The sequence below is a fragment of the Brassica napus genome, chromosome C4 (assembly GCF_020379485.1).
Source record: "Brassica napus cultivar Da-Ae chromosome C4, Da-Ae, whole genome shotgun sequence".
Classification (NCBI taxonomy): domain Eukaryota; kingdom Viridiplantae; phylum Streptophyta; class Magnoliopsida; order Brassicales; family Brassicaceae; genus Brassica; species Brassica napus.
The window spans coordinates 14,350,194-14,494,372 of NC_063447.1; the positions used below are offsets into that span (position 1 = coordinate 14,350,194).

The window sequence follows — 144,179 nt, forward strand, 5'->3', positions numbered from 1 at the left end:
CTTTCTAGAATCTAACATATAAACACACACATAAATTCATATCCAAAATTTAGAGATCTACCTTTGAAAGAGTGAAAGATGCGAATCATGTAATGAAAAACATGCAAAAAGAAGATAAATTAGTGAGAAGACATAAGAAAAAGTGGGAAATAAATATAAAGTTTGGTGTTTTGATGTTCAAAGAGATTAGAGAGTGGTTGGAGAGTTTTAGAGTGAAAAACATTACATTTTTGTTGCAGTCATTTGAGAGGAAGAAAGAGAATGTGTAAATTTTCTTTATATATGGAGACAAAAATTCCAATTATGTCAAATATTTTCGACCCAGAAGACTTCTGCAAGACTTATGGAAGACTCATGGAAGACTTATGTATGACTCATGGAAGACTTATGTAAGACTCATGGAAGACTAATGGAAGACTTTGATTTAGGCGGGAAACCTAAATTATTCCAAAATTTAGGCGGAAACCCTAAATTTTACTTAAATTTAGGCGGGATGTGTTGGAAAACTTTTTTTTTAAGTTTTATGTGAGTCTTCTAGACCCTAAAATCAAATAACTATGCAAAAAAAAAACATTTTTAAACTTTAAAAAACTTAGAAAGTGTTTAAATCAAATTATTAGATAGTTATTAAACATATATATGTCAATTTGAAAAAGGAAAAAAATGAAGATAAGATTTCAAATCTAACCCTAAAGATACCAACAATACTATAACATATGTTACCAAACCCTAAATCAATGACTCATGAACCAATCTACATTCACTCATCTATGTTGAAAATAATTCAATTTCAGATAAACTAAATTTACATCATTGAAAAATGTTTATTATTACATGATTTCAAATTTTAACCCATAAAAATATTTTTTATAAAAAAAATTAAATTATTTTTAGGAAATATTTTTTTACATGACTTTATGTGGAAGACTTATGGAAGACTCCTATAAGACTTATGGAAGAGTTTGATATAGGCGGGAAGCCTAAATTATTCTAAAATTTAGGCAGAAACCATAAATTCTACTAAAATTTAGGCGGTATGTGTCTAAAGACTTCTTTTTAAGTCTTCTGTGAGTCGTCCAGACCCTAAAATCAATTAACTATGCAAAAACACTTTTTTAAACTTAAAAAAAAAACTTAGAAAGTGTTTAAATCAAGTTATTAGATAGTTACTAAACATATATGGGTCAATTTGAAAAAGAAAAAAAAATGAAGGTAAAATTTCAGAATTTAACCCTGAAGACACATACAATACTATAACATATGTTACCAAACCATAAACCAATGACTCATGAGCCAATATACATTCACTCATCTATGTGAAAAATAATTCAATTTCAGATGAACTAAATTTACATCATTGATAAATGTTTATTATTACATGATTTCAATTTTTTACCCATCAAAATATTTTTTATAAAATTATAAAATTATTTTTAAGATCTACTGAAAGAAAAAACTTACAAAGAAGTCATCATAGAGAAGACTTACAAAGAAGTCTTCTCTGACTGAGGGTTATAATGGTAAAATTGAATACATGTTTTTTGTTTATTCATAAGGAGACTGTTGTAATTTTACTAGGCTTTTGGGTTATTTTTGCATTTGATTGAATTTGGGATACACTTTTTTATTTAAAATCAAATTTTGAGTCATTTTTGGTAAATCCCATTATTTTATCATGCATTTTTACGGTTAAAATAAAAATTGTACTACAGATGTGTGCGTTATTTAAGAAAACGCACCTATTTGCATGCATGTGCGGTTTTCAATTGCGTATTGTTTGTTGTGAAGTATGGGAAACTGTGTGCGGTTTTTGATGAATTTTTATGAAAAACGCAAAATAAAGAAGTAAATACATGATTGGTGATTTGGTGTTACCAGTGCGTTTGGGTGCACTGTTACAAATCCGTCCCGTCCCGCTAACACCATTTATTTACCTTAGTTGATTAAATTTTGATTAGTACAGTAATTAAGAAGTAATCAATATTTAAGAACTAATGGCAGATCAAGTTGCTAAATGTAAGCCCTTTTTTCAAAAAAAAAAAGTTGCTAAATGTTAGAAAAAAATATGTTATGATCGATATAACGCGGTCCCATTTTAATAATTACTCCCCTTCTGTTTTATAGGCAAGAATATTATTTTAAAATTCTAATGCAATTTTATTTACTTTAATTTTTAATATTAATTATAAAATGCATTAATCTTATATATAATTTTATTTATCTAAAATATTATTGGTTGGACAGATGTAATTAGTAAAAATATAAATACTTTTTAGGGATTTTTGCCAAAACTAACCCACAACTTGATTTTAACCCCAAACTTATACCCAAACTTGAATCAAATGCAAAACTAACCTAAAAGCCTAGTGAGATTACAGCTCAGCCCCTTGTAACCAAACAAAAAAATAGAAGCCATTTTTACGAATATAGCCCTAGTAAATCGTCTGAGTCGTCTGAGATGTTGGAAGTCGTCTGGACGACTGAAATGTAAGTCGTCTGGTACCGGTTTATTTTAAAAATAATTTATAAATCTTGTAAAAAAATATTTTGATGCGTGAAAAATAAAAATCAAGTAATTATAAACAGTTTTAAGTGATATAAATTAAGATATGATAAAATTGATTTGTTTTGAAGATAGATGAGTGGAAGTAGTGAATCATGAAATACTTTGGTTTAGGAGTTTGGCAAATATATGTTGTAGTATTGTATGTATTGTTAGGGTTAGATTTTGGAAAACTAAAATGTTTTTTTCAAAAATTAGTTTTCACCTATATGTCTTTATTTATGTGTATAGTAAACACTTTTCAAGTTTGATTTGATTTTACGAAGTATTTAATTAGATAATTAAGTTTAGGGGTTATGTTTAGGGTGAGGACGACTTATATTTCAGTCGTCTGTTGAATAATTTACTCGGACGACGTATATTTCAGTCGTCCACATCGTACCGAACCTTTAATTTTACCAATGTATGTTTTAACCTAACCGGATCATTTTACTCGGACGACTTACATTTCAGTCGTCTGGTGAAGAAATTAAAACAGACGACTTACATGTAAGTCGTCCAAATATTCCCGCCTAAAAATTTTTAAAAAAATTATTTTCCCGCTTAAATAATTTAAACGTCTGGAAAGTCTTCTATTTTAGTTTTCCGCTAAAAATATTTAATTTTCCGCTAAAAATATTAAACTCTTCTGGACGACTTACATGTAAGTCGTCTGTTTTAATTTCTTCACCAGACGACTGAAATGTAAGTCGTCCAGGAAGTCGTCTGAGTCAAAAATATTTAACCTAATTGGATTTTTTGTCTCCTTATATAAAGAAAAATTTACACATTCTCTATCCTCCTCTCAAATGGCTGCAACAAAAATGTAATGTTCATCATTCTAAAACTTTCCAACCTCTCTCTAATCTCTTTGACTTGAAAACACCAAACTTTATATGAATTTTTCAGTTTTGTCTCATGTATTTCTTACTAATCTATCTCTTTTGCAGGTTTTTAATCAAATGGTACTCATCTTCCACTAATTTAAAGGTAAATCTATTAATTTTAGATATGTATTTTTGTGTGTTCTATAAATGTAGATTTACCTAATCTTTCACTCATTTTCTCTATTTTTAAGTCATTTGAACGTTTTTGGATATGCAGGTTTTTCAGATCTGGATTTGATATGCAGGTTTTTCAAATCTGGAAGACTTCTTGGACGACTTACATGTTAGTCGTCTGGAAGTCGTCTGGACTTCTTGGAAGTCTTCTGACAAAGTCGTCTGGACTTCCAGGAAGTCGTCTGGACTTCCAGGAAGTCGTCTGGACTTCCAGGAAGTCGTCTGGACTTCCAGCAAGTCGTCTGGACTTCATGGAAGTCTTCTGACGAAGTCTCCCTTTCATAATAGATCTGAGCGTTTTGGTAAGTTCTTATGTCTGATTTTTCTTCATTTGGTAACATCTTGTTGTCTAAAGTTCTTATTTTTTTCCCAAACTAAAACTCTCCAAACCCACTCTAATCTCTTTGACTTGAAAACACCAAACTTTATATGAATTTTTCAGTTTTGTCTCATGTCTTTCTTACTAATCTATCTTTTTTGCAGGTTTTTAATTAGATGGTACTCATCTTCCACTAATTTAAAGGTATATCTAGGGGTGTCAATTCGGGCTGGGCCAGCCCGGCCCGGCCCAAACCCGCTAAGCCCGTAAATATTTGAGCCCGGCCCGGCCCGAAAATAATTTGGGCCTAGAATTCAAAGCCCGGCCCGGCCCTTATAGGGCTATAGGGTTTTTCGGGCTTTTGCGGGCTTTTCGAAAAATAATTTGTCATTGTCACTTCCATCGTTTTAATACATGTGAATTTTCATTAAAAAAAGAGTTTCATTTTTAAAAAATAAAAAATATATAAAGTGAGTTTAAAATTTTTTTGTCTATCACAAATTTTTTATTTTTTCGTATGCTTTAAAAACATTTTATACACAAACCAAATTTAATAAGATTTAAATAATCAAATATCAATTAAAACAAAAAATATAAGAGAACAAAATTTATGATAAACATGGTCAAACGTTTCATACTTTATATTTTGAAAATAAAAACATGTTGTACATGAAAGAAGAAGGTACTTTTGTAAAATTTAAAATGTAACACTTGTAATGATGAAACAATAAAGTGCATTAACAACTTTTATATTTGCTTTATTAGAGTTTGGATAAAAATATTAAAATAATATATCAATACTAATAATAGTTTCGATTACAAGAAAGAAGGATAATATTTACGCTAAAATATAAATTTCGGGTTTTCGGGCCGGCCCTAGCCCAAACGGACTTAAGCCCAAAATACCCAAAGCCCAAATGGGCTTAGCCCGAAAGGCCCAATTTTTTTTGGGTTTATAAAGCTAAGCCCAAGCCCGGTAATTTCTAGGGCTGGGCGGGCTCGGGCTACGGGCTCGGGCTACGGGCTTCGGCCCTAATTGACATGTCTAGGTAGATCTATTATTTTTAGATATGTATTTTTGTGTGTTCTGGAAAGGTAGATTTATCTAATCTTCCACTCATTTTTCTGTTTTTAAGCCATTTGAACGTTTTTTAATATGCAGGTTTTTCAGATCTGGATTTAATATGTAGGTTTTTCAGATCTGGAAGACTTCTGGGACGACTTACTTGTTAGTCGTCTGGAAGTCGTCTGAAAGTCGTCTGGAAGTCGTCTGGAAGTCGTCTGGAAGTCGTCTGGAAGTCGTCTGGAAGTCGTCTGGAAGTCGTCCGGAAGTCATCTGAAAGTCGTCTGGACTTCCTAAAAGTCGTCTGGACTTCCTGTAAAGTTGTCTGGAAGTTGTCTGAACTTCCTAAAAGTCTTCTGATAAAGTCGTCTGAACTTGCTGGAAGTCGTCTGGACTTCTTAGAAGTCGTCTGGACTTCTTAAAAGTCGTCTGGTCTTGTCTACTCAAGTGGAATCCAAGCTTGTCTTTGTAGAGAAATGATCTATAATAGTTTTGTTTGTGGTCTATTTTGTGAATTGCATGTCTACTCTTTTAGTTGTGAATTTTTTGTAAAATCAGTAATAATGTTTTCCAAGATGTATTAAATGTGCTAACAATGTGTTTACACATTTACAAATCAATGAAATAATAGACTTTAGTAGCCTTTTTCTTATCTTTGAATCTCTCATATGCAATAATAAACTCCAATGGCCTTTTCTCATCTTAATAAACAAGAATGTTGGTAGCTTCATATTGATAAAACATTTTGAGAAGCATTTAACCCTTCTTCCAACTCATAACAATAGTCATCATTATTGTCTATAACAATAATACTTAAGAGATAGAAACAAACAATAGTAACTAGTCAAAGCATATCATATTTTTTTATAAGTTTGCGTTGAAAAACTTAGTCAAATTTAGTAAAACTAAGGGAGAGAACATATTTTGTAAATATGAGTTTTACATATCTTGAAGTTACTTATCACTCTTAAAAATACAAGTTATTCAAAAACTAACGTAGAAGACTTAAAAACTAGCGGAGAAGACGCGGACGACTTCAATCTAAGTTGTCCAGACGACTAAACTATACGTCGTCTGGTCAACGCAGAGGTTATTTTTGAAATTGACTTTGAAATCTGTTATTTCGGACTACTGAAAAATAAGTCGTCTACTATTGTTTGGTTAAAAAAAACTCCAAAAAGCTAGACGACTTACATTTCAGTCGTCATAGGTTAGTTTTGCATTTGACTGGATAATTACAGAAGTTTGACTTCCCCAGACGACTTACATTTCAGTCGTCTGTCGAAAATTAAAATAATAATATTTTTTTAAAAGTAAACGACTTACAATTAAGTAGTCATAGGTTAGTTTTGCAATTGAAAAAAAAACTTCAAGATTTAATTATACACAGACGACTTATAATTCAGTCATCCACCAGACGACTTACTTGTAAGTCATCGAGGATTTTTTTCCGAGATTCTGGTCAAACCTCGTAAATCCTGGACGACTTACATTTCAGTCGTCTGTATATAATTAAATCTTGAAGTTTTTTTTTTCAATTGCAAAACTAACCTATGACGACTTAACTGTAAGTCGTCTACTTTAAAAAAAATATTATTATTTTAATTTTCACTAGACGACTGAAATGTAAGTCGTCCAGAAAAGTCAAACTTCTGAAATAATCCTGTCAAATGCAAAACTAACCTATGACGACTGAAATGTAAGTCGTCTAGGTTCTATGGAAATTTTTTTGAAACCAAACAATAGTAGACGACTTAACTTTCAGTCGTCTCAGGTTACAGATTTCAAAGTCAATTGCAAAAATAACCTTTGCGTTGACCAGACGACTTCCAGGTAAGTCGTCTGCAGCCAGACGACTTCCAGTTAAGTCGTCTACAGCCAGACGACTTCCCAAGTAAGTCATCTGACGAACAGATCTGGAAAAAAACTCGATGTCATACCTTAAATTGGTGAGATAAGTTCCTTAGCATACATAAGGCTTCTCCAAGCACACAGAATCACAAACGAAAGTCACCCACCCAGAATCGTTAGCTTCTATGACTCTATGAACCATAAAAATTTTAGAATCAAAATCTTGGGTTTTTTAGCTCATTGTGGAGAGAAAGTGAGAGATATGTTGTGTTTAGTTCACAAGAATGGAAAAAGAAGAAGGGTAAATCGATTTTGGGAGCTTTAAGAGCTTCAAATTGGTTGTTCATGGTGGTTGTGGTATTGATGACAATGACAATCTTATAATTACTTGAAGATGATGAGGGTGAGAGAGTAAAGATGTCATTTTCGAAAAAAAAAAGAAAAAAAAATTGATGGCATTTTCGTAAATTATATGAACTTGTGGGGTGAATAGGGCAAAACCAATTTTCAAACAAAAAAGAGGTTAGTTTTGTGTTTGACTTTAAGTTGTAGGTCAATTTTGCAAAAAACCCTACTTTTTAACTAGTGTGAAAATATAAAAGTAACACTTTCCACGAAAGAGAGAAAATAAATATCAAATTAATATTTATAATGTGTCCTAATTAAAAACAAAGTTAACCATATGAATATTTGATATATATATATATATAACGATGTATTAAGCCATATTTTTTCTTTGGATGAAAAATAATCATTAAAATAAAAAATAAATTCACTCAAATATTAAAATAAAATATTTTAGTTTCTCAATTTTTCTAAAACATAAATCAAACAGAAATTTGTTATACTCTTTCCAACTATACTTATCTATACTTATTAAGATCATTGTACTAAAGTTAATTTAAACAATTATGTTTAAAAATAGGGAGTTTTAAAAATAATATAAAATTTGAAATCAACTACAAACATAACCTCTTTTTGTCAACTATATTTTGTCATTTTCCTTTTATACAATTCTTAGTTTTTCCTAATATTTAAAAAATGTCATTATTGCTTTTTTGTAGAAAATTGTCAAAACCCACAAACATCATAAACATTTTTTATTTATTTATACAGTGTCACTATTATGAATTTCTCCGACCACTATAAACAATCAATTTGAAGTTTTAAAGCTCAAACAGTAAACTTTCATCTATTTTCTTCTTACTCTATACCAGCCGAACTTCATTTCCTCTTATTCCCTCTTTACTTTCATTTTGAAAACTCTCATAACTATTCTTTATTATGAAACGTCAAACCATCTTTTAGTTTGTCGATATTCAAAGTTTAGACGGTAAAAAAATTTAGAAACGAGCATACACCGAAAAATTTAACTATGTACATGATTTCGTCCTTATTCAGATTTGGGTAGTGACATCAGACTTCTACGTATGTCTACCCTTATCTGTAGATTTATACTGCAGTCTATTTATCAATGCACATGCTGGTTTTCCAACTGACCAAATATGTTTTTTTTTGCACCGCAAATTTCACTAGAATTCTACTAATTTAGCTTTGAAAACAAAACAAAAATTGATATATTTACAAAAAAAAAATCTACGTATAGGAAAGTAGTTTTTCATTTGACCAAACTTTTGAGTTTTTACAACTGGATCAAACTTTGATATTTTTTTCTTGTGATATCACATGAAGTCCACTCTACAAAAATATGTTAATTTTGTGTTAATTTTGTGTTTGACTAAAGTATAAAAGATTGATAAAAAAATAAATTAAAGTGTAGATTTCATGTGATGTTACTGAATCTTATAAAAATGTAGATTCAATAGAAATCTACTATTTGATTAATTGAGATTTTGGTCAAACACAAAACTAAAATATCGGGTTGAAAGTAAACTTCAATTAAAATTTATACCGTTGAAGACTTCCAATAAAGTCTACTCGTGAAAAATCAAACTTGGTCAATGACAAAATTAATCTCTTAAAAAGTTTGAAAATGTAAATTACAGATGAAGTCTGCTCTAGAAAAGTTAAAAACTGAGTGAATTATGTTAATTGAAATCATAGTGGATTTAACTTTTTGGTTAACTAAATTATGTTTAAATAAATTTGATAGCTAACAAAAATTATAATATCATATAAGTGAAACACAACTAAAAATGAATACTGTGTTGAAAGTTTGTACGTCAAAATAGTAATTTACAAACAAATATCTTATGATGATAATTATTACAAATAAAATTTAATAATATGTTTCTAGAGTATTTCATTATTCATAATTTTGATTGCCCGAATCAAGTCTTCTAATGATGCATGCTAATAAGATCTCCAAAAAAAGATAAAATAACCTTAAGATGATTAAAATTATAAATATACATGATATTAAAAAGAACTATAAAGTCACATTTTAGTCAATTTAATTTGAAATCTATTTTAAAATTATCGTTTAATAGAAGTCTATTAACCTTAAATTTTAAAATATATATTTAAAATCTACAGATCTAATTTTACTTTTTTGGTAGGGAGATGAAAGCCTAGGAAAATAAGATAAAATTGTGAGAAAAACATGAGACAAATGTTTAAATTATATTTTAGTAGACTTTTTTGGACAACACATGAAGTCTGTTTAAAATTTATGGTTTAATAAACTTCATTTAAAATCTGCCAGCTTTAATCTATAAACTTCATGAAAAGTCTACAGTATCAGATAATTTTCATATCTGTAAAATATTTATCTTTATAAACGTAAAATAATGTTAAATCTAAAAAAATCCAAAATAAATTTTTAAGCTAAAATAATACCAAAACAAAAACATAGAGTTTTTTATGTACACATTTCATATCTGCAGATTTATATATTACATTTGTAGGAGGAGAAAATGAAAATCATGTAAGAATACACTTACAAAAAAGAAAAAATTATAAGAAAAAACATAATACAAAATCACAAAAAAATCTAAAATCATATTTTAGTAGATTATGAAGCCTATTTGAAATTTATGGTTTAGTATACTTCATACTAGTTTTAGCTTTTAAACAGATTTCATTTGAAGTCTATTTCATCTTAAATATATATGAAACTTTTTTACATTTATAAAACTTGTAAGTAACTTTAAATCTGAAAAAACTTCAAAATATAGTTTATAAGACAAAATAGTAGCAAAATAAACACGTAAATTTAAAATCTATAATTTTATTTGATTATTAACAAAAAATACAAAAGCTAAAATTAATTTGATTTTTTAGTCTCAAATTTTAGTCGACTAAAGAATAAGTATATTACATGCTAAAATCAAATAGATTTCATTTGAAGTCTGTTAAACCAAAAACCACAAACTCCGAATTCCAAATGTATACTTGATATCCAAAAATTCTTAATTGACCATTTTATCAAATATGAAAATCTTCTAAAATATACACAACTCAACATTTACAACATGAACTCCCTAAATTAATAGTCGGCAAATTAGTAAATATGATAAGTTAATAAATTTCACCAGTTCCGTGATAGGCCATTGTAAAATATGTTACAACTCGATAAGCTTATAAAATAATAATTTTTGAATTTTTTATGCAAATATATGGTCCCAACAGAAACATTAATTAATGATTGATGTTATAAATTTTATATAAATATAAATAGTATTTTTTATAATTTATTTTTTATTCACAGTGAAACCTATCTTTATTTTTTTAAACTATTTCTAAATATAGTGATGTTATCTTGTCATTTTACACTTAAAACACATTTAGGTTTATGGTACATATTATATATATATATATATATATATATATATATATAAATAATCTAATAAGAATAACATAAAACTTAATCAATATCTATACCATAAAATCAAGTATTTTTTATTTCTAGAAAAAACATACTTTAAATATATATAAATATAAAAGGAATATTTAAATATATATATATATATATATAAGGAATTAAAAAAAATTAATAACTCTTTAAATTGAAAATATTAATGGCCCAACATTAATAATTTATAGAGTGTTTATAATCGTGTGTACAAATAAAACAGGAAAATCTAAATCTAATATTCAACCCTAGGATTACATACGTCTTTGAATTTATTGTTACCAAACCATAGGTATTGTATAAACGTAGTCAACTTGTCATCTTTATAATCGTGTGTAATATTTTTCATAATTTCTAATAACATAATTATCTGGCATTTAAGAAATAATTAATAGCTTAAAAATATGTTTACTAATACTATCTGTTTTTCTAGTATTTTCTTGTTTTTTTAGTTTACTAATACTATCTGTTTTTCTAGTATTTTCTTGTTTTTTAGTATTTTTGGAAAAATCAACTTGAGAGAAAGCAATCCCCACGTCTAATTCGAACTGCTCTATATAACTTTCACTTGACCTTAACAAATAGATTAATTACAACTAATTATAATTACCTAAAAATAGTTATAATTATATATATAGGGATAATTTGTAAACTACCCTATTTAAGATTGTAAATTTGAAAAATACATTGTTATAATAATATTTTGCAAACTACACTTATTTATGCACTACAAGACTCTTTTGCCCTTATTTAATTTTAAATTCAAAACGTTTTAATAATAAAACTCAAAATAATTTGTATTATAAATATTTTGAGATAATTGTATTAAATACTAATATTTAAAATTATATATGGATAACAATTGAATATTTATTAACGTATCTCCGAAACATATCTGATATAAAGATTGTTCGTAAAACCATTCTATCATATTTTCTTATTAAATGCTTTGTGAATATAAAATATGTTGTTTACTCATGAAGTTTAAAAGAGTTGAGTATATAAAACCTAGCCTAGAATATAATAAATGATATGTTAATTGAGTTTTGAGAGAGTAAAAAAAGTCAAAGAGTTCGCGATATATAGCACATCCATTACATATATAGGTCAAAAGATTGCGAATGTTTTCAAGAAAACTGTGGTGATTATAAGTGTATTTAAGAGTCTAAATTATAGCAAAAAAATCATCAAACCCCAAAGTTACATGTTGACAATGATACGATTGTGTATTCCTCCTAAGATACAAAAAAAAGAACTACAACTATTAAAAAAAGTACGAAAACCAAGTTTAAAAAAATTACTAAAACCCGTAAGTTTCTTAAAAAATATTAAATTCCAGAACTTTTTGTTGTATAACTTAGAACAAAACACAGAAATCAGTATGTTTATTTGTTCTATTTCTATCTTATTTAAGTATTGAAATTATTATACTCTTAGTTAGGTTAATTAAGTAATTTCACTTATAAATAAGTGTAGTTTTCAAAAATTTAAAAATATGGTGTACTTTTCAAAATATATTCTCATTTGATGGCATTTTTCCAAATTTTCCCTATATATTACCCATCTAGATAATAAATTCGTCGACCAACTGCTGACACCAGTAATTTGTTAGGTCGGTTTTATTCAAATAGGCGGTTTGAATATATGACCTACTTAATTTCTTATTTTTCTCATTAAAAACTAGATTCTGATCCATATTTTAATATATTAAGTTATTTTAATAAAATTTAATATTTTTATATTTAGTTATTTAAGATAATATATAGTTGTCAAATATATAAGTCTAAAATATATTAACAATTTTACTTTTTATAAATTTACTATATAGTTTACTTATTTAAAAAATATTTAATAATTATGAAGAAAATATATAATTATTTTAAAATTATAGAAAATTTACTATAATAAAACGAATATAATTTAAAATAAAAGACATTTAAAGATTTTATGGAAATGCAATATTTTAAAAAATAAATTTTTAATTTTTAAAATATTAAATATTTTGTATTCAAATTTAATATGAAAAAGTTACTTATAGAAGGTGTATCTAACTAGAAGTTTGAGTTGATTTGTATTAAAATGAAAAAAATCGTTGCTATTCAAATGTTAATTAAAAAAAAAACTTTAAAATTCTGTATTATTGAATTTTCCATTTCGTAAAAGTATTTTTAAATCTATTATTTTTGAACAAAATTTAAATTGTAGATTTTATAGTGCTTTAAGTGTTTCTAAAATGTTTGAGAGAAGTTTCTTAATTATAAAAATAAAAATTCAATTATTATAGTTGTAATAAGATTTTAGAGTGGTTTAATAAAAAGCAAATAAATTAGTTCAAATTTTAGATTGAATAAACCTCCTTAATAAATATCTAAACATTCAGATATTTATAATGGCACAAATCGTAAATAATGTGACAGTTAAAAAGTTCACTATGATAAATACTCGAGAAAATTACATTGATAGACACTTCTTGTGTTTGTAACATCAAAAGACACTTCTTGCTTATAGTGCGTTGTTTGTCAAATATACCTTCCAACTACGTCTGTTTCTCCTTAGTCCATCGAACCTAATACTGTCTTTTTTAAATGTTAATGTAAAATAAAGATACGACTTTCTCAATTGTCTTCACCAAACTCCATTATCTCTCCTTCTCAGTATCTGAAATTCTATTTTCTCTTGTTCTCAATCTCATAAACATCAATTGACCCTGAGAACTCCCGCAACGAAACCAAATTGTTTCAACCTAATATGTGGTATATATATGTTTTTCACCCATCGTCTCTTAACCACCGCCGAACAACACCTCACACACATCCTTGTTCCGAGACCAATTATGGGTACTTATTTTAATTGCATCTTCTTCCTTCATGTTTAGCTTTGTTTCACACAATTTTAAATCTTGGTTTATGTAGAGTTTAATTGCCTACTGCTTTGGTTTACTGAAAGCTATGAACTTGTTATAAATCTATCTAACAGATCTAGACAGACAAAGTTAGTTTCTTGGCTTATTTTTTTTATCTTAATTTGAAGATTCGATTTCAAAAAGACGTAAGGGTGGATACAGGGTAATGGATGTGGAGGAGAGGGAGAGGTGATGATGGAGAAGATGGAAATAAAAGCTGAGGAGAGTTTGATTTGTTACTTAACCTGAGACTGGAATATTAAAGGGGTTTGGGTTTGTCACTTTCAAGGATGATAAATCCACGAAGAATTCTATGGAAGGGATGAACGGACATAAGCTTGATGGTCTCTATGAGCAAGGCACAGTCTCGTTGAAGCGGTGGCGGTGGAGGGCGTGGTGGAGGCGGTGGTGTTTTGTGTTTATGTAGAAGGCGGTGGTGGAAAACATGAGCGTGTATACAGTGGTGGAAGTGGCTACTTAAGTGGCGGTAGATACCGCAGTGGAGGCTGTGGTGGTGGAAGACGTGAGGTTGGGGCATACAGAGGTGGAGGCCGTGTTAAGTGGCGGTAGATACCGCAGTGGAGGCTGTGGTGGTTGTGGAAGAGGCGGTGGTGGATACAGAGGTGGAAGACGTGAGGGTGGATACGGTGCTATTGGAGAGAGGAAGAGGTGGTGGTTGGGGATACGAAGGTGGTGAAGGTGGAGGGTACGAAGGAAGTCTTGGTGTTGGTGTTTGGAAATTAGATTCAGGTGTTGAGATTGTTACGATTGTTTTGTTTGGATTGTAACATTTCGAAATTAAATATTTGATTTTTGAAAAAACATTAATAGTTTAACTATCTCCCTAATTTAACTAACAAAAATAAAGAAAGTAATTGCTGTAAAGTAGACTAGAATCTCTAGAACTGATTTACTATATTTATTATAGACTAGGGGTAGCGCCGGGTTCGGATCTTTTGCTCTTCGTATATTTTGTTTTCTAATAAGTTAAAATTGGTCCGTTTAATCCATTTGATAGTGGTTATTATCAGTATTGTGTTACTTTATTTTTTATCTGATTAGGTGAAAGAGGAGTACCGTAAGTGATTTCATAAATTAGTATAATAAGAAGATTTTATATAGTTGATAGCTGGACAAAAGTAAATGTAGTACAATGTAAAAGATTAATTAAAGTCAATGTTCCGCACAAAAGTAAATATAGTATAACGTAAAAGGTTAAGTAAAGTTAATGTTCCAAAAGAAACATGTAAATTCATGTGTTTGTTTACTTTTTTTGTGCTAATGTAGTCAACAAATTTGTTTATCCTCTTAAAGTAATAACAATCTTCGCATGCGCTGTCCATGTCATGATTGTGGCAATCAGTTAGGGGTTCCATTGTGACTGTATTTGTTAAATATTTTGTCTTCAAAATAACTCTGATTTCTTTTAGTGAATTCTTAATCATGGTCAAACATTGCGCAGTTCTGACTTGATTAGTTTTCCAGGATAACTTATCGAGGTACTTTTTTCCCTCACCGAAATCGCCTCTGCACAACATTAATATACCATAAATATATGTACCGTTGTCAAAGTTTCCATCTGCAGATTGATGAAGATGGTTGAGTCCTTCAATAGATTTGCGGTGCTGGAAGTATTGTAGTAACCCCTAGATGTAGTGATCCCTTGGATGGCCAGTAGCCAAAAAATCATTCTTTAAAATTTTGTAACTATTTAGCATAGTGAGTGGGTGGCTCTTCTACAAAATATTGGAGGTCGAGGTTCCTGAAATAGATGGTTGGGTCTGTGTATGAGGAGTTTCCTTCACAGCTACCAATACTTTCGTCTCAGTTATAATTGTTTTCTGAATTCACTGATCCCATTTTGTTTTTTTTTTCCTTTACTGGTTTTCGAATATGGTGGATGAATTGTATTATTATGTTTGTTACGGGTTGGAGGCTAATATAATGTGTGCATAGTTGATTTATTAATTTTGTGGAAGCAGTTTTGTCTAATTCATGTTACATTGGACTTTTTATTTAATTTTTATGATACAATTTTAATGAGCTATTAGATTACTAAAAATGATCGTTTTCAATAAGTTATGGTGAATTGTTCAGTAACGACTAAATAATTTTGTTGGGTTGTTTTTGTTTGTTTGGATGTGAAATTTTCGTTCTCATATAATTGTAGTATTAGATTTTAACAATAAATAGAAGAAGGCTTACTTGTTTTGCATTTTTGTATTCTTAAATGAATTTACAATTCATTTTATGGTATTAGTAAATTAAAGATGCTTATAAATTTGAAAATGAAAATTTCTTGAAAGAAAGTGATATTATTTTTGTGATCATTATACCTGTTATATTTTATGTGTGATTTTGCCTTCATTTGGTTGTAATATATTTATTGATAAGGAAAAACTTAAACAAATGTATTATCTAAAAAATAAAAGGCTGAGGAACAGCTCGAAAACAAAGGTATAGAATAATCATAACTTTTCGTTTTAATAAAAGGCGAGTGCTTCTACAATGTCTGGGCCAACTTTATCTATTGTAATAAAAGCCCATATCACATTCTTTAAATTAGGCTAGCATCGGATACTAAAGGGAACGTTTGGGCCATCTCTATAATTTTAAAAAAGTCCAAATCATGTTAGAGAAATAAGAGAAGCGTCAGCCGAAAATCGCAACGATGCTTGGTGTGGCGACACGTGTCGTAAAATGCTCACCCCTCTTTGATGATGTGGCTTCATAAAGAGAGACTAAAGTCTCCTTTATTGTATAAGATATATATATATATATATATATATATATATATTGATTTGGATTTGGAACGTGTAAAAAGAGAAATAGAGTTATTATAACTTCACTTATCATTATTATTGTCTCTTAAAACAAATGACAATGGTCATATATATAGGGGGAGTAAGTCGGTTGTGACTTACCGACTAAGAGAAATAAAATAATTTAATACTAGTCTAATGGATAATCATCTTGGTGTTTATCTCATTTATAGCACTCTTCCTTGATTATGCATTTTGTATTACGTAATGCCTCGTTAAAAACCTAGTCATGGAAAAATCCAATGGGACAAAAACCATGACAAGGGAAAAAGAGTACACTGCCGTAATCTCCCCCTGAGAATAGTGGACCTAGCTTTCTCGTCACAGGTCATATAAATGCCGCATTCTGATACCATAAACGTATTTTCGGAACGTTGTAGTGGGAAGGGTCTTTGTGAACAAGTCAGCCGGGATTGTCGCATGACCATACATACTCGATGTCCACCTCTTTATTTTTCTCGAGCTCCCTTATGTATAAGAAAAATCTCGGAGGGATATGATTTGTTCTGTCGCTTTTGATGTAACCTTCTTTGAGTTGAGCGACACAAGCCGAATTGTCTTCAAATATTTTCGTCGGCTCTTTCTCGTTGACTATTCCGCTTAATTCTTATATGCTGTGACTCATTGACCGAAGCCAAACATATTCTCGACATGCTTTGAAGAAGTTGAAACTTAGGATCGTTTCTCGGAACGCTATGTAATCGTGGTTTCACCAATTGTAAAACTATATCCAGTTTGTGTTCGACTTCATAAATAGCATGTATCTGCAAAACCATACCAAACTCGGGTTTTCTAGAATAAATCAACCCTAATTTAAAACATACCTTGGAGAGAACAGATATATTCTCGACGCCGTTTTAATTTCCATGAATAGAAAATGAGTTGTATCTTGCAAAGACATTAGTGTCTAAAAGTATATTTAATCAAATACAACTCGCAAGACATATACGCTCACATATGCTTTACCATTAACATCTCCAAAGTACTTATTGATATGAGATCTTACGAGGATCTTTTAAACATCTCTTTCAACATCTAGAGATCTATTTACCATTGGAGTACTCAAATGAGTCGCTTTATTCATACAAAAGCGTTTCAATAACCTTTTTGTATGATTTGATTGATGCCCAATTATTCTTTCTCGGAGATCCTCTATCTGGAGCCCAAGATAAAACTTTGTCTTTCCGAGATCTTTCATTTCAAACTCCTCTTTCATATGAGTTCGAGCATCATCAACCTCCTTTTGAGTTCAAATTATGTTCATGTCATCTACATATATACAGCAATGATCACAAAGCCAGATGATGATTTCTTTATAAAAACGCATGGATATATCGTATTATTCACATATCTTTTACTCAAAAGATATTCACCTAAGCGATTGTACCACATGCGTCCGGATTGCTTTAATCCGTATAGTGATCGCTGTAACTTGACCGAACAAATCTCCCTGGACTTTTCTTTCAATGCCCTTGGCATTTTCAATCCCTCAGGGAGTTTCATATATATATCGTTATCCAACGATTCATACAAATATGCAGTCACAACGTCTATGAGATGCATTTCAAGATTTTTAGACGCCGTTAGACTCATCAAAAATCTAAACTTAATTGCATCCATTACCGGGGAATACGTTTCTTCAAAATCAATTCCCAGTCTCTGAGAAAATCTTTGGGCAATTAATCAGGTTTTATATCGTGTTATATTTCTCACGAATACCCACTTATACCCAACAAGATTTATATTCTCAGGCGTTATGACTATAGGTCCAAAGATATTCCTTTTATTTAGGGAGAATAATTCAATTTGAATGGTCTTCTGCCACTCCTCCCAATCATGTCTTTTAACATTCTAAAATGGTCCTTGCATCTGGATTTCATCATTTTTATGATCGATCTCTTTGGACACAAAAATAGAGAACATTCCATTAACATCTTGTATCTAACTTTTCATTTAGAGGATAGTTGATGGAAATCTCATACTTTTATGTTCCCTTCTCGTTATCTGGATCATCTTTATTAGGTTCGTCTTGAACCTTTTCATTTATGCTTTCTTTCAGACATTTTCAGTATCAGGTTCTACTGGAACCTTTCCACTTATACCTTCTTTCAGACATCTTTCAATATCAGGTTCTTTTGGAACCTTACTATTTTGCTCATCAAATCTCTAGAACCCGCTAGTTTCCCCCTCTTTAACTGAACCCTAGGCTCATTCATTTTGTTACCATCACTTTGTTCTTTAGGAACATCAACTCTTGATGGAACATTTTCAGCGGGTATATCATGTCGTATATGTTAACCCATTTGGTAACTGATTTGTCAAATTATGCAAATGCACAATTTCCTGAATTTCCTGTTCTCTTTAATTCTTAGATGGTCAAGGTGTAACAATGATTGTGTACACTATGTAATACCTTTAGGAATTTCTCTAATTTCTCCCCCTAACACTGGAAATTCATTCTCATTAAAATGGCAATCGGCAAATCGTGCCGTAAACATATCACCAGCTACCGGTTCAAGATACCTTATATATGGCTTGTTCTAACTCTTGCAAAGTTTTATACATTCCCGAGAGCATCTTAACTCTCCAGGGACTACTAAATAACTAGTAGCAACTCAAATAATTTGTGTCCTGCCAAACATATCAATATATTGCATCTAGTTTAAATTTTCTCCAGTGACCTTGGAACAAGCCGTTTTTCATACCTCAAGGTCATCTTTCATTTCATTCTCTCGAGAAATATATACCTTGGACTTTTGGTCCAAAAATCTCTCGTTTTTCTAACGAGCTTTATATCGAATTGATGGCCAATCAATTCACTCTACCCTCATACATAGAGGTAGATTCATAATCCTTATTTATATAGCGCTTTTTCATTTTATTGTTGACAATCTAATTTCTGTGGTTCCATCTTTTTACCCGTACTGATATGGTTAATCGAGATCTCTTTATCATCATCCATGATTTACCCAGGTACCTGACTATAATATTAACCATATCAACGGTCTCATCATGAGATTCATCCTCTATTCATATTTTTGCTCCTTTTCGAGGACTCTTTGGAACCAAAGTGGTCTATCACGTCTCTAGCGTGCCATAGACTCATATATCGTCCGTTTAGGACCCATTTTATCGTTGGAGCATTTTCAGCTGGAATATGAGATTTCATTATTTCATCAATGTCTGGCAGACATTTTGTAAATGAATTATCCTACTTTTCATTGTAATCCATTTCACATATCTCATTCCATCAGCTTATCATATGCTTCAGCAAACTTGCGAGCATATTTCTAATTATCCATATACTTTATCTTTTTGGATTGTATATGTCTTTATTACATGCTCAACGCATTACATCTGATCATGGAGATCATCTTACTTGAATTTACTTTATCAAGTTCTTTTTCAAGTGCGAACATAATTTTTCAATGTTCCACTCACTAGGATTCTTTAATTCTCCCCCTCGAGATGATGACACTCCATGTCTAAAATCTCGTACTGAATCTCACTCTAGAACCAATAACATATTCAGTTTTCCCATTTAGGATGAATTATGTTTCAAATCCTTTAAAATGATATCTTAATTTGGGGTCTGCTTAAAGAAATCACATATTGTAAACTTGTTTGATGATTCATCATCTATGATGGTTTCTTTTATTTTCATGACATGCTATATGTGAAAAACTTCTGGTTTTTCAATATTTCACAATAATGTCGATAAAATTATTGGAGATGGCTATATATCAGTAAACTTCAGGTTTACTACTCATTTATAATTTTGCCATCTTTTTCTTATGCATGTCTTTTCATCATAAGCTCTTCTAGAGCCAATAATATGTTTATATTAGTAGTTACTATACTTATTTAATTTGAGAGAGGAAAGATATTTGTTACCTTTAGTAGTCATGACGATGACCTAATACATGTCAGGTATATTTATCTCCATCCTGAATCTCAACATCTTATTCAGGAAGATAATTCTCATATCACATCGATATTTTATTTTCATTTTCTGGACCAACAAAAAAATCTGAATCATCAAGATGAGTATTCAAGCTATGAAATATGGTTCGGGCTCATAAGAGACGAAGTTTAATATACTTCCTTTCTCTTTTTTCTTTTTGATTCTCGATATAGATCGGCTAAGTATTGGCATACAACAACGACGTACCCAATTTTCTTTATGGCCGTATCTATAGCAAGCATTTTTTGTTTGCCTTTTATCATCCGACCACTTTCATTTTTCGTGGAAGTTTCTATTATTCTCATAGGGACGGATTCTTCTTCCTCATCCTTTTTCACGACTACGATAGCGGTTTCAACCGCATCCACACCCTCGTCCTTTTCTAATAGGACCGATTTGATGGTTTAGTATCATTATTTCATTTTTTTCAGTTTATTCGGAAGATTTACATCAACTCTGATCCTTTCTTTCAAGGATTTAATCATCAAAGATCTTCTAGATCTTTTCTCATGATACACTTCATCTTTTAAACCATCATTGAATTGGTGTAAATATCATGGCTTTTCTTTTTCTCATCTGATATAGTTTTCAACTTATTGATGATTTCTCAAAGCTCATTTTCTCTCAGGTGTATCTCTACACCTACTGCCCAAGTCATATAATTATTTTTCTTAATATCAAGGGCATTTACTTTGAGCTTTGTCAAAATTCACGTGATAATATTATTCATAGAATAATATTATAATAAAGATAAAAATTTAAATGCATAAATTAAAAGCATAAATTTAAATTGCATAAATTTAAAGAGCATAAATAAAATCGGGAGGCTTAGCCTACCACATGATCTGAGGAGTCATAGACTATCATATTGATCAATTTTTATCAAGGTTTGAAGAGACAGGGTCTACCGTATTAACCTTTTATTTTTATTCAGGGTCCACGTAACCTTTTTTCAATTCACGGAGGCAAAGCCTACCACGTAACCTTTTTTTCAATTCACGGAGGCAAAGCCTACCACGTAACCTTATTATTATTTTTTCAATTCACGAAGGCAAAGCCTACCACGTGATCATCTGATCGTGAAGGCATAGCTTACCATAACGATCAGTCGGAGAAGGAAACGCCTATCATCCCGAAAAAATAAACGGAGAAGGCTCAGCCTCTCACTCCGAAACAATAATAAAATTTAAATAAATTAAGTATATCGAAATACATAAATTTAAACATTACCTTGGCTGGTTTAAGAACTTTCGGATTGATAAACCTCAGTTGGTCAGAGCTTCGTGCTGATAACGTGTTGTAAATTAGACTAGAATCTCTAGAACTGATTTACAATATTTATTATAGATATATATTGATTTGGATTTGGAACGTAAAGAGAGAAATAGAGTTATCATAACTTCACTTATCATTATTATTGTCTCTTAAAACAAATGACAATGGTCATATATATAGGGGGAGTAAGTCGGTTGTGACTTACAGACTAAGAGAAATAAAATAATTTAATACTAGTCTAATGGATAATCATCTTTGTGTTTATCTTATTTATCACAGTAATTCATTTTTTGCCAACTACACGTGAAATACTAGCTCAACTAAAGGGCATAATAGTAAAAAAACAGAATTGGTTTGATGAATTGTGCTTTGAAAGTAGAATGTGTCCTCGTAAAAAAAGACAATTGTATCTTATTGTGTAAATCACTCTTAAATACTCTTTCTGTTTCTAAATAAGTGTCCCTTAACATTTTTTGTTACATAAAAAGTGTTAATATACAATTCCAATGCAATTTATAATCAATTTCACCTAAATATTGATTGCAAAATGTATTTATCTTATAAATATATATGTTTATCTCAAATACTATTGGTTAACTAGTTGTAATTAATAAAAACATAAATACATTTTAATTGTTCTTTTAATATGTCTGAAAGTGTTTAAATGGCATTTTTTATGAAGTGGAAGCAGTATAAATTTGTTTAGTACTGTTGCTGCCGGTGTCTTATATCATTATATGCATTTATATGTTTTTAATTGAGTTTTAGTTTTGGGAAAATTTTAAGTTTACCACTTTCATGGTACCATTTTTCATCTTTACCACCAGTAAAAAGACATTTTAAATAATATATTTTTCATTAAGTGGTAAAAGACTCTTATAACCTTGTTATCTATATATATAATAAATTATTATTTAAATAAATAAAAAATATATTTTATGTTTTCGAATTATACTTTTTCAAATTCGAAATTTTTATAATTTTTTTTTGAAATTGTTTTTTTTTTTCAAAATTTCTTTTTTGAAAATCGAAAATTATGTTTGAAACTATTTTTAAAATTTTTTATATATTTTTTAAGTATTTATATACATATATTTATTAGAATCCTAAATTTCACATTCCAAAAACCCTACTCTACTCCTCAATTCTAAACCCTAAGTCTAGATTAGTTAACCCTATGGGTATAAGTGTTTTTTACTCTTCATTAAAAGTGAGAGTAAAAGTGGTTAGTGTAAACATGAAAAGTGGTACTATGAATGTGGTATTTGTGGCAATTTCCCTTTAGTTTTCGAGATACTTTATCTTTTGGGAAATCACCACTTTTACCACATTTCTTGTACCCCATTTCGTTTATACCTTAACCAATTTTACCGTTAAATTTTTAATATGCAAAATACTATTGTACCCCTAGCTAATAAACCTAAAGCATCTTTCTCTTTCCCACAATTTCTTCAAAGCCCAAATTCCCCAAATCTCAGATTCTTCACGTTGACCAATTCCGGCGAGATCTGACGACGCTGACGAGTTTCCGGCGAGATCTAACGATGTTGACGAGTTTCCGACGAGATCTGACAAAATCTACAAGCTCAAATGAACGAGACGATCTCTCTCACGATGCTAAGAAACGCTAATTGTAGCTTTTGTTTCTCAAAATTGATATGTTTCTTGGAAGGAAGATAAAATTTTTCTCATAAAGTTTTCAAATCTCAAGTTTATAAAACCTTATAAATATTTATCAGTGAAAAACATAGTGCTTATGTTTTTTTTCTTTTGAACACAAACTTACTTTCATTAATATTTAATCTTCTTCAATACAATAGACAGAGAGAATTAACCATCCTCTTTGACACCAAGCATAACATACATAACATAAATAAGCTAAGCAAGATAGGTCTTCAATCGAAGATGATAACGGATTCGAGACGATGCTCAAATGCATCGGGGGAGCCTTCACGACAAAGTCGTATAGCTGGTGAATAGTCACATAATGTGACGTTGAGGTCCAGTCCTCATCTACGAGAAACACCAAGGTGGTCTCGATTGCCTCTTCAGGTCATGTGGAGACCACTCCACAAGATAACAAACCGATAAGGAAACTGAAACAAAAACTCGGACGCAAGACCGAGGAAACACCTCTTTCCATAGAAAGAGGGTAAGGTGGTAACAATTTATCTTCAAAAGAAGAGGATGGCGGAACAAGAATCGAGTCCGATGAACGCACCAGTAAATTCATCCCAAAGGATAGATATGATCGTGTGATACAAAGAGGAGAGATCCCTACGAACCCACCTGAAATCTCTGATGAAAAATCCCACTCGCTCCAAACCAGACAAATCTGACTCGTATCTTCAATCCTGGAGTTGGGCTTTAGGAAGCTTCTGCTTGGACTGGCAGGTTTGGTAGATCTAATAGGCCAAGCCCATTAATAATTGAAGAGCAGCCCACTACACCAAAGATGCACGAAGCTTGGCTGTTCGACGGTGCCGTAGGAGAGGTCACCGGAGATATGTTGAAGAAAAACAGTGCAGCCGTTGAGGAAGATCCATGCAAAAGGAAAGGACACCACTTTAGGAGACGCGTATAGTGAAGAATTGCCGCATAAATTAAGTTATAGGCTCGTGGAGCTTTGAGATCCGGTGCCTGAGAGTTAGTGAGGAGCAAAACGTAGTGTTTATGTATTATCGTTTTTCATATGTCTTTGTTGATCCTTCTTGTTTTGAGATTTTTTTTGTTGTTGAATATTTTATATTCCTCTCTTGATCCCTATATTTCTTATAATCAGGTTATGATGATTGCACCAACGATGCTATGGTGACCATATCTAATTGCTCCGACCAAATTCGATGAGACCAATGACGCTCCGGTGAATACCGACGAGCTCCGGTGAACACGATCGACAAACTTAGAGATAGTTTGTGTCAGTGGATTTGAATTTCGAGTTCAATTGAGTAAACTAGTTCAATTGAATCTATGTAAAACCCCAAATCTAATTGACATGTTTGAACTTTGAAGTGCAATTTTTTGAGTTAAATTACAGTGAATCTTGTTTTTAGAAGTGAGTGCTTATGCGTAGGAATAATATGTGACTGGGTTGGTGTTCAGATTTTGAAGATCGACGAGGTTGGTGAGCTGTTTGAAGAAGCAAGAGAGACTCTAATATCTTGTGTATTTACATAGTTTTAACAATCATTTTAGTTCTCAATTTGTCCATTCAAATGCATTTAGAGTAGATTTAGGTGCATTGCATATACATTTGTCTCTATTAGGTGATGGCGAGGCTATTTGGTGAGTTTGGAACCTTTGGAGATGGTTTAGAGACAAGAAATGTGATTTTGGTTCATAAGACGAGTTCCCAACTGTCCCAGCAGCTAAATGCAGCGGCCAAGACAAGCCGCTGGAGAAATCCACTACTCCCTGCCCGATATCTGGAAGATGCAGCGGTCAAACGACAAGAAACATGCCGCTGGAGTGTGCAGCGGCCTTCTGCAGCGGCCAAATGACATGTCAAAAACCAGCTGCGATACTTAGAAAAATCTGCACTTCTGTTTTTAACAACTTTTTACCCAAATTATCTTGGGTCAACCCATGCTTGTTGGGTCGATCCAGCTCGTTTTTAGGCCACTCTAAGTACTTTTTAGACGTTATCTTAGGACTTATCTTTTTTTCTATCTAATCAAAAGCCACTTTTGGGTGAAATATCTAATCTTGATCATAATTTCTCATCTTTGTTTGATTACTTTGACCATTAATCATGTTTAGATTTGGATCAACTAATGATCTAGTGTCTACCATGATTATGAGTGAGTACTCATCTTAGGATTCATGGGTTAGGATGATTTATGATGATTAAGTGATGATCTAGAATGTTTAGAGTAGATTAATGTATTTCCTTGCTTGATTGAGTGATCTTAATGCTAAGCTTGAGTTGGCCATTCTGGTTTAGAACTCTAGACATTTCATTGTCCGGAAAGTGTTCGATGAAATGTCTGAGCCAGCTCATCAAGCTCTTAGCTAACCCTACCAAAGGGATTTGATGTTAGGGGAGTTAGGAAAGTTGAATGATCTATTATTAATGATTGCTTGATTGACACAAAACAAAGGAATTTGATGTTTGATCATGAGAGTAAATGAGCTTTTATCTTGGAAGAGAACTTGCTTAGAATTGATATCTAGACTTAGGGGAATGTGTTGATTGAAACCTTGCCATTTTAAATTTAATCTTAGTCATCTGAAATCAAAATCCTATGCCCATGATTCCTCTGTATTCCAATTGATTGAAAGTTGTTGTTTAGTTGCTTTAGAAACATGTTAGATTGATTGAAACCACTTATCTTATTGATTGCATTTAGCTTAATTGAAAACGTAAATTCTCTTTGATTTAAAACTCTTAGAAATGGATTGACATCTTAATTACTATGATGATTTGATTATTGGACCCTTGAAAAGTCCATTTCAGACTCTGAACAAGAATGTGGTTTGTGAGATCGAAGAATTACATATTTATAAAGCTTTATAAAAGTTGCAGAGTTGGCTTCTTAACACCATCTTCTCTCTCATCTTCTCCAGACATCTCTTATACTAAAACAATCGTACATCTCTCCTAAGACTTGCAGAGTTGAAGAGGGTAGTTGGACATTTAAGTGAGTTTGACTGCAATCTTTTTTTTTACAAAAGAGAAGAGTGCGATGTGGAGAAACCTTGATGTTCTCAGATTATGTTTGAAATGACAACTTTTTGTTGAGAACAAGTAATTATCTCTAATGTTCAGATGAGAGCCTTATATAGTCCTTTCAACTCATAGTCTTGTTCTTTCCATGAAATAGCCTGTTATTCTGCGGCTAAGTAATTGAGACTATTCATTTTTACTACATTTTGTTTCTTGTAATAGAAACAAAGCTTGGTTAGGTTGACGTTGAATGGTCTAGATTGTGTGCCAATATTCATGTGACCAAATGGGTTACATGAAGGGAAACTTATTGATTGCATTTAGCTCAATTGAAAACCTGAATTCTCTTTGATTCAAAACTCTTAGAAATGGATTGACACCTTAATTACTATGATGATTTGATTATTGGACCCTTAAAAAGTCAATTTCAAATTTGGCACCGTTGCCAATTCTAAGTTGATTTTGACATTGAGATTTGGTTCTTGCTTGAGAGTAAATCTTATTTTCTTATATCTAGTTACTGATTCTCTTTCCTAGCCTTTTGTATCTCAGGTGCATGAACTTGCGGAGCAAAGGCCCAACAGACCTAGTTCCAAGAGTTGAAGACATTAGAGCACTTGAAAGGGAGATTGCAAGGAGGAGAAGAGAAGAAGAGCAACATGCTCACTTAGACAGATTGGGGTTTGTGATGGATCAACATCAGAATAAGCCTCAAGATGGAGAAGGTAATGGCCAAGGAGCTGACAACCTTAGGCCACAACAGCAACATCGCCAAGCTAGAGCTATTGGCACCCATGAAGAGCCCAATATCCATGGGCATAGAGCTGGCATTAGAGCACCAGCTGTGGAAAACAAAAACTTTGAGATCAAATCAAGCTTGATAAACATGATCCAGAGCAACAAGTATCATGGTCTTGCCTTGGAGGATCCACTAGACCACTTGGATAACTTTGATAAGCTGTGTGGAACTACAAAGATCAATGGTTTCTCTGAAGATGCATTCAAGCTAAGGTTGTTTCCATTCTCTTTGGGCAACAAAGCTCACACATGGGAGAAGAGCCTTTCAAGAGATTCAATCACCACATCGGATGAGTGCAAGAAAGCTTTCCTCACCAAGTTCTTCTCTACTTCAAGAACTGCTAAGATAAGGAATGAAATCTCTGGATTTCATCAAAGGAATCTTGAAGGCTTTGGGGAAGCATGGGAAATGTTCAACAGCTACATCTCTCAATGTCCTCATCATGCCTTCAATATGAAGAGTTTACTTAGTACTTTCTACAGAGGTGCTTTGCCCAAGTTTAGAAGCCAACTTGATACTGCTAGCAATGGATTCTTCTTGGAGAGAAGTGAGGCATATGCTAAGGAGCTTGTAGAGAATATGGCTAAGAGTGATTCAGTCTACAGTGATGACCACGACAGGAGCAATAGAGGCATTGGAGGAGATGATCAGAACATAAAGAGAGAGTTGAAAGCTCTACAAGAGAATATGTATTTGCTTCTCTCCAACAAAGCCAAACAAGAGAAGGTCAACTTTGTTGGTGATCATAGACAAGAAGAGCTGGTTATGGTTAGTGAAGTTGATGGTTTAGAAGGTCAGAAAGAGTTTTGCTTTGTGAATGCTAATGGGACATGGTACAAAAAGGAACCTAATTTTCAGTACAACAACTACCAACAAAAGCCCTTCTACAATAACCAACAAGGTGGTTACCAAGCTAGGGAAAACTACTCTCAAGGCTTCTCCTCCAAAGGAAATCAGTCTATATAATGCCAAGCCGGATCTTCTACCTCTGCTCAACAAGAGAGTAGCACTGATGCAATGTTGAAACAGATCTTGGAGTCCCAAACTAGAAGAGAGAAACACATTAGATATGAGCCGAAGAACCTTCACACCAAAGTTGATGGAAGCTACAATGACCTCAACAAAAAGTTCCTACAACTCTCCTCTCACTTCAAGACTTTGGAGAATCAGTTTGCTTCTATGCCTTCAACCTCCAAGAGCTCAATGGGATCTCTACCAGGAAAATCAGAGCAGAATCCCAAAGAGTATTGGAATGTTATCCTCTCTACTACTTCTGAGATTGAGTTGAGTAATCATGAGAAAGAGGAAGATCAGATTGAAAGACTCATATATGGAACATAAGTTGTTGCCAAGGCTGAAGCACATATTGTGGAGAAGGTTGAACACAAGATTGTGGAAAGGGTTGAGATACAAACTGTAAAGAAGGTTGAAGGAAAGGTTTTGCAACCAGTTAGACACAAAGCTGAGAAACCAGTTATTGGGAAAGCTGTCACGCAATTGAAAGAGGTTCAGCAAGAAGAAGCTCATGTGTTTGAGCAATCACCTTACGACAAGCTCCCATTTCCACAAAGGTTCCTCACTAAAGCTCAAAAGAAGGTGATCTCCAAGTTCAGAAAAGACATGGGAGATGTAGGAGTCAAGCTTCCACAGATATCGAATATGCATGATGCTCATGTCAAAATGATACTCATGTCCAAATGATGCTCATCAAGGACATTCTAGCTCACAAAAAAGAAGTAGGAGAGCTCTTAAACATCTCTACTATGCAGCTTGATCCACCAGTCACACCAAAGTCTATTCCAAAACTAGAAACCCAAGGGAAGTTCACCTTGTCTTGCTCCCTTGGTAAGTTCACACTTGATGATGCTCTTGTTGATTCTGGTGCAAGTGTGAATGTGATCTCAATGGAGATGGTGAAGAGTCTTGGGATTGAGAACATGGAGCCAAACACATCTTCACTCATGTTTAGAGACTCTTCTTCAACAACTCCATTAGACTTAATCAAAGACTACCCTATGAAGATTGGAGACTGCACCATCCCTATTGATCTCACTGTTTTGAAGATGGCAACTGAGAAGAGAGTCTCATTGATCCTTGGCACACCATTTCTCACACAGTAGGAGCATGCATTGACTTTGCCAAGAAGAAGGTCACACTCCTCAATGTGAACAAAGTTGTCTCCTACCCAATCAAATCTCCAATGATGAATGCTGAGTACTATGGAACCATCACTTGTGGAGAACCTTCAATTGAAAAAATTAAGGATGAAATGGTTGTTAGTGGAAAAGAAGGTCTTGATGGAGAGTCTTCTAAAAAGATGTGTGATGAGCACTTGGAAAGTGCTACAAAGGAGGAGGTGAGTAGAGCCACAAAGGCTGCTCATGACAAGAAGAAGATGAAGAAAGAACCTCACCCTCCACCTTTTGATATGATGCCACACACTCTCACTCTTCACCCAATGAAGTTCAAGGATGGAGCTATTGAGTACAAGATCAAATGCAAGGGAAAGTCTACACCATTCTCAAGTGCAAAGGCCATCATCACTCCGCAGCTCCAAGATGATCCAATCAAGCTTCAAGAGCTTCTCTCTCAAGTCCTCACCATCACTCTTGAAAGTGGGAAGGATCCTTCTTCTCCACTCTCCGCTTGAGGTACCACTCCAACTTTTCCATTGTATATACCAGTTTTTCTTTGCATTTATTCTTTCTTTTAGGTATCTCTTTCAATTTACTAACACAGAGACTGTGTGAACTAAGTTTGGGGGAGGTACCAAGTATTTGATCATGTTTGCTTTGATGATATTGCATTGAGTCTTGCATTGTACATACATATTTGCATAGAAAAACCAAAAAAAATTGAAAAATTTAAAAAACACAAAAAGAAGCATGTAGTTGCATCACTTGCATTCTTAGGATTGAGTCTAGAGCATATAAGTTGCATTCATGAATAGGGAGAAACCTTGTAAAGAACACATATCTAGAACTCAATTTGACATCCTAACTAAACATATCAAGTAGCTTAAACATCTCTTGAAAAAGCTTGTAAGCTTCGAGCCTTGAAAACTCTTCTTGAAACATGTTGCTTGCTTGATGATTGACATTGTTCTTGAAACCAACTAGAAATGAACTAGACTTAATGAACTTAATTTCTCTTGCATATGGACATTTGCATACTTGATCATGGATATTATACACATTTGGGTTATCTTTCTCTTTTTGTACCAATCTTTGTTAACCCAAATGGCACTCCATACCCATTAACCCTCACCATTCTTTGAATGCAACATTAATTTGCTTGAGTGAGGTCTTTTATTGATAGCATGTCATGTGCAAAATCTTGAGAGTATTAGGAGCGACAATGGGGTTGTTCTCATCTTTGGCTAGCATTGGGACTTCATTTAAGCTAGCCTCTAGGATGGTTTTTGGGTTTGTGACCTTAAATTCTTTTGATCTTGGGAATGAGAGAGATTGAGTGAAAGAGATGAACCAAAGAGAGTATTTAAAGTAAGAAACCCCTAGGGACAAATAAAATTAGAAAGGAAAAGCTCTAAAGTATCAATAGAACCCCCTCCCAAAAAAAAAAAAGAATCAAAGAAACAATAGTTGAGTTGGGGAAAAGAAAAGAAGAGAGCTAAGTCTAAAAGTTTAAATTCAAAAGAACAAGTCCAAAGTTGGTTAAATCAAAGGAAATAAAGGAGAGTTCAATGGGTGAGAGATGAAAGTGAGAGTATTTTGGGTTTGAGAAAGAAAGAAAAGAAGGGTAGAACTTAAAGCTACTTAGGAAAGGAGTAGAATGATGAGAATAAGCATTGTATGCATGAATTGCTCATTTTCTTAGATAAATTTTGCATAATGATCTTTCTCCTATTCTTGAGTGTGAGTCACTATAAATAATGTAATTGAAATCCATTTTTCTTCACATTAGACCATCTTCTCTCACCAAGCCAAATGATTGAGATTAAATATCCATTTGCAAGAATTCACCTTGTGTGTGTGTGTGTGTGTGAATGAATGTGAGAGTTGGCTAAGGAACTTGTTGGTTGAATGACAATGTAACTTGTGTAGAGACAAAAGATTCTTGATAGGCCTTGAGAAGCTAGAGTGCACTAAGAAAATTGATCATGCTATTTGCTATGTTTTCTTTGGGATGTTACATCGAAGGTTAGATACTGTGTCTTTTGGTTATGAGCTCCCATTTTCAAACTTTTATTCTAATTCACCTTGAAAGTTTACTTGTGCACAAGTAAAGTTCTAGTTTGGGGGAGTTGATATCTTGTGTATTTACATAGTTTTAGCAATCATTTTAGTTCTCAATTTGTCCATTTAGATGCATTTAGAGTAGATTTAGGTCCATTGCATATACATTTGTCTCTATTAGGTGATGGAGATGATATTTGGTGAGTTTGGAACCTTTGGAGATGGTATAGAGACAAGAAAGGTGATTTTTGTTCATAAGACGAGTTTCCAACTGTCCCAGTGGCCAAATGCAGCGGCCAAGACAAGCCGCTGAAGAAATCCACTACTCCCTGCCCGATATCTGGAAGATGCAGCGACCAAACAACAAGAAACATTCCGCTGGAGTGTGCAGCGGCCTTCTGCAGCGGCCAAATGACATGTCAAAAACCAGCTGCGACACTTGGAAAAATCTGCACTTCTGTTTTTACCAACTTTTTACCCAAATTATCTTGGGTCAATCCATGCTTGTTGGATCGACCCAGCTCGTTTTTAGGCCACTATAAATACTTTTTAGACCTTATCTTAGAACTTATCTTGTTTTCTATCTAATCAAAAGCCACTTTTTGGTGAAAGATCTAATCTTGATCATAATTTCTTATCTTTGCTTGATTACTTTGACCATTAATCATGTTTAGATTTGGATCAACTAATGATCTAGTGTCTACCATGATTATGAGTGAGTAGTCATCTTTGGATTCATGGGTTAGGATGATTTAGGATGATTAAGTGATGATCTAGAATTTTTTAGAGTAGATTAATGTGTTTCCTTGCTTGATTGAGTGATCTTAATGCTAAGTTTGAGTTGGCCATGCTGGTTTAGAACTCTAGACATTTCATTGCCCGGAAGGTGTTCGATGAAATGTCTGAGCCAACTCATCAAGCTCTTAGATTACCCTACCAAAGGGATTTGATGTTAGGGGAGTTAGGAAAGTTGAATGATCTATCCTTAATGATTGCTTGATTGACACAAACTAAAAGAATTTGATGTTTGATCATGAGAGTAAATGAGCTTTTATCTTGGAAGAGAACTTGTTTAGAATTGATATCTAGACTTAGGGGAATGTGTTGATTGAAACCTTATCATTTTAGATTTAATCTTAGTCATCTGAAATCAAAATCTTATGCCCATGATTCCTCCTTATTCCAACTGATTGAAAGCTGCTGTTTACTTGCTTTAGAAACCTGTTAGATTGATTGAAACCACTCATCTTATTGATTGCATTTAGCTTAATTGAAAACCTGAATTCTCTTTGATTCAAAACTCTTAGAAATGGATTGACATCTTAATTACTATGATGATTTGATTATTGGACCCTTGAAAAGTCCATTTCAGACTCTGAACAGGTTTGTGAGATCGAAGAATTACAGATTTATAAAGCTTTATAAAAGTTGCAGAGCTGGCTTCTTAACACCATCTTCTCTCTCATCTTTTCAGACATCTCTTATACTAAAACAATCGTATATCTCTCCTAAGACTTGCAGAGTTGAAGAGGTTAGTTGGAAATCTAAGTGAGTTTGGCTGCAATATTTTTTTTTTACAAAAGAGAAGAGTGCGATGTGGAGAAACCTTGATGTTCTCAGATTATTTTTGAAAATGACAACTTTTTGTTGAGAACAAGAAATTATCTCTAATGTTCAGATGAGAGAGCCTTATATAGTCCTTTCAACTCATAGTCTTGCTCTTTCTATGAAATGACCTGTTATTCTGCGGCTAAGTAATTGAGACTACTCATTTTTACTACATTTTGTTTCTTGTAATAGAAATCAAGCTTGGTTAGGTTGACGTTGAATGGTCTAGATTGTGTGCCAATATTCATGTGACCAAATGGATTACATGAAGGGAAACTTATACGGAAGAGAGAACAAGAAGGGAAATAACACATTGTATCCAGAATTCAAGTAAAGAAACATGTCTTTTAGATGTTTTCAGTGTCTAAATTATGAAGGTAAGTAAGGAGTCCATATAAAATGATTAAAATACAGACAAAAGATATACTTTATAAAGCCATGAACAAACAAATTGTTTACATACTCTTTATGAAAAGTTTACAGATTCTTTATAAATAATTTATATACCCTTATATATGGTTTATAAAATTTATGTATTGTTTTTATAAACATTTATATATGATTTATAAACCCTTATTAATTATTTACATACTCTTATAAATCCTTATAAACTATTTTACATACTCTTATAATGTGTTTTATAAACCTTTATAAATGGTTTATAGACTCTTACAAATAATTTGTAAACCTTTTTAAAAGGTTTACAAATTATAAAGTTCATAAATTGTTTTTAGTAAATTTTATAAATGATTTATAAACTCTTATTAATTATTTATATATCCTTATAAACCCTTATAAACTATTTTACAAACTCTTATAAATTGGTTTTATAAGTCTTTATAAATTATTGTAGACTCTTATAAATGATTTAAGAGACTTTTTAATTGGTTCTGAAACCTATGAACCTTATAAATTGAATACATAACCCATATAAATTGTTTATAAACTTTCATTATAAATGGTTTATAGACTTTATTAATTGATTTATAAACCTTTATAAATGGTTTAGAGACCCTTACAAATAATTTATAAACCTTTATAAATAGCTTATAAACTTTAGAGATTGTTTTATAAACTTTTATAAATGATTTATAAACTCTTATTTGCTTTTAAGCTTTATTTTCTCTTCATTTTTATCTTCTTTCATGTGTTATTGCTCTATATCATATGCTGCAAAAAGTAAATCCACAAATCCTTGTTCCCATATAACTTTTCTTCATTTTATATCCTTGTTGAACTAATTGTACAACACTGTCAAAATCCATGTCATCAAGATCATGATGTGTTGGGGTCACCAAATGTTTGTATTCCTCAGAGAATCCAAACACAGTATTAACCACAAGATGTAACAAAGAATAAACAACATATTATAAGTCTCTACAAATCTCTAATTTATAAATTTATAAACCCCAGTAAAACTACATTTATAATCTTTTATAAAAGGCTTCACATTATTGACCAAGACACCGATTGAAAAATCACTTTTGGATTGTCTAGTGGTTGTGTTCCAGCTTCATAAATCCTCGGAGGTAATCACGAAGATGTGCAAAATTCATTGATATCTAACTGCAAGACAAAATAAAAAGATGATGTTAACTTTTAATCATGGTCTAAATATACCTTATCCAAGCATAATGTTCATGTATTTCGGTAACAGTCTTACAAATAACACAACACAAGACTTCTTGAGTTCACACGTTTATATGTTGTTCTATAGACATATACGATGAACTCTTGTTTAAGAACTTCTTTTATAAAACCTTGTAAATCGTTGAGTTGTATTATCAACAATTTCTTAAAATCCAGATTTATAAGGGATTATAATTCCTTAATATGCAGTGTACTATCGGAAAATCTCTCTTTTAGCCGGAACTATTCAAATGATAAATCCGAATCAACCGTATCCTATTTTTGGATAAACAGAAGGAAGAAAATCCTAAAATTACTTGAAACCCAGATTTATAAAGGATTTTAAGTTGTCAAAATCTCAATGTTCACTATCGAAACTATTTCTCTTAAATGGACATGTTCAAAAGAGAAGCTAAAGCAACAATGATATGAACTTAAAAAAATGATGATATGAATTTCTAATCATGGCTTAAAGATACCTTATCCAAGCATAGTGTTAGTGTATTTTGACAACAGACTTACAAATAATATAGGATAACACAACACAAGACTTCTTGAGTTCACATATTTATATGTTTTTCTATAGACATATACCATGGTATAAAATCTTGTTAAATTGTTGAGTTGTATTATCAACAATATCCTAAAACTCAGATTTATAAGGGGTTATAATTTCTTAATATGCAGTGTTCACTATCGAGAAATCTCTCTCTTAGCCGGAACCATTCAGATGACAAGTCCAAATTAACCGTATTCTATTTTTGGATAACAGAATTTACTTGAAACCTAGATTTATAAATGGTTTTAAGTTTTCAAAACTCAATATTGTTCACTATCAAAATTGTTTCTCTTATATTGACATGTTCAAATGAGAAGTCTAAAGCAATCTTGTTTGATTTTTTGATAAGAGAACAAAATCAAAAAAATACTCGAGACAAACAAAAGAATGCATTAATTAGAGACATACGAGTTGTGTATCTTGAACAGGACTCAACATTTTGAAGGTTTTGAATCGTGATTCTCTGTAATCCGTTTTCGTCGCCGGCTGCGTGAGAGAGAGACGGCGGATCTGAACGGAGACAACGGATCTGGACGGAGACGGTGGATCTTGACGGTAACTCTGAGAGAAGATGGATCTCGAAAACAGAGAGGAATAATCCATGATTGAGGAGAAGATAAGGTAAGGCACTACAAGAAAACGTGCCCATAACAACGAACATTTACGACGAAAATATTTCGTCGTAAATTTACATGGTCTTTACAACGAAATTACGAGGAATCTAACTTTCGTCGTAAACGCCATGTAAATTTACGACGAACTGATTTCGTCGTAAACTCCATGTAAGTTTACGACGAATGTACGTGGAATGAGAAATACGTCGTAATCATTACATCGACATTACAGCGAAGCATGTTACCGTTATATTTAGGTGAAAACGTGTATTCAATGGGCTTTAACTTACCTAATTTCGTCGTAAAGTCGTTGTAAATAATATGTTAAAACCATGTAAAATCCATGTAAAATATTCCTTGTAAAATCGTTGTTATATTTCAACTACCCAACTCGAAAATTTCTCTATATATATGTCATTTCCCACAACCCTCTTCCTCACAACACACAAACGGGAGAAAAAAAAATCCGAAAAAAAAAATCAGAAAAAAAAAAGATTTCAAAAAAAATCTAAGAAAAAATGGCCGGTGGCGGTAGTATTTACGAGTTACGGAGTTGGATGTATTTGCACAAAGATTCCGACGGGAGGGTGACGAACGCATTTCTGAGCGGGCTAGAGACATTCATGCACCAGGCGGGCTGTACACCGATCACACAGGAAAGCGGTAAGATGTTCTGCCCCTGTCGGAAATGCAAGAATTCAAAATTTGCACGTAGTGAAACTGTATGGAAGCATTTAGTAAACAGAGAATTTACACCACAGTACTACATTTGGTATCAACATGGAGAGGGTTATGGGGGAAATGAAGCTAGTAGTAGTAATAATAATTTTGAGGATGATCATCATAGTGAAGAACCGAATCATTTGCATAATGAATATAATTATCATCAAGATCATGAGCAGATGGTAGATCATGATAGGGTTCAAGATATGATTAGTGATGCATTTTTAGAAAGAACTACAACAATAGCTGATGGAACTGGAAATGTAGAAGAACCTAATTTGGATGCAAAAAGGTTTTATGAAATGCTAGATGCTGCAAATCAACCAATCTACACTGGTTGTAGAGAAGGTCTCTCTAAATTGTCTCTAGCAGCTAGGATGATGAATATTAAAATGGATCATAATTTACCTGAGAATTGCATGGATGCATGGGCGGAGTTGTTTAAAGAGTATTTGCCAGAAGACAACGTGTCTGCTGAATCTTATTATGAGATTCAGAAATTGGTTTATAGTCTTGAGTTGCCTTCGGAGATGATTGATGTTTGCATCGACAACTGCATGATCTACTGGAAAGAAGATGACAAGTTAGAAGAGTGTCGATTCTGCAAAAAACCACGATTCAAACCGCAAGGCCGTGGGAGGAATATGGTACCGTACCAAAGGATGTGGTACCTACCAATTACAGACAGATTGAAAAGATTATATCAATCTGAGAGGACTGCTGCATCGATGAGGTGGCATGCGGAACATGTCCAGAGAGATGGTGAGGTTGCACATCCATCAGACGCAAGAGCGTGGAAACATTTCAACAAGGTACACGCAGATTTTGCTACAAATATTCGGAATGTCTATCTTGGGTTATGCACCGATGGATTTAGTCCATTTGGAATGTCTGGTAGACAATATTCTTTGTGGCCAGTCATTCTTACGCCGTACAATTTACCGCCGGATATGTGCATGGAACAAGAATTTCTATTTTTGACCATATTAATCCCTGGGCCGAAGCATCCAAAACGGTCTCTTGATGTTTTTCTTCAACCGTTGATAGAAGAGCTAAAGGAATTGTGGTCAGAAGGGGTGAGGACGTACGATTGTTCCTTGAAAAACAATTTTACGATGCGAGCAGTTCTGCTATGGACGATAAGTGATTTCCCTGCTTATGGGATGTTGTCTGGCTGGACAACACATGGAAGATTATCTTGTCCATATTGTCTTGGATAGACAGATGCTTTTCAACTGGAGAATGGTAGGAAGAGTTGTTGGTTTGACTGTCATCGTCGCTTTCTTCCACTTGCCCATCCGTACAGAAGAAATAAGACATTGTTTTGGCACAAAAAAATTGTCAGAGACGGTCCTCCTCCATATCTCACCGGCCAGCAGATCGAAGCAGACATTGATTATTACGGAGCTCAGGAAACAGTTAAAGTTGGAGGAAATTGGCATGTTCCTGGAAATATGCCTGATGGATATGGTGTGTCTCACAATTGGCATAAGAAGAGTATATTTTGGGAGCTACCCTATTGAAAGGATCTTCTTTTACGCCACAATCTGGATGTCATGCATATTGAGAAGAACTTTTTTGAGAACATCATGAATACATTATTTAACGTCCCTGGGAAGACAAAAGATAACAAAAAGTCAAGGATGGACTTACCTGATATTTGCTCAAGAAGTGAGTTACATATCAAGAGCAATGGAAACGTTCATGTTCCCATCTTCCGGTTGTCATCAGAAGCCAAAACAACCTTGTTTGACTGGGTTGCATCAGAAGTTAAGTTTCCTGATGGTTATGTTTCAAATCTGTCAAGATGTGTTGAACGAGGTCAAAAGTTCTCCGGAATGAAGAGTCATAATTGTCATGTGTTTATGCAACGACTACTTCCATTTGCTTTTGCCGAGCTCCTTCCAGCAAATGTCCATGAAGCACTTGCAGGTAATTATAAAACGTTAATATATATACATATGTTATGAAATGTTATTAATTTGATTACTTTTGCAATATACAGCCATCAGCGCTTTTTCAGAGATCTCAGCACACGTACGTTCAAGGAAGGAGTCATCGAACAACTTCATCATAACATTCCGATCATATTGTGCAACCTGGAGAAGATATTTCCTCCTTCATTTTTTGACGTCATGGAGCATCTAGTTGTCCACCTACCGTATGAAGCATTGCTTCGTGGACCTGTTCACAACGGATGGATGTATCCGTATGAGCGACAGATGAAACATTTGAAGGGGAAAGCAAGAAATCTTGCAAAGGTGGAAGGTTCAATAGTTGCGGGAAGTTTGACAGCCGAAACATCTAACTTCACATCATACTACTTTGCTCCAACTGTTCGTACGAGGAAAAGAGTTCCTAGAAGATATGATGATGGTGGAGTACCGACATCATATCCAATTGATGGTGTTCCTGACATTTTCTGCGAAATTGCACGGTTTGGTGGTAAAACGAAAGAAGTATGGTGGTCATGTGAAGAGGATAAACATAGTGCCCACACTTATATTCTGCTCAACTGCGAGGATGTTGTGACCCGTTACTTTGAAAGGTAAATATTTTTGTGAATGTTAATTATATGAATTGCAGTTAATTATGTATGACTTGATTATTTGTTTAATTTGCAACATGTTTGTATCTCAAGTTGAAGAAGCAATAACAGGAATATCTGCAACTGATGTGGACACACGTAAAGATAAGAACTTTGTCAAGTGGTTAAAATCACAGGTACGTAATATATCTCATACATTGATTAATTAAGTAAGTGTTTTGATACTTCAATATTAATTAAGAATAACTGCTTTTGGCAGATTGATTATGACGATCCTTATTATCCCGTTTGGTTTCACGAATTGGTTCAAGGTCCAGTTGCAAAGGTCACCACATCACCTATGTATTTCACACGAGGATTTACCTTTCACACATACGAGTATGGGAGACATCGGGCAACGAGTAACTACGGAATATGTGTGAAAGGTGAAACGGACTTTTACGGGATCTTGCAGGAGATTATTGAAGTGGAATTTCCGGGGTTATTGAAGCTAAAATGCGTCCTCTTCAAATGTGAATGGTTCGATCCTGTTGTGAACCGAGGGATTCGGTATAACAAATTTGGTGTTGTGGATGTCAATTTTGGGAGAAGATACAACAAATTTGAGCCTTTCATCTTAGCTTCACAAGCCGAGCAAGTAAGCTTCCTTCCTTATCCTCGGCTTCGAACTTCCGGGATAAACTGGTTAGTTGCTATCAAAATTACACCTCGTGGACGCATTGTCGCTGGAGAAGAACCGCCCTTGCAAGAAGAAGACGCTATCAATGAAGTTGAGGTACCAGAACAACCAACTGATGAAATCCTTTTGATCGACCCGCAAAACTTTCAATATGAAGATATTCCCGAAGATGCGACAGATGAAGCACGTGAAGACGAGTTCGAGAGAAGCGACGATGATGATTGTAATGATAGTGATGAGAACGAAAACGATTTAGAGTGATGTAATATTGATGAGAACGAAAACGATTTAGAGTGATGTAATATATGTCTCTGATGTTGTATTTCTCTATTGTAACGTATGTTTAAAGAAATATTGTTTTTTTACCATCCTAATGTATGTGTAACAAATGTTGTTTTATATAATATGTATTTGTGTTAATTTTAAAAAAATTATTTGGAGTTTTAGGGTTTTAGAGTTTAAGTTGGAGAAAGAGCACAAAGTAGTAGAGAAGAAGAGACTTTGGGGTTTAGGGATTTCATTCTCGGTGTTTAGGGTTAAGCGTTGTAAAATCATCGTAAACCGATGTTTCCACGTAATTTCGTCGTAAATGGAAAAACGCGGGCCTGGTAACTTCGTCGTAAACGTGGACCTTGTAAATTCGTCGTAAACCGATGTTTCGACGTAATTTCGTCGTAAATCGAAAAACGCGGGCCTGGTAACTTCGTCGTAAATGAAAAAACGCGGGCCTGGTAACTTCGTCGTAATGTTACGTCGCGTTTACGATGAAACATTTTTTATATATTGGGACGCCGAGACGAGGCTGCCTCGTCCATTCCTCCTAAACTCCTCTCCTCTCCCTAAGGTACATTCTCTTCCCTCTTTTTTTTTTTTAAGTTAGTTTAGGTTATTAATTAGTTAGGTAATTAGTTTAGGTGATTATTTAGATAATTAGTTTAGGTGATTAGTTAGATGACGGAATCCTATAGTTTAGGTGATTAGTTAGGTAACGGAATAATTTTTTAATTATGTCGTCATAATTGATTAAATTTATTTAAATTTTTTTTAGATGGCTCCTAGACGGAAACCAGCAGTACCTACTTATGCCCAGTTGTTTGGCGATGGCTCCGGTACATCTTCTTCTGGTCCATCGTCTTCCGATGCAGTTCCAGACTCTCAGACTTCTCAGAGAGTTTTTTCGAGTCCTCCGATGGATTACCAGTCACATTGTCCACCCAAGAGGTCGACAGAATCTTCGAAGAGGTAACTTAAAATTTTAGTTTACATTATTTTAAATATTTTAACATAATTAACTATATTAATATATGTTTTGATTTTATTGGTGGCTCCTAAAAAGAAGGGACGGATAGTCGGTATAGGCTCTGTTAACGAAGTTGCAAGGACAACTTCGTCATACACTTCGAGACGGGATGAAGAGACTGCTCAGATGAAGGCTCAAATGGATAGCCAGCAGGTTCGTTTAGACTCTCTTGAGGATTTACTAGACGTGATGGCCGTGGGAAACCCGGTTATGCAGAGAATGTTGAGTGAGAGACGAGCCGCTCTTGGAATGCCACCACGAGATCCCCAAGAGTCCGATCCAACCCGTCAACAGCCGAGCAACCCCACCAACTACTTCGACAATATGTAGTTTTTTTTTTCTGTTTGTATTATGAATTTAAATATTATTGTATGACTTTTTAAAAATATGTTTTCCAATTTCATATTTTGTCTTAAAATTTAAATTATTTTAAATTCTGAATATTAAATATAAATTAAAATATATTATATATTAATTAATAATAATATAATAAGAAACGATGTAAACTCCTCGTAAACATTACATGGAGTTTACATCGAATGTTTACGAGTGATTAACATCGAAATATTTACGAGGATTTTACATCGAAATGTTTACGAGTGATTTACAACGAAAGTATTTACGTGTGCTTTACATCGAAACAATTACGTGGGTTTTACGACGAAGTCTTACGTGGCGTTTACGACGAATCCTTTCCCTGCGCTTTACGAGGAATATATTTCGTCGTAAATGTAACGAGTCGTTTACGACGAAACCTCCGTTACGACGGACGTTTAACAACGAAACGTCTTTCGACGTTAATTCGTCGTAACACCCCGTTTACGACGAATTTACAACGAATACTGCCCTAATAAAAAATATGTTTTTTTGTAGTGAGGGTACTATTGTTTTTTGTTCATTAATGAAAGTTGTATTTATGGAAATGTTCCTAAATTGGTGGTAAAGTTGAATAGTGGTATCAAACAAAGTGTAAAAATAAAATTTCTCCTTATTTTTTCTACTGTCTATATATGTTTACTAAATATTTTTTTGTGGGTTTTGTATTCTTTCCGTATATGCATTTATTTATTTTTCTTACACATTAAAATTAGCCGGCAACAATAAAAAAATCCAAATGACGGCTATAGTAAATTATTTATTTTGTTTGAAAACTGAATCAATGTAAAAATTAACAGAATTTGATAAGATAATAATATAAATGGTACATTAATAATTATATAAATATCTGTGTATATAATTAAAATAATGGATCAACATATAATCTTAGTACAGTTTGTTTTATAATTTTAATACTTATTTATATTTTTTTTTTTGAGCAAATTTCTAATTTTATTTATTTGCATAAAAATCTTAGTCTTGTTTGGTTGTTTGCTGTCATTCGTTTCGAATACAAAACTGGAAACAAAGTATACTAGTCTACTTTAATATGTTTCGGATAGATCTAGAATATTCGTTTCATTCAAGGCGTTTTATCCGTTGAAAGTTGAGAGCAAGCGAAAGTGAATAAGTGCATGCATCTTCATTTACAGCACGTGTCTATTAACTTTTGTTTTTGTCAACGTGTCTATTAACTTTGTCATGACTTAGTCATCAGTCGCATATATTATTTTTTTTGTAACACCATCGGTCGCATATATAGAAGTGAAAAAGTATACTTTTTTTTTCATCTATTTTTATTTATAAAAAAGCCCAAGCCCAAAGGGCGAAACCCAAACATACAAAACAAGGTTCTAAAACCCAACCATAAAAAACTAACCCAAACCAAAGATAAAAAAGCTCAGGAAAACAAAAGTGAGGTCCAAACTAGAAACTCCCTTTCCCACCACGTGTGGGAGCACACAAGAACGAGAAGACACGTGTGTAAGGATTGAACACGTCCCCTTCCCCACCGACTTGACAACGCCGCCGGAACCGCTAAACGTCTCTCCTCCGGAATCACACCGGAAACTTGAGACTCACCGTCTTTACCGACAAACCATTCTTCACCAAAGGCAACCACTTCACCGGATTCAACCGGGATCTATCCAAGCCACTGAAACCACCTCCAACGACTGTATTGGAAGTTTAATGGAATCAGCTTCTTCAATTGATACACCTGAGCGTCGGAGAACTTCAATCAAAAACGGAATCGAGATCTCATCCAAACTCAGGCCCACAATCACCATAATGAACCCGTCACACTCCTCAATCACTCCCGAGGAAACCAAACGACACCAACCCGATCATCCAATACTTTAGCCGGCGACCAGCACCGAAGACAAACAGAAACGGCTCGGGATAGAGCTCGCACCACCGTCAGCGTTTCATCGCCGGAAAGAACGCCGGATAGTTCCGCCAAAGGGGCGCAAACCACCAGAAGCAAAGCCGGCTACACACCGTCAAGAGGACCGCCGTGTACCAGAGTCGATACTCACTGTTCGAGAGGAAACCACCGCGCCTCTCGATCTCTCAAAAATTCTCGGAAAGAGAGAAAAGAGAGAGACTACCATTCCCTTTTTCCCCTTCCAACAAGTTATCGTAAGTGAAAAAGTATACTTAAAACGAAACAAATCTGAAGAAAATAAATAAATAAATGAAACATGATAGTATATGCAAAAGAGGGCGGCCTGAAGTGTTCCGTAAGCAACAAATTCTGAATCACTAGTTTGTTGTTCTTCTATCGTCAATCAATCCTATTGTTTATTGTTAAAGCATCTCTAACCACTCTTATTTGTTTTTTCTAACAGACTTTTTTCTATAAAAAATTAAGGTAAAAAAATATTTGCGACCTGATTAATTAAAGTTAGCGAGATAACATTTCCTCCTCTCACTGAATTTTTTTTTTCTGGAGAATGGGCTCTTACTGATTTTTTTGGATAGAAGTCAAAAAAGTATTTCTTCAATTTGCAAATACTTCATACGAATTTCAGTTTAAGCTAAAGAAGTAAAAGCAAGAAAAAACACACGGGGCTAAGGTCAAAAATGTTACCTTTAAAATATAAGCTTTTGAGGTTTGACCAACGATACCTAAACATGACTCTAAGATTGATTACAATCTTTCTCCTTGGTTCACAATTGCTTTACTGATCTGGATCAGTAGAGATTATGTAGATTAGGTACGCGCAATTTGTAGATATATTATTTTATAGTTTGTGATCTTTCTTTTTTTGCTTAAAGCACATTTTTGATATGGTATATATATATTTTTTTTTGCTAAAAATTGATATGGTATATTCCGAAGGAATCGCATATTTGTACCCATTTTGGGAATTGTAGGCATATCCGTAAAATTGTAATTTTCTACAAAGTATTTCATCTGGTTGACTCAGAAGATCGATTCTTTAGTAGTTCCTCGTTCACAAATTGGTTTACTATTTGGACCTCTAGGGATTGTAAACCAGGACCGAGATTATGAGATATCCAAACCTAAGAATATCAGACTTTTTGGAACTATGGACCATTTTGTGCATCAAGCACTGCCTTGGACTTCAAAAGCAATAACTACTTTTTGTAAGTTACACGTTTGTAGCCAAAGTATATAATAACTGTTAATATTTAAGAAAAATGGGAAAATTTTATGTTTACCACTTTCATTGTATAATTTTTCAATTTTACCATTACTAAAAATACATTTTCAAAAATACATTTTCAAAAACACATTATTCAGTGGCAAAAGACTCTTATAACCTTGTTCTCTATATATATAATAAATCATTATTTAAATAAATATAAAATAAAATACAAAATTAAAAAATATATTTTTTATGTTTTCGAATTTTTTTTTTTTCAAATTCGAACTTTTTTAGAATAGTTTGTTTTTTAAAAAAAATTCGATTTTTTTTCTTTTTTAAAAAATTTATTTTTGAAAATCAAAAATTATGTTTGAAACTATTTTTTTTATTTTTTTAAAATATTTTTAAGTATTTATTTATATATTTATTAGAATCCTAAATTTCACATTCCAAAAACCTTACCCCACTCACCCCTCTCTGAATCCTAAGTTTAGATTTTAGTTAACCCTAGGGGTATAAGTATTTTTTAAATTTTATTAAAAGTGAGACTAAAAGTGGTTAGTGTAAACATGAAAAATGATACTATGAATATGGTATTTGTAGCAATTTCCCAAGAATATAATATATGTTTAGAAGTATCATGTAAAACATAGGTATCAAACAAACTAACACACATTAATATCATGTGAATTACAAGTAACAACGGTTAATATTTAAGAATATATAAGTATATATTTGTTAAACGGAAGGAGTAAAGTTTGATCAAAGAATAGCGTGGGAGGATAGCATACCAGTCAAACATGCTCTGCAATATGCAGCAGTTCAGGGTCCACTCAAGGGTCTTTGTCAATACAAGGTGGTGATGTTGCGTCCCATGTGGAGCAGATTTGACTACAGGAGCAGCACCAGGGATCCAATGGGAGATCGGGAAAGAAAGCAAACCTTTGTTGACCATTCTGATCAAGTAGTTTTCTTTCCGCATAAGGTGCATAACAATATCATGAGCTGAAAGATCCTTCACCATGCAAAGGCGCTGTGAGCTTTGTAACTGAACAACCTTTTCAAGGACTGTTTCCCATGGCATAGTCAGGATTTCGTTGTCTGTGACATGGAGACTACAAATTCACAAACACTCAATAAGAAAATAGATTATGGTCTACAAAGTGTGTTTGTTCTAACTATTTATAACTTACCTGTTGTAGTAAAAGTGCCGGGAGTCCAAAGTATCCTTCAACTGGGCGAAGAACCTTAGAAGCAGAAGAGCCAGTAGACAGAGAAGAGAGCCAAATATCCAACGATGATAGCCATTGTGAGCGTGAAAGGGGACAAAGGATGCTCATGGATAACCTCTTTGACAAGATCGCATGGCTTAGTCCCAGATTCAACAACATCCATTCCACATTTTGCATTCTTAAGACCACGCTAATACCACTGTTATAGTACCAGAGACACATGATAAAGCCAAGGCTTAGAAGCTCAACAGCCCACTTTACTATAATACACCAGAGGCCTTTGTCTATGTAGTAGCTGTAGAGCCTCTCGAAGAAGAGATCCAAATCAGAAATGGGCTGAACAGTTAAGCTCTCTCCGTTAAAAAGTCCGGACGGGTTCTCTCTGCCGGGACTTGGTACTTCACCGCAGTTAGATAGCTCAATCGCAGTTAGATAGCTCAATCACTTGCCATTTTAAAAAGTTGAATACGTTTGGAGCCTTTTACCCTGTACTCATCATTTGTAAAGACTGCCGATTGATCAACAAAGCCAGTCCATTACCTGTTTTACCACGTAAGGGTATTAAGAGCGAAGTGCCTCACGAGAATGCAGCTACAAATCCTGCCTCAAACAATAAAGCATCATGACAGATAAAAAATGTACCCACTGTTGGAGCTAGAATCAGATAAAATGAAAATAAATGAAGCACAAAGGCAGATCAGATACTTAGAACCAGACATACAGACCAGACCAAGATAGGGAACTTGTGAGTTGTGGCATTTTTAATTACTGTCTACCATGATTCTAGATATAAAGTACCCACCTAACCTTTTCCTACTAAGATTACTATTCACCAATTAAAACATTTCCTTTATTATTCAACACATAGCATTCTCGCACTGGCAGTGATACAGCCTCAGAATCACACCTTAGCTTATCTCACAAGAAATCAAAACCTACGGCTTAAATGGATTGAAGATCGCCACTCAAAGATGTGAAGGCTTTGAGATAAGATCATGAACCAGAATCTAAATGAATCACACACAAAGATAAAGGTTCCACACTTGCATCCTAAGAAAGAATCTCACATAACTTAGAAATAACAAGAACAAACATAAAAGCTCTCAAGAGAAAATATCACTTTCTATTCAATACTCAAGTCTATCTTTGCAATGAAATGAGAGGAGCTTTATATATAGCTCTTGGACAAGATCAAAGACATAATGAAAGGCGGATTTTTAGGACAAATCGTAATTAAGAGAGAATCAAATGGCTGGTCAAAAGGGCTGTTCTCAAGGGATTGAAATCTGCTTATTAAGGAGATGTTGACCACGCCTTTAATACCTTTGATCCACATCTTTATTAGCTGATAAAGAGGCTTAAGTGGTGGCCTTTGTTTGGAGACATCCTGCTGAATAAAACGAACCATGAGTTTGATGTCGTCTAGGTTCATCCGAGTCCAAACATGGAAAGTCTTGTCTACTTTATGAGCAGTGGATTTGATGCCCGCATCAGGCAGGATCTATAGATAATGCAGCACATGCTTAGCAATATGAGAAAGCACTCAAACACAGAGTAGAGAGTAATCTATACTCAACCGAGAGAGGCCGAAACAAGGTTTAAGCACATAAACAATACTCCTTGATCAAACCCAATTCCCTTACACCAAACGAAGAAGAGTGATTCAATCAGGAGCCACACAAAATTGAAACGGCCAAACCCAATACCTAATAGGATATACAACGAACTAATAAAGTTTCCAACTTTATCTGATAAGTAGAAACAAAAAGATCAAAACTTTACCAGCGACCCACAAAAGGAAACGGCGCAGAGAGAGACGTGAAAAGCGAAGGTTCAGCTATGAGAACAAAACTTACTCACAACTTGTTGTTCAAGGGCGGTGGAAATACGATGAAAAGAGAAGAGAGAATTGATCGATGGAGAAGAAGAAGAAGAAGAAGAATGGAATTGGGTTTGCGTGGAGGAAGAAATGAGTGAATAAAATATTGATTTTTTATGCTTGGACGACTTGTTTTCGATTTTGGGCTTTCCTCTTCTTCGTTCGCTTGCCGATTGTGGGAACCGAAATTCGCACTGTCGATTTTCATTTAAATAAGGAAACTAGGAAAACTCTAATTTCTCACAGGTCCCAAATCTCTGCGAGAGCCAACGACAAGTGACCAAATATATGCGGAAATCATGAAAAGATAACAAACGAGTTTAGAGAAAACAGTAGATCTTATTTCGAGTCCGCGTAAGAGCGTTGCGATCATTACAAGAGATCATAAAAGCTTTGGCCGCAAAGACTGTCAGCAAGTTACTTAGTTCTAGCGGCCTAAAAGCTCAAACCTATTTAAGTCGCAGCTCGGTAACAAAAAACAAAAAAGATACATAAAAGGTTTTTGATTGATTTCGGACTGAACCTTGTTAAAGGCTGCCTACGTACCCCTTTCGAGGATCAAACCGAACGTAGTTCAATTGATAGAGCTGGACAAGAGACCGAACTGCCTGGGCGAGTTCGTCTAGTAATTGAGTACCAGTCATAGAAACCTAACTTGTCGAGAATAAAGCCTAAAGTTTCTAAGTGCAGAGAATTCCGAGTCTAAAAAGTCCTCCCCCATGCTCCTCGCCTAGGACTTCTTATATACTAGCTCCAAGGTCGGTTTACGCTTTTACTCTTCTGCCCTTAAGCCGTCATAGCATAAAATGGAGATATTCCATTTTTCCCGATCTTCACAATTATCTTCAAAACTTCCATATTTATCCGCGGAAACTTGACATTTATCCTTCCTTGTGGGCCAAGTGTAAACCATGCTGTGGTTTACGGGCTTTTGGTTAGGAAATCGTAGGATGAGCCTCGAGTCGTGTTTTAGGTACCTTTGGGCCGTCTTCCGACTCGACACGTTTACTACGAATTTTCCGCGGTTTCTAATCCGCGAAGTTTGATCGATGAGTTAGAATAGCGGAAAACATGGACTTAGCTTGCTACGGTCTTCGGGAGATAGCATTCGAAGGTTTGACGAGAATTCATGGATTGGTGTCGTATCGATGTTCGGAAGGGTTCAATCGCTACACAGCGACCGAACTTTGGCTCGAGCCCGATCGCTACGTAGCGACCGAGCGGGAAGAGCGATGGTCGCTACGTAGCGATCGAGCGGGACGAACGCTCAGTCGAGCTCGGTCCCTACGTAGCGACCAAGCGGGACGAACGCTCGGTCGCTACGTAGCGATCGAGCTTTGGCTCGAGCTCGGTCGCTCCGTAGCGATCGAGCTTTGGCTCGAGCTCGGTTGCTATGTAGCGACCGAGCGGGACGAGCGCTCGGTCGCTACGTAGCGACCGAGCTTGGCTGAGCTCGATCGCTACGTAGCGACCGAGCGAGACGGACGCTCGGTCGCTACGTAGCGACCGAGCTTGGCTCGGGCTCAGTCGCTACGTAGCGACCAAGCGAGACGAACGCTCGGTCGCTACGTAGCGACCGAGCGGGATGAGCGCTCGGTCGCTACGTAGCGACCGAGCTTTGGTTCGAGCTCGGTCGCTACGTAGCGACCGAGCTTTGGCTCGAGCTTGGTCGCTACGTAGCGACCGAGTGGGTCGGACGTTCGGTCGCTATGCAGCGGCCGATATCGGCCCGGACTTGGTTGCTACGTAGCGACCAGACGGCGTGTATGCGCAGTAATTACGCAACGACCGAGCCTGGTTTGTTTGGTTTGAATCTTCAAGGATACTTCTTCGTAAAAACTTCGTATTGGTTATATTTTACGAAAGCTGTATCCTTCTTTTTACTATCTCTTTCGGAAATACGATCTCCGAGGATTTTCGGATGGTAATTCCGTCGTAACCATTTTTGATCCCAACAGTTAGCCCCCCAGCCCGTTAGGATCATGCATCGTAGGATCCTAGCGTGCGGTTAGGCATGTTTGGCAAGTTAGGCGTGATGGATGGAATTAATATCCGAAAGTCCGAACTTGAATAATAAATCCTCATGCCTATAAGAAGGGAGGTAACTTGTTTTCTAATTTTTTCACTTTCTTTGTCTTTCTCTAAGATCTTTCTTAAGAAAAAACTTTCTTCCTTTCTCCCCACCCTTTTTCTCTATTTTTCGCAAGAGAAGTATAAAGATGTCGAGCAAGAAAAAGGTTGCAAAAAAAGGGTCTTCATCCGTGAGTGCTTACGAAGAGTTCTTTGTTCCGAAGATGGAGTTCGTGCCTCACTCGGTACATCTCGCCGAGAACGAGGCATGGTGGGTTGCTCATTATGGTTCCCAATCCCCGAAATCCTCGTCCGAGTATTGGACCGTTTCGAGGTTGCGATAAGATTGGGGCTGCGCCTTATGACGGCTGCCTACGTACCCTTGTTGAAGGGATCAAGCCTTTCGTAGTTCTTCTTGGAGTTAAGGTTCTTATAACTAGTTTTCCAGTAGGAACTTTATGGTCTACTTTTTATGTAGCGGTTATAAGGCGTGTTGCTGCCGATGGCATTTTGTATGGGTGTAGAGGGAAGACTACGAGTTGTCATCTCGTAATCTAACTCTGTGTGAATTGCCATATCCATAATCTGTTTCGAGAGTTTTCCGCAGTGTGTAAACTTGCGGGATTTTCTGAAGACGTTCGAATATTGGCAAAGAGACAAATTTTGGGATCTCGTATCAGGGTGTTTGATACTATGCCTAGATATGTTAGAGACCAGTGCGCTGGGTTTAAGGCAAGACCTAGGTTTACTTTCGGTTTAAGGATTGTGCGGTGACTGGCCGGCTATCGTTTTTCCTGTTGCGATTTCTTCCTGATTCGTATCGATTTAAAGTCCGCGATAGGTTCTCGGCTTATACGACTTGTTTGATACGAATCGAGCATCTCTCCGGAGACCGGAAGTGCTGGACCAAAATTTCGGATTTCTTTTATAGCGCTATTACCCTTGTGTCGGATGTAAGAGAGTCATCTTCGTGAGATGGCTATGTCTGTTTAGGATGTTGAGAGTTTGTTGTGATCAGCAACAAACTTAATGGTAAAAAAATACCGTTTCGAGTCTTCGCGAAGAATATTTTTTGAGAAGATGTTAGTGCGTATGACTGTCTGGTCTTCCAAGAAAGTGTTTTTATCGAGGAAGGAAATTTCGTCGAAGAACGAATCTTCAGGCGTCTGCGACGTCTCGCGATGCTGAAGATTTGTTATTCTTTCGTATGCCGCGTTTCGTGCTAGAAATGTTCGCGGGCTTGAAGATGTTGCGTGGTGTTGCAAAGGTTTTGTCTTAACCCTGCTTTGCAGGAACACTTCGATTTGTTTGCAGAAATTTGCAGCCAAAACTTATGTTCTTGTTTGGATGTCAAGTAGTTTAATTCATGCTAGAGCAGTTCGGAAATAGAGTGAATTGTGAGAATGTAAAACTTAGTCGATTTTCGACATGTTTACATTGTCCGTCGAATGTTTTGGCTTGGCGTGAAGGTTGTATTCAGCCGCATATCGAAGGACGTAGTTGATCAATAATTAGGCCATGACACTTTCGTGCTATCAATAAGGTCGAGTTGGTTCGGATTGCCCATAAAGGGGATGCCGTAACCTAGCTCGTCATCGAAGTGAAGCGTGATAGGACAAGGGCCAAGTAGCGTTTGTCGAGATTGATATGCCAAGTATGTCCATGGTCGTAAGGAAACGTTTTTCCGTTTTTATGTTTGATTTATACGATGAAAGTTTCGTATAATCTTTCCTTTGTTCGTATGGAAGTTGTTTCTTTTTTATCCGAGGGAGACAAAGCCTAAGAAGCTCGATGCAAAGCCCGTGCGGAGTCAGTCGCGGGGTGGTTTCATCCCTTCGAAGGGATGATCGTCAATTCGGGTCGATTAAAGACCGCGACTAATTGATGATGAGTTGGAATATGTTGGTTTTACGAAAATTTCTAGGAACGAGCCGGTTTTAAGACGACGTTCGTGTCTCTAGTTTCTTCTTTCTTTAGGAAGTGAGATGAGTGTGCTTGAAAGCGTGGCGATCGTTTCTCGGTTGTACGAGAGATTGGATCTGTTTGCGAGTTTTGCCTGAACAGTTAGAGAACAATAGATCGAGATAGAAAAATTGCCTACGACTTAGCTTGCTAGACTATCCACCTAAATTCTAAGTTCCCTAGGGTTTTCGGCAGTTTCCAAGACGTTTTCATTTCCTTTCCTACGAGAAATTTGGAGTCTAATAAAATTTTCAAATCAGAAATACCTTAGTCTCGTCGATGATTTGGGGCTGCCTCTTCTTCGTTATTCTCGTGTCTTCTGACTTATTCTCGTACGAATCGATTTTGACGAAATACCAACGAGAATTTTGGAGTGAAAAAGGGATTTCAACATCCGAGTTTATGTTCTCGTTTCTTCGTACTGCTGGTTTTCCTTAACTTAATAGGTGTGCTTTGTATATCGTTGAAAAATCCATCTGATGTTTATCATTAGATGTTTTTGACTCAACGAGGCAGAAGTTTATAAAACCGGATTGCGTTTAGAGAGTTCAAATTTCTCGTATAGTTTAGGCAACTTTGGCGTTTAAGTCGACCGTTGCCGTTTTAGACGATCGATTCGATCTTATACGAAAAACAAGTCTTTGCGGTTTTTATCGTAAAATCGAGACGAAACAAAAATCTGCGCGATGGAGACTTGAGAGAGAAGCTCGAGGAGTGGTCCAGCTCGCCATTGGGCGAGCTGTGTGAGCTCTCTCAGCTCGCCACACGGCGAGCTGATGCGGACAGTCTCGATTCGTCGAGCTGACTTGTTTTCGTCGTAAAATCTCAACGGAAATTCCAATTGAGACGAAACGAAAAGATGTACGATCAATACTGGAGAGAGAAGCTCGAGGGGTGATCCAGGTTGCCATAGGGCGAGCTGAATGAGCCCTCTCAGCTCGCCACACGGCGAGCTGATGCGGACAGTCTCGATTCGTCGCCTGACTTGTTTTCGTCGTAAAATCTCAACGGAAAGTCCGATCGAGACGAAACGAAAAGCTGTACAATCGAGACTGGAGAGAGAAGCTCGAGGGGTGATCCAGGTCGCCATAGGGCGAGCTGAATGAGCCCTCTCAGCTTGCCACACGGCAAGCTGATGCGGACAGTCTCGATTCGTCGAGCTGACTTGTTTTCGTCGTAAAATCTCAACGGAAAGTCCGATCGAGACGAAACGAAAAGCTGTACGATCGAGACTGGAGAGAGAAGCTCGAGGGGTGATCCAGGTCGCCATAGTGCGAGCTGAATGAGCCCTCTCAGCTCGCCACACGGCGAGCTGATGCGGACAGTCTTGATTCGTCGAGCCAACTTGTTTTCATCGTAAAATCTCAACGGAAAGTTCGATTAAGACGAAACGAAAAGCAGTACGATCGAGACTGGAGAGAGAAGCTCGAGGGGTGATCTAGGTCGCCATAGGGCGAGCTGAATGAGCCTCTCAGCTCGCCACACGGCTAGCTGATGCGGACAGTCTTGATTCGTCGAGCCAACTTGTTTTCGTCCTAAAATCTCAACGGAAAGTTCGATTAAGACGAAACAAAAAGCTGTACGATCGAGGATTCAAAGGAGAAAGTAAAGGAGGACCCCTTTGAGGCCTGACGGGTCGCTATAGCGAGTGAGGATGTCATCTCGGTCGCTATAGCGAGTGAAAGGGAGCCGAGACGAGTTCCACTTGTTTTCGTCGTAAAATCTCAACGGAAACTCCGATTGAGACGAAACGAAAAGCGTTTCGATGAGGATTCAAAAGAGAACGCAAAGGAGAACCTCTCGGAGGCCTTACAGGTCGCTACGTAGCGACTGACGGTCTGACAGGTTGCTACGTAGCGAGTGGAAGCAAGCCAAGAAGAGTCCTACTTGTTTTCGTCGTAAAATCTCAACGGAAACTCCGATTGAGATGAAACGAAAAGCGTTTCGATGAGGATTCAAAAGAGAACCCAAAGGAGGACCTTTCTGAAACTTTACAGGTCTCTACGTAGCGAGTGGAGAGTTGGCTTGAGCTCGGTCGCTACGTAGCGACCGAGCGGTGTGCGTGCTCGGTCGCTACGTAGCGACCGAGCAGTGTGCGTGCTCGGTCGCTACATAGCGACCGAGCAGCGTGTGCGTGCTCGGTCGCTAAGTAGCGACCGAGCAGTGTGTATGCTCGGTCCCTACGTAGCGACCGAGCCGTGTGCGTGCTCGGTCACCACGTAGCGACCGAGCAGTGTGCGTGCTCGGTCGCTACGTAGCGACTGAGCTGTGTAATCGTTTTGTTGTGTTTCCTTTTTCTGCGATTAACGTAGGGGTTTTTAGCGGTTTTTTTGGGAGAACAAGTTTTATCCTTCCGAAATGTTTTCGGAAAACGTGTTTTGGTAAAACCCTTACGCATCGAGATTTTTTTTGTTCGGTAATGAGCCAAACTTACGGGGTTTTGATAAGATTTATCGTTTCCCTTCGTGTTTACTGGGTCAAATCGCGAGCTTGTTTTAGTGCTCTTCCTGTGGCGGAAGGTCGCGACTAAGTTTTCGATTTTGTTGAAAACCACAGCGTTTGCGTAAGCGTTGGCCATAGGAGCAGTCAGTGCTGCGAGTTTGTCTTTCATATATCCAGACATCGTTTTGATCAAGCGTTTTGTGGCCATGAGTAAGAGTAATCCGTTACCCCCCCCCCTCCTTCTAGCGCCAAACTGTGGGAACCGAAATTCGCACTGTCGATTTCCGTTTAAATAAGGAAACTAGGAAAACCCTAATTTCCCAGAGGTCCCGGATCTCTGCGAGAGCCAACGACAAGTGACCAAATATATGCAGAAATCATGAAAAGATAACAAACGAGTTTAGAGAAAACAGTAGATCTTATTTCGAGTCCGCGTAAAAGCGTTGCGATCATTACAAGATATCATAAAAGCTTTGGCCGCAAAGACTGTCAGCGAGTTACTTAGTTCTAGCGGCCTAAAAGCTCAAACCTAGTTGAGTCGCAGCTCGATAACAAAAAACAAAAAAGATACATAAAAGGTTTTTGATTGATTTCGGACTGAACCTTGTTAAAGGCTGCCTACGTACCCCTTTCGAGGATCACGCCGAACGTAGTTCAATTGATAGAGCTTGACAAGAGACCGAACTGCCTGGGCGAGTTCCTCTAGTAATTGAGTGCCAGTCATAGAAACCTAACTTGTCGAGAATAAAGCCTAAAGTTTCTAAGTGCAGAGAATTCCGAGTCTAAAAATTCCTCCCCCATGCTCCTCGCCTAGGACTTCTTATATACTAGCTCCAAGGTCGGTTTACACTTTTACTCTTCTACCCTTAAGCCGTCATAGCATAAAATGGAGATATTCCATTTTTCCCGATCTTCACAATTATCTTCAAAACTTCCATATTTATCCGCGGAAACTTGACATTTATCCTTCCTTGTGGGCCAAGCGTAAACCATGCTGTGGTTTACGGGCTTTTGGTTAGGAAATCGTAGGATGGGCCTCGAGTCGTGTTTTAGGTACCTTTGGGCCGTCTTCCGACTCAACACGTTTACTACGAATTTTCCGCGGTTTCTAATCCGCGAAGTTTGATCGATGAGTTAGAATAGCGGAAAACATGGACTGAGCTTGCTACGGTCTTCGGGAGATAGCATTCGAAGGTTTGACGAGAATGCATGGATTGGTGTCGTATCGATGTTCGAAAGGGTTCAATCGCTACACAGCGACCGAACTTTGGCTCGAGCCCAAAGATGTTTATGTCCGGGTAGTCGACTGTCCTCATTCACCGGAAGAACAAGCAGTCCGACCGATCCCCGAGGTGATGTTTGCAGTGGGAGAAGAACCAGTCGGCGTGCGTGTTCTCACGTATCTATCATCCAGAGCCATCAACCGCATCTATAATGCGTTGGAGGAGGAGGAAGTACAGATTATTCGGAGATCTGCGTTTGGAACATGGATTTGTGGTTTGGCATGACAAGGAGAAACCCTGTCTTTGGCAAAAGCAAAGTCTATTGGAAGCAAGGGAAATGTATACCTCAAATAAGAGAGAGAGAGAGAGAGAGAGAAATGTGTTTCATTGTGGGTTTGTGGTGTCAATTGGTGTCATAGTGTCTGATGGAGTCTGATGTAGATTTGGTGTTGTGGTGTTGGTGTTGATGTTGCGTCTGAGAGAGTTGACCATTGCTTAGAGCTCGTGTGACAGAGTTGATCTGTTATAGTATAAGTGTATCTTTTTTTTGTGCAACTTATAAGTGTATCTTGTTAATCTGTTTATTGTCATAATCTTTTTTGTTGTTGACACATTTCTTTCTTATATATCCAACATATGATTTAAGAGAAATTAGGATAGATATACACATTTCGCACCAATATTAAGAAACTACATGATCTCTATTTGTGCACTGTGCAATTTTGATTAATACCATTTTATCCCTACTCACTAATGAAGGTACAAAATCCTATGGAAAGATACGATTTTATTTCAAATGAAAGGAGGAAAATAGTAAAATAAAAAATATAGGAGACACCAAAGAGAGAGATACGATAGAGAAAACAAATGAAAGGAGGAAAGAAAGAAGAAGACGGTAGGCGTGGAGGTGATGGGAGGGGCAGAGGCGACGATATACTGGGAAGCGATGGTAAAAGCCACAGACAGCACAACAACTCGCTTCCAACGGTGATTCCTTCACTTCCTTTACCATCCCCACCTCTGGCAACATGAACCCTAGATAATTGCATCATGTTTCCATCACTGCACCAGGTCTATTTCTTGTCTCCTTCCCGTTTCTCGGCTTAAATGTTATTTGTCAGGAGAAACATGTTTAATAGCAATAACTTGTTTATTAGATGGCAACTTGTATTATAACGGTTACTATTTTTCCTTTCGGATTAACTTTGATGATGTATATGTTGTGTAGATGATGTAGAAATAATAATTTTACAAATTAACCATATGTGAGAACAGTAATAGAAGTTGTAGACTGTAACTGCATAGTTAGATGTTAAGGTTCAAACTGTGACGACATAGTTAGACTGTGACCGCATAGTTAGACATCTATATTGTATGTATATCTAACATGGTTAGACGTTAAAGTTCAGACCTAACATGTACTATACCGTATGTATAACTATATTTATTGTAGTAGACTATAACTTTATTGTTAGACGTCAAGTAGGTTGTTAGATGTAGCAAATAAATGAGTTGGCTTTCCACCATTCATTTATCTCATTCGTGTAGGTTATGGATGCGCTTATGTTCTTCCTGGTGCTGCAAGGGAGGTGGCCACAACGATGTATCAAGATCTGGCTGCTAGTTAACCGAAATTGGATGTCCCATTCTACGGATAGTGTCATATGGGTTACCCCTCTCCGTGTTGGATTTCATTTGTTGAACCATCTTTGTTTTAACTCACCTTTTTGTGTTATATTGTTATATATTAAACATCTATGGTCATCGCTATCTATAACTTCTATTAACGGTCACAAGTACCTTCTTCTACATTGTTATTATAACCACTATTAAATATATTAACAACTTGTTTTGGCACTGTAGATCGTACCACCTATCTATATAAGTTAAAAAAATTCATTTGTGTTGTAGTCATAATGATCCAAGTTATGTTAACTCTTCTGCGTAATAGATAAAAATAATCTTATCCACTAACATTTGTTAGATAGAAGCTATTTTACGTATTAACAAGTTATATCACTAGGTGTTAATAGATTAGTTAAATGCCATTACTAAATATACATGATACGTATACAGTTACCATCAACTTATAGATATAGTTTCAGCAACCAGCCTAATCCGTAGTCTACCATAAAATATTTTTAACCAAATATGACAAAATCCTCTACGGTCTATGACATGGTTCATGAAAGAATATGGGGTGTAAAATCAACCAACAAGAAAATCTATATTTGAACAAGAACCTATCATATCTCTAGATCATATCTCTCAACCATCTATGCATGTACTATAAATGCCAACGTAGCCAAGCAAAAGGATAAAATTGGAAACACAAGAGATGGAGCATTTCACGCACATGGGTATATAGCTAATTTTGATTTCTTATGGGTATATTCACCCAATTATCTCATGATTTAATCAGTATGTTAACTGAATAGCAGAAGAATGTGTATTATATGTTAACTAAATAATAGATATACAAATAGGTAACTAGCAGAACGATTAGCTTTATATAAAATGATTATAAAACATTTATTAAAACAGTTTCAATGGATTAATAAAGTTTCAAAAAGTGTGAAAACATGAAATGGTATACGACTTACCATTGTTGATAAGGTTATGGCACAAGGGTGTGCAAAATATCCGTGAAATTTAATTCAATCAGTTATCCATTTTGATTCTATCAGAAAAAAAAATTGAATATCATTAGCTTTACATAGTAAAACAAAGAATAATATTGAATATCCATTAAGCAGAGAAAACCATAAATACTAATACAAACATATATATGATCTGATTCGTTATATAAATATATATACATGTACATAAAAAATATAAATTATATATGTAAATTATATAATTACTACATTTCTACATGTGTTTTGCAACATTTTTATTCACTAAGCTGATTATTTAGTTATTAAAATATTTAAAGTAGTAAATTATTACTTCGTGATAAGATATTGTGATTTTTTAATTAAATTTTGGTTTTATATTTTTCTAAAATATACTTTTACGGATCAAATCAGATATCTAAAATGTACATTTCTCCATAGATCCGGGCACTGTGAATATATAATGGTAGTGAAAGGGATCAAATTGGAAAGTTGCTAGTAATTGGATAATTTAATATGGAACAAAAATTTATTCTTAAAGTCAAATATTGAAATGGAGGAAGTAGTATTTTAAAGCTTTACTCATATATATGGCATAACTATTGTTTTTATAATGAATTTTTATTTTTTTATATTTTTTTGTTTCAAAAACAATTATTATTTTGACATAAAGTATAAGTTATAATTTATAAGAAGTAAGATTTTAAATGTGTATAGAAATAACAGTTGCAGAAAATAAAAAATAATATATATATATATATATATATATTAAATAGATATGCTATTTTCTCCTTAGGCCACATCATCAAAGAGTTAACCACAAATAGACACCACACCACAAGTTTTTTTCTTTTGAAATTTAAAATATTACTTATCTCTTATTATTATTTAGACTAAATATGTTAATTTAACATATAGTGGTCATTAATGATTTTCATAATTAATAGTACATTTTAAGCCCAAATCAATTATAATTTATTAAATCATAAATAATTTTACCAACAATTTCTTTTCAAATTATAAAATTAATAAATTTAGTTATAAAATATACTTAAAATATTTAAGTATAATTAATAATATTTTTTTCTTAAAGGAAAAAATAATTTAATAATAGTTATCATCATTTACATATAAATATATGTCACACTATTTTAATATGTAATTTGAATATAATATAGGTTGGCTTAAAATGAATATTAAATATTATTTATTATTTTGATAATTTAAATATATATGATCACTTTAAAGGGATATGAGAGGTCATTTTCCAGTTTATTTATTAACCAAAAAAATTAGCATAATTTACTAAAATAAGAGAAAATTTAGCCATACTAATATGATTATATTACATTAGATTTTATATTTAAGAGATAAATTTGATATCTAAATTTATAAAATTTAAAATTATAATAAAAGATGTCTCTTAACATTTTATAGATGTACTGTAAATTATTTTATACAAAATGATAATATTTAATAAATAAAAATTTAAATTTAATAATACAGTATAATAAATTATTTATTACAAATTTAATGTAAGAAACTATATTCTGAAAAGTAATCAATCATATTTATATTGAAAATTCTAACAAGTTATTTAGATAATATGATTTACATGGTGTTGAAAAGGAATAATATATACAAGATAAAGAAGTTGAAAATTTTGAGTAATTTTGACCGTTCTAAATTTTCATGATGTCTAGCTAATTTTTTTATACTAAATAGATTATTCATTTTGTCGTACCAAAATAGCAGTAATTTTATCAGAAGTATTAAAAAGTACAACTTATTTAAGAAAAAAATAATAAATAATTTATGTTTTTCATGTGCTGAAATTAAAACAAACATTGAAAACAAAGTAAAATAATTATATTTTCAATAATTTTTCAATAAAAATATATTATTTGTAACAAAACGGAATGGGACATGTTACTACTATACACAAATAAAAGTTTGTTTTATAATATAAACAAAATATTTAAGATTGTTTTATCCAAATAATTTTAGAAAAATAAAAAATGTCACATATTGAATTAAAAAAACAACCATATATATTTTCATAGTTTATAGGAACGATAAATGCAATATAAAGAGAACATTACTTCATTAGAACTAGATGATTTAAAATAAAATAAACAAATTAAAAAATTTACACCGCGAGAATTAAAAAAGATAGTTTTACTATTATTAAAGCATACTTGGAAAACTAATGAACCGCTGCGGCGATTGAATCTCATTACAACAAAAAAATTTAACATAGAAGTATGATAAAATTAAAGGAAAAATAACAACAAAAATAAAACGGCTAACAAATAATAGAAAAATAAACTTTTCGAGATAAAATATGCTAAAGAAAAAATTTAATAAATACAAGGTCCCGCATGAAGTGCATACGAACCACTATTTGAATATAAAAAAGCTGAAATTTGTTAGTAAAAATAGAAAAAAATGACTAAAGAAAAGTTGTCATTTAAGTTTTTAAAAAAATTAGTATAGAATAGGGATGTGATCTTGTCCTAAAAAGAAATAGGATTGGGATGTGATAAATATTTAAAAGTTTAAGAAGAATGTGTAAATGTAAGATAATAATTATATCTGATATGGTGCACTTACTTTCTATTTTATAAATATATTTATTTATTTATTTTTATGGGGGATGATAAAATTATTTTGGATGAATATTTTGGTTTTCAGAGCATCTATAAATACCGAGCCTAGCCTGTTCGTTGCATTGGCATGCATATCAATTCTGTACATTGCATTGGCATATCAATCTTGTTCATTAAAAAGTTTCTGGTAATTTATACATACAAAAAAAAAAATCATCACAAAGTTAAAACTTTTGAACAGATCTGCTTTTGTTTTATTTATTGTGTTTGACCTCTAGATGACTAGATCCTTTCCCAGAGTTTTGATGCAGGTGTTTTTGACCATCATCATGGGCCTAATGGGCTTCTCCTCGCTGATCTAATTTCGCGGGAAGCAACGGCAGATTTTGGCGGGAGCCGCACGTGGCTACTCTCTCTCTCTCTCTCTCTCCACTCTTCGCTCTACGCCTCATTATCTCCGTCTTCATATTTGGGCCTTAATGGGCTTAACCTCAGTAACATAATCTCGCGGGAAGGAACGGGCATAATTTGGCGGGAAGCAACGTGCATCTTCTCTCGATCTCCCTCCTCTCCGCGCCCATATATAAACCCTTTCTTCTTCTTCTTCATCACCACCGCTCCTCTCTCTCACTCATAATCCGACAATCGTTGACTTTAACTCGAAACAATGAGTGCACCGGGCTCTTCTGGATCCATCCCGTTCAAATCTAAGAAACGGCTGTTAGATTCGCCGTGCTCAAAACCGCAAACCGGAAACCCTAATCCGTCCTCTGTGCCTTTCCCCACGCCGGAGAAGCCGCCGGAGACCATGCACACCAGATCCAGAAACCGATCCGTGGCTCTATCGGTGAAAGAGATTCGCCAAGCCGCTGGATCTCATCGTAGATCTGGAGATCCGGTTGGTAAGGCTTCATCCGCCAGGAGCCAGCTCTTGTTTTCATCCAATGATTCATCGTCTTCCGCCTCAAAACGAAAGAATACTGATAAAGAGAAACTACCAGAGAAGTAAGCCAGATTTTAGATTTCAAGGAATCTTTAAAAGTTTCGATTTTTATTACCATCATACTGATGATGAGATCTGGGTTTTATACAGGTATGAGATTCTGGGAAAGTTCTTCGATGCGTTAGACAGTACGATTGTCTTATCGAGATTGCGAGGTTCTAAGCCGATATTTTCCAACATTTCTGGGAAAATCGAGCTTTTAACCGAAAGGTATTTTCCTGGAAAGTTTATTATTGTGTTCGTGATCTTGCTGATTGAATCTGATCTGAATAAACAAATCCAGTTTAGTATTTGTCTATATAGTTTTTAGTTAAGACAAAAGAAGTATTTAGATCTAGTAATTGTTTAGATCTGTACTTGACATAAAGAAAGTTTCAGTTTTTATTATTCATGTTTTTGATTTCACTGATTGGATCTGATCTGAATAAACAAAGTCAGTTTGGTCGTTGCCTTTTTGTACAAAAAGACAAAATAATTATTTTTTTGGATCATCCAATCTCATCAGTTGTCTTGTGATGTTCTAATCTAGCTTCTGATTTGAATTTATTTTCTCAGGAGGTTTTGTTACAGTCACTTGGCTCAGATAAAGCATATATTGCCAGAGGCAATCGAGATCAAGAGAGTGTTGATACATGATGAAGCAACTAGCTGTATGAAACCAGATCTTCATGTTACACTCAACGCCGATGCAGTTGAGGAGAATGACAATTCGAAATCAGAAAGCAAGAAGAAGATCTCTCTCCGGAAAGTGTTCAGGGCAAGACTTGCAGATTTCGTTAAATCTCATCCTCAGGTATATGATGAAAAGAAGAAATGAATTCGTGTAATGACTTTATTTAGGTACTAATGAAGTTTTTGCTATTTGTTTTAGGGTGATGAAGTTCCAGAGGAACAGCTTCCAGAGCTATTCAATAGAAAGAAACCAAATGAAGATTCAAAGGCTGATGCTAAGAGTGCTAGTTCTCTCATGGCAGAGATGGCTTCTATCCCAGCAGCTACATTGATTTCATCTTTCATGAAAGTCCCATCATCTCCAGTCAATGCTAAACCTCAGATCAACATTGCACCAACTGCAAGTCCTGCTTTGTCTAAAATCAACTTGGCCCCAACACCAGTTAAAGCAGTGTCAACTCCAGCTAGAATACCTTCAACGCCTGCTAAAATTGACTCAACACCAGTTAAAGCAGTGTCAATTCCAGCTAGTGTACTTTCAACGCCGGCTAAAACTGACTCGACACCAGTTATTGTTGCTTCAACTCCACCTGAATGTGCCTCAACTCCTGCCCGACTCTTCAGTACATCACTTGCATCTCGTCTGCAGAAAAGGAGCAGCCGTGATACAAGTCCAGATGATGTTTCTGCTGACCCACCGGCTAAGCTAGCGAGGCGTTCCTCACTTAGCTCGTCAAGGTCGCTGAACTTTGATTCTTATACAGAGGAAGAGGAAGCTGATATGGATGTGACAGATGCTGATGAAGACAATGATCAAGTGCCAGAGGAAGATGCATCCAGCGATGATGAAATCCTCAGCATACTTCCTGATAAACTTCGCCAATCGGTATTACATTTTACTAACCTTTTTGGCTTTTGCTGGTTGAGATATAGATAACTCATTCATCTTCATTTTGCTCATTTCAGATTAAAGAACAAGAGAGGAAAGCCATTGAAGATGCAAATCCAGCAATCTCAGAGGCAAAGAGAAGGCGTAAGATGATAGCTTGTCTACCTAAACTTTTCAACGTCATCCATTATTTGATTCAGTCAATAAGGCGTTGGGTGATCACCAAAGAAGAGCTTGTGCACAAGATAATCGCTGGTCACTCTGACATTACCGACAGAAGTAAGCTCTCTAACCTCTCAACATCTCAACAAGTCTTTTCTTTATAATTGTGCTAACTGTTTTTGTTGTTGTTCACTTGCAATTTTGCAGAAGAAGTTGAAGAACAATTAATTTTAATGCAAGAGCTCGTCCCAGAATGGATCTCTGAGAAAAGATCATCAAGTGGAGATTTACTAGTATGGTGAGTCATCATAGTCTTAGTTAGTACGTACATAATTCTTTTGGATTTATTTCGATGGCTTATTTAAAAACCATCGTTTTATGGTGCAGCATAAACAAGTTGGCATCTCCCCAAACAATCCGGTCGCATCTTGAAGAAGAAAACAAGAAAGCTGTTGCTCCACCATGCCCTTGAGATTTGCAGTTCTGTCGGCTGCGTTTTGAACTTTAAATATTCGAGAGAGAGAGAGAGGCGTGTAGAGATTAGGGAATAAAGTATTGAAGTTCAAGTTTGGAGTAGTTCAAGTATAAGTTAATGAAAGTGTAGTAAAAGGGTGAAAACAATATAATCTTATTTAACAAATCTTACAGATTTTTGGTAAATCATTTTACTTTCAACATTTGTTGAAATTTGTGGAGGTCATGAGGGGTTCTATAACATTTGTCTACAATCTAACAAATCTTACAGAATTAGGTTAATCATTCTTCTTGTTTATCATTTTTTAAATTTGGTGTAGATCATGAAGAGATCTAATAACAATGATTTTTATCTTCAAAGTGAACGTTTGGAAATGATAAATGACAGAATGTTTAAACAAAGAACTATGCTTAAATAAATAATGAAGAAACAAACACACACACACAACAATATACGGAAAAATGTCAATTTCGACCCCAACAATTTAGATCGTGCCAAATACGATCCGAACAATTGATCAGTGCAAAATACGACCTCAACTCAATTATAATTCGAAAAAACTACCCAAACTTTTTAAAAAGTGTTTAAATCTACATTGACTCTAACAGAAGTTAGTCAATCGTTAACAAGATAAAACGACGTCGTTTGATATACAAGAAAAAGTGCAAATTTCAACCCCAACACTCTCGGTCGTGCCAAATAGGACTCGAACAAATAGTCAGTGCCAAAACCGACCTCAACTTAATTATTATTTAAGAAAAACTACTTGAACTTTTTTTTTTTTTTGAAAAAAGGTTTTCAATTTAAATGCTAGAAAGATACAGAGATAAGGTTTTAGGGACCTTAAGAGTTCAAAGATAAAACAACATGCAACGGTTTTAAAGTCAAGAGAGACGCGAAAGCAACATAGTATGATGAAGGCAACACTTAACAAGATTTTGTTGTGAACTCAGTGATGAGGACCTCTTCCTCGGCCTCTTTTTCCTTTCCCTGTAACAGTAAACCATTCCATCTCCTTAAGCCTTTGAGATGGCTTTAATGGCCTACCGCCTCGTGACCTTAGTGTTGATTCATCATCTACAAACGGGTCACGAGGATGTGTAGGGGAAGTATCATGAGAGGCAAAAGTAAATGGTAATGGAGAATTTGAAAAGACAAGTTCCTTGGCTGGTGGGACACTCGATGGTTCACTGGCATCAGCACTATCCAATACCGCAAATAAGTTGTCATGAACAAATGGTACAGAAGACGGAGAGGAGTTAGAGTTATCAACCACAATATCAACATTCCCAACAAACTTCCCTGAAGGAGCCTCTGGAGTTGGTGGTACAGATTGTGTTGAGGAGTCAACAGGTTCTGCGACATCTAATTGTTTGCAGGTTTCGTCATTAGGAGAGACGGAGACATCTAATTGTTTGCAGGTTTCGTCATTAGGAGAGACGGAAACTACGGTAGGTGGTGGGAGTTCCTTTTCATCAGTAACAGCAGTAACATGAGTAACTTGAACAATTTCAGAAGGTGTACAAGACACATGAACCTTTTCAGTGAAAGAGCCTGTAGGAGTGTTTACAGCCACAACTGAAGCAGAGGGGACTGTGGTGACTTCTCTACTTGGTTCTTCTATTTCTGAGTTTTCATTTATAGGGAGGCCACTTCCTTCATGATCAAGAAGAATACAACCTTGAGAATCAAAAGATAAAGCATCTGTTTTTTCCTGAGATTCTAGTGGAGCTGATTTAGTAGCTTTGAGAGACTGATATGCAGCAGAAGAGTTTTCAGATACAGCGTTGATTGGAACCAGAGGGAGACCAAGGCATCTAGGTGCTTTGTGACCTAACTGCCCACACTTAGGGCACACAGAAGGCAGCCATGAGTATATAACAGAAACCATTGATACTGAACCACTTTCATCTTCGAGTGCTACTCTTTGAGGAAATGGTCTATCCAACTTAACTTCAACCAGAATTTTTGCCTCACCCATCAGTATAGGATCAAGCCAAGGCTTACTCGTGAGCATCGGTGCCCCTATACCGGAAGCTATCCAGCTTATACCTTTCTTGGAATAAAGCTGGTGGGGAATGTCTTTCAGAGTAAGCCAAACCGGGATTGTAGATATCTCAGGGACAGTGATAGTACCCTTAGGATCCCAAGTAGATACAAACATTATACAATCATCCACATGCCATATACCTCTCTGAACTACCCACTTACGAGTAAACTCATCCGGAATGTGAAACAAAAAAGCGTTGTTTCCTATCTCACGAGTGTAGATCCGGCATCTAGTTCCCCAGATTCTACTAACAACAGATTGAATTAAGCCAGAAGCAGGGGCAGAGCACCGATAGAATTGACCAATTACAAATTCCTTCTGGTTCTCTAATCCTTCTAGTAAGACATGGCGAGGAATACGTACCTTTGGCGTACCATCCTCGAGGAACTCAGGCGAGGTGACCTTATGCAGATTTCTCTTAGACTTCTCCATTTTTGAAGCCCAAGGATACTCAGGATCATTATCACAGATACCTAGTGGTACCTTGGCAGTTACACTCGAGGAGTAGCTATTATGCGGAGAAGGCCTTGAAGCGTTGATTGCCCTAGCAACAGGTTGACGACGCCGAGATGGAGCACAGTTGGCTGCCGAAAGCGAGGGCCACTGAGTTTCTCTGGACAAATCGGCTATCAGTTCCTTCGAGGTCTGCATGAGAACCGTAGCTGCAGAAGAAGGTTACTTGAACTTTTTAAAACGTGCGTAAATCTACATTGACTCTAACAGAAGTTAGTCAACCATTAACAAGATAAGACGACGTCGTTTTGATATATATATATATATATATATTAAAAAATGTTCATTCCGGAACTCAAACCGTGTTGTGATACTCTTTTAAAGGGGCACACTAACAACTAGATAAAAATAACTTTTTGAAATATTATTACAAATTTGAAATTATATAAACTACTATTATTCTTCATCTTATCCAATTTAAATTTTTTGTGACAATTGTTTTTGATCTATATAAATACATTAACATGTTTTTTATTTATCATATCTTTAATAAACTTATATCTTACTAAAATATAAATAATAAAATAATTATTATTATACGATCTTAAATATACTTAAAACTTTGAATTTATTTATAAAATTTTCTTGTATAAATTATTTTTAATTTTTAAACATAAGTGGAAATTTTTTTAATTTTCAAACTTAATATTATATATTTTGATGTTTTGTTCAAAAATGTTAAGAGACCTTTTACCTTTCTTTTAGTAAGATATGTGTACAAAATATTAGACATATTAATCAATAACTAAAATATATAAAGCAATCACCAAAGTTTTAGATTGGATAAGATGAAGAAGAATAGTAGTTTATATAATGGAGAATTTCAATCTTTAATAATATTTCAAAAAATTACTTTAGTCTAGTTGTTAGTGTGCCCCTTTAAAAGGATATCCCGGCACGGGTTTGAGTCCCGAAATGAACATTTTTAAAAATATATATATATATCAAAACTACGTCGTCTTATCTTGTTAACGGTTGACTAACTTCTGTTAGAGTCAATGTAGATTTATGCACGTTTTAAAAAGTTTGGGTGATTTTTCTTAAGCTATAATTTAGTTGAGGTCGTTTTTGGCACTAACCATTTGTTCGAGTCCTATTTGGCACGACTGAGAGTGTTGGGGTGGAAATTGACATTTTTCGTCGTATATCAAAACGACGTCGTTTTATCTTGTTAACGGTTGACTAACTTCTGTTAGAGTCAATGTAGATTTATGCACGTTTTAAGAAGTTCGGGTAGTTTTTTTTAATTATAATTGAGTTGATATCGTATTTGGTACTGATCAATTGTTCGGGTCGTATTTGACATGACTGAAATTGTTGGGGTCGAAATTGTCACTTTTCCCCGAAAAAATACTGTGGGAAATAATAAGCAAGAAAAATGTCGAAGAAAAATGACTGTAAAAGTTCCGGTTGCCTTAAAACTTATAGTTAAAGTTCAGCTAACATGTAACTGATTTTCTTTAACTCAAATGTTGATAAAGCAAAATTAGCATTTGCTTTATATAATAGTAAATTGTACTAAAAGAGTTGTGCATAGTTTTACCAGATATTACCAAAAAATTAAGATTTAGCAGAATATCATGCACTGCAAAACAAACAAAAAACAATAAAGAATGTTCATGCTGTCTCATTGATTGTCAACTATGCAATCCAATCTAAATAAAAAGCCAATTTGGTTTTTGCCCTTTTATGCTTTTGGAATCTGATATGAATAAAACAGCTTAGATAAGACAAATTAATAACTTTGAGATCTGATCTGAAAACATATCCAGTATCACGTCTGTTTCTAATTCTTAGTCAACTTATTGTGATGGTCCAAGAGATGTATATCTTAATTCTAAGCCATTTTTCTTATTTAAATAATATATTTTAGGAGGTTTTTGTTACGGCAACTTGTCTCAACTAAAACATATATTGCCAGTGGAAATCGTGATTAAGAGAGTGTTGCTACGTGATGAAACGACTAGTTGCATGAAGCCATACCTTCATGCACACTCAATTCCGATGCAATTGAGGAGAATGGCAAGTCGAAATTAGAAAGCAAGAAGGTTTCACTCTGGAAAGTGTTCAGGAAAGACTTGCAGATTGTGTTTTTCTTTTTGGCAACGACTTGCAGATTTTGTTAAATCTCTCATCCCCAAGAATTTTATTTGTCTGAATCACAATGGATTATAATGATTAAGCAAACAAAGAGCCTAAAATGGGATTAATAGAGACCAAAATTTGTATGCAGAGAGTATGATATGTTGGTGAACAAGCTCCCATCGTTAAGATATCCCCTATATATTAATTGAAGATCATTTAAAAAGTTGTAACCTTAAGTTTGTAGTAATTAAAAAAAACCTTGTTTATGTGTCACTTAATTAGGATGACAATATAGCTTACGTAACGGCTAAAGAATCAATTGAAAAAAATGTTGGTCCAAATCTAATTACTAGGAAACAATATATTAACCCAAAATATAAGAAGCGTGTATTCTTTCTTTAAATAAAAGATACAGAATTACCTAATATGATTAACATATATATGACAATTAATAATAAATATTTGATAACAATTTTTGCATCCTTCTTCATTTTTGTTTAATTTTATATTATAAAAAATAAATAATTACATTAACCATATAATAAAAAATTAGATTTTTTCTTATATGTTATATTTTATTTTATTTTTAAATATGACTTTAAATTACAAAAATGAGGAAACCTTATATGTTATATTGTAAAATTTTTAAACGGCTTTAAATTACAAAAATGAGGAAACCTTATATGTTATATTTTTCTTATATGTTATATTTTTTCTTATATGTTATATTTTGAATTTTTTTAAAACGACTTTAAATTATAAAAATGTAAGTTTTTCTTAAGCATACGACTAAAAGCATTAAAATGACATGTATTAATTCGATGGTTGATCTGAAACCTTTCAAAACCATATGGAAGATAAATGTCAAAATAATTCAACTGTAGAAACAATAATGTTCCCTTTTTTTCAAGAATGTGTTTGGTGGAAAAAAATAAGGTTTTTGTGTCATAATTTGCTTAATGTCCAATCCGATCAATCCATGATATTAATTATAGTTTAGTTCCACAATTTTTAATAAAAATTGATCTGATCTGGTCCATCGGAAAGAAATTATACAATAACAACAAAAAACATTGTATATGTATAAATAAAATGATCAAATATATTAAAAAAATTGTCGATAATATATACACATAAACTCATGCGCAAGGCACAGGTAGGGGTGGGCGTTCGGGTACCCGTTCGGGTTCGAGTTCGGGTATTTTTAGTTCGGGTTCGGTTATTTCGGATTGGGTTTGGATATTTAGATTTTGAAATAAAAAAATTAATTTTTTCATTGTTTTAAGTTTCTTGTATTTAAAAATATTAATTTTACTTAACTATTTTTTTTGTTTTTAATAGATTGAGTGATTAATAGATTTGGAGATAACATTGCAAAAATAAATAAACATTAATTTGGTCATTTTTAAAAAAAAACTGGATGTAACTTTTGTTAATAAATAAAACGAAAAGGTTGACAAGCAATTTAAGTGAGTATCAAATCATTTTATATGTACTTATATGTATATTATATGATTTTAAAGTATGTGTAACATCAATATAATTATTTTAAATAAAATAAAAGATTTAAATTAAAAATATAAGGTTATATATACTTATGTTCGGTTATTTTCAGGTATCCATTCGGATTCGGATATTACCCGTTCGGGTTCGATAAATCTCTCCTAAATCAATACCGTTCGGATATTTTGCTACTTCGGTTCGGATTTCGATTAGGGTTTTTCGGGTCGGGTTCGGGTGCAGCTTCGGGTATCGGGTAAAGTGCACAGGCGTAGGCGCAAGTCTTATCCTAGTAAATACATATTTGTACAAAGAATTTTAACATAGTAACTACGGATTGACCCAAAAAAACATAGTAATTTCCCCCTTTTTTGCACAAACTAGTTTTTTCCCTGGTCAAGCCAAATTTGTCTATTATGTCTCCTACATTTTATCAAATGACCAATGCATTTTTACCACAAAGAAAAAATAACCAATGCATGTTTTGTCCAAAAAGAAAAAAAAAACAATGTGTGAAAGGAATGTACGGGCTACTCTAACTCCCTTGCATGTGGAGATGGAGGCGCTACTATGGTTTATGGAATATATGAGAAACTTACGACAATTTCAGGTTACTTTTGCAACAGATTGTTCTTAATTGGTGAAGATGGTTTCAGAACCAGAAGAATGATCAGCTTTTGCAAGTTATTTGGAAGATATTAAGAGTCTGAAAGAGAGTTTCATATGATCAGAGATTATCCATGTACCAACAACGCAAAATACAAAGGCGGATAACCTAGCACGCAGTGTCAGGAGACAAACGTCTTTGTCGTTCACATGGATCAACATCTCCCGGTGTGGTTTACAGAGTTAATATGAGTCTGTAATGTTGCTGACAAAAAAAAAAAACCAATGCATGGTTTTCACTTCGAACAATCTGAAGTTGTATGTAATTCTGGTTTCTCTAAACTCAATCTCAAGCAGAGTTGTACATTGCTCTTCTCTTCTTCTCAGTTTTGTTATACTGAAGTATCAGCCTAAAAAAAAGTATCAGCCTAATATAAAGTATTTTTCTCTCTCCTCTCCGAAACTCTCTCGTTCCTCAAAACGATTTTAAACTGTGCTCCGGCTTCTGGCCGGGCGCGTCAGCCGAACGCCGGAGGCTTCTCTACCTTATTCTCTCATTTTATATTTGCTCGTTCTTCCTTCTCATGTTGCCGAATCGTCTTGCTGTAAAATCTGGGTTAGGTTTTCGTAGGTCTGTCTTCTAGCTCTGCTCGCGAAGGGTTGGGTAATGGTGGCGGCTCTTCTCTCTCTGGTCTCTAAGCACAGTTGAGGTGTGGTGTTGGACGGATGCAGTCGGCGTTTAGGGTTGAAAGAGTAGCTCTAAAATTTCCAATTTTCGGCCAGATATGTTCCTGGTTATTGTCACTCCTAGCAGGAGAAGCTCGAGATTGCTTTGTCGGGTTTGGCTTAGTGGGTCGTCTGTCAGTGGCGGTGAGTATTTGATTCTATATGGTGTCATGGAGGTTCGGCACTCCTCCTAAGCTGTCCGGGAAGCTCCAAAGTTTCTTCTACTAGTAGAAAATTATGGGGCTTGGGGTTCACAGTTGGTGATGGTGCCTTGACCCTTTCATGAATCGTGAGAGTATGAAGGGTCTCTAGTTTCTCAATCACTTGAACACAGAAATATAGTTTCTCAATATAAGAACTTTTCTTATTAATCTCTTGAGGAAACTCTCCCAAAACCTCAAGCTCTCAAAACACATAAACTCACAAGTTATGCAACATACTTGCATCTCCTTATATATCACTATAATTATCCTAAACTCATTAGGATACACATAACTTAAATATTTCCTAATCTCTCTAGATAACTATAACTCAATAGTTTTAGGAAACTTGCTTCTCAAGCTATTTCAAGTTTATCCAACATTCTCCCTCCTAAGCTTGAAACCTTCTTGTGACAACTCTTGCATTCCAATGAGGTCTCTCATTTCTTTGAACTTGATTCGTCCCAACGCTTTTGTGAGTATATCCGCCTTTTGTTCGTTACCCGGTACATGCTCAACTTCTATGAGCTCTCTCTCAACACATTCTCTTATAAAGTGATACCTAGAGTGTATGTGCTTACTTCTTCCATGAAAGACTGGATTTCTTGTCAAAGCGATTGCAGACTGATTGTCTATCCTGATTGTGACCTTCTCTCGAGCTTGGCCGGTTACTTCACTCAAAAGATCACGCAGCCAGATCGCCTGTCTCGCAGCCTCTGTACCCGCCATGAACTCAGCCTCACAGCTTGATAGAGCGACAGTGTCTTGCTTTTGCGAGCACCACGTTATGGGACTCTTTCCTAAGTAAAAGATGTGTCCAGTTGTGCTTCTCCCATCATCTGGATCAACATTATAGCTGCTGTCACTATAACCAATCAGCCTTGGTACCTTCTGTGATCGCTCGAACAATAAACCATAACTTGTGCTTCCTTGTAGATATCGTAGGCATTGTTTTAATGCAACGCCGTGTGACACTCTCGGGCTATGCATATAGCGACTCAACACTCCAACGCAGAAGGATAAGTCAGGTCTCGTGTGGAGTAGATACCTTAAGCAGCCGATGTTCCTTCTGTAGTTTGTCGCATCAATCTCCTGTTCTTCCTCCGCTTTCGATAGGTTAAGGCCGAGCTCCATGGGTGCTTGAGTCGAGTTGCACTTTTCCATTCCTGCATTCTCGAGTATCTTCTTAGCATATTGATTCTGATTAAGTGTGATCCCTCGATCATCTTGAACCACTTCTATACCAAGATAGTATGTTAATCTCCCAAGATCACTCATATCAAATTTGCTTGCCATGTTCTTCTTGAACTCGTTTATCAGCTTCTTGCTTGTTCCAGTCACGAACAAGTCATCCACATAGACAGCTACAACAAGAAGCTCGCCTTTTATAGTCTTTCGATAGACTGAAGGTTCTTTAGTACACTTACTGAACTCAAGCTCCATGAGTATCTGGTTAAGTTTGTTGTTCCAAGCTCTCGGTGCTTGCCTTAATACATACAACGCTTTGTTGAGCCTGTATACCTTCTTCTCATATCCTTTTCTTTCGAAACCTTCTGGTTGACTCACATATACGGTCTCTTTCAGTTCTCCATGCAAGAAGGAAGTTTTAACGTCGAGATGATGGATCTCCCATCCATTATTTGCAGCCAAACTAATGAGTAGTCTTATCGTCTCAAGTCTTGCGACTGGCGCGAATACCTCCTCGAAGTCGACTCCATATTGTTGCACATAGCCCTTTGCAACCAATCTGGCTTTGAACTTGTTGATGCTTCCATCGGCATTGCACTTGATTTTAAAAATCCATTTTAATCCTATAGCTTTTGCGCCAAACGGAAGATCAACGAGCTCCCATGTTTTATTCTTCTTAATGGACTCTATCTCATCCTCACAGGCTCTTATCCATTCCGTCGAGTGCCTTGCTTCTTCGAACGTCCTTGGTTCATTGTTCACATAAAACAGTACTTCGTCTGCAAGTTCTTCGGCTAGTAGGACATAGTCGTCTAGGTATTTTGGTTGATGAGTCTGTCTCTCGGATCTTCTAAGATACTGCGGTTGATCTTCAGCTTCGCTAGTGTTCTGTTTAGGAACAGAGCTACTCGGAACAGAGACCTCCTCTGTTTCTCTATCATTCTCGATGGCCTTCAAAGGTGTGTTGTCTACGTCTTCCTCATCACACGACTCAAACCTTCCTCCTGCAACCACAAAGCTTTCTTTCTCTTGTTTATCTTCTTTACTCCAGCTCCACCCTTTATCTTCGTCGAATACAACGTCTCGACTCACAATAACTCTCCGTGTGTTTGGATTATATAAGCGGTATGCTTTTGATCCAGGCTCCGTACCGAGATGAACCAGCATAAGAGAACGATCATCAAGTTTCTTTAGTTGTGTTCCCTCTATCTTTGCGTAACCTACGCATCCAAAAACTCGCAGATGGCTTATATTAGGCCTTTTACTTCGTAACATCTCGTATGGAGTTTGATCATTCAATGCTCTTGTAGCCACACGGTTGATTAGGTATGTAGCGTTCCTTATCCCTTCTCCCCAAAGATAGTTAGGCATCGACATGTGCTTCAATAAGCTCCTCGCCATCTCCATCAAGGTTCGATTCCTTCGCTCGACCACACCGTTCTGTTGAGGTGTATAGGGTGCAGTGAGATGTCGCCTTATCCCCGTACCATCACAGAAGCTATCAAACTCATGATTCACAAATTCTCCTCCTCTATCTGTTCTGAAGGTTTGTATCCTCTCACCTGTTTCCTTTTCAACTAGACTTCTCAATCTCTTAAACTTGCTGAAGGCGTCACTCTTCTGTTTTAGTAGCATGGACCACATATACCTCGTATGATCGTCAATGACTACAAATATATATCGATTTCCTCCTTGTGTCATTGGCGTTATAGGGCCACAAAGATCTCCGTGAAGCAACTCCAACGCTTTTGTTGCTCTGAACGAAGTGGCTTTTGGGAAAGTTTGTCTTGCGTGTTTCCCAAGTAGGCAAGATCCACATACTTTCTTCTCGATGAAGCCTTTCGGTAATCCTAGTGCGAGCTCCTTCTGCATCATGTTCCGTATAGTCTCTGAATTTACATGCCCCAGTCGTTCATGCCATTTATTTGTTTCATGTTCCATGCTTAGATAGAGACAAGACCCGCTCTTCAAACCCATATGCACCTTGTATAGCCTATTCCTCGACCTTTTGGCTGTAACCAGTAGCTTTCCAGACTGATCGTGCATCGTTAGTAGCTCTCCCTTAAGCCGTATGTCGCAACCAGCCTCTGTTGCTTGCCCTAAACTTATGATGTTACTTCTTAGATCCGGGATAAAGTAAACGTCACTCATCTGTCTAGGATCTCCATTCATATCGGTGAAAGAGATTGTGCCTTTGCCTTTGATATCTATTCGGGAGTCATCTCCAAAGCGTACCTTTCCGGAGATTGTCTTGTCAAGCTTTGAAAAATACCTTACATCTCCAGTCATGTGATTTGACGCTCCATTATCAAGATACCAAACGTTTGCTCCTTTCTCATTAGTCTCGTATTTCTCGGGCAACACCTTTTTCTCATTCAGAAAAACGATCTCGTGCATCATAAGCTCGTCAGCCTCTTGTGTATCAGTGTTATCAGCTTCTTGAGCTTCTTGTAGCTTTAACAAGAGCTCTGGACATTGAGCAACAAAGTGACCAACCTTATCACACCTGAAGCAGGTTATGTGTGACGCATCTCTAACTACTTCTCTTCCTCCATTATAGTTTCTTCCTCCATTGTAACGACCACGGCCTCTGCCTCTATGATAAGAGCGTCCTCCACGACCTCTTCCCCTATATGAATCATTGTAATCACGATTTCCTTCAGAACCATATCGAGAAGTATAGTCACCTTGGGGTCTAGCTGATTGGCTTGCTTGTTGTTCATTATTCGCATACAACAATTTTGCTTTGTCGTCCTCTTCTACACTCTCTTCGCAAATACGTTCTTCATAGGCTTTTAAGCGGCCAAAGATATCCTCAAAGCTTGTTTTATTTAAATCAAGAACCTGCTCCAAAGAGGCAACAATTTGTATATACTTCTTGCGAGGTAGGCTTGAAAGAAACTTTTTGACGATCTTGACTTCTTCGATTGTTGTTCCTAAAGCAGCGGATTTAGATGCCAATTCTGATAGTTTTCCTCCGAAATCATCAATACTCTCTGTCTCCTTCATCCTTAGTCGATCAAACTCAGACATTAACGTTTGAAGTCTAGCTTCTTTCACACGTTCTGCTCCTACATGTCTAGTTTTAATAGCTTCCCACACTTGTTTTGCTGTGTCAAACTCGCCTACCTGCAGTACGAGGCTCTCCGGTATTGATTGGAACAACAGAGCCATCGCTAAATTATTCTTCTCGGTGTCCGGGGTCTCTGTCTCCACAACTTCCCAAGCTTTATGCACTTTAAGTGCTATTTTCATCCTTACAGCTCACACGGTATAGTTAGATGAATTAAGCATAGGACATTGTATCGAAGTTCCTCCTTCTTTAGGTTTCCCTGTCGCCACAACTATATCTCCCATGATCGAATTGCTCTGATACCAAATCTAGTTTCTCAATCACTTGAACACAGAAATATAGTTTCTCAATATAAGAACTCTTCTTATTAATCTCTTGAGGAAACTCTCTCAAAACCTCAAGCTCTCAAAACACATAAACTCACAAGTTATGCAACATACTTGCATCTCCTTATATATCACTATAATTATCCTAAACTCATTAGGATACACATAACTTAAATATTTCCTAATCTCTCTAGATAACTATAACTCAATAGTTTTAGGAAACTTGCTTCTCAAGCTATTTCAAGTTTATCCAACAAGGTCACAAGAAAGTTGTCGTCTATGGTTCTTGGACGGTGTTCTTCACCACTCTTTCCAGTGAGTTATATTCTACTTAGCTCGAGTTTGGTTTCTATGGTTTACGGCGACGGTCCTTTGCTCCGGAATTTGCTTTTGACTCTTTACTTTTGTGTCTCTCTGTTTTACACCAGCGAGTAATCTATCGCAGCTCAGGTTATTGCTATTCGGTTTTCGAGTGGCATCGAATGTCATTGCGGTCACTGTGAGGTGTCAACGTTCGACTTATCTCACATCCAGTGCCGTGAGTGAATTCTTGTTCATTTGTGGTATTGTAGATGGCTTACTTGTGCCGGATTGGAAGAGTTACTAAGCTCTTTGTAGCGGCAAGTTCAAGCCCGCTCTTTGGCAGTTGCGGGTCTACAAAGCTCGTGTCAAGCTTGGGTGGGTCTTTGTGCATCTCTGTTACTGTATGTCTGTGGTGGCAATGGCGATGTGCTATAACTTTAGCTGCGGTGGATCATTTTAAGGTATGGTTGCTCGTAACACCCTCTTCATTTGCCCGTCTTGTGTTTCATTTCCAAAGGAGGTTATAGGCCTTGGCTAGATCCCCGAAACCCAACTATTTCAGGCGTCGTACCGGAAAACCAACATATAAGGAAACATGATTTAACCCACCATTCTCGGGATTAACGACAACGGTTGAGAACGGGAATCTGGTTATCTAGGGATTTTAGAATGGTCTAGCAGAATCTGTCGGTTTAGGTAGTTGATGCGAAGGTAGTGCTATGATATTTGAATCTAGACAAGCTTTTGGTTGAAGTCGGGTTAGTAAACGCCATTGTATTCCCATCTCGGATTTTATATAATATTATATATTTAATTTTAAAAAAAAAGTGTCAGCCCACTTCATTTTCTTTCCTCCAGCATAAGTGAATGTCACACTCAAATAGAATTTTGATAGTCTCTAAAATCACTTTAGAATCTACTTCCTCCTATGTATTTGGTTTTGGAGCTCTCAATTAGGATTCTATGTTTTTGGTTTTAAGGATCGAGCCCATTTAAACCATTGGTCGGATTTTCGGCTTTTCTTGGGTTAGTCCTATTGTGTGTTCTCTTCATGAGTTAGTTATATTCCCTTTATCTTCATGATATCACAATTGTTTCAAAACTTAATTTATTCCAGGAATTTCAAAGTGGTCATGTGGCGGCTATATTTGTTCTCATATCTCAAGTTGGTGGTCTCGCCTTACTTTGACAAAAAGCAGACCGCGTGATTGTGGTTGACCCGGCTTTGAATCCAAGGTACTTCCTTCTTTCGAAAGCTGTTGATATTTTTTACTCTACTGAAAATATGTTCGACATGATTTTCTGATTTTTGTGACAACCAGAGCGTTGATCGAGCATACAGAATTGGAACCAAGGATGTCATTGTGTATAGGTTAATGACCTCAGCAACTGTCGAAGAAAATATTTACAGAAAGCAGGTCTGTTAAGTTTCCTGCTTTTTTGGTTGGCTTATTGATTTGATATGATCATTCGCATGATGTAATGCTATTGGTGTAGGTGTACAAGGGAGGCTTGTTTAAAAACCGTGACTGAGCATAAAGAACAAATCCGCTATTTCAGCCAACAGGTTTAGTCTCAGTTCTGTTGTCAATGGTGGTCTAATTGTTAATCCTATTTTCTAATCGTTTTAGCAATTTTTTTTACTTTTATTTATGTTAGGACCTTCGAGAACTTTTCAGTCTTCCTAAGGAAGGATTTGATGTTTCACCTACACAACAGCAACTATACGAAGAGCATTACAACCAGATCAAACTGTAAGCATATCATTGATTCTGAGAGAAAATAAAAGAAAGTGTCGTTGAATTTGATTCGCTTATGTTTGTAAATTTCTGTAGAGATGAATTTCTAGAATCCCATGTTAAGTTCCTGGAAACTCTACGTATATCTGGAGTGAGTCATCACAGCTTACTCTTCTCCAAGACTGCTCCAATACAACAAAACGAAGTAGAAGAAATAAGGTGGATTTCAAAACAACTTTTCTCTTTTATTTATAAAACAGACATCCTGATTATGATTATTTTGTAAACATTTGATGCAAAAGAAAAAAAAAAGGAGAAGGAGAGGAACAACATCATACTTGGGAGGTCCATCAGCAAGCTCTTCTCAGGACAACATGAACAATGGGTATATTGCTATCCACAACCTTTTGTCAAATTTAACTGTTGCGCTTTTGTATAATCGCTCACCTATTTGAAAAAAAAAAAAACTTGTTTCTGCCAGGGCTGAGTATGCTTTCAAACCAAAGGACGTGAAACTGGACAAAAGAATCATCAACATTTCTCCAATAGATGAATATGACTTGTCGGAAAGAGAGATTAAAGCAAGAGTCAGTCGGTTATCTATGCTATTCCAGAACAAGGTAAGACATGAATCAACACTTGTAAATAACATGTAATAATCTAGCAAAAGCTTCAGGTTTCTCTAAGTCTCTGTTTTTGGGTTTCATATGTGAGAGAAAGTATGGTCGCAAGTTTACCTGATAGAGGAGCGAAAATACAGAAACAGATTGCTGAATTGACTCGAGAGCTTGAAGAAATAAAGGCAGCACAAAGCAGCGATATGTCTCATCAAGTTATTGATATAAGCCAGAAGATGCATATAATCTTACAAAGTTAAAACTGTATAAATTTTCTAAATATGATAGACGTCTATAACTAAACATGTAAGTTGGTATACTGGTTTCTAAGACATGGTTTGAGAAGTTTGATGGAAAAGAAAGCATTGATTATATACTCTACTTTGTGAATCAAATTTGGATACCTTGAAACATCTACATGATAAATATAGTTCTGTGGCAAGCAAAAATGGTGGAGGGTCAGGTGGTTCATAGTCCTAAGGCTAATCATCTTCTCAAACCCAGAATAAAGACGGTGGTGCAGTTTTTCAGAGAAGAGTTCTCGGTAATGGTATCGACTTTAAAAGAATGGATAATCACTACGGAAAGCTTGTAAAAAACTATGTTTCATTTTCTGGTTTGTTTTGCTTTGACATTTCAATTAGTGAGCTTGTTTTGATTTAGGTTATTTGGTGATTTTTAAGTTAATTTCGGTAATATTGAACAGAAACCGAAAATATTACTCATCGGGTTATAAACGGTTATTATTGTCAAAAACCGATTCCAACCAAAACCAGAAAGAACAATCTGAATCTGAACCATAAACTAACCAAGTACTATTTGGATACATTTTCTAAATCACCCAAAACCGAATGATTTTGGTTTGACAATCACATTTAATGTAAATTTTTAATGTTTTATTAATATGTGAGAATTCTAAAATGTGGATCTTTTCAGAACAGATGAAATATATTGTTTGGCAATTGATGCATTGGTTTTATTTTACTTTTCATTTTAAACCAAACTAAATAAAGAAAAATAGATAACCATCAATTAGTCAAATTAAAACAGTTAATTAGAGAGTTATTTAATGCATAGCACGTAAAAAAAATCAATAAAATGAATTTTCTTTTAATATATATTAGGATTAAACTATTTCTATATGTCTATAAGACTTTATTTAAGAATTAAAAAATATTAGTAGTTTCTATAAATGGTATTTAACTCTGTATCTTATATAATTTATGAATACATGGTGATAATAAAAAGAATTAAATGAAAAACGATACAGTATATGTTTATATTGTTTATATATATATATATATTATAAGTTGGTTATGTATTGGGGTTTAGATATTAAAACTGTACTATTTATAGTTAGCCCTTGAGTTGTTAAATATTTTTTACTTATAAATCTCGTAAAATACTAAAATAGTATATGTTAAAGTATATATTTTAAACATGACATGTAAATAAAAATTACCTTAAACATATTTCTTTTCTATAATATAAATAAAAAAAATTTAAAATGTATTATATCAAAATGTATAAATTAAAGAAAAAACACATATTTGAAGGAGGTTATCTATTTTATTATACCTAACTCGAAACTATATTAGTAAATTATAAATATTAATAAAAAAGTAAAATATATTAAGCAAATCATTATTATATTAATAAAGCTGAATAAAAAATATAAACAATAATACTATTGAGTTACACATATATAATATTAAAATGGAAATTATATATTTAAAACATTTGTAATAATATCAAATACAATTATAAAATAAAAAAATATCTATACGGATGTGCGGATTAGAATTGATATGTATCAATACCATTTAAAGAGGATCATTCCTATTTTATGCCCTTAATGAAAATTATAATTTTTCCAAAAATACCTTTATTTTTGCAAATGATTAATAAAATTCATTAATGACATTTGAGTCTTTTGGTTTTGGGCCTGCATATTATATAGTTAAATGGATCAATAAAAATGGGCTTACCTATACTTATAAGATATATTATTTTTATTTAATATAAATATTTTAAGTTCAAATATTATATCTATATATTATAAAACTAAATTAATCAACAAACGTAATGACATCATAATATTATTTTATTAAATCTATATATCATAAAACTAAATTTTAAATCTAAAATAAAAAATACAAAACTTTTAATAGGTTATTAAAAACAAAAATTAACTAATATTGTCATATCAATAAGTTTTTATATTATCATTTTATTTGGATGAAATAATAAAAATATCATCAAAGTTTAAAAAAATCACAAGTTTATGTAATATTAAAAAATATATGATTAAATTAATAAAAAGTCTTAAAATATTATCAGATATCAATACCATTAAAAAAATCATTTCTATTTTATGCCCTTAATGAAAATTACAATTTTTCCAAAAATATCCTTATTTTTACAAATGATTAATAAAATTCATTAATGACATTTGAGTGTTTTGGTTTTGGGCCTGTATATTATATACTAGAGTCGGCCCGCCCTACGGGCGGGATATGATTTATTTGTGATCTAGATTATTGTTTTCTTATATAATTTTGTGGTTGGTATTTTAGGTTCATATTTGCAAGAGATGTGAATGAAAGACACAAAGAAAGAAGAAAAAACTCAAGAAAATGGTTCATGTATCTTTTGTTTGTAAGTAATTTTTGTTTTGACTTTTTGCGACGACAATATTGTTATGTCATTGTTGAATAATTTGTATCTAACAACTAATGTATATGATTCTTTTTGAGATTCTCGCCAGTTGTAAGGCCTTTGAATAATTTTCCAAAAAGAGAATCTCACCTTTGATGAAAAACTGGCAATCAAAACATTAGATATCCAATTGGATTGGACATAGTGTTCAAGGGTTAGGACATGTTCCTGATATTCATCGGTTTTATTTTTAAAGTTTATTGTTAGGTGATACTTGGTTCAGATAAAATAAGCTATATTGTTTATTATGAACAAATATAAAGATTTCTAGACTATTTCAAGCTTGATCTTAACATTAAACACAGAATTTCAGATTATCACGAAATAATTCATAATTGTTTCTATGTGCCATTCGAGATTAGCTAGGAAGATATTTTTTCATGAAATTTTTTAAATACATCTATTTAGATACAATAAATTTAGTCTCTTGTCTATATCATGAAATTATTTTCCTTTTTATGTTTACTATTGTATATTTTATTTTTTCATTTGTTTTGATAGTGTGTAAATTGTTTTTTTTTCTTTTTCTCGGTATCTTAGTTTTTCTTAACTTAAACTCAATTATTAGAATAGGAAAAGTTTAATTTTTTCTTTAATCATGGTTGAGTTGATAAAACGTGAAAAGGCAACAATGTTATTGTATTCTCGTAATTGGTTTTCTTATAAAATTTTCAAGTGAAATTCAGAAGAACTAATATCTGCTTCAAGTGAAGTTCTTTAATGCATCCTCCAAGTAAAACAATTTGAACGACTGGCCAAGTGTTTAGTATTACAAAAGTATTCACTAATATCTGAGCTCTTTATGATATTTAATTACTAAGAAATTTAAAGAAAAAATAACATCGAAAGTATGAAACAAACAATATAAAGCCATAACTTGCCCTCCCTCATCTATTCGATACTTTCCTCATACTAAACCATATCTTCATAACTTATGTTTGCTTCCTCCACCACTATTTCTTCCTTTAAGCTTAAAGAAACTTCAACGTCTCAACCTTGTTTTGTTTGTGGGTACAGAGATAAAACTTGAAAGGGATTTAACGGGTTAAAGTGATGCGTACATTGGTTTATACCGTGCACCAGACGCTAACACCAAGGCTGCTTCAGTTTAGAAGCAATATCCAACCAGCAAAAAGGAGAGGCCATTCTCAGGTCACTCCTCTTCACGTCACTTCGACGATTTTAACTTCCAGAAGATCAATTTTTTTTCGAAGGGCATGTCTCAAATCTCATCCTCTCACTTCCTTTGGTCGCCAAATAGCACACCCTTCTCTCTATTTCCAAGCTCTCGAGCTCTGTTTCAACGTTTCCTTCAACAGGATTCCCACCAATCCAAACAGTCAGTTTCAGACTCAACCCTCGCTCGCCAACGCTTTGGTCGCAGCTCTGAGGAGAGCACATGCGCATCAGAGGAGATGGTGTGCAGAGCAGTAGCAGAGCCAACAAAACCAGCCGTTCTTGGCGGCTACCTGTGGATACTTTTTCGAGTTGTTCCTTTCCAGGCCTAAGCTTTCTATCCTTTTCAACAGCCTTATCACAGTCCTTGATGCACTCGTCATACTGAATCAAACACATTCACAGTAGGTTCAACCTTGTGCCAAGTAAATTATCATATTGCATCAAACATGATCATGTTTAGACTCAACCACATACCAAGTGAATCTCTATGGTCTAATATACATAAGAACTAAACATGGATACATAAGACTAATATACATAAGGACTAATCCCAGATGATAGATCTGTTAATTCTTGAGAGGTCTACTACTTGAAAATGCATGGTTTCCTCAGAACACATCTTGTAAATAGATGACAACAATATACTCAATAACATAGGCAACTGTCACAAAGTAACAACTTGCAAGATTAAGATAGATAAAGATTAAAAATTCACAGCTAGACAAATGAGATGTACGTACATACAAACACAAACAGAATAATTCTGATTCTCCAATGGTTCAACATGATTTCAGACTCAATTTTTTTTAAGGCTTTCTGCATCTCTTCGATAACCAGTTAACTCCAGTATTATCTGACTGGATTCCAGGTAACGAAACTGACTCCAAATCCAATTCTACAACGTACCGGTATGGGTTAGACGCAATCAAGACATGGCTAATCGAGTCATGTCCCTTCCAGTGTTTCTCCACTCCGACGGAAACTTACACACCATGAAGATTCTTCAAACCGTCTTTTCCTCCAACATCTCCGGCCAACTACATTGAGGCTTATTTATCAAACGACTTGGAGTGAAACATTAAGAGGGATTCATACCTGAGGAGAGAGGAGTCGGGACTGAGCAGTTGGCTTGATAAGAACAAACTAAACGAATGAAGGCTTTTAGAAGTGATGACGTATTAGGAGGTAGATTGATTTAGAAATTGTGAGGATGATGCTAAGGGGATGGAGCCATACCTTTTTATAGGTGAGAATCACGTGGTTGACGATTAAACCACAATCGCCGTTACAGAATCTCGACAGTCTCTGCTTAGATCGACGACGAACGAAGAACACGGAGGGGAGCAGTTGATAGGGCTTCCGCAGAAGACTGTCTCGATGGGCCGCAGCGCGTAACGAAGCCCAACAGCGAAGTTTAGTGAAACGATGCGGATCCTATGTGTCTTCACTACAGGGATCCTATTTCCAAGCTGGCATCATCAGGAGAGATTAAACTCTTCTTTATATATAAAGATTTAAATGGATCAATAAAAATGAGCTTACCCATACTTATAAGATATAATATTTTTATTTAATATAAATATTTTAAGTTTAAATATTATACATATATATTATGAAACTAAATTAATCAACAAACGTAATGATATCATAATATTATTTTCTTAAATCTATATATCATAAAACTAAATTTTAAATCTAAAATAAAAAATACAAAACTTATAATAGGTTATTAAAAACAAAAATAAACTAATACTGTCATATCAATAAGTTTTTTATATTATCATTTTATTTGGATGAAATAATAAAAATATCATCAAAGTTTAAAAATCACAAGTTTATGTAATATTAAAAATATATGATTAAATTAATAAAAAGTCTTAAAATATTATTAGATATTTTGTGTTTTTAACGGATCATTGGTACCAAATCACATATTAATAACGTGTTTTGAGTTTTTAATGGTTTCTATATATTTTTAATTAACGAATTTTTCATTGAATACGAACCGGATTATATACAATTTACGGTTTACCGGTTCAACCACGGATCTGAGTTAGATATGAAAACACTTCTTAAAACTCGAACATTATTTTTAATTTTTTAAAAAATTATATGTTCTCTAATAAAAAGTTATAAATTCATCCAAACACTTTTGAAAAAGAAAATGTTCTATTTCTTTTTATTTTGAAAAGAAAAAAAATTAAAAACATAAAAACTCAATTTTTGTGATTTGGAACAAAAATAATGGTATATGTAAATCAATTTTGGGTCGAAAGAATAATCCGCGTTTTTTAAGCGTGGGTAGGGGTTTAAATATTAAAAGTAGACAATTAATACCCTTGTTTAAAAAAGCTGCCGCGTAACCGCGTTTGCGGCCGAAAAAACACTAGTCGGGAGTCAACCGTTGCGCTTTTGACCAAATCGGCGTAACTAATCGGTCTATAATTAAGCGGGCGCTTAATCACATTACACGTTATTAGTCGGATTTATTACCGATTTTCTTACTTAAACTAGGCCCAGATAAAAGTTGGGCCGCAGTTCTATCGGAGCATGTTTGACTTGAACAAAGGTGAAGGACGTACCTTATTTATACTGGTTGATTTTCTTTCCCATCTTCATCATTAAGCGATGTGGGAGGTGTAAAATGTTGACGTATCTCTTTCTAATTTTTTTTTTGCTGTCATTTAGGTGCACTTTAGTTATAACTTATAACATGAGAAAATAGACTTTAACTGGACTTTAGATGGGCTTTATCAAAATTTGGTAATTTGTAACTTTGTGTTTTCTGGTTTATAAATGATATAGATGATAAAAATTCAAATGAAACAATATATATATTTATATAATACTTTAGATTATGAAATTACTTTGGTATGTTTGAATATAAGTATCTTATTTTTGTTGTGTCTCTTATAGATAAACATTTATTAAACATATTTTTGTATTATACATATATAAGTAAGAAATATATATATATATATATATATTAAAAAATTTCTTCCCGAATATTTCCCGATTTTTTTTTCGCATTTTCAAAAAATCGTTAGGTTCGGGTGCGCCGCACGCGCAGCGCCTAGCTACTTTCCGAATAAGAAATAATACTCAGCCCCATGTGGCTTTTATAAAATCAAGTTGACAAAAAATTCGTGGGCTTTAGTGGCTTTCGTTTAGGGCCCATTTGTTTGATGTGTATATGTATATATAAAGACACCCTAGAACGTAAGGGAGGACTTGTGTGTGTGATACGTTAGAAAGGTTTGAGAGGATGAAGGCGACGGCTGAACACGGTACAGCTAAGATAGCGGTGTGGTGGGACATGAAGGACTGTCCGATTCCGGAAGGTTATGACGCTGGTCGGGTCCGAGCGAGCTTAAGCGGCGTTCAAGGAACGACCAAACACAAACCCCTGGTCACATCCTGCAAGGGCTCGTATCCACTGGAATCTCTGTAGCACATACCAGATCCGGTTAGTTATCCATCTCTAGAGTGTTATATATATATATATATATATATATATATATTTATTAGTTTGGATATCACTAAAAAAATATATATTAACAGAAAGCACAAACTACCTCATGTATCGGGATATTGTGGAATGGCGAGGTCAGAATGCTCCTCCAGCTACAATGATGATCATACCAGATAAGGTGCGAGGTGTCTTTGATTGGGATCTGCTCCGGCAACAACAACGGACGCGATACAACCTTTTTCTGGCTTATTCAGTTAAGCCTCGAGTAGCTAACCTCCTCTGCACAAGTGAAGAGTGGTGCTGGACAAGTTTACTATATAGTAAACAAAGCGGACCAGTTGTTGTTCAGAGTGCCAAGTTGTATTGCAAATCGTGCAATTTCGATTGCCAAAGCCTGAAGAAATTCGAGAAGCATCTCTCGAGTTATAAGCACGTACGAGAAGTAAGCATCGTCTCTCTATTTGCTTCAATTTGATTGAGATTTTGTGTTAAACATGAACATTTCAATAATTTATTTATTTATTTTGGAAACTATGTCTATGTATATATATATATATAGGAAAAATCGCATTTTAAACCCTGAGAATGTCACATTCTAGCACTTTAAACACTGAACGTTTTTGATTAGCACTTTAAACCTTGAAAATAACATTTTTATCATAACAAACCTCCAAGTCAACTAGGTGACCTTTACTGTTTGAGCAATAACCCTGTTTAAATTTTTGCACTTGCATAACTTTTTGCACTTGGAGGAGAAGAGACTTCCTGCGTCTCGTAAATCTAATATTCAGGGCCAGAGGCGATTTCGAGTAGCTGAGTACGACCGACATCATTTGCCACAGGCAAGTTTTTTCTTTCTTTTTTTTTTCTCTCTCTCTCTCTCTCTCTCTCTCTACAAAAGATTGAATAGAAAAAGTAGTCGCATGTACACTCAAAATGTGTCATACATTGTAGGTGAAAAATGATCGAAAAACCAAACGTATGAAGAAGAAAGCAAATTCGGACGGGTTTTGGACTTCTTGATGATCACTTACGTCTTACTAATCGACCTTGATCTCAAACCTAGAGTGTTGAACTTGTTACTAAGCTGCAGCTCTTGCTTTTCGTTTCTAGTCTATGTTTTAATGTAAAATACTTGTTTTTCATTTTGCTTTGCTTGTTTAATACCATGGTTTTATCTATTTAAGAAATACAACAAGTTAATCTTATTATTCACTAACTGTTTAGTAGTTCTTTTCATTTTCGGATTCGCAGTATTATTGATTAGATCAAATTTAAAGTTTTAGATTACCTTAATGTCAGACGGCTATATGATCAAATGCCTTTCAGCCAATTAAATTGACACATCAAATTATATGATCAAATGCCTTGCATGCCTTGGCGTACTGAACCCATGTTTCTGTTCAATCTCCTTGGCTCAATACACAAAATGAGGCCCACCTTGCAGTTTTATTTTAGGTGAAACTTTCGTACCCAACTCACGTTTCTGTTCAATCTCTTTAGCTCAATACACAAAATGAGGTTCACCTTGCAGTTTTGTTTTAGGTGAAACTTTCGTATCCAATCATCTATGTGTGATATATACCTTTAATATTTCTACATGAACTCTCACACACACTTCTTAATTAAAGCTATAGCTAGACATGAAAAAATATATACCTTTAATATTTCTACATGAACTCTCACACACACTTCTTAATTAAAGCTATAGCTAGACATGAAAAACTCCTACCAGACAAAAATAAAAGCAAAGAGAACAGACAATGAAACACGAGTATAACCCGAATTCAATGGAGAGCTCTCATTCACAACTGATCAAAAGCTTCCACCGACGTCTGATCTCATCACCTTGTTTGGGTTGCTGTGTTACAACTGCATGCGTCCAAAGCTTCCGCATTTTGTTGGACTAAGGCTTCAACACTTTATACTTACGCATATGTCCATTTACAGTACTGCAAATCATCAAACTAACCTAAATGAGTTTTTAATTTTTAGATTAAAAAAAAGAGTTTTCTTTGTGTATGTAGTATCTAGCATTATCAAAGAACATACTAAGCCATATAAGGGAAATTAGGGGCCATATACATATGCCAAAAAATATTAAGTCCATACACATAATATGATGATAATATGATGATGGTTATGATATGTTATATAATGTTATCCAAAGTTTCGAAAATAGCCTTATAGGCGCGTGAAAGGAGAATTGTATTTTTTTTTTTATCTTTACCCTAAAAACTGAAAAGTCAGTACCACTTTTTTCTGTTTCCATTCGTTGACGAACGCCATTTGGAGAGATCATTGGAAGAAACAGATTAGCTGAAATCGATTGTGAGGCGGAGTTGGCGAAGGAAGAAATCTTAAAGCTTCATCTTTGGGTTCGTGTTACTGGCAGAAATTGATAATCGATGTTAGGTTTACGGAGAACTGTTCAAATTCGCGGCGAAATTTGCAAGGCGGAGTGATCTCCTACCAAACCCAAGTAAATACAGTTTGATTAATGAACATAGTCGGCCTTATCCTCTGTTTTGAACCCATCTCGCTGTGCATTAACACCACTAACACCGTTTATTGTTTGCAGATCCAGATTTACGGGTATATTGGCGGCCGACCAATAAAGATAATTTGCAAGACTATTTTAAGTTTACAAGCTCAGTTAGGATTTTAGTATTTGCCTCCTTCACCATGGCCCTCTCCATGGTTGTTTCTGTGTTGTTTTCGTTAGTTTCCCCCCACATGATTTTCTGGGTTCGTGTTTGTGGAAGCAAGTTATGTATGTTGTAATATGACTATACTATCTGAGCGACTTTGATAATATAGTCACCATGTTTAGTAGAAATAGTTCACATAGCAAGAATTGATCAAATTATGCTATTTTGCTAAAGTAAAATAGTATACAAATAGTTGTACCTATATATATTTGATCTTTGTCGAATCTACCCAACATAGGAGCAATCTACCCAACATAGGAGCGTTGAGTGAAGTTTCGTTTGCTTGCTCATGTTATACTATATTGTTTTCTTTGTAGTATAGTTCCATGCTATGATTGTGGAAGCATGCATGGAGCTATGCAGTTGAACAAAGTTCACTATGTTATGATTGGACTCCATCACCGTAAGTAAACCTCAACACTTTGTTTTATTCATTTATATTGCTACAGAATTTGTACTATTGTTAGTCTGGTATTCTCCTCGCTTCAGTACTAGTACATGTCGGTACTATATTACTTAGCATGTCTTATAGTATGGAATCCTTTATTGCATTCATGTACATGTGTTTTGTTCTTTACTAATTGTGTATGTGAATTATGTAACTCCATTCCACGTTCTAACTAGGTCAAGACTCGTCTATGATGATGTGTGCAATGACTACATACTTTATATATCTTTCAGGCTGCAACTACTAGGAGCCACGATGAAGGCAACTGGCATTGTAGATGAAATTTATTTTTCCTTTTCTTCCATATGATATGGTTCCGTTCTATACTATTATTTATATGGTGTAGTCCATTTTTTTTGCTGCTTTGCTCTACTGCCTTCATTGTATCACACGTTCATGTACATGGCCGCATTATGATGTATATGTACTTTTCGTGTTACAACTTCATGCTATGTTTATTCATGAAGAGAACTAAAGCTTTAGTTACATAGTACCCATTTGCGAAAGACCATCGTTGTTGCCGCACCATCAACCCCCCTGCTCCTTTACGATTCTATTTGGGTGCAAACCCCATACCAATACCGACGATGTTATGTTGTTGCTGGTGTTGTCACTTGAACTCGTTATGAAAGACTGCCTTACAGTACTCTTCATAATGTGTGAAACATGCGTCCTCCTCTAATTGCATCCAACTGTGCTTTGTAACTTCAGAGATTGCTTGTATGGTTAATCGCACTTACAACAAAAGATTATACCATTATAAAAATAGTATAGTGGGGCAATGATAGTTTCCAAAACAGGATATGCTCAGCTTAAGTCAAAATAAAAAAAATATTTTGTGTTATAGTAGAGATTTGACAATCGGAGTTTGTGATATATGTTTTTCCTCTCTTATGTTTCCTTTATTTGTGACTTAAATCCTTTAGCCGTGTTTGTTATAACTTTGCTTTCCATTTCATTACATTAGCTTATCTATTGTATTATGACGTTTGCCTTCATGTCATCTTTAACATATTCTATCATGCGACTAGTAGACAATGTGTGGTCTCGTTTTGCTTGCTTACCTTTAATAATTGGCTTCTCTTCTATGTGTCTATATCGCCTCAATCCATGTCATAACATTAGGCCACTGCAACTTGTCTGAACACATGTATTGAGGATCTGTCTTCCTTGCCTAAACTATACCATATATCATATAGTATAGCTTTGTTTGGATCACTTCCTACACATGTATTGGAACATTATTCAACATCACATAAAAACGTGGAAACAAAGCGAACTTGGATATATATGGTTTTTACCAAAATGTGGGCATACTACATTGAATATAGGGTAGTCTTGTTCCCGTGCATGGATATATTGTATATTTTCGAATCCATTATGAATACACAATTACCAATTGTTGTGAATTTATGTGTGGCAGAACTTAACTAGACTACATAGACTATAGTATAGTATTGCCTCTGCATTTTTTCATACCTCAACATGCGGGCACAAATTAAGCATGTGTTTTTAACTCCAGTCCTCTCCCCACGCACACGCGCTTGCAGGGTTATTCCTGGCAATATTGAGCATAACTAATCCCATCAGAGACTTTTCACTGTAGAATAGCTATAAGCTTAATATTAGGGTCCAATATGAATATTCACCAAATTCACCCTTTATATAATTGATATTTTCTATCAAGTAATCCAAAATCTATCTTTTATCAAGGAAATATAGTAGGTGAAAATATTCTATAAAAAAACATTTCCATTTAATTAGATACATAGCTAAAACAGGATATAAATTTCTAGAATCCAGTGGTGGTTTCATTTTTGTTTTATGTCTCTACTTGTTATTTTGTTTGTTAGAATTTTTGGACTACAATAAACCAATTAGTGAAATTTCTTTTACTAACACTAAAGATTTTCTCCGCGCTACGCGCGGAAAATGGTTTTATATTTTTATTTGATATTATTTTTAAAAGGGGTAAATTGTTATGAATTTTTCCCTTTGTAAATAAGTTTATCTAGGCCATGTATTTTTAAAATAGAGATAAAATTTGTAAATGAACGAAATTGTTCTTTAGAAAGATAAAAAAAAAAACAATTTGTAAAACGAACAAAGAGGTTGAAGTTTTTCTTTTCCTCTCTAGCTTTGATACAGGTTTGGTAGAAACAATATCCTGCTCTAATATATTTATTAAAAACAATGGAGTTGTTCATTTAGTTCACTAAACAAAATATTTTAATATTTTGTTCGTAAACAAATACATAATCAGACGACAAAAGATGTTACGGTAGTATGTTATGGCGTTAATGGCATAGAGACGACCAAAAGATATATCTAGAGATATCATGCCCAAATACTAAGGGAAAAAAGGAAATCTAAAATAGTAAAACCAAATATGGTGTCGCAAAAATGAAAGTTAGGTTTGATAAGTCCAAAATGAGAAGATAGCGGCAGTTTTGTGGTTAGATTGCTGTGGAATGATTTGAGTCACATAATTGATAAGTTTGGAGTTTTGATTACCCGGAGGATCTAAGTTTAGTTGAAAGTTTTCTGGCAAAATAAAATGATAACATTATAAGTTAATGTTCTGGCTTAATTTAATTTCATCTACATGTAACTAAATAAAAACCACAGTTTATTTGAGCGAGAAGAAGATGAGCTAGCCGCAAGTGTGGGAAAAGATATTTTTTTCTTGCTTATATAGGACACCGAAGGTATAAAACTGTGATTTCTGAGACAATTTACTTGATTCATATTCCGGAAGCAGGTATCTAACAATAAACAAATTTAAGAGCATACGATTTATTTAGATCCTCCGGGTAATCAAAACATTCAAGAACTGATTAATATTTCATTTTGTTTATTTATAAATTAAATTGTCTTCCAAATTGTATATAGAAAATGTGTTATATAATTTGTATTTTTATCTTCTTTCGATACATAATTTTGGAACTAATAATTTAGATCTGTCTATTTATTTGGTTTTGTATATTGGAGATTGCATCTATTATTTGCAATTGAAGCATAATTCATTATAAATAAACTAAAATAAACTAAAATAAAATTATTTTAATTGCCTTTATTTATTGCCATCTTTTTTAATTTGTAAATATATTTCTAAAATTATGTATGATTTTATGTTTGTTATTTTAAAATTTTAAAATAAAATGTTAATGGGTGTTAAGTTGCATTTGCACATATAACCATTAATATCCTATAACCATTAATAGAGTGAAAATATATGCACACATAAGAATATTCATTTTAAGCATAGACGTACAACAACGCTTTGGAATTCCTTTTAAAAAAATAACTCTTTGGAATTGTAACACCATTGCTTTTAAGATTTAATTAGGTTAATATTATTAATTTGTTTCATTTCAGTAAGTTTGATTTTTTTCTTATTTTTGCAAGTATATATTTATAAAATTGTGTTTACTTTTATATATCTTGGTTTGGACTAAATTTAAGAGATAAAAACTTGAGGTTCTAATTATTCAAGAATTACATGATAAATTTTATTCTATCAGTTTGACAATGTACGGTTTTGTAGTTAAAAAATTACAATATATTCATATCACATCACATATTTTTTCAAAGTAGTTATTTGATGTTAACATAAACAAATAATTTTGATAGAAAGAAAAAAGATGATATCAAATTATCAGACTACATTAAAATATTTGTATTATATAAGTGCAGTCAATTCATAATAGGCATAGCTTTGTAGATATGTCACGGACAAATATTACATAAGTATCATGTGGTAGAGTTATTATATATTTCTATAGATACAACGGAAGTAAGGGTTTGTCGTACCTGCAGTTTCCAGAGGTGGTGTAGAAGGTGGGTTCTTCATCCCTTTGTAATCTCGATCCTTAGAAACAATCCGATTGTGTGTTAGAGATTTGGATTAAGGTTTGAATTTTTTGGATTTTTAAAAGAATGTCTTACACGTACGCAGGAGAGCTTAGAAGGCGGTTCTGATATTGTGGTTTTACTCTGGATTTTGAAGATGGGAAAGATGAAGTTTCAAAAAAAAAAAAAAAAAAAAGAAAGATGAAGTTAGGTTATTTTTTCTTCGCACCGTTTCTTCGAAAGATTTGACTCGTAAAGATGAATGATATTAGAGCCAAAGGTTTGTGAATATTCTCTAACGTTTTTGGAAGAAAAAGTATTTACTTATTAGGGTTTGACTTCAAATCTGAGAACTAAATTAATGCAATCAATCACGTGCCAAAGATTTGTGAATATTCTCTAACGTTTTTGGAGGAAAAAGTATTTACTTATTTGGGTTTCACTTGAAGTCTAAGAACTAAATTTCTGCAATCAATCACGTTTGAGATATGCTGGAATATTCACAAATCTTCGTCGAAGCCAAATCACAGATTCATTCTTTATAAGTTCTCTCTCCTATCTTGCTTCAAAGATCAAATAAACTACACTACTGTACACTCTCCTTTCTAACGTGTTATTGACTTCTACCTGTTTATAATCATTATAGACTTCTAAATAATCAAATAAGCAGATTAATCCTGAAGAAGCAAAGTAATAGTGCAACACAGATGATTATCATGGAAAGTAGGTTAAAATGTTTGCAAGGTGAAAAAACTCTGGAAAATTCACACCGAAAGGAAAGCATGAGTCAATATTAAACTGAAAAACAAATACTTTGACTGCAATCAACCTTGATAGCTCTGAGAAGACATACGGAAGCTCTAATTCCCACACTTTGGGCGTTTAGCTTTCTCTACCTCACCACTGTCCCAAGTCCTCTTATTCCCCTCTGCAGAATCCACATGGCTTTTGGAAGCTTCTCACACGTCGTTTCCAGTCTGAAATGTTTCCTCAGACGTTGCAGCAATGTGGTTTCCTGCCAAGGCTTCTGTGGCTGGTGGAGTGTCTAGAGAGAGGATCTTGGTCACAGTTAGAGATCGGGTCTTGCCTGATAAGTTGTGCTCTGTAGCTTTCACACAAAACTTATGTCTTTGTCTGATGGTGCTGATTAGAGCTTCCGGGACAGACACCTCATGGTTAACTCCTTGGTTTCCATTAGCCTGACATTCAAGTACAACAGCGTCATGTCAAAACATCTAAGAGTATCGACTGATGAAAAGTTACCTCAAAATAGCTGCTAACTAATTCCGATGCGTGCTTCCCAGCCAACGCACGACCAGCATCACCAAGTAGTACAAAAACAGCTTGCTCACTGTTGTCATAGACAGATATCTGTGCACGGTACCTGTTATGAAAAAATAAGAACCTAATACCATTCAAAGCGTTACTGAATATTGAGTCTAGAGTCCATACTGTGCAACGCCAGCTATGTTGACATTTCAAGATTTCACACACATCAAAGAAGTTGGGCCTTTCGTAGCCTTAGTGTTGCACCCACTGCATGCAATATAATACCAGGCAGAGCCAGGGACTACATCATCAATCGTAGCCGTGCACTAAAAAAAAGTCTCCTGCAACCGAGCAAGTTATATAAGCATCGAAGCTTTGCTTAATGAGTTAGAAATATATAGCTTTAGTTGTACCTTAGCAGATTCCTGCTTGATGTAGGAGAATATTTCCCCTATGGCCAGTGGCTCACGTTTAGTGACCACCTCTGCATTAACCTTCCCAGCAATCTTTGGATTAGAGCCCAACCTGAGACAGAGTACAAAGCATTGATTTAGTCAGTCACTGCAATGTATTCATGCGCGGTTCACTTCATTTAGTGAAAGAGTAAATGTAAAATACATAAATACTTACCAGGCGAAGTAATCTATGGTAGGTTGGACATCGTAGTCCATAAAAACGCGTGAGGAGGACATTGAGGTCAGGGCTAGAGTACATGTTTTATTATGGAAATCCCATTAAAAACAACTAAAAGTGTAGATATGCAAATGTAAGTAAGCTATACTAAAGATAGAAATCGGAACCTCCGAGACTCTCCGTGTTAACGGTGGTGACCAGTAACACGGTGGGTGTGTTTTCGTAGGATTTGAATTTTTTGCAGAAGTCTCTTGCAGCCTGGTCCCAAAGGTAGAGTTTCATCACAGGTCCACTGCAAAATATCGACACTGATTGGTTAAGAGAAGTACAGAGAAGTGGTGTTTACGAAATAATAAAAAACCTACTCGTGTGATTGCACATGAACCAGAAGATGCCTCGCCTTTGCTATCTCCACTTCATCAAGGACGGGGTCTCAATGAGACTCTGTCCATTAACCAGCTTCATGTGGCCAACAACATCTATTCCATTGTTCATCAAGAGGGTAACTAAGATGACTCCAAAATAAGTAATCTAATATTTCATGACCACAAAAAATCGAAACACACATAGTCTTAAAGTAGTCGACAGATCCTATTTATACTATGCTACGCTATGATGATCAAAAAAATCCAAGGGCCAAGGTTAGTAAATTGTGCTACCTAACGTTACAAACCGAATAAATGAATTTCATTCATTAACATGTGCCTCTTTCAAGAGTGACTTCAGAGAATGACTAAGACAAACCAAAAACTCTTAAAACTTTAACTTCATTCATCCACATGTGACTCTTTAAACAGTTAATTCAGAGAATGATTATGACAAACCAAAACATTAATACAGTTAATTCGAGATTTATGTATCTAAGCAGCAAGAAAGGCTAAATACTACATCCAATCATCAAGCAATGCAACTAAGGGATGATGTGGGGAATTACAGAGCTTGCCGTAGAGGTCTCCTTTGAGATCACAGTTAGCTTGAAAATCCTCATACGAATGAAACCGGAAACTGTCTTCATCAAAGGGGTGGGACTGTCTTGAAGAACCGACAGTTCAGAGTTCCATGAGAACGACACGGTCGCGGTCTGATCAGCAACCCGAAACACCGATTTGTTTCTGGATCCATAGAAGTTGTTGAGTTTGTAAACTGATCCTCGCTTCATTTTAGGCAAATACTTTTCAATCCGTCCTGGCGAAATGAATCCTTGAATAACAGTTCCCTGCAAAGAATAACATAAGGAAAACCAAAATAAGTAAGCGTAGAACGTTTTGAAGTAAATAAGTGGGAACTAAATAACTACGTTTAGGAGATTTCATGTACCTGTTCGTCGATGAGGAACATCTCCAGGCCAATAAGCGTCTTCTTTAGCGGGTTCCAAGCCTCCCAGTAATGAATCAGACAGAATCGCAACTGAGTTTCATGGGGACCCAGTGAGACATCTCTGAAGAACATGACTTTTTCATCATAATCGGAGGAGACATGGGACTTCCCATTTGGTTTCGTCGCCATGGATTGAGGTTAGTGCAGTTCAAGGGTTTTGATTTGTACAAAGGAAAGAAGATCAGTATATAAAGAATGAGGAAAAGAGGAAACTGAAACGAAATCATAAAGAAGAAATTGATTGATCAAATTAAAGTGGAGTTTTGATTGTGAAGAATTGGATCGATTAGAACTCAGTCGCTATGGTTTCAAGCGGAGAAGACGAAGAGATAGAGGGGAAGATCCTCGTGACTTCCGTCGTCGGATTGATTTTGGTTTTTTTAGATTTTGTGAAAAAAATGAAGCCCAGACGTGATGCAAATAAAGCCCACACGTAAGCCCACTATAAATAAAAGAAAAATTTGAAGCCCAGACGTAATTGAAGCTTGTCTGATGTGTAAAAATAAAATGTGCTGATTGGATGATTATTTTTGATAACGTGGATAGCTTAATATTTCAGGATATCAGCCTTTTAGTATTGTTAGATTTATTGTTGTGTATCATTGTGCTTAAAGTGGCTAAATGCTTTAACCATGGTTACGCATATATATACGTCTAATACTTATCTCATAAATTACAATGCCATAGAGTGCTTCGAAATCATCTTGTGATACACAAAACATTCTTCAGTTGAACAAAGTATGTTTATAAGCTTATGATCAGCACTCCCTAGCTATAATTTAATTAAGTGTTTGTTCATCAAAACACTCTCTTACAAGTTATCCCTTCCATATCAATATCTTCGAGGTATGAATCTATCTTTATTGCCAGGCCTCTATTTAGTGCTTCTTATAATCCGAGTCGTATAATCTTTGTTCATATTCAGAATTATATATATGGACCAAAACATGAATGATTTTCCGGAATCGGATACTCCATTCAGCTTCCAACACTTATTATACGGCGATGATTAGCAGAGGTGGGACACTTATCCGAGCGTTGATGTTAATGCCAACTTACTACTACATCCAACGGTCGAGATGAACTATGATGGTCTGACAATAGAGCCTAATCCAATTTCAATGATATCCTATGGTAATAATCTACTTTCAACAAGTTTTTTTTAGAGATATTAAGCTTTTGGATGAATAATATAGACTTATTGAAAATGTATAGGAAGAAACAATCGAGCAGTGGTTACAGACACTGGCCAATGAACCAGTTGAAATACCATCACATGAAGAACTCCACTTCACGTGAGGTACATAATTGGTTTATTGGTAATTTAATTAGGTATATTAATACATTCTGTTGTGAACAAATGCAAATCAAATTAGAAGAAAACATAGTAGGCAAAACGTATTGAGACGAATACATACTTAGGGTTTGTATATTATTACGTGAATGAATAACTTTACTGATTGACCCATATTTATATTAGTTTCAAAACTCAATTTTTTTTGCTTTATAAATACATACTTATTCTGGAAAAAGTAAAATTTCTAATGAATGTTGAACTTTTACATGTGCACAGAGATTTAAGACATTTGCAGATGCAACACATTTGTATAACATTTCTCAGTGGAGATAAATTTGAACCATGTAGAAAACTAAAAGGAATATGTATATATATATAAGGAGAGCCGTGCTCACCTTATCATTTTTGAGGCATTGGCCTCAGGACCCTTCTCATATCAATACATTTTGGGGCTCCGATTTTCATAAAATACACAATCAAATTGAGAATATGATAACTGAAAAACCATACTATCCTTTAATACTTTTTAATAAACTATCATTTTTGTTTAGTTGTTGTAGACATTAATTTTTTTTTTTAATGTCAAAAACACTTGTTGTATATAATTTGAATTTATATATTAAGTTTTCAATTGTAACTAAAATATAACGTTTGCCATTAATTTTCATAAATTACTTTTTTTTATTAAAAGTAATGCCAAAATTTAAGATAGAAAAACAATTTATTTTCTGGTTCATGTTAAAAAGTTTAATACTATTGTTTGATATATAAACTATTATGGCCTCAGGCCCCTCATAGCCCTCGCACGGCACTGTATATAAGGTGGTAGTAAATTATAATTCTGTAAGACTGTAACTATATTGTATTCAGGAACTATTGCTCATTAGTGAACAGATAAAAGATGTCGGCACTGGTTTAGACGTTGATGTCATTGATGGGAATCTGAACCGAAGAAGGTATGAAGATCGTTCTGGTCAAGCGGAGAAATGTGTGATATGTCTTGATGAACTTAAGTACAATGATGACGCTTCTAAGCTGGCATGTGGGCATGACTTTCACTTCGAGTGTATCAAGAACTGGCTAATTGTCCACACATGACCGGATCTGAGAATTTGGGGGCTTAAAACATTTCTTAAAGAATTTTTGTAATTTTGAAGATTGATACCTATACAAAAAGGCTCCAAAATTTTTGGGGGGCCAAAACTAATGTTTCACTTGCCTATGTCCAGATCCGTTCATGGTCCAGAACAAGTGTCCTCTTTGCAAGCAACAAGCTCTCTCATTGTTTCATGAAGCTGAAAATTTGAATGTGTTAGAATTGTTAACACTGATCTTTTTTGTTTAAGAGTTTCGGTATCCAGTAGTTTAATGAATAATATAGAAGTTTCATAATGATAAAAAGGTTTACCGAAATTTATGCAAGTTTGTAATCATTTGAGCACCATGCACCGGTTTATAGTTTTTTTTTGTTGCTAAATTGTAAATATCATATAAATGAAAGTAGATCTTACAGGCGAATCTAATGTTTGAGCCATCTCGGCAAAAAGAAAGAAAAAAAAAATGGATCACCAAAAGCAACAATCGCTAGTTTATCTCAACCAAAGAGGCGTAAGCGAACAGAAGTGCTTGCTATGCTTCCTAGCTGAAATGATGTTTCTCAACTCTTTATCAATACCATAGAACACTGATGCAGCAGGGAGTGAGGTCTGGTTATGAATTAGGTTGTTTCTTTGCTTCCACAGATGAAAAATGACGGTTTGAGTAGCCATCTTCCTCAGTAGCTTTAGCTTTGTGTTTGCAGATGCTCTGATCCATGAGAGCAGTTCTGACCAGTCTGTGAGAGTAGATGATGGCGCTTGACACCTGATGAAGACCTCTCTCCAGACTTGGATACTGTAATCACACCTCAAGAATAGATGGTCTCTGTTTTCTATGTGACGAGAGCAGAATGGAAAGTCGGTAGAGACCGGTAGACCCCAAGCTGCTAGCCTGTTCCTTGTGGGCAGTCTATCATAGTTGGCAACCCACATTGTGAATGCGTGCTTTGGAACAGCTCCCTTGAACCAAACAACATCGGTCCAATCTACTTCCTCCTGCCTAGGCCTGAGGAACTCCCATGTAGTTGAAGATCTGAAAAAACTTAAGGGAGAATCACCAGCAATCCATTCATACATATCATCAACATCATGAGATAAAGGCAATGAAACAGTAGTGGGGTAAGAGTGAAAGTCCACTTCCTGCTGTGATCTTGGGTGAGGCAGGGACCAAGATGAGCCCGTGATAGCTTCTGCCACCACCGCGTCAATTCTGATTCAGATTCTACGAGGTCCTGTCTTCCCGATATAGTTGTATAGTTGACCCAATGGAGACCAAGGATCGAACCAGAAGCTTGCGGTCATACCATTCCCTAGGGACAGTCTGCAGAATTGGAGAGCTAAAGGCCGCAGCTTAAGGAGCCTTTTCCAAGCCCATGAATCGCAGTTCGATGGTTCGATGCTCCAAAACGACTTCTCATGCAGGTGAGTACTCCGCACCAGTTTATAGTTTATGAAAAACAAAAACGAATTTTGCTTTTTAAATGTAATTTGTCAAAAATGGTGAAACGCTTGCAAGACCTTACCTATGAAGTGGTTGTCCTTTTTCATCTTTGTCATAATAATTAACTAGATGATAACCCGCGCAGGACGCGGGGTGAATTTTTTTAAAAATATATTGTACTTAAATATTATAAATAATATTCATTTTGTTATCAATAACCTTTTTACATTTGATTAGAGGTGGACATTCGAGTACCATTTGGTTCGATTCGGATCCTTGAGAGTTTGGTTCGGTTCGGTTCAAATCTTTGCGGATTTAGGTTCGGAATAAATTTTTTCAAAAATTAAAGTTCATATATACTTAAACATTTTCGAAATCTAAAAATAAAAATAATATATAACATATAAATTTGAATAATATATGCCAAAATACTTAAACTTAACATAAAAATTGGTTTATCTTAAATATTTTGATAGGAAATCAATAGATATTTTAAGTATTTTAGGTATTATAAGTATCGTTTATCTATTTTAAACATGTACTTATACATCATTTGTATATATTTCCAAATATTTTGGACAACTTAAAAATGTCTTATATATTTTGTATATTCTTTTAGATATTAAATTTAAAAATAATTAATATATTTTAAGTATATAAATCTTGTTCGGATATATTCGGATACCTAAAATATTACAGTTTGGATCGGATTCGGTTCCGGTTCTCTAGATACCAAAATTTTGAACCTATTCGTATATCTAACCAATTTTGGGTAAAGTTCAGTACTATTCTTTAGATCGGCCTTGGTTCGGTTTTTTGGATTCAGATTTTTTTCTCAACCCTATATTTTTATTGTGACAAACTTTTAAATGAAAATGATGATGGTTCATATTGATTTTGGGTATGGAACAATTTTTAAACCAAAACATATTTTACTATCTATGTGGCACATTTAGTTAATCATTATAAACTGTAAGCCCATTTAAGAAAAACAATGGCTAAACTTAAAAAAAACGTTATCATTTCAGATTGCCAATTGACACTTCCAAATATTCTATGTCGGTATTGTGACGAATAGAAAGGGGGTTAGGGTTATGAAAGGAAATTTGTTGTGCAATACATGTTCTCGCTAGGTAATTTCAATAACTTCTAAATAAATCTTAGTTGTAATGATCTTTTGTAAGATTTTTGAACAATATTAATTAATAAATTTTTACACTTACTAGAGTAATAATTGTTTCTTAATTAATATATAGGAGATTATAGTAATCACATAAATCAAAACAATATATCTTGTTTATTTACAATATATTTATAGTAAATAAATAAAAATAATCATTCTATTTATTTTATATGGTATATAATTATATTTCAAAGATATTGACATAACTATAGTATATTTTAATATAAATATTTATTATTGAGACTTCCTACTCATATGGTTTTATTAACATTTTATATTTGATATAACAAAAATATTTAAGCCATTAATCTCAAACTTTTTGATGTTGTATTTTTCGTTGAAAATTTCAAAATTAAAATATTAAGGTCTCAATACTCTTTCAATGCAAATTTTAAAATTAACATATTTATGTATTTTTAAATGGTACATATTTTAATTTAAACGATTTTTAATATATTTATATATGTATATTATTTAATATGAATATCTATTAAATAAAAATTTATATTAATACGATTGTATGATCATTTGTATCTTGTTTTTTTTTGTCATCAACAATACAGACTAATATTGACTCTGTGAACCAAACCGGGTGATCTACATCCATGTGAACGACGAAAGACGGCTGTTTTCTAGCACTGCGTGCTAGACTATCCGCCTTTGAATTTTGCGTCCTTGGTACATAGATGATCTCTGATCGGGTGAAACTCTCTTTCAGGGTCTTGATATCTTCCAAATAAGTTACAAAAGCTAGTCATTCTTCTGGTTCTGAAACCATCTTCACCAATTGAGAACAATTCGTTGCAAACGTAACCTGAAATTGACGTAAGTTCCTCATGCATTCCATTGCCCATAAAAGTGCTTCCATCTCCGCATGAAGAGGCGAAAGACTAGCCCTTACATTCCTCGCCCCCAGTAATCCATCGAAACCTTCCAAAGTACTAAGCCAACCTTTTCCTGAAAACCTAGCACCCTCCTTCCACGAGCCATCCGTAAAACACCATCTTCCTGGGATCGACGGCAATACCGTGTCTATTCTTGGTGTTGGCGTCCTCTGGTCATTTACTACTTGTGCCTCAACCCATAATGTTGATTCTGTTTCCGCCACTAAAATCGTATCCATAGGATCTATATCCAAGTTGCTGAAAACTTTATTATTCCTACTTTTTCAGAGATACCATAGAATCCATGCAAACTGGTGATCCTCCATCTGCGGGAAAACTCTCCAGAATAGATGATCCATATTTGTGAATAGGGAACTTGTTGGAAAATAGAATGGGTTTGATGGTATCTTCGAAAGAGCCCAAACCTGGAGAGCTGGAGGACATTCAAAAAATACATGATTTATTGATTCCTCAGGAGCTCCACATCGGGTACAAAAAATATCCCCTTGAATCCCCCTTGCCTGTAAATTCTTCCGAACTACTATGCATCCTGTCACTAATTTCCGTAGAAAATGTTTTAGCTTTGGTTGGGCACCGTATTTTCCAGCAGTAAGCCTTCAAAACATCAACTGTGGGACCAATCAGTAATGGTGGTCTTTCTTTGTCTGGATAAATCCGTTCTACCTGATATCCTGATTTAACTGTATATTTTCCATTTTTTGTAAAGTGCCATCCATCTCTATCCACCTTCTGATTCCTACTTAGTGGAATACTTTCGATAAGTTTCGCATCCTGAGGATCCACCAAAGCCCGAATTACCTCTAAATTCCAAGTACGCGAGGTAGGGTCAATGAGGGACTCTACTGTAAGATGGGGGTATAGATTGTGTTGATTTTTATTAGCTGGTCTCGGGCGAGTGGTTGGGAGCCAAGGGTCATTCCATACTGATATAGAAGATCTTGATCCCACCCTTTTGATTAGTCCTTTGCTAACCAGAGATCTAGCAGAAAAAATACTCCGCCAGCCATATGACGGAGAATATGAGCGAATCGGTTCCAAGGGTGAAGCATTCATATAATACCGACCTTTGAAGACTCGAAAAAATAAAGTATTTGGCTTCTCTATCAGACGCCATAACTGTTTACCAAGCATCGCTGTATTGAAATCAGTGATATCTTTAAAACCTAAGCCACCTTCCTCCTTATCTGCACATACTTTGTCCCATGATTTCCAGTGCATCCCTCTTGTGCTTCCCCCTGGGCTCCACCAAAATTGTGATACCGCACTTGTCAGTTTTTTTCACCGTTGCTTTAGGTAATCGATAACAAGACATCGAATGCTTTGGTAATGTTGTGATCATTGACTTAATAATCACTTCCTTTCCTCCTTTTGTAAAAAACTTGAAAGTCCACCCATTTACTCTATTATTTAAACGATCCTGAACAAAACTAAAAACTTGAATCTTTGATCCCCCCAGATTTTCTGGAAGACCAAGATATGATCCCATTCCTCCAAGATTCTGAATACTTAAAATATCCCTTAATTCCTGTCTAACAGGTTCTTCAATCTTATATGCAAATTGAATGGAAGATTTATCAAAATTTATTAGCTGGCCCGAGACGGCCTCATAATCCTATAAAATCCTAAGGATGGTTTGACACTCTTCCTTTTGAGCTTTACAAAAGAAGAGACTATCATCCGCAAAAAGCAAATGAGAAATCGATGGGCAAGCTCTAGCTACCTTCATTCCCGTATTTTGTTTCTCTCTCTCCGCCTTTTTTATGTTTGCAATTAAAGCCTCAGTGCAGAGAATAAATAAATAAGGCGATAAAGGATCTCCTTGGCATAGACCTCTATGTGGAACAATGAGGCCACGGGGTTGACCATTTATAAGAACCTGATATTGAACCGATGAAATGCATTCCATCATCAATTTAATCCAATGAAGATCAAAACTCATTTTCTGCAATAAAGCCTCAATAAAATCCCATTCTACTCTATCATATGCTTTGCTCATATCTGTTTTAATTGCCATATACTTTCCCTGACATGCTTTATTAGTCCGCAATCCATGAAACATTTCCTGGGCAATAAGAATATTATCAGAAATCAACCTTCCTACCACAAAAGCCGATTGAGTCTCTGATATGAGTAAAGGAAGACATATTTTCAATCGCTGACACAAGACCTTGGAAATGATTTTATATCCTACATTACAGAGACTGATTGGTCTCAACTCCGTCATCCTTGTAGGTCTCTCCGTTTTTGGTATCATACATATATTAGTAATATTTAGTCGTGCATCCATTGCCCCCGAAACCAGAAAATTATTCACCATCTCTACCAAATCTTTCTTAATAACATGCCAAGAATGTTGGAAGAATAGTGTTGTCATGCCGTCCGGGCCTGGCGCCTTTTATGGGTGCATCATAAATAGAGCCTCTTTAGCCTCCTCCTCCGTTGCTAGCCTCAACAAACATTGATTCATCTGAGGGGTGATGGTCAGTGTAATCTCTGTCAGGAAACTATCAAATTTCGATGGAGAGGTGGTACTACATAAGTCCTCAAAATAATCCACTGCCACCCTTTCCACTCCATTATCCTCTGTAATCCAATTTCCATTAGCATCATGTAATCCAACAATCCTATTACGAACCCTCCGTTGCTTAGTTAAAGCATGATAAAATTTTGTGTTAAGATCCCCAGATGAATACCACATGTTCCTACTTTTTTGGTGCCAATACTCTTCTTCATCCTTATATGCATCCTGTAATTTCCTAGAAACCTCCAGAATATCCTCTTGAGTCCTGGTATTATCTGTTTGTACCTCTTCAAGTGCTTGTTGTAACTCATTTATTTTTTCCTTACCATAAGGTGGATTATTTTTCCACCATTTAGCAATTTCATGACGACAATTACTAATTTTTGCCACTATACTCTCTGCGCCCCCTCCTGCTCTTGCTTCATTATGGTCTATCCAGCCCATTGTAATTGATTCCAGAAGACCCGCTTGTCCAATCCATCTCTTATCTAACCGAAATTGTCCTTTCCTCCTGGGGACTTTATCTTCTATATAAGCCACCACTGGACGATGATCTGAAGCCACCAACCCAAGATACTCTGTAAAGGAACATGGAAATAGAGTATGCCACTCTTTGTTTGCTAGGGCCCGGTCTAGGCGACATCTAACCATCACTGCCCCTTTCCCTTTTCCTCTTCGCCCTTGCCATGACATTTTATTCCCCCTAGCCGGGAATTCTAGTAGACCACTATTTCTTATCATATTATTGAAAGGAATAAAAGAATCTGAACTCCTTATAGACCCTCCATCTTTTTCATGATTTCCAGTAATCTCATTAAGATCACCAATAATGAACCAAGGGTCAGTTCGCGCCAAACCATATCTAGTTAACCGTTCCCACACTTGTTCCCGCAATTTTTGAACTAGATCTCCGTATACAAAGGTAAGATAGACCTTTTTGCCCAGAGCTTCCGCTTCCACATCAATCATCCGGTTACTAGAATATAAAACATGTACCTGATACTCATTATTATAGAAAAGCGCTAATCCTCCACTTCTCCCCACTGGGTCTATGGTGACCAAATTATCAAATCCAAAATGAGCTTGCCATTTTTGAACAAACTTTGAATCCTGCTTTGTTTCTCCTAAAAACAAAAAATCTGGTTTATGTTTATACCTTATCTCACTCAAATAACTTAAAGTCCACTTGCTTCCCATTCTTCGGCAATTCCAACTCAAAATCCGCATTTAAAAAAATTGTTGTTTGTGTGCTCTGAAGAGCCGATTTGATGGGTGTAATGATACCCTATTTCCACAGTCCAAATATCTTCCTTTCTTTGTAATCTTAACCATGCCAAAAAACAACCAAAATGATGCCACGAAGAAAAATTTTTTTTTAACATTTAGTCTCCATGTTAATGCAAAACCTATACCATAAATTAAATGAAATATACGATCTAGGATACGACCAAAATCACACACTATATGCCTCGAGCAAAACACTCTATCATCGCTACCAATTTCTTTTTCTAGCCAGTTTATTTGACCAAAATACCAATCCCCACTATCACCTTGGTGTGGGAGAAACCCATCGCCTCGCATCGCATATATATAACAATATAATCCCTTCCATCCTAACTGTGACTGATCCTGGTTTAATGATACCAATGACCCAAAAACCTCTCGCACCATGTCATATATAAAAGGCTAGTCCACACCCCTCAAGCTATTCTTTACAAAAAAATCTGCAGCACCATATCTGATACACCAACACTTCCCCGAGCATGGAACATATATAATATAAATAGAGATTACTCTACCCCAGCAACAGCAAACGGACGCTATGGGATAATCCATAATCACAAATGCCAACAAAAGAAAAACACAATCTCCTAACTTGATATGCCACCACTGAATTAAAAGATTCCTGCAACCTATCAAGCTCACCAGACTATACCTTCCCACCCCTAGACTACTATATCTCTTATTCCTTGCCATACCTACTATACCAATATCCCATATTCGACTCCCGCAGCCATATATATACTCAAATCGCAAGCATAAGCACATTACCATAATTAAGCAACCAAACCAATAACACAAGATTGTTTTATTATTTCATTTCTTAACCTCAAAGAAAAACCTTATCATTAGCCATAACAACGAAAGTAAGTCCAACCTCTTAATACTTTTAGAAACCAAAAAGATGCAAATGCTCGTAGAGCTTATTAAAACCAGAAGACAAAAAGAAACATAAGACAGGCCCTGCCTGCTTAAAAACTCTTGAAGAAAGACTCTATCCATAAATCAGACCCTCTGATTCCCAAGTTTCGGGTTGGAAACACCTTACTCTCCACATGCTTACCGGTATCTCCCTGTCATGCTCCTGGGTTTGCAGCAGCTCGCTTTCGTGGGGACGCAAGCGCATTAAACACTCTCATTTTTGTGCTTCCCATAGTGCTGCTTGAAGACTTGAACAACCTCTTGCGCAAGCCATGCTTCTTCACTGCATCTCCTCCAAGCTTGCCTTGCACATCATCCACAACTACCACTTCATCTGTGTCTTGAGCGTTACTCTCATCTTCCTGTTCCTTGCCCTCCTCTTCAATTTCCTCTTCTGATAGCTTCTCCATGAAATCCTCTGCATCCATATCTATCCCATTCTCAAGTAAATGAGCCTTAATCTCATCCATATCCATAACATCCTCCTCCTCTAAACCAACCTGATTCTCATGCTCTAAACCAACCTGATCCTCCTGCATATCATGTACCACAGCCAGACCTTGGTCAACATCAATAGGATCCGAAATGACTTTCGTTCCCTCAGCCTGAGTTTTAGCCAGCTCAACTTGAAACGCTTGGGAAGGTAGCGTGTTGCGACACTCTTCTACGGATCTGATCTCACCCTCCTCGCGAGCTTCCTCATGAGCACCATGCTGAGGCTGTTGCTCCCTATTCTGCCCTGTAGATGGTCGAGTTTGTCCACTTGAAGCGCCAGACCTAAAGTCCTCTTTCCCCGCAGTTCTGTACCGCGAAGCTTCCCCATCACCTCTATGAGTTCCACGATTAGTGTAGGCTCTCTTACTTCCTCTCTCTGCCACCTTCGTCCATTTAGAGTCTGCTTCCTCCCCCATCTTACCCTTGCCCTTGCTATAATACTCCCGGCTCTCTCTTTCTTTATTCTGTTGAACCTGATTTCCATTGATAACTACACCTTTATAACTTCTTGCGCGATCATCGTACTTCCCACCATCATACCAAGCACCATTCCCTTCTCTTCCTTCACGTTTCTTTTTTGGACTCTTATTAGTGTTCTTCACCTCTAAGGGGTAGAGTTCATCTTTGTGGCACAAACTACCACAAACCTGACAATAGTCAAATAGCTTCTCATACCGCAGCGAAACCGGGGCTTCCTCACCATCATAGAACTCTCCACCCGTGAAGTCAACCGTTGTTTCGAAACAAAGCTCCTTAAAAGCATCAACCACCACTTGCACACGCGAGTGATCCAAGTCTACTGCCACCGTCCTTCCTATGGCATCCCCAATGCTCTCGAAAGTGGGTACTGTTTTGAACTCTCCCGGAACTCCTATGATTCGAACCCAGAAAGTTATCTCTGATGGGAAGAGTACTGACTCCTTAGGTTGCCAACGCGCCAAAGAAAACATCCAGTAATCGAAATGAAAGGGTTGAAGCTTAAAAACTCCTTCCAAATCCTCCACCTTGTCGAAGTCAAACTGAAACTTCCCAAAACCCAAATCCGAGCCAACGACCCTCTCTTCCAATTTCCATATCTTCGGGAGGTTCGAGATGAGAGCCTTCATCTCCTGTTCCTCTGGATTCATGCATCTGCCAATCAGAGATTTGGAAAAAGTCTTGATGAGAGCTGAATTGTCGAAATGGGGCACGGAAATCTTCAGGCGCTTTCGAGTTCCTTCTCCATTCTTCCCCTCTCCCACATTACCCAATAGCTGACTCTGTGTCATTGCCAAAAGAAAACCAATGAAGCTTTGATCTTTATCAAAAGCACAAGAGAAAGTTACACAATATATGTCCCAAGTATAGAACCCCATATTCCTTTTATACTGATCCCAAACTCGCATCCCACGGCTCCCACAAATTTTCTTAATTGCTCGATATCCTCTTTGATTCATGTTAATCAAATCAAAAGCTCCCTTAAAAATCCCATTAACCGAATCTCTCCCCTTTTTCTCGTGTTGTCACATTACAACTTTCCTTATAATCCTCTGTTCGGAATCTCTCCGTATCTCTAAATCTCGGATTGATCAAATTTACGGAAAGAAAAATAATACCTTCATCTTGATTCGATTTCATCTTGATGGTGATCAAAATCAAAATTAAAATCCTCGTACTCCTTAGTTGTCGCCAAATCCAAATCTCCGTTTTCCTTGTACCCTCGATCATATCTTCCGATCCCAATTTTAAATAGAATCGCGATGTTTCGTCTTCAATCTTTCGACCTTGGAAAATCCCATTTCCAATTCGAACCTCCGATTCAGATATATCCGCCTCCTCAATAATCTCAGGATCCCAAAACTGTAGAAACATCGAAACCCTAGAACTCTAGATCGCCATTCGCGTCGCCTCTCTTTTACGTTACTCTTCTAAATCTCTTGTAACCCATTTGTATCTTGTTATAACAAAAAACTAAGGCATTGATCATTAAATTTTTAAAGGGATCTTTAACATTTTTTGTAATTTAAATTCGATTTAAAAAATTCAAAATATAAAATATAAAAAAAATTAATTTTTTTATTATATGGTTAATGTGATTGTTTAATATTTTTTAATAATATAAAATTGATAAAAATGAGTAAGGATGCAAAAATTGTATTCACATTTTTATTTTTCATAATCATTAATGACATATATATGTTAATCATATTAGGTAGTTCCGTAGGTTTTATAAGGAAAGAATACACGCTTCTTATATTTTTGGTTAATAGAATACACGCTTTTTATATTTTTGGTTAATATAATGTTTCCTATTAATTGGATTTTGGACCAATAATTTTTTTCAATTGATTCTTAAACTTCCACATAAGCTAAATTGTCATCCTAATTTAGTGTCACATAAGCAAGATTTCTTTTTAATTAGTATAAACTTAAGGTTACAACTTTTTAAATGATCCAGAGGATCTCGGAAGATTTATGACTTGGAAATTTTATAGTGATACGGTTGAAGATAATAAATGTTGTCAGACATAAAAATAAAAGTGGCATAGGTTGTAATTATGAAAGAAAATCAAAGATAAAATCATAGGATAATTTTATTTTAATAGTATAGAGATTAATAATAATATTGTATAGTTAGAGAAAATAAAGATAGTACTAAAAATATTAATGAGTAAGTGCAACAACTTTTTGTAACTAGATTTTTGATGATTCTATTTTAATAGCATAGATATTACAGTATTATATATGACTTTCAGGAAACTATGTCTTTCAACCGTTCTTTACTGATTTTTTCACCCATCACTACTCTATTTTTAATTTATGGCATCGGGAAAACAAAATAGAAGAAAGCAGAAAAGGGTGTTTAAAAAAATACTTATGATTACATTTGGTGGTAAATCTGCTTTGTTAAATCCAGTATAAAATCAATTATTGAATTCATAAACTATAAAGTTGTGAACTAAATATACAAATTATCACTAAGGGATTTGCCACACGCTCATAAATCACGCGCGTACTTCCCCACCTATTTATTATGAAAAGCCTCAGTAAACTAGTAAAGTGAATTGTGAAGGATTACAGAGAGACAGAGAGAGATGGGTAATTCCGACGCCAGAGATCGTCTTCCTGCTCCATCTTCTTCAGACGAACTCTCGAGCATTCTCCGGCAGGTACTTTCCCGTACTCCTCCGACTGCTCAACCTTCTTTCTCACGGAAGAAAATCGTTTCCTCCGGTGAGATGTTCAACCGAACGTTCCCTCTCGTTCACGGCGGAGCGGTTTCTTACGCCGCTTGTGCAGTCTCTGAAACTGAGGAAGGAAAATGTGCTTTCGAGAACCAGGTAAACTTAACAATGTTAGTTGCCGTGAAACTACACTCGCTTTGGTTAAAGAACAAAAAAAAAACTTGTTGTTGTTTTTGCTTTGTAATGGTAAAACAACACTAAATAGAAATGGAGCTAGACAGCGAAATTGATGCACAGTTCCACAACTTGTTTGAAAAGGTTTCTGTCTTTATCCTTTTAACATTCTTTGAATTGATTTTTTTTTTAAAGAACTGGACATAATAATAGTTAATAGAAACTGAAAGTATTGCAGATAGGAGGAGCAAGATCAACGAGAAAATTAAAGCTTTACAGAAACTGATACCCAATTCCAACAAGGTATATAGCAAGTTCGACTTTTTATCCCTCAGAACTCAGTTGTGAGAAGCATTTGTTTTGTTTTTTATGGTATGTAGACAGATAAGGCCTCAATGTTTGATGAAACTATAGAATATTTGAAACAGCTTCAACTTCAGTTTTCAACTTTGGGTTTCGGGCAAGCGCACTAAGGGGTTGATTGGTAAGTGCTATCATTTCATTTTTTGACTGTAGAAATATTGCTGTGGTTTTTATTGCTTTGGCTTTAGATTTTTAATTTTTAAAAGTCTTTAAATATGGGCTGTAGGTTTTTGTCTCTGCAGAGAAATTGTAAAGACATAATTTCAAAGAAGTGCTGTGGATTTTATAAAAAGACTGTGAACTTAAAAAAAAATAGAAATCAAGATTGGTGTAGATTTAGTGTTCTAGAAAGAAATGAGGCTGTAGAGAGCACTCATCACTACCAATCACACCCTAAAAAGAGTTATGTTCCCTAATAAGAAAAAAGGAAAGCGGTTACGCGTAAAATGCCAAGATATATAGATATCATCCCACTAATAAAAATATTTATTATTTATGTATGATGCGAATAAGACAGTCATCTATACTATTATTTACGAAGTGATTTACCTTATGTGTCAGCTTCTCCATATTTTTAGGTTTTTTCGCTTATTTGTCAATATTTATTTATTATGTTATAATTGTTTTATTTTTAAACTTATCTGTTATATTTTAAAATATTTTTAGTTGGTTATTGTAAAATACTATTTGAGAATTAAATTTGTTGATTTGTCATGTTTTCTTTTTTTTTAGGTAATTGTTTTTATTTTTCAAGTTTTTATTAGGTTTTAGCTAAATTATTAATTTTTTATTTATTTTTAGTTAAGTCACTAATTTATTAATTTTAAAAATATCCTTACTGAATCTTATATATATTAAAAGCGAATTTTATTTTAAAATACTAAATTTATATGTTATATTAAAATTTAGTTAGCTTTTCTTATTTATCATATTTTTATTAAGTTTTAGACTTTTAGCTAGGTTATTGATTTATTATTAGTTCCTAACTGATTCGCTAATTTATTAATATAAAGAATAAACTTTATGAATTTATATATAATTAAAAAAAAAAATTTAATCATATAAAATTTATATGTTATGTTAAATATTAAATGGTTGATTTTAAAATAATATAATAAAATGATCAAAAATTTTTAAAATAAGATAATTCATATATATATTGTGTTGCTATCTGAAAACAAGTTTTTATTATAAAATTCTAAAAAATTAAGATGCATAAATTTTATAATTAAATATTGGTCAAGAAAAATATTTATATAAAGATATTTTCTAAACTATTTCTAAGATATGAGCGTTTTAAAAAATTTAACAGCATAATAAGTATATATTTTGATAAAAAGTATTTGACTTATATAAATATTTTATGTTTAAATTACCTATTTGAAAACATAAATAATAATTTAGTATACTTGTTTTAGATTAATAAGACATAAACTAATAAGTATTGATAAAAAAATTATGTCCGCATGTGCGGGAAAAACACCTAATAAGTTGTATATAATATTTTAACTAAGGGCATTAGAACAATTATATAATAAGTTTTGAAGAAACATCTCCTTATTATTAACTAGGATCGGCCCGCCCTATGGGCGGGAAGTTAATGGTAAAAACTGTTTTATATAAATTTATATTAATTTTATGAAGCATTTAAAAATCATGGTGGATTGAAAACTATATTATAAAAAATAATAATGAATAGAATTCTGAGAACACATTGTTAGGGCATCATTAGTGGTAAAATAGCAAGTAGAGTACCTCACTAATATTTTTATTATTATTTTTGTACATAATTTAGTTATTAATAATTTTAAAAATTAAAATAAAAAAACCTGTAAAATGATACCACATGTATTCACCGATTCTTTAGAAATGTATGAAAGCTCTTCCCACAGATACCACTCTTGCTCTTTTTTTTTATCTTTTCTCTTTCTTCTTTTTCAGCTTTTAATATTTTTAAATTTGTTAGAGACTGATGAATTTCAACCGGTACGAGTGCCCTTATTTTTAATAAACATTTTTGGTTTGGAATTAAAATGACAATATCCTTCATTATTCTATTTTTTCAGAGAATACAAAATTAGCAAAAAAAACAATTCAGAATAATATGATAATATATATATATCTTCTTATTATTCTTAGCTCAATTTGACATAATAAAAGAAAATATTAACTTTAAATAGATAATAGGTGAAATTTTATGTTTACCAGATTCATGATACCATTATTGATCTTTACCATCACTAAAGGAGCATTTTTAAAAATATATTTTCAATAAGTGGCAAAAGACTTTTATATCCTTGTTCTTGATATATATATAACAAATAATTATTTAAATAAAAAACATATTTTTTTATGTTTTCGAATTATACTTTTTTAAAATTCAAACTTTTTTATAATTATTTTTTTTTGGAATTATTTTTGTTTATTTTATTTTAATTTTTAATTCTACAGATATAAGATATGTTCGGTTATTTATAAAATTTGATTCAATTATCGTTCAGATATTTTTTTTTGGTTCAGTTTGGACAACAAAGTGGGGAACCAGCTAATATCAAAAAAAAAATCGGGTCTCTTTCGGTTACGGGCGTTTCGGATTATTTTGGTTAATTTGAGTAAATTTTATTGATAAATTGTTTTTTGCCAGAAAAAAACAGGCGATTTAAGTTTTTTGGATAAATTATCAGGTAGTTTATATAATTTTGAATAATTTAGGGAAATGGTATTCATATAATTCATTTTGGATAGTTCAGTTTATAAATAATAAGTTTATGATATTTGTTACTGTAAAACAAAGTTTATTTAATATTTTAGATTTGTAAATTATATTTCAAATTGAGATACTTATTGATTTTGGTTCGGTTCTCGTTTGTTTTTGATATTTTAGTTTCAGAAAAATATAGAATACATGATATATAGAAATATACCTGATTTATGAAATTTGATTTAGTTTCGATTTAGTTTTTTATTTGGTAAGGTTTGATTCTTCAGTTACGGGTAAACACATGGCTAATTTCATTTGTGCAGAGCTTTGCAGTACTGGTTAACGGAACATCGATTTTAATGTTTGACCTCAAACCTCTCGTCATTCTATTTATTTATAAATTAAAATTAGGATACAATTATTGACCATATATTAACTTAGAAAAATATATTGGCGGATGAATCAAATCTATTTTTCATTTGCTAGTTGACTATAGTAAGAATAATATTATTGTATAGACCCAAATCAAAGTTTATAGTCATAAATAATAGAGCCTAAAGAGACCGACAAATAATTTAAGTAGTAAAGTAGTTTACGATGACGTGGATTTTTTTTTGTTATTTATCTATATATAATTGATTACGGCTGCTGGTTCAGAGGTGGACTTTGTGGATTACTGGACTTGAAAAATTAGAGTTGTATAAGGCCCAAAATTTATAAGTTTGAAGCCCAAATAATGTTGTGACGGACACATGTCGCCTCTGCAGCGAACGACTTTCCACGTGGCAAAACAGGAGAGATACCAACATGTTTATATATATATATAGATTAGGAAGCAATTAGGGAGAATAATCTTTAAAAGGTAAATTATTTACATGTATGCCACTATTGCTTACGTGTCGCTTTGACAATCATTCTCAACATTCAATTAGAACAATCCTTGCTCAACTAGACTATTTACAAGCTCTATCGGTGATCCAACTATTATTAATAACACTAGATCCTTTCTCCGTGCTACGCGCGGATAATATATTTAAATTTGTTACATTTATCATTTTTACTTGTATGTGAATTTTTGTATATTAAATTATATATAACTAATTTTTAAATTTGATTTTTTTTTATATATTTTTAGTTTAAAGTAAGTATTTCTATTATATGTAACACAATTAACTAATAAAATACGAAGAATAAAGTCCGAGATTTTAGAGTTATGTAAAAAAAATATAACTATGTATAGAACATAAATTATCTTAGTTTAAAAGATCGGAATCTCATTTCGAATAAATTCATGAAAACAAAAAGTACTTCAGTAAGCTAATTAAAATATAAAACCCCTTTCAAAAAAAAGCGTACTTAATAATATTGTTTTCAGTGTAATAGTTGAAAACTGACAATTGAATATCGATCTAGAATATTATTTTAATATATCTAATGGTAAAATATTAATTGTAATAAACAAATTTTGAATTTTGTAATATTACATGAATTAGAAGTCTTTAAAATCTAAAATATATTTTATTAACATAACATATTTTTTATTCATTTATTATTTTGACGTTACAAAATATTGCTTTAGTTTTATTTGTATATTAATTTTTTAATAATTTAGTTTCTTTTTAAGTAATTTTAAAATTATCAAGAATATAACATATTTAAAATTATTTATCTAAATATATCAAAATATGATGTCTCATTTTTATGTGTGTTTGAGTTGATCATATTTAATTTGTAGTTTGTTTATTTAATAACACCTTGTTGCGTGCCGTTCTATGGTTTTAATAAATGTGTTCTCATTTTATTTTTATTACTACTAACATGATTTTTTAGTGATCAGTGATAATGTATTTTTAACGTTATGTATTTATGTTATCGTATATTTTCTAACTTTCCATGCTGGCACTTTTTTTAGGATCATTTTAATTAGATAATAGGTTTAAAGATGTAAATAAAATTGTGTATGTTGTAAATTTAGACTTTTTAGTGTAACTGAGCAATATCAATTATGAAAATTATATTATGATTTTATTTTACTAAATCTTTCTTTCTGTGTATATTTTTTGTTTTATTTTGTATTTTTACAATTTCATTGCCTTATTCTTTAATTGCAGAGAATTGCTATTTCCAATTTTTGTTTCATATACCTTAAAAGTCTTCGGTTGATTTTTGTTTGTTTTCTTTCTCCAATTACAATGTACAGTTCGACCGTTTCTCTTTTTTTTGGATTAAACTACTAATATCATCAGATAGAAAAGCTTAAATTCCAAGAATGGAGTGGGTATTTGTGCTAGAGAAACCTGATTTAGCCACTAATATAGTGAGATATTATAATATTAGAAGGTATGGAAACTCTTCTCTGTTGTCCTACGCTGGACATAATTAAGTTGTTGTCAATTGATTTTATATTTGTATTAACTGGAAATACATCTTTATGTCTTCCTTACATCATCCTTAATTGGTTTACGGTTTGATCATCTCTAATATACGGAGAGTAACATAATATTAGATGTTGATTATCTCATTCCAATTAGAAATTCACAGAATGAGAGAAATTCAAGGTGAGACCACTTTACATTTTTGTCCTCATATCTATATAGAGCTAGTTTATAGATTACTCTATTTGTTTCAAAATGTAATCAGTTTTAATTAAAATCTGTAATATTTAAAAGTTATAGCTTTAGAAAACTGTCATTTAATATATAAATTTAATCAATTACACAGTAATTTACATAATTTAATTGGCCACACAATATCCAATAAGTATAAAGTTACATTGAAATATAAAAACAATTTATATAGTGAAACAAAAAATACTTTTAAACCATTATATTATAAATAAAAGAGAATATTTAAATTATATAAAGACATTAGAATAGTGAGAATCAGAAAAACTGAAATCTCAACGTCGATCATTTACGTCGTCATGCCTTAGACCATTTCCAATGTATTCCTCTATTTTTTTCTTTAAATTAGAGGAATTTCATAATAGAGATGAATTTGTCTCTCGTGTATTTTTCTATTTTCTCTCCTGAAAAAGAATATTTTTTATATATTCTTTTCTAAGTTTACAAATAATACTTTTTATTTGTGAAAGTTAAAAACCAACCCAATTTATTTTAGTATTTTATAAAATTATGATATTATTTACACTAAATATTTCTTTACAAACTATTATGTAAATAAAAAATATAATTATAATTATATTTATATAAATAATATATTTCACTAAAAAAATACTTTTGGTTATAATTGTTTAAGTAAAAAGTTAAAGGATCATTTTGTAAAAACAAATAGAGTAGCTGACATGGTAAAAATATAGTTTCTCATTGGCCAATTATTTTCGCCTAAGGCTTATATCCTCCTTTTATTACTTGTTAGATTCTATTGTATATCATTATTTACAACACGTTGCAAATAGAACATGTGCTTTACTCTTGACTATTATCACGAATCACGTTAGTTATATGTATCATTTTTTCTTCCGGGAAATAGGAATACAAGATAAGAAGGAAATTCTGTTACGAACCAGATTGTGAATGGATCATAACCAAGAGATTATGATTTATAATCTTTCCATTTATTTATGACGGTGTAATCTCCTATATAAGGAACCTTTATGTTATGAATAAAGATAGACTTTTCCATTACTTTCACAACACGTTATCAGCACGAAACTCTAAACCCTAAAACCCTAACCCTAGTCGGCGATCCGACGAACCCTAAACCCCGATCGCGTCTCTTGTTCCCGCATCTGTTCCAGCTCGCGTCTCCGATCAGCTTCAGCCCAAGGCGTTCCTGATCCTAGCTCAGACGTTCGCGATCCGAGTGCAGCTCCAGCATGCGACCTCTTCCTCGTTCGCGACAGCATCAGACAGCTCGCGTTCGACGATCAAGGCGTTCCCGATCAAGAAACAAAGGACGTCTGCGACCCGATAGAAGCAACTCGATCCATTCCAGCTTGCGTCCCATTCGTGTCCAGCTCGCGGCTCAACTCCTTTGGTGGTCCGATTGAACAATCATCTAAGGTTAAAAGGTAATTCAAAACCTAAGAACTCATAATCGAACATGGATTGATTGATAAAGAATGAAACCCTAAAACCATAATCTTTGTGAATCAAAACCATAGGGTAATAGATCAAAAATCCTAATTGAGTAAATCGAAGCTCTAAAAGTTTGATACCCCAAACCCTAAATCATGTTCCTACATGATTAAAACCCCAAATCGGTTTTTACAAGTTAAAATCCGATAAACCTTAACCCTATATCTAAAAACCCTAAATAATATAAGTATCAGAATTAATTATACTATAATTATCAATTCACATATTAAAACCCTAATCGAATATTTTGAAATCAAAACTGTTTTTGGTTTTGATCATTGAGGTTTTAAATCTGATTGAATCTGATGCTATGTTGCTAGAATTGTTTGACCGTTAAATTGATAGATTTATTATCTCATCCTGCTTGGTTAATTGTTCATCTGGTTTAAAATTGTTTAAACCGACCAGCCTGTTAAAACATTGATTGAATCCGATAGGTTGCTAGCTTGCTTTGCTTATATAATCCGATAGGTTGATAGATTGATTGAGGTTTACTTGTTTAAAATCTGAATGATATGACTGCATGATTCTTGAGGTTTAATATCATCTGCTAGGATTGATAGTTTTGTAATCTGATCTGTTTTAAATAGAAACCATAAATAATCCGTATGATAGGTTATATTGATCTGATTTGGATGTCTTTGAGAATTGAGAATCCGTATGCTAGGTTGATAGATTCATGATAAAATCTAATGTCTTGAGGTTTAAGATTGTATGCCAAGTTCGATTTTATTGATTGATCTGATTATAAATAATGAAACCCTAATTCTAGTCCAAACCTTAATCTGCATATATGAAACTTGAAACCCTAAATTCATTATGATTATGAGTTCTATTAAATTGATTGATCTGATTATATGTTTTTGAGGTTTGATAAATTCGGATACTAGATAGATTATTTACACACTGTTTATGCTAAATACCAATCAGCCTTGAAACTGATTCATTGAAATTCATGCTTGAAATATATATTCTAGTATTGCTAAAATCAGCCTTGAAACTGATTGAGTGATTAATAAATCTTTTTACTAGTCTTGCTAAAATCCATTGATTGTTAAACCCTAATTGCATGATTAATTGAATCCGTTTTTGCTAGTGTTGATAAACCATAATATTATGAGCACACAGAAATAGTATTGCTGAGACTTGCTAGAAATTGACTGATTGATTAAATACCTTTAAGATTGATAGTTTCATTGTCCTCACAAGATTGAAATCCGAATTGATTGTTTTTAAGAGTAAGACCGCATGAAAATTATACCTAAATATTGAGTGATATATGATTTGAGATGTCGAAAATCAACCTGGATTTTGCTGCCATAAATCTCTCTGGAGATAATTATTTACGGTAGGCATTGGATACAAAGATTATCCTAAAGTCAAAAGGACTTGGTGAATATATCCTAGAAGGCAATAATGCCAATGAGAAAGATTGATACAGGGCAATATTAATTATTAGCCATCATCTTATTAAGAGTCTCAAAGATCAGCATCTGACTATAGAGAATCCTCTAGACCTTTGGACAGAGTTAAAAATCGAGATATGATCACCAAAGAACGGTGTTATTACCAAATGCCCTATTTGATTAGAGGAATCCCAGAATCAAGGACTATAAGTCCGTGGATGAGTCTATTGCTAGCTGGGCAAAATAATGGATTACTGATGAGAAACAGTGAATTGAAACCTCCTGGATTAACCTCATTACCTGATACCAATAAGACCGCAGAAGAATAAAAAGGTAACCACGTCCAGAATGATAGACCACACGGCCATGGCCGTGGAGGGTGGAAAGGACGTGGCCATGGCCACTATAGCACATTTGGCCGTGAGAATCACTATGGCAGAGGCCGTGGGTATCAACCCAATTTGAGCCATGGTCAAGGCAGTGGCCGTGGTATATCCTTTAAACCACAAAGCTCGACCAAATCAGTGTGCCATAGATGTGGAATGGGGAACCATTGGGCTAAGATATGAAGGACTCCCAAACATTTTTGTGACCTCTATCAAAGAGAGTCTGAAAGGGAAGAATCCTGAAACCCACTTGGTCTATAAAGATGGTGAAAATAATTTCGAACATGATCAAGATGATCTTATGGAATATGAGACTTATGATTGCCTAAAAGAATCAAGTTGATAATCTGATTTCGACATCAAACTTGTGTGATTGCTTTGCTTGTATGCTTTCTCTGATTTTTATCTCCTTGAATTTATTTCTATTACATTGTCTGCTTAGATTAAATGAATGAATGATTTTTCTATATGAGTACACTGAAAAACGCCAATATAAGTACTAAAGCAGGTATCGCCAGTCTGAAAGAAGACTATGGCTAGGCTAATATATTATTGCCTAAGGGTATGCATCTAGAAATCAGTGATGCCTTATATTCACCCAGCTCTAAGAGCAAGAGCAGCCTATTGAGTTTTAAAGATATAAGAATGAATGGTTTCCATATTGAAACAATGGGCGAAGGAAACAAAGAGTTCCTTCAGATATATGTATAAAATCGCCCAAGGCCATAATAAGTCCTAAAGACTATACATGCATTCTCTACTGACCTAGACTATGCATAGATCAGTATGATAGAGGCTAAAAGCCTGCGAAAATATACACTTTATGGCACGACCGGATTGGCCATCCTGGTCCAAACATGATGCGAAAATTGATATTCAAAAGGCACACATTAAAAGATAAGAAGAGTTATCCCAAAGAATCTCACGTGTGTAGCATGTACACAAGGGAAACTCATTAGGCCATCACCAGTAAAACGGCTACGAGCCCCTTTTTCATAATAAAGACTATATGTCTAGATAATACTGGTGAATACATGTCCCAAGCGTTTAAATGATTATGGTATGTCCATGGGGGTAAGTGTGGACAATTCTGTGATACATGTCCATACCAAGAACGGCTTGGCCGAAATCTTTTAAAACGCAAATAGCTGATTGATAGACCATAACTTATGAGGTCAAAACTCCCATTCACAGCTTGGGCCACACGAAATTTACATGCACCTAAGTTAATACGCATCAGGCCATTTAGTGAGCATAGATATCCCCTATCACAATTATTAACGGGTCAAGAGCCAGACATACCCCATCATAAGACATTTGGATGTGTTGTCTATGTACTAATTGCTCCACCACAGAGAACTAAGATGAGACCTCAAAAGGAGGATGGGGATATATGTTGGATATGATTCTCCCACAATAATAAAGTAGTTTGAGTCAACTATAGGTGATTATATTTGAGGCCAGGTACACGGATTATTTTAAGACCAGGAGGAGAAAAAAATAATAAAGCTGGTAAAAGAAATAGAATGAAATCAACCATCAATGTCTTGGCAAGATCCTCAGACTAAAGAATGTGAAATAGACGTCCAAAGATTATACATTTACAAAGCTAGCTAATCAAATGCCAGACACATTTTCTGACCCGAAAAAGAATGACTAAGTCATATATAAACCAGCTTGTAAAGCACCAACGAATTTGATGTCCAAGAAGAGACACAGTCAAGTTACTACAGAGTCTAGACAACGTATGAAACGTGTAAGACCAAATAGGTTCCAAAAGATAAGAATCCTCGGAAACAAAAGAAAGGTGCAAAGAATGAAAATCAAAATCCAAATCCGAGGTTACTAAGGAAACCATCCCAGACATGGAGATAAGGTCGGCCGGCTCTAAGGTACAAGTACCAAACAATGTAGCTTGGGACGCCAAGCTACAAAGTATTAAAGGTCCTGATAATAATGAATCCCAATCAATTATATCATGTCTGGAACATAATGGAACCAATAAGGAATGTCGACATAAGATGATTTATTTGCATACAAGGTAACACTTGAATTTATGAATATAAGCGAGGATCATGAACCCACGTCAATATAAGAGTGCGCACTCGTGGAACAGATTGGATTGAATGGAAACATGGGGTTAAATAGTTTAAGGAAGAAAGGCGTATTTGGCCATATGATTAAGACGCCATATGACGTTAAAACCAGTGGATATAAATGGGTCTTGTGAGGAATAGAAATCGTGAGATATAAAGCTGATGTTGCACAAGGATTCTCACAAATACTAGTAATATATTATGAGGAGACATACTCCCATGTGGTGGATGCGACTACTTTTAGATTTCTCATAAGTCTGGCTATATAAGAGAGAAAATTAGACTTGCAGCAAGTTGATGTAGTGACTGCATATTTATATGGTCCACTGGATAATGAAAGTACTAGAGGGTATTGAGCTGAAAGTACAGCATGTTCCCGAGAACAATATTGATAATCATCTAAGTATATGATCTGAATATTCTAGTAACCCCTGGATACAATTTCTCAAACAGTTGAATATCTCAAGAAAGAGTTTGAGATGAAAGATCTTGGAAAACAAAGTTTTGTTTGGGATTACAGCTTGAGTACATTAACAATGAAATTCTTGTGCATCAAATAGTATATACAGAAAAGGGTACTCAAGAGATTTAATATGGATCAGTCTCACTCATTATCTAGTACATGGGCGTGAGATCACTTGTTTTGGACACTGATCCATTCAGTCCAAATGTGGACGATAAAGAAGTCCATTTAGTCCTGAGATGGACGATGCAGAAGTCTTGTTTTAGACACTGATCTGATTGGTCCATAAGAAAGACGATGAAGAAGCCTTTGATTTTTGTTTATTTTATACTAACCAGCTCAAAGAGGGGTTATTTGGTTTTGTTGATTTGTTTTCAGAAAGGTTATGTTTTACACATGGTGGTATCAGACATGTTATGTTTTACACATGGTGGTACATGCATATCACAGCAACATCATCAAAGATTTCGTGTGTGTGTATTTGAGGTCGATGACTCAATATGTTCGATCAGATTGTGGCATGGCCGATGGTAAAGAAGAACCAACTATCATGTTCGAGGACGAAGCATATTCTGCCCAAGATCTTCATCACCCACGGATTGCAGAAAATTGGAGAGGTCCAAGGGACCTTCAGTAATGTCCAAATCAGGGGGAATAATGTGTGGTGTACTATTTTTCCTTTACCATGGTTTTGTCCCAATTAGGTTTTCCTGGTAAGGTTTTAATGAGGCAACATTATAGCACATTACAAGCTCTAAATGGTTATGTCATCCAAGTGGGAGTGTTATGAACCAGATTGTGGATGGCTCATAACCAAGAGATTATGATTTGTAATCTTTCCATTTATCTATGACGGTGTAATCTCCTATATAAAGAACCTCTATGTTATGAATAAAAATAGACTTTTCCATTATTTTTTCAACAAATTCAAATATGTTATAATATTTTTATGTCGTCTAAGGTTGGATTTCTCTAAAGCAATTCTGTTGTGAAGATGTTGTGACTCATTTCTTTTATGTTATGCTGTTGCTAATGTTTATCTTCGGCATTAGTGAAATTATATTCTTTTGTAACATAGTGCGACAGAATTCAAACATCAAGTGAATATGATCACCCAATGTATAATGGTTTATGTGGCTAATTTGTAAGGCTATTCTTCTTTTTAAAAATTATAAAAGAAGAAAATTTGAGTAAAGTTTTTCGTTGATCTTTGTCTTCAACATAAATAAATATATTTTGTAAACATGTAGACTTGTTTTTGAATAAAATGTTAAATTCAATTTCAACTTCACTTCGTCGCAAGTAGAAACAAAATCTAGATTTAGTATATATATATAGTAAAAAGTTGTTTACTTGTGTTTCTAGGATAATTTTACGAGAAAATGATTACGATAGCACTAAAAAAATTTTGTCACGAATAAAAATGACCAAAATAGCACTTCATGTTTTATCAAAAGAGATAAATATACACTTATACCCCAAAGGTAAATTAATTTAGATATTAGAGTTTAGAGTTAAGAGGTAGGGTTTAGGATTTAGTATTTAGGGTTTATGGTTTAGGGTTTAGAGTTTAGAGTTTAGGGTTTAGATTTTAGGTTTGGGGATTAGGGTTTAGGGTTTAGAGTTAAGGGGTGAGGTTTAGGATTTAGGGTTTAGGGTTTAGGATTTAGGGTTTAGAGTTTAGGGTTTAGAGTTGGGAAGTGGGGTTTTGGGATAAGATTTCAAATTTTGAAAAATAAAAAAATTTAAATTTTTCAAAAGATAAAATGCTATTTTAGTCATTTTAGTTTTTAAAGATTATTTTTGTGACATAAACTTAGAAAAGTGATATTTTGGAGATTTGCCCTAATTTTATTAAACAAACATCAAATATCTCCTTTAAACTAGTAATTAAATCATGTAAAATTCCGTAATTTAAACGCTAGAGTTTTGAGTCGTTTTTTGGGGAAAAAGTAGTGTAGTTGGTTCATCGAAGGCTTGTTTAGTAAAATAACGAATCATAAAAAAAATCTTGAAGACGTGAAGAAAATTAAACTGGGGTTTTGAAAGAGATCTAGTAATCTCATTTCAATCCTTGTAATTGTATATGCGACGATTGATCAAAGTAATCTCACGTGCTAGATAGAATGCTGTAACGAGTTTCTTACCTTGTTGTGTGTTTATTCATCTTTCGTCTATGTTATGTAAGGAATACATATTTGTTGGTGCTGATTGAGGCAAGGATATATTCAGCACTCAACGGATGCTGATGAAGCTGCGGCTGTTGTTATCTCGGAGATTTTTCCTTTGTTTCTTCAAGAATGGGAAGATCATGTTACGAAAAGGAAACTCCATGATGTTACTCACTGCAAAGGTCTTTACTTACTCTACTCTCTTGACTCTTATATACACGTTTCAGTGTATATATGCCTGACCTCTGATTATATTGTTTTTTGAAATGCAGTAGAAGAGCCTCAAATGCAACATGACAACGCTCTGTCTCAAGAAGAAGAACCTGATGTAAAACCTGCTTTGATGAGTATGAAACTCAGATACAGTTCACTTCTGTTCCAAGCCTGGAATTTTAACTGAAAGGCATCCCTGGATTTGAACTCAAGGTTGATGAATTTGAGGCCTACCTGAAAGATGGAGGATCGATTCTCATGATCAAAAGGTATATTGCTATTTTCATGGGAGATGTTTTTATGACCACTTCATTTTTTCTATGATCACTTCTGTAACGGTCCGGTTCCTGGCCCAAAAATTTTCATAAAAGAATGGGCTTCTCTACGGCCCATTTGACAAAAACCTAGGGTTCCCTTCATCCTTTCCTATAAAAAGAGACGCAGCCCTTCTTTTCTCTCATTCTGAAACTTGAGCGAAACTCTGCAGAGATTTAGAGAGACTAGGAAACCCTAGCCGTCAAGCTTCTCTTTTCCTTTTCTCTCTTCTTCTCTCACGCCTCTCTCTCTCTCCCTCTCCTTTCTCTTTCTGTTGAATCTCTTCCTCTCTCCTCGCTGAGAATCCCCCAAGAGCAAGCCGAGCCGCCGGTGGTGGTGGTGGTCGTCGTCCAAGTGGTGGTGGGGTGATCGTCCGAGTGTGGTGATGGTGGTGGCTGTGTGGTGTTGTGGTGGTGACCAGATCTCGTCTCTCTTGTTTACTTGTTCCAGATCTGTTCAGATCTCATCTCCTTTGTCTCTTGTTCCAGATCCAGATCCAGATCTAGGCTAAGGTGGAGTGTCTTGAACCCATCTTGTTCTCATGTACTGTATACTCCTTTATGTTGGAGTTAGGGTTGATTAGACCCTGTTTGAAAGCTAGGATGATAGATCATGATTATTGCTAGGATGTTAGATGAAAGGAACATGATGCATAAGAACCCTCATACTGATAAATGGGACTCGATGAACTGAATTGAATTGTTGTGGTGATGATTGATTGGTAGTTGATTCTAATATGTTTGGATGTGTTGTCCCATGTGTTGTTGTGATTGAAGTTAGGATGCTAGAGAGAAATAAATGCTAGGACGATAGACGAGTAATGATTATAAAAGTTATTGAAGTAGAACTTGAATGCGATGTGTATTGTGTGTGACACCGATAGCGGGTGGCGTCTAGTGAATTGAGTCCCAAGTACAAGTATGAATGAAAAAAGAAGGTAAATGAGAATGGGAAGGGATAAGTGGAAATGATAAGGAAGTGAAAGGATAAGTAAAAGTATGAGAGAATGATGTTAAGGTTAAGCATGGGTGGGAAAGCATATTGAGGGTCTAAGGAAAGTATGTGGGGTAGTAGTCCACGCTAGGTATCCATAGGAGATGTGGCCAATCCACAAGAATATGGAAGCACCCATAGGAGATGTGGCCAATCCACAAGAATATGGGGTAGAAGCCTAGTTGGGGCTACCCACTGTTGAAAAGGACGAAAAGATGAAAAGGAAGTGCATTGTAGGGTTTTTAGCTCATGGTAGGGTAACAGGGAGTTAAAGGTGTCATAGGATCGAGTCGGTCTGGTATGATGAGTCGGTTAAGTCTAGGGTTTAACGTGTGTGGCAATGAGTGAGTTCATTGTAATGATTGATCACTAGGTTGCTAGAAATGTATGGAATTGAATGTGGACAATTAGTGATGACAGTATGAAATGATAAAAATACATTACCTGATTGTAGTGGCTAGTCAGTCCTAGTTCCCGCATAGAGTAGTATAGAGTGTCATGCGGGCAGGCTGGTCTAGAGCCACTTCACTGAGTAACTTGTTGCTCACTCCTCCATTTCCATTTCCCTGTGCGCAGGACTGTAAGTAGAAGTATATAGATGTGGGTGTGACGGTATTTCAAAGAAGGTTATGCGCCCGTCGGCTCTCGGGACCAGTAACGGGACACGTAGGGTTGTCTAAATGAGTAGACACGTGTCCATAACGCCCTTTCGATAACCCCGGTCGGACGCCGGGGGATCGGGCCGTTACAACTTCATTGTTTCCTATTAGGCAGCAAATGAAATGTCTTTCAATGCTGATATCTGTCTACCATTTTTTTTTTTTAGTGAATCACATAAAATATAGCAAGCATTGAAGTTATAGTCTTAGAGTCTTCAATTCTTTTGTGAGATTGCATTTCTGTGTGAGATATAGCTATCGAACAGTTGAGGTATGAGTACACAAGCTAAGTTCCTCCGAACGAAGAAAATAATCTATCAATTCGCTTATGTCTTATGCTGTTACAGTCCATAGGTTGGTAGATCTTCCGAAATATTTTACCTTGTTTACACCTCCTTTTGATTAATAGAACTTGAGGGAGCATATTCAACCTTTCTTCTTGCGTCGCCTTAAGAGTGAAGTTTTTGGTGATGATGCCACAACCTCCAAACTTTCAGAAGAAGGAAGAAATTGTTGTATGGCTACGGTTAACAGCTTTTCCAGGTTTAACTCCTTAACACATAAATACAGTTGTTGGTCTAATATTCAATCATTCAGAATTACACTTACCTCTTTCTGTTGCAGAGGCAAATATATATATGAAGCCTTCTTACACAGTGAAATTGTTCTGTCAGCTTTTGATGGTTCGCCTCTAGCAGCTCTTGCGGTAACCTAAAGCTCTATTCTTGTTTTCTTTTGTTTGATCAAGTATGTGTGTCATGTCTTGTCCAGTAAGTTCATCACATAAACGTGGTCTCAATTTCTGATCTTTATCCACTCTGCTTAGTTCTGTTAGGCTATTTGTTACTTGGTGAAAGTGTTTTGGCTTCAAATATATATTTCCTTATTCAGTTCTTGCCTGTTCACGAAAACTAGTGGAGCTTACTTACATTGACTACTCTGTTTTGTTATAAATAGATTCTGGAAAAGAAAATATGCGACCATCCGCTCCTCTCGACTAAGAGGGCTGCTGAGGACGTCCTCGAAGGAATGGAATCAACACTAACACCAGAAGAAGCAGGTGTCGCAGAGAGATTGGCTATGCATATTGCAGACAATGTGGATACAGATGATTTTCAGACCAAGAACGACAGTATCTCTTGCAAGTTGTCATTCATCATGTCGCTACTGGTTAGATCAGAAATTGTTTTGAAAAGTGTGCGGTTTTGTAGGAGTTGAAAGACAAAAACGCAAATGGTCAAAATTGCCTTTTAAACAACTTACCAAAGCTAAAAACCGCACCTCACACATTAACCAGCGTTTTTTTAAAAATCCGCACTTCACCCAAAATAAAAATAATAGTTATATTTTCTGTATGTTTCAATTAGGTAGTCACTTTATTTTTACTAAATAAATTAAAATAAAGCATAATAACAAATACATATTAGAAATTACTATTAGTTATAGGCCTGGACAAAATTAACCGGAACCGAAAAATTGAACCGTACTGAACCGAAACTATCCGATCTTAAACCGAACTAGAAAACATAATAACCCAAGCTGTTTTTATACCCGGACCGAACCGGAACCGATAATTTTGGGCAGTTACCGGTTCCTCACGTAATTATCCGATCTGAACCAAAACCAAACCAATTTTTGGGCGGTTCCTATTTGGTTACCTGAAGTCCAAACCAAAAAACCCGAAACTCAAGTAAACCAAACCAAAACCAAACCGAAAACCGAATGCCCATGCCTAGTTAGTTATAAAGAATTTAAAAAGTTGACCGACATGTCATTTATGATTTAAATTTTAGTTACAGTTACTACAAGAATTATTCTCTATTTATTAACTGATCATCATAGAAGTAATTTGTTTTTATTTATATAATATTTTATATTTGATATAATTATCTTTAAATATTTTTAGTTAATTATGGATATTTAATCGAAGTCAAGAAACTGGAACGAACAAAAAAGCAAAAATTAAATTAAATAATTATAAATATCTAAACTAGATTCTTATATTAACGTAATGTACCACTTGAAATACTTCAAATTATGTAAAAACAAATTGAATCAAACCAAATTTTTTTTAATAGTATACAATTTATATCTTATAAAAGTAAAAAATATTACGATATTATTACCAAACAAACAAATTTAATTTCTAATTATATTAATATATTATTTTATATTGTTTTTCTTAAAACCGCACTATTTACTATCAAAATCGCACACAACTTTTTTTATCAAAACCGCACTTATCGCGCAAACCACATGAACCGCAGTTGATATGTACCGCACTAATCCCTCAAACTTCATTAGTCTTAGGCTAAAAGAACATGACAAAATTATTCGAGCCTTTCCAGATTCGGGCTGTATGTAAACGGAATTGCTCGATATCGTAATTTCAAGTCTTTTAAAACTATCTCATGTTCTCCAGAATCCAGTACATAACAATTTTCAAGAAACAAAGCTATGAATTATACTTTTTCATTCAAAACAAATATTATCAGTCTAAATTTGAAATGGTCAACAAAATTACCCAAAGATTCAACAATAAAAATCATACAATATAGAACCAAAATACAATGACATCATCAAGATGGTCAGAGTAAAATACCTTTTATATATTGAAGAGAGAGAAATATTTTGGAGATCATCTAAAGTGGAAATGGGCCTGAAATGATTTGTAACAATATATGTTCATGCAAAAATATTTCAATCGGAGTTGTTGACTAATGGCAAATAAGAAACATAATATTATCTGAACCGGATTTATATTATTATTTTCTCCCACGGGAATTTATATAAACTTTTTTTTTTGAAACTAATTTATATAAACTTGAATTCTAGATTTGCAATTGATACGAGCTATTTTCACTATTAACAACTAGAGGACGGTCATCTTTATTGACTATACTCATCTTATTCCTTACAAAAGCTCCACTTTCTGTCCAGTGCCATCACTACACATGATTAGCATAATACAACAAAAATTCAATATATGAACTAAATGAAATGCAAACAAAACATAGACCTAGAAAAACAGAGCCATACTTGCACATAATTTTTTTTGGGAGTTCACTTGGTTAGCTAGGTTTTAAGGTTTGAGGGTCACTGACTCACTGAGCAGTGAACCCAAGGCCAAAAGAAAATCTAAGGAGGAGAAGAGCAAATGGAATTTTTATAGAGAGAGAGATTGAGTGAGATTTCTTTTTTCTTTTTAAGGACAATAATTATTAGATTCCTTAGATCTTGTATGGACCACAACTAGTTCCATCATACATTCCTAAGTCTCATTGTTTTCTTATTTTTTTTTTTTGTAAACTGCTTTCAAAAAAAAAAAAAAAAATTGTTTTCTTATTTTTCCTCTTTGAAAAAGCCTTTCCCAAACATTAATAAACTAACATAAAAAAAATTTATAAAAGAGAAAAATAGCTCTACCTTTGCCACTCTTTTAAGCAACTTCTGACCCAGTTCCCTTTTTGGAGAAACTTCAATACCCTAAGTTTGGAATCCATTTACCCTCCATTTTTAAGATTCGTTTATTTTTCTTTCTGGTACAATGAATATTGATAACCACATTCATTTTACCTTTCTTTAGTGCGCTGTGGAGAACGTGAACCATACACTTCCCTTGTTGTTGCTGCAGAAAATTATTTTTTTGTTCTGCTAAGAAAGTCTGAATGAATCTCATATTTTACAACCATACTAATCGATTTATAACGGAAAAATGTGCGCTAGTTTTTTTTTAAAAGATATATATAAAACAAGAAGTTGAATAGAGATGGATTTGCTAACATCACGTCATCACATTTATGCAGTATATATAGACGATGTTCAACAAATTGATTATTTATGCCAATATATATATATATTTCGGATAAAATTTAAAATTTTATGTAACTTATAAGATCGACATCAACTTGAATTGAAAACGTTCGATAATTAAGATAAACATTAATTAGAAAAACATATGATCATGGATGGAACTTGCATGGCTTATCGATTACGGACCAACTCATCAGAAGATGTCCACTAAACATTATTATCAAAAGTCCTTTGATTTAAAAGATAAATGAAGCAATTTAATTAACAGAGGCATGCTTGATCTAGTTAATGCCAACTTTCGGAAACATATAGGAATCAATTAAAATAATTTTCGGTGGAAACAAAATTATCAATATCTAACCAAAAAGTGCAGTACCTAGCTACACTTTTTTCGTAGGCTCACTACATTTGATATTCTGCAAAATACAAGCTCCAAAGTCACAGTTTGTAGGCGAGATTAAATAATGAGTCAATTGGCTCATTATACAAAAATAACATAGATATTAGCAATCTACTGTAATAGTAAATTTGGGTGTTTAAAAGTCAAGACAACATTACTTGAGATTTCGGGTATTCACCTGACTGGGAAAAAAGTTTTGCGTACATAATATAATTTCTCTTAAATAATTCAACAAAGCCGGTTTATCATCCAAACTGAGAATCATGTTGACTCTCTGAGTCAACATGAGATGTAAAATTGTTGAACAAAACAAAATGAGATGTAAAAAACTTAGTAAGCTGTTCGCTTAAAAAAGATTACTAACAGAAATATGGTGAAGTTTCTTCGAACAATCTATAATCCACTGAACTAATTACTTTAAAGGCAAGATTTTGATAAAAAATCACATTGAAAAACTTTAAAATTATATGTTCATATGATATTTTTTTTTGAAAAGTAATTATATATTCATTTGATGTACCTAGTGATGCAATTTTAATACACTATTTTACAATATACAAAAATTTACACCTGAGTAAGACCATTTCAAATATATTTTGCTGTTTTTTCTTCTAAAATATATATCTAATCTATTAAATTAGAGTCCTATGACTTTTTATGTGTGATTTTTTATTTGGATCATCTTTTAGAAAATTTATCAAATTACACATAATTTAATTACAATATCTTTTAATATCTTAATCTTTTATTTGAAATACAAATAAATAACCTTCCTTATAAAATTCTAAAAAATCTTTAAAAAATCTATTTGCAATTTCTTTTTGTATTTAGTTAATTTAAATTCTGATTATCACTAAAATATAATTAAAAATTTATCACTAAAATATAATTAAAAATTAAAATTAATTCACTTTTGATTTAAAAATTAAAATTAAAATCATATAAAATATTTTAATTATATCTTACTGATAACTGAAATTTAAATTAATTGCTTTTTGGAAATAAAAATTTTAAAAATTTTTGTTTGATTTTTTAAAAAATATTCATTTGTATTTGAAAAAACATATATCTAATCTATTAAACTATAGTCATATTTTGGACTTCATATGTTATATTTTGATTTTGAACTATCAAACACGGGTTCATATAAATCATTTATAAAATATTTATAAAAGATCTCAAACCATTAAAACTAGATGAAAAATTAAGATTAAGATTATTAGTTTAGAATGATTCATTTAGAGTTAGAGTGGGTATTGACTTCTGGCTGACACTTCATATACAAAGACTTATATTCAATTTTCAAATCCCAATGATGACTATCCTTCTAGAAGATAGAAAAGACGTAATCAAACAATCTATAGAACAAAATAAATGTTTAAAAAGAAACTTATCCGTTCATCGCGCAGATTCTATTTTAGTTTTTTTCTTATAATAGAGATGTGATTTGCTCCAATGTATTTCTCTAGAAAAAAAGTAATTCTAAATATAGAATAAAATAATAATAATGCTATTCCTTTTCATATAAATAGAGAAAAAACACCAATCCATATTTTTGAGGAAAATAGAGGTGACATGAAGTAGTTTTACCTTTAAATACTATTATAGAAACATATATAAAGATGAGTTGGAGATGCTTTAAAAATAAAATTCGTGCATAAATGAATTTGAGGTAAAAAGGAGAAAAAGATTTAAAAAAATGATGAAATGGGGAAAGGGATGTTGAGTTGGTGAGTTGCATTAGAACACATTGATGGAAACATGTCATGAGAGCATATAATAAGATCCCCTCTAGATAAAATATAATGAGCAATCAATAGTAAAACATCATCATTTTCTTTTTCAAGTGGAACTCAATATCAGATTATACACATTTCAAAATACTCTCAACTCTTGGGTTCTTAAAAAAAATTATCGAAAGATCGACCAAGAGAGAAAAAAAAACACACAGCTGTGAATTCGCAAGATATGTATACAAGCCCTTTTTTCAAAAAAAAAAAAAAAGAAGATATGTATACAAAGATTTTCTTCGTAGGGGCAATGTCAGTATCTAATAAAAATTACATTGGTTGTTTGATTTGGCGATAATTGGACCAGATGGTTTAATATTAATTTGGACCAAACATCTTACTCTAAGCATTAGGAATGCGATCTTGGTTATATAGTGGACCACCCCCAGCTAAAAATAGCATAGGCCAGCAAATGGGTTTATGTAATGGGTATTTTCCTTTGTCCAGAGATTATTATGGCAAGCAAGACAAAATGAGTGAGTATGAAAAAGACATTTGATTTTTGTTGACAATACAAAAAGGGAAATAAAAGGAGCAGAGTCTATTTCATCATAATATGTAATGGTCCTAATGGACAAGTTATAAAGTCCAATATGTTTCAACTTTATATTGGCAAATGAAATCATTTTCTTTTTACCAAAAGCTGAATATCCACAAATTTCTTTTTGAAAATGAAATGAGGGTTTAAAATTTAACATTTCAACTCCACCATTAATAATTGTTTTACTTATTAATTTATAAGTAACATAATCGAAGTTGTAATCAGACTGATTCGGTCTTATGTAAACCGCTTAAAACATGAAAAATAAAATTTGCTTCAAAGCCACTATATTATAAAATTGTCATCCCCTTAAATATTTTATATAAATATGGACGTCTAAATCTGGAGGTTAATGAACGTTATCCCATGACCTTAATGAACTTTAACTCATGACCAATTATAAGTCATAGTTTAACGTTAGATATGTGATGTTTATATACTTGTATGAATTAGATGATAACCCGCGCCCTGCGCAGAGTGAGTAGATTTAAAGAGATTATCACTTTTAATTAATATATATTATAAAGGTAGAAATCATAGAAAGAAATATTGCATTTCTTTAAATTGAAGCTTAAAAGAAAAAAAAATGGGCTTTAAGTGTAAATTAGGTTTTGTTGTAAAAAAATTAAGAACGGTGAAGTTTAGAAAAAAATATTGTCTTTTTGTATTTAAAATTGGTTTTGTTAATCATGGATCTTTTTTATTATAAATTTACCAACTAATTGATAATTTAAAAAATTAAAATGGACCTTTCTAATTAGTAAAATAACACCAAAATTTTGTTTGGCCCCATAGACCCATGGCAATTGCCAATGTGTTCATAGGTTAGAGCGGGAATTGTTAATAAGAATAAGCAAATATTAATATAAATAAATTATGAAGTTGAGATAAAATGAAACATAAACAATAAAATAATAAAACTCTTCAGAGACAAAATATAAGAAAACAAAAATAAATTAAAAATTGATGGTTAAACAATGCCATGACGGTCGTGAATGCTAGAACGTAGTGGTAAAGATCGATGTTTTGAGAAGGAGAGAATGGTGAGGATATGTATATATAAGGCCTAGTATTTATATATGCAAGGCGCCTAGGTCTAGGGTATACTCGATATCATTAATTGCTACAATCAGATTTCGTATTCCAAATCGAAATCTGAATATATTACTTCCTTTGTTCCTTATCGTACACTATTTGATTGTTGTATTATAGGAAACTAATGTGGTGCTGGTCAATCAAATTAAATGTAAAAATCAATCAGTGACAATCACATTCCATTCTAAATTTGTCGTGGTTGACAATTCAAAGTTGGTCTTTAACTTAAATTAACCAAATCAATGCCACTAAATCTATATACGGCTATTCAATGTACGTAGATACCATAACTAAACCAAAAAAAGTGTACGTATATATCTATAAGATTTTGCGATTATGTAATAATTCTTGAACTTTGCGATTGTGATTGGTATATTTATCTATTACGGAGAAGAGTTGCAGCAACATATATATAAGTAGATATGTAGATACATACATACACAATGGATTTTATGTAGTCTAACTGTATAGAAAAGCATTAATATTTAAGTCATGCTATATAACGAATTGCTATATAAAGATGCGTAGCAAGTTGGCTTAAGTCAGTCTATATAACGAATTGCCATATTGAAATCGATCATTAGGAAGAATCTCAGGTTATGGCAATAAAATCTCTACATATTTAAAGATGCAAGCGTTTCTAATTGAAGCGTAGCAAGCAGGGTGCGACTTAATTTTTTTTGTGATGCAATAAGCTTATAGTATATACACTCTTTTTAATGTAATGAGCAATGACAAATTTTGTAATTAGTCTAGTTAAGAAAGAGTTTTTGAATATATGACTTCTGGTGCTGACACGTAGGAAATGACACACATGTAATAAACACATAAAGTAAAAGTTATTTATATATAACGCTCCTCAAATAATAAAAAAGGGATACACTATTTCAAGTTTTAGGTAATCTTGGATTTAATCTTTCTTGGGAACTAAATTATCATTACTAGACTTTGTTCCAATTGGTTTACATGGTAGATCGTACTAGAATATCGGTTCACTCTCTGATATTAGTTGGAAGGTATTCTAAATTCGGACAAGTTAGTGTGGTAAACAGTTCACTTTATAGCACTAAGAGCATCTCCATCCCAACCCAAAATCCTCAAACTTTGAGGTTTTGTGTAATTCCAATCCAACCTCAAATCGTCAAATTTGAGGTTTCACTATTCACAACTTCGAAACTATCTTTTATTTTCTTTTTGGTCTTTATAGTTATTTATTTCATAAATATTAGTAACTTTTGTTAATATCAAGTCTATAATGCAAATAAATAAATTTTTCATGATTTTTTTGAAGATTCATGGTTAGAGTAACTAACTTTCACCCTTAAAATAAAGTCTTGGGTTGGAGATGCTCTAAATGCATTTTTTTCCGGTTTTCAGTGCAGACTAGATCAGCCGGTAGAGTTCATTAAAAAATACAAAAGAGTAAGAATTGGTTGAATACGAGAGAATTGAAAGGTTAAAAAAAAAAAAGTAAGAAGGAAGCAAAAAATTCAGTAGGAGAATGATTTTGCTGGCCATTACTATTTAAGAGATCGTATCCCTCTCAAAGTTTTCCACATAAAATCTCTCATTACCCTCTCAAACCTCAAAGCACACCCTCCCACTCACTAACGAACTAACATGCGCACGATTGAAAACTATCGCCCCTCTCCCGTTGCTAAAATGAGCATGGTGCGTGATTCACCCGCTTACTTGGCCTGAATTCTCCTCCTCCTCCCTTTAAAAAAGGAACCGTCTTTTTCGCTTAGCTCTCTTCTCCTTTTCTCTCTTGTTTCAGATTTCTTTAGCTGAGATTGTAAGATTCTTTATCTCCGAGTGATGCAGAGTATGCTGAGATCAATTATTGACAAGAACCAATGTCTTCTGACATAAGCTAAACTCTCTTCTTACAACCTCTTTCTCTCTCTCTCTCTCTCTCTCTCTGCTTCCTTTTCCTCTCTCTTCTTCTTGTAAAGTTTTGAACTTTAGTTCGTGAACTATATGGCGGCAGCTCAAGGCAACAGATCTATCTCGCTGGTTCTGTTTCCAACTGTTTGAAAGTCTGCTTCTTTGGTGTTTTTTTTTTCTGAGGCTCTAGGGTTGTTAAATTAGATTCCTTTTGGGCTTTTTGGGGGGAAAGGAATGGGTAAGAGGCAAATCTCACAGGATGAAGTAGGTCCACCGATAAATCCAAGAGCTGGATTACGAAGAGAACAAGCTGGAAGAGGTTCATACAGGGGTAGTTAGTCACTTTGTAGCTTACCGAAGGTCAAAAAGGTTTCTTTTATTTATTTATTTTTGTGTCTGGTTAGGGAGAGAAGAAAGTGTACACTAAAGTTTGTTATTTTTAGAACCAAGGGAAAGGGTTTGTGTTTCTCACCTCCGTCTCTCTTGAGTCGGACATTAGTGAAGGGGAGTGGGGGGTTGTTTTTGGCCCTTTAGAATGGGTTCTACTTCGCAAGAGATACTGAGGAGCCTTTGCTCCAACACAGACTGGAAGTATGCTGTGTTCTGGAAACTTAACCATCGATCTCGAATGTGAGTCCTCTAACCATTTCCTTTTTGCTTTGAAAGAGTGTTTACTGTCATCATATGGAGCCTTATATCGAATGTAGCCTTATACAATAGTTTATTAAGTGGTTCTGAACTAGCTATTTAATTATAAGTTTATGTTCAGTTGATCAGGGTAGTTTCTGATTTCTAGACTGTCGAATACTTGCAGGGTACTTACCTTGGAGGATGCTTACTATGACAATCATCGGCACAACGACTCACTAAAAAACATGCATGGAGCACATGACCCCCTGGGTTTAGCTTTGGCGAAGATGGCTTATCATGTCTATTCTCTAGGGGAAGGGTAAGAATAATTTACTTGCTAACTCACTCTTCCTTGGCGTCATCTTTTCAACTTGGCTTTCATGGGTATCTAAAAAAAATGTCAAATGCTAGGCATCTTTTTATTGACACAGTTTGGCATTTAGCAGTTATAGCTTGGCTTGTTATGTGTTTTTTTTTTTTTTCGTATTTGTTTCTGTGACATCAGCTACATGATGAAAAGCTTTGTGTCTTGTCTCACTATTAGTTACAAAATCTTGCGGTTCTTTGTGTGGCTGGATGATGCTTTGACTGATCTTCTTTTGAATCATGTCTTATATTAACAGGATTATAGGACATGTTGCGGTTTCTGGAGAACATCAATGGTTATTCCCGGAATATTATGACAACTATCACTCAGTATCTGAGGTTAGGAACTTCTTATCTCGCGTTGAATTTTTCTTTTGTCTTCCATGTTTTTAAAACTGTATCTTTTTCCAATTACAGTTTCATAATGTTTGGGAGAGTCAAATATCTGCTGGAATCAAGGTATTTTTGAGATTTTTCATTACTGTTCCTTTTTTTTTGTCTGCTCTGTTAGATTAATGTCAAGGACTTTCTTTGTATCACAATTTGTTCTCCCTTCGTCGCAGACCGTTCTTGTAGTAGCTGTTGGTCCCTGTGGTGTTGTGCAACTAGGCTCTCTGCGTAAAGTAAGTAACATCATATATCTGGATAATAATAGCCAGTAAGAACGCAATGAAAGTATATGGACTTATTATTGTGTTCTTGTGTGGATTAGATTGATGAAGATGTAACATTGGTGAATCATATAAAACATATGTTTTTGGCACTCAAGGATCCACTGGCAGATCATGCAGCAAATTTAATGCAATATAATATGAACAATTCGTTGTGTCTGGTAAAGATCTTCTTCATACAAATACGGATTCACGTTTGTCTATATTTCTTGTTATTTGCGAAAACGAAAGAGTAGAATGCTAAGGCCTCTTCTAACAGTGACCTGAACTAAGCAATGATGTGCTGCATTATTATTTTGTTGGTGCAGCCAAAATTACCTTCTGAATGTTTACATGTTGAGGCTTTCTCTAATTGCTCTGGAGAAGTTGGCAAAGCTATGGAGGTGGAAGAGTCAAGTTTTCTAACTCAGTATCCTAGTTTACATCCGTATTTGAAGAATCATGCGCTCAACAACACAAGCTCATCTGCTTTAGCCATTGAGGCTGAAAGATTGATAACAGATCAATCATATCCAGGCCTGGACTCATCAACTTTTCATAATTTATCTGAGCCTATGCCGGAGAGGAGATGTGAGTCAAGTCGATTTGATGCTTTGATCTCATCTGGATACACTTTTCCTGGCAGCGAGCTGTTAGAGGCATTAGGCTCTGGTTTCAAGCAAACGAGCAGGGAGCTAGTGAAGTCTGAACATGGCTCAGCAACGAGACCAACAGATGATAATATGAGTCATAGCCAGCTTACGTTTGACTCTGCCCCTGAGAATCTTCTAGATGCTGTGGTGGCTAATGTTTGTCATAGCGATGGCAATGCCAGGGATGATATCTTCTCGAGCAGATCTGTACAGTCATTTCTTACCAGCATGGAAATGGCAGAACCCTCAGGTCAAAACAATCATATTATGATGAATCAGCTGCCACCAGCAGCAGAGGTGGATACTCAACAGAATACGTCAGACATCTGTGGTGCATTTTCTTCGATTGGATTCTCATCCACGTGTCCCAGCTCCTCTAGTGATCATTTTCAGACGTCCCTGGAGATGCCTAAGAAGAACAAAAAGAGGGCCAAACCTGGCGAAAGTTCTCGGCCTCGCCCAAGAGACAGGCAGCTCATTCAGGATCGAATCAAGGAACTTCGAGAACTTGTGCCTAATGGATCAAAGGTGACTTTGCTCCTCCTAGCTTACAAAGTTACTTGAAACATTGTTGGATAAAGTTATAATTGATTTTGTAGTCTGTTTCTAGAAGCAAATAGTTTTCGTTTTTGCCTGTGTTATTGCTATTTGCTAATAATTTTTTTTGTGATATTTTACAGTGCAGTATTGATTCTTTGCTAGAACGCACGATCAAACACATGCTCTTTCTGCAGAATGTTACTAAGCATGCTGACAAGCTCAGTAAAAGTGCTAATACAAAGGTAAGAAAAAGTTTAGATTTCTTGATGCTCATAGAAGTAGTTAGCTTATAACTCTGTAATCTCAGATGCAACAAAAGGAAACAGGCGCGCAAGGTTCAACCTGCGCAGTGGAGGTTGGAGGCCATCTTCAAGTGTGCTCTATTATCGTGGAGAATCTGAACAAGCATGGGATGGTGCTTATCGAGGTATGTAATTTCTTCTTTCTTCCTTTTTGGTTAGTGTTTGTTTGAACTTCCGTTCCCAAGTTCCAAGTTCTTAGAAATATTTTGGGGTTTTGGACAGATGTTATGTGAAGAATGTAGCCATTTTCTTGAGATATCAAACGTGATCAGGAGCTTGGATCTTACCATTTTGAGAGGCGTCACCGAGGCTCAGGGAGATAAAACATGGATATGCTTTGTAGTTGAGGTAGGAGTCAAAATTATTTACACTTCATCTTCATGAGAACTTTTTTTCTCTAGGGTTTTTGCTTGAGCATTGGATTACTATCGGTGACTAATATGGTCATTCATATGAAATGGCAGAGTCAAAGCAACAAAGTGATGCAGAGAATGGACATTTTGTGGTCTTTGGTTCAAATATTTCAGCCAAAGGCCAATGGCAAGCCGTAGTTGGTTGCAAGACTTTTGCGTTTACTTGGTTGGGAAAGGCTTTGGGTTTTTAGGTATAAAATTTAGCTCTCAGTGTGCATTTTGGAGTTTTTAGTGTGTTTATGATTGCATGTTGTTTGCTTTGGAGTTTGGATCCTTTTGAATTACACAGTAAAATATTATAAATCAAATCCCCTTAATGTTGTATTCTTATTTCCTTATTAACTTGAAACTTTTTTATTTTTTGTGCATTTTAATTTCCATAAATAAATTGAAAAAAAAAATTAAATCAAGATGTATATCGAAAACCCACAACGGTCATTATTTCGTCACTAACTATAACAAACTAATTTCCTTTATTCGATATATTAAGAAAAAGGAAAATATAGTGAGAGATTCGCTTGGACTATAAAAACACGAAACGAGAGTGAGATCGCACTTTTTCATACAACACTTCTTCTCTTTAGGTTTCTGTTCGAACTAGGGTTTCTTCTTGCCTACGCGTTTTCTTCCTTACCAATCTCTCTCGAGATTTAGTTCGACTTTTTCTAGGGTTTACAGAGAAGTATTACAGAAAGAGAAAGTAATGGCGATCATTAGGGTGCAACGTTGCAAAGACAAACCATTCATGAAATTCGTCAAGTTTTTAGGTAAAGATTCATACGGCTCCGTCGATCTCTACCGTCACACAAAGCACGACGGTTCAACCTCCTCCGACCGTCGGACTCGAAAGAAAGAGAGTTTCGAGTACTCTCCCAACTCAAAGGATCGTGCGTGTGTTTAGCAATTCTCTCCACGAAGGATTAGACTCTGACGGAAACAGAGTCTTCGAGATGCCTATGAGGATGATGATGTTCAACTTACATTGTCGAATTTTGGTTCATAGTGATTTTTCTCTCTATGGAGACATGATGGAGAAATGCTTCACTATATCTTCTGGTTGTTAATTTAATCATTTACTGTGGGTGTCATCAGATAATAATAAGCCCCATAGGAATTTGATTTGATGATCTGAAGATAAAGATGTATATAATCGTCAACAAGTAAATCTTCGTACGCGTTGCGTTAACAAACACTTCCAAAACAAGAAATAGAAGGGTAAAATCGTCAATTTAATAACAAACAAAGTTCCTTTTTCGACATTGCAATACTAGTTAGCGAGAGTCGAGCTATCTATAAAAACAGAAACAAAAAGTGAGATCACCAGTTCTGTTCGTTACTACTATTATAACTCTTCTCTCTTTGGTCTATGACTATGATCAAACTAGGTGTTTTCGTTGTCTTACTCGTTTTCTTTCTCGCGGGAGTTGTTACACTTTCTCAAGGGTTTATAGAGACCAATCACACAGAGAAAGCAAAAGTGTGGCGTTTCAGTGACATACCATCCATGAAGTTCGTCAAGTTTCTAGGCAAAGGTTCATACGGCTCCGTCCACCTCTACCGTCACACAACACACGATGGCTCAACCTCCTTCATCGCCGCGAAGAGCTCCTCGGACCGTCGGACTATCCAAAGAGAGTTTCGAGTACTCTCCCAGCTCAAAGGATCTCCTAGGATCGTGCGAGTGTTTAGCAGCTCTCTTCACGAAGGACTCGACAGAATCGGAAACAGAGTCTACGAGATACCTATGGAATACGCTTCTGCAGGTACTCTTTCAAGTTTCATCCGCGTTAACAAACAGTTGAATGATTCGACCGTCAAAGATTTTACTAGGATGATACTTCAAGGTCTGGTCTCGATTCATAGTCACGGTTATGTTCACTGCGATCTTAAACCGGGCAATCTCCTTCTCTTTCCGGTTTATGATCAGCAAACATCGACTAATCACACTTATGAACTGAAGATTGCGGATTTTGGATTGACGTTGAAGGAAGGAGAGGAAGAATCTGATAATTGGAAGTACCATTCTCCCTATGTGGGAACTCCTGTCTACATGTCTCCCGAGTCTGTCAGAGATGGTACTGTCGGGAAAGCCCTAGATTTATGGTCCTTGGGTTGCATTGTTCTCGAGATGTACACTGGTAAGCGTCCGTGGTCAGAGGTTAGTTTTTATGATCTTGAAGATTTTTTAGGGGAGGACAAAAAGGTACCTGAGATTCCAGACACTGTGCCGTCTGATGCAAGGCAGTTTCTGGACAAGTGTTTTGCAGTGAAACCTGAAGATAGAGGAACCGCTTCTGAGTTGTTGTTGCATCCGTTTCTGGTCGGAGATGATAAGAAGATTGCTGATGACACCACAGCACCGACGAAGAGATGGAGGAGGATGGGAATCATGAAACCTCCGGCTAAATTGGAAGATAGTGTTATTAAAACCAAGGCATTGAAGGTGAAGATGATTTCATTCAAGAAATCCCTAAAGCTGAAGATTCCTCCTCCTAGACCTCCAAGTTCCACTTTTGTTCCCGTTCACTAGAGTTTACTGGAAAAGCATTAGTTACCACTGTAACAAATGTTGAATCTTTTTTTGCAATTTCTATTTGCATCTTTTAGTATAAAAAATTTAATTGATATCAGTATAATTCAACATTTTCTATGTCCAGTTTAAAAGCCAATACCACCCCAAGAACAAAACTACAGTTGTTTACTAGTATTAAACGATCATATCTGAAAATATGTTCTTAGACAATATAGTCAATAGAGCTTTTTAAGTAGTTAAAATCAATATTGCAAAGAATCATGTCACTATAGTGCAATATGCAAATTACATGTAAAATATACTTATAAAGCGCAACCAGTGTTGCTTGCTAGGCCTGAGCGTTCGGGCCCTCGGTTTCGGTTTGGTTGATTCGGATATTCGGATATTTGGTGTTATACTCATAAATCCCGTTCGGATTTTACTAATTATCAAGTTGGGTTCGGTCCGGTTCCTTCCGGGTTCGGTTTGGATCGGATTTTAACCAATGTTTGAATAGTCCAAAAATATATTTTTAAAACCTCAAAAATTGATAAATTGTTTTTTCAAAATATAGAAAATATTCATGAATCTAATTAAAAATTAGTTAAACTATCTAAATTAACTAAAAAGTATTCAAAATAACAAATAAAACAAACTACAAAAATATTTTGAATACTCTAAAATATCTAAATCACCTTAACATATATAGAAACATTAACATATTTAACTAATTTTGGATATCTTCGGATTCTAGTTTGGATTTCGGTTCGGTTCGGGTTATAACCAAACTCCAAAGTACTAAACTCATAAGCCCTCTTCGGATTTTCTTGTATAATAATTCCGATCCAGTTTCGGTTTTTCCGGTTCGGAGTTAGGTAGGAATTTTGGATTGCGGTAAAAACGCCCAGGCCTATTGCTTGCTGTGTTAGGTAGGAGAAGAGAAGATCATGAAAACCCAAAACATCAGAAGACGAACGTGTATGTGTTGCGTTATATATTTTCCTATAATGACGAACGTTTTTGTGATTGCAAGCGTGGAAAGGAATCAAACAGAGATCCCACTTGCGTGCCTGGTGTTGAGATTAAAAAGGAAGGCAGGTGTTTCGGTATTTTCCTTTGTAAATAATCTGAAAAAGGATAATTGTCAACGCAATCACTGGGTCCCCCAGAAAAAGACAAAACCGGGTGGGTAAAACCCGAACCCGAGAGAGAGAGAGAGCTAGTTTAAAGGTTTTGTGTTTGCACATTTGCCTTGATTGCTTCATCGGCAAAACTTACTCAATCCCTAATCTATCACAAAATCAATCAAAACCAGAAGACGATTTGATCACCTTGCACGTACGTCTTTGAGGTTAGCGAATCCCTCTTTCTCTCTCTCTCTCTCTCTCTAAAAGATTCCTTTTTTCTTAATTTTCAATTTGTGATTGATTGCAAAGGAGGTTTTTAGCGTTCTTCTCCTTCTTCTTCTTCTTCTTTCTGGTCACGTGTTTTCATCCTCGTTGCAGTTACCTCTTTCACCCACGTATATGCTTCTTGAACTTCGTTTACTTTTTTTTTTTGTTGGTACAACAATTTTGATTTTTATTTTTGGTTCAAAGCTTCAATTTTGTAAAAGTCCTTGAATTTCAACTTGGCTTACATGTTAGATTATTTTGCAAATCGAAGACCTAGTTCATCTTAGTAATCAACCAGCTGTGTTACTTTAATGATCTACAAACTTGAAAGTTTTTGAACTTTTTTTTTATGTTTCTGAGTTTTCGAGTTTTTGTGGGTGATTTTGAAGAAAAGGGGTTTTGCTTAATTCTTAAGAAGAATATGGATACAGAGAGATAGCTTTGTTGCTGCTCCTCAAAAATATTAAAGCTTCAAAAAGGCTCCTAGGATTTGGGGGAAAATTTGCTTAATGGAAACACCTATGCAAGGGTTTGCTTACAAGTTGCATTACCCCCCCACCCCCATCTCCTCTTGGATACATTAGCTGCTTCTGTTGTCTTGCAAT

General features: G+C 34.5%; 7 protein-coding genes, 6 long non-coding RNA genes and 1 other non-coding gene across 17 annotated transcripts in view; 11 read left to right on the plus strand and 3 right to left on the minus strand.

The window, feature by feature from the left end:
- Positions 1–12,562: 12,562 nt before the first annotated feature.
- Positions 12,563–14,391, plus strand: LOC125585355. Its single transcript, XR_007322277.1, has 2 exons — positions 12,563–13,487; positions 13,681–14,391. It is a non-coding gene; the product is annotated as an uncharacterized LOC125585355 (long non-coding RNA).
- A 13,029-nt stretch (positions 14,392–27,420) lies between these two features.
- On the minus strand, positions 27,421–27,527 carry LOC125586667. Its single transcript, XR_007323203.1, has one exon. It is a non-coding gene; the product is annotated as a small nucleolar RNA R71 (small nucleolar RNA).
- A 14,262-nt stretch (positions 27,528–41,789) lies between these two features.
- Positions 41,790–47,863, minus strand: LOC125585356. 2 transcript variants are annotated; one of them, XR_007322279.1, is made up of 3 exons: positions 45,619–47,850; positions 45,217–45,540; positions 41,790–43,435 (listed from the first exon to the last, which is right to left on the minus strand). It is a non-coding gene; the product is annotated as an uncharacterized LOC125585356 (long non-coding RNA). The 2 variants fall into 2 exon arrangements; XR_007322278.1 differs by lacking the exon at positions 41,790–43,435 and having other exon boundaries at positions 45,082–45,540; positions 45,619–47,863.
- A 7,412-nt stretch (positions 47,864–55,275) lies between these two features.
- Positions 55,276–57,090, plus strand: LOC111207426. The gene is made up of 2 exons (XR_002659633.2): positions 55,276–56,304; positions 56,782–57,090. It is a non-coding gene; the product is annotated as an uncharacterized LOC111207426 (long non-coding RNA).
- Positions 57,091–61,026: 3,936 nt separating this feature from the next.
- Positions 61,027–63,843, plus strand: LOC111213218 (CDT1-like protein a, chloroplastic). Its single transcript, XM_022714908.2, has 7 exons — positions 61,027–61,462; positions 61,551–61,670; positions 62,016–62,253; positions 62,332–63,018; positions 63,099–63,300; positions 63,391–63,481; positions 63,571–63,843. The coding sequence occupies exons 1-7, from the start codon at positions 61,125–61,127 to the stop codon at positions 63,653–63,655; spliced, it is 1,761 nt and encodes a 586-aa protein (XP_022570629.1). The 5' UTR covers positions 61,027–61,124; the 3' UTR covers positions 63,656–63,843.
- Positions 63,844–76,208: 12,365 nt separating this feature from the next.
- Positions 76,209–78,958, plus strand: LOC111213219. Its single transcript, XR_007322280.1, has 7 exons — positions 76,209–77,464; positions 77,551–77,646; positions 77,726–77,795; positions 77,888–77,982; positions 78,064–78,186; positions 78,270–78,352; positions 78,449–78,958. It is a non-coding gene; the product is annotated as an uncharacterized LOC111213219 (long non-coding RNA).
- Positions 78,959–85,548: 6,590 nt separating this feature from the next.
- On the plus strand, positions 85,549–87,161 carry LOC125585358. Its single transcript, XR_007322283.1, has 2 exons — positions 85,549–85,947; positions 86,043–87,161. It is a non-coding gene; the product is annotated as an uncharacterized LOC125585358 (long non-coding RNA).
- Positions 87,162–87,665: 504 nt separating this feature from the next.
- Positions 87,666–89,574, plus strand: LOC125585357. Of its 2 annotated transcripts, XR_007322282.1 has the most exons (3): positions 87,817–88,435; positions 88,535–89,067; positions 89,346–89,574. It is a non-coding gene; the product is annotated as an uncharacterized LOC125585357 (long non-coding RNA). The 2 variants fall into 2 exon arrangements; XR_007322281.1 differs by having other exon boundaries at positions 87,666–88,435; positions 88,535–89,574.
- A 5,412-nt stretch (positions 89,575–94,986) lies between these two features.
- LOC111212581 (probable E3 ubiquitin-protein ligase RHG1A) lies at positions 94,987–100,281 on the plus strand. The gene is made up of 4 exons (XM_022714140.2): positions 94,987–97,255; positions 97,477–97,543; positions 98,411–98,621; positions 98,776–100,281. The coding sequence occupies exons 1-4, from the start codon at positions 97,179–97,181 to the stop codon at positions 98,883–98,885; spliced, it is 465 nt and encodes a 154-aa protein (XP_022569861.1). The 5' UTR covers positions 94,987–97,178; the 3' UTR covers positions 98,886–100,281.
- A 6,480-nt stretch (positions 100,282–106,761) lies between these two features.
- On the minus strand, positions 106,762–109,341 carry LOC106449164. Its single transcript, XM_048754281.1, has 2 exons — positions 108,980–109,341; positions 106,762–108,643 (listed from the first exon to the last, which is right to left on the minus strand). The coding sequence occupies exons 1-2, from the start codon at positions 108,983–108,985 to the stop codon at positions 107,045–107,047; spliced, it is 1,605 nt and encodes a 534-aa protein (XP_048610238.1). The 5' UTR covers positions 108,986–109,341; the 3' UTR covers positions 106,762–107,044.
- A 274-nt stretch (positions 109,342–109,615) lies between these two features.
- LOC125585808 (transcription factor ALC-like) lies at positions 109,616–111,930 on the plus strand. Its single transcript, XM_048755502.1, has 3 exons — positions 109,616–110,748; positions 110,953–111,025; positions 111,103–111,930. Exons 1-3 carry the CDS (start codon positions 110,459–110,461, stop codon positions 111,193–111,195), a joined length of 456 nt encoding a protein of 151 aa, XP_048611459.1. The 5' UTR covers positions 109,616–110,458; the 3' UTR covers positions 111,196–111,930.
- Positions 111,931–135,752: 23,822 nt separating this feature from the next.
- Positions 135,753–140,025, plus strand: LOC125585359 (transcription factor bHLH155-like). The gene is made up of 11 exons (XM_048754282.1): positions 135,753–136,744; positions 136,929–137,063; positions 137,368–137,449; positions 137,528–137,569; positions 137,674–137,733; positions 137,823–137,942; positions 138,090–138,941; positions 139,094–139,195; positions 139,261–139,380; positions 139,478–139,603; positions 139,720–140,025. Exons 1-11 carry the CDS (start codon positions 136,650–136,652, stop codon positions 139,804–139,806), a joined length of 1,821 nt encoding a protein of 606 aa, XP_048610239.1. The 5' UTR covers positions 135,753–136,649; the 3' UTR covers positions 139,807–140,025.
- Positions 140,026–140,255: 230 nt separating this feature from the next.
- Positions 140,256–143,181, plus strand: LOC125585360 (mitogen-activated protein kinase kinase kinase 20-like). Its single transcript, XM_048754283.1, has one exon. It carries the CDS (start codon positions 141,035–141,037, stop codon positions 142,196–142,198), a length of 1,164 nt encoding a protein of 387 aa, XP_048610240.1. The 5' UTR covers positions 140,256–141,034; the 3' UTR covers positions 142,199–143,181.
- Positions 143,182–143,392: 211 nt separating this feature from the next.
- Positions 143,393–144,179, plus strand: part of BNAA05G11610D — a 2,582-nt gene continuing 1,795 nt past the window's right edge. The window contains exon 1 of one of the 2 annotated variants that reach the window (XM_013893296.3): positions 143,393–143,531. The gene's annotated coding sequence lies outside the window, so the exon portion shown is untranslated. Of the gene's footprint in view, positions 143,532–143,591; positions 143,703–144,179 lie in introns of those variants that run through there. The other variant, XM_013893297.3, reaches the window with a different exon arrangement.

Bases quoted from the DNA above. Each gene is read 5' to 3' on its own strand.
- LOC125585360 (XM_048754283.1), top strand. From the start codon at position 141,035: ATGACTATGATCAAACTAGGTGTTTTCGTTGTCTTACTCGTTTTCTTT.
- LOC111212581 (XM_022714140.2), top strand. From the start codon at position 97,179: ATGGACCAAAACATGAATGATTTTCCGGAATCGGATACTCCATTCAGC. The intron at 97,256-97,476 runs GCAGAGGTGGGA...ACAATCGAGCAG, and splicing joins TTATTATACGGCGATGATTA to TGGTTACAGACACTGGCCAA. The intron at 98,622-98,775 runs TAATTGTCCACA...GTCCAGATCCGT, and splicing joins CGAGTGTATCAAGAACTGGC to TCATGGTCCAGAACAAGTGT.
- LOC125585359 (XM_048754282.1), top strand. From the start codon at position 136,650: ATGGGTTCTACTTCGCAAGAGATACTGAGGAGCCTTTGCTCCAACACA. The intron at 137,734-137,822 runs GTAAGTAACATC...TGTGTGGATTAG, and splicing joins AACTAGGCTCTCTGCGTAAA to ATTGATGAAGATGTAACATT. The intron at 138,942-139,093 runs GTGACTTTGCTC...GATATTTTACAG, and splicing joins TTGTGCCTAATGGATCAAAG to TGCAGTATTGATTCTTTGCT.
- LOC111213218 (XM_022714908.2), top strand. From the start codon at position 61,125: ATGAGTGCACCGGGCTCTTCTGGATCCATCCCGTTCAAATCTAAGAAA. The intron at 63,301-63,390 runs GTAAGCTCTCTA...GCAATTTTGCAG, and splicing joins CTCTGACATTACCGACAGAA to AAGAAGTTGAAGAACAATTA. The intron at 63,482-63,570 runs GTGAGTCATCAT...TTTATGGTGCAG, and splicing joins AGTGGAGATTTACTAGTATG to CATAAACAAGTTGGCATCTC.
- LOC125585808 (XM_048755502.1), top strand. From the start codon at position 110,459: ATGGGTAATTCCGACGCCAGAGATCGTCTTCCTGCTCCATCTTCTTCA. The intron at 110,749-110,952 runs GTTAAAGAACAA...AGAAACTGAAAG, and splicing joins GTGAAACTACACTCGCTTTG to TATTGCAGATAGGAGGAGCA. The intron at 111,026-111,102 runs GTATATAGCAAG...TATGGTATGTAG, and splicing joins TGATACCCAATTCCAACAAG to ACAGATAAGGCCTCAATGTT.